The 144,179-nt window shown below is 42.5% G+C and overlaps 3 protein-coding genes across 4 annotated transcripts in view; all 3 read right to left on the reverse strand.

Annotated features, from left to right (window-relative positions):
• Positions 1 to 11,103: 11,103 nt before the first annotated feature.
• Positions 11,104 to 77,941, reverse strand: UVRAG (UV radiation resistance associated). Of its 2 annotated transcripts, none has more exons than XM_066340657.1 (15): positions 77,603 to 77,941; positions 63,241 to 63,358; positions 61,762 to 61,796; positions 59,856 to 60,017; positions 58,963 to 59,037; positions 58,507 to 58,592; positions 49,131 to 49,236; positions 48,258 to 48,384; positions 47,326 to 47,410; positions 46,757 to 46,844; positions 46,130 to 46,190; positions 43,886 to 44,051; positions 29,963 to 30,041; positions 18,991 to 19,082; positions 11,104 to 13,073 (listed from the first exon to the last, which is right to left on the reverse strand). In XM_066340657.1, the coding sequence occupies exons 1-15, from the start codon at positions 77,681 to 77,683 to the stop codon at positions 12,371 to 12,373; spliced, it is 2,064 nt and encodes a 687-aa protein (XP_066196754.1). In that variant the 5' UTR covers positions 77,684 to 77,941; the 3' UTR covers positions 11,104 to 12,370. The 2 variants fall into 2 exon arrangements, with proteins under 2 accessions (XP_066196754.1, XP_066196755.1); XM_066340658.1 differs by lacking the exon at positions 77,603 to 77,941 and adding an exon at positions 71,289 to 71,346.
• A 14,149-nt stretch (positions 77,942 to 92,090) lies between these two features.
• On the reverse strand, positions 92,091 to 115,394 carry DGAT2 (diacylglycerol O-acyltransferase 2). Its single transcript, XM_066340649.1, has 8 exons — positions 115,297 to 115,394; positions 107,740 to 107,859; positions 106,706 to 106,813; positions 105,797 to 105,867; positions 98,111 to 98,315; positions 94,881 to 95,055; positions 94,030 to 94,232; positions 92,091 to 92,447 (listed from the first exon to the last, which is right to left on the reverse strand). The coding sequence occupies exons 1-8, from the start codon at positions 115,334 to 115,336 to the stop codon at positions 92,293 to 92,295; spliced, it is 1,077 nt and encodes a 358-aa protein (XP_066196746.1). The 5' UTR covers positions 115,337 to 115,394; the 3' UTR covers positions 92,091 to 92,292.
• A 13,294-nt stretch (positions 115,395 to 128,688) lies between these two features.
• Positions 128,689 to 144,179, reverse strand: part of MOGAT2 (monoacylglycerol O-acyltransferase 2) — an 18,188-nt gene continuing 2,697 nt past the window's right edge. The window contains exons 2-6 of the mRNA XM_066338574.1: positions 140,630 to 140,808; positions 133,705 to 133,909; positions 131,392 to 131,566; positions 131,089 to 131,288; positions 128,689 to 129,046 (exon numbers count right to left, since the gene is read on the reverse strand). Coding sequence (XP_066194671.1) covers positions 128,892 to 129,046; positions 131,089 to 131,288; positions 131,392 to 131,566; positions 133,705 to 133,909; positions 140,630 to 140,808 — 914 coding nt within the window. The 3' untranslated portion in view covers positions 128,689 to 128,891. The remainder of the gene's footprint in view (positions 129,047 to 131,088; positions 131,289 to 131,391; positions 131,567 to 133,704; positions 133,910 to 140,629; positions 140,809 to 144,179) is intronic.

Genomic DNA, 144,179 nt, shown 5'->3' on the forward strand with positions numbered 1-144,179 from the left:
CCAAGGGCAGGGAGGGCTGCCAGGGGACATGAGAAGCAGGAGCATTTCTATAATCTCTAAATGTCAGACACTCTCTGTTCTCCTGCATTAACCTTTTGCATTTAGGCATTCTCTTCCCAGACAGAGAACTGGCCCTCTCTAGCAGGTCACTGCTTTGAGGGCAGTTCACAGCAATCAGCTCTCCCTCAAGAGTCAGGAAGTGGACAACTGAGGAGCAGAACTCACAAAAAAAACCCATTTCAATAGTGTTTTCTTTTTGTGGGACTCACAGTTTGTTCCCCCTTTCCCTTGTATGAAAAAAAAAGTGTAGCAATAACTCCTACAACAGCCAACAATGACTCTTGGAGCAGAAGACAGGAGTGACATTTGGGTCTCTGGCACCTTCCTGCTGAATTCTTTCTGTGGAAGAGCCTGACCCTTTCTGGGGAGGAGGTTCATGCCAATGGTGCACGTGACAGGAGGGGAACATCTGCACCAAGAGGGTCTCCTGACTTGCAAGAACCTCCCAAAAAGTGTCTTCTCCCATTACCTCCCTCAAGCACTGGCTCCCAAAGTCCATTTGCTGTCGTGGCTCCTTGCAAGCATCTCTTTGTCATACAAGGTTTGTCCCCACCACTCATCTTAGAAACAAAAAGTGTCTCATTCCTGTCATAAAAATCAAGTCACAGAATACTTGCAATGTGATGATCCTGTAACAGAAGGGTTACAAATGCTCCAAAAGCCAGCTTTTAAACCCAGGCAAAATTCAGCAGTAGTAATAATAAAATATCCGTTATTTGCATGCAGTGGATGAAAGATGGTCAGTGCTGTAATTATCATTTTGCCAGAAAAATGAAGTTTTGCCAGAGCAAAGCCTCTTCAGCTGCATGAAGTGATCCATGGTTGCAAACTAAGGGGAGAAGCTGGGGACAGCTGAGATACCAAGCCATTTCCACCATATCAGGCTTTTTTTTGGACCTCAAATGAATGAAAAAAACTCAACAGCTTCCAATTCAGGCAGGAATTTTCTTTTAAAAAATGCCAAAAGAATTTCCCCCCTGACACCTAGTGGCTGCTGAAAACAGAGAGAGATAATGTGGCAGGAGAAAACGAGCTGTGCTGTAACCAAAAAGATTAATTGCAAGTGCAATAATATCCAGGCCTTCTGATGAAATATTTTAAAGTATATTGCCCTCAAGAGAGTGTCTCTTTTTACTGTTTTATTTTAACCTTCACATTACACAGATACATTATAGATGTCTTCAGAGATGCCTTGGTGTTATTTGCCCCCTGACAGCAAATAATAAACTCTTTCTCAGCTATATAACATTTCCAAGGAAACCTCTGACGTGACTAGAAAAATATCAAGGACAATTAAGTCACATGGCACTCACAGCCCTGTGGGAATAGATTTGTGTTCTGCTCCAGGACTCAGATAGCATGAGAAACCCTGGTTCAAATCAAGTAGCAACAGCCTTAGAGGTAGGAATTATTAAAGATCTGCCAGTTACAGATCCTCTGGGGTCTCTCTATTATTTTAATAATGGTTCAAGTTCACTTTGCTGCTTCCAGAGGAGCCTGGTGCCACAAAGGCAGAAGGGCTGATCTCAAGGGAATGCAGTCAGGACATCTCAGCTGCACATAACTTTGTTCAGCAGAGACAAAGAGGGTCACACATCTTTGGGAGTCCAGGTAAGCTGGATGTCTCTCTTGCAGGCCAAATTTTCAGTCTCACTGGATGGAGGGGATATCATGGACAGAGGTTCCTGGGAGGAGGATGCCAGCATGGGGTTAAAACACGGTTAAGAGGATTCAGGCAATTTGGGGAGATTTCCAACCACCCAATCTGCCAGCCTGGATGGCTTGCTTTGTCCTTGGTTCCTCCTCTGTAACCCACAGTAATTAGGCAGCCTTTTCCCCTCATTATGGTCCTATCAGCTTTGCCTGACAATTTGGCCTCTGGCTGAGTCCCTACTCCTTGTCACAGCCAAGAGAGGCCACTTAGAACAGCTGAAGTGACAGAGGTGACCAGATCCTGCAGACAGCACATGAACAGACCCACAGCATCCACTGGCATCAGAGGAAAGAGGATGACTTCTCCTGGGCCCCAAAGCTGTGGCACAGACAGGAGAGTGGGGTGTTGGTACAATGGCCAGCATGGATCCCCACTGATGCTTTCCATCACTGCTTTGTTGCAGATAGAAAAATCCCTGCAGCCTCACTCCAACAGTATTTTCAGGGTGCTGGTGTCAGTGCTCCTGCCACTCTGGGTCCCACCACACCTCTGAATAGAATGAATGAACCTGCTCTTCCTCTCCCTTGCATCTCCTCATCCCACCCCTACAGCAAAACCCCTCTTTAAATCCTTTGATAACCCTCAAAGCATTAGGGTCTCACCCCATCTGACCCTGATTCCACAGCCAGTTTCTCTCGTTGCTGTTACTCTTGGCCTGATGGCACAGGAGTCCCACATCAGCCCTTTCTGCCATGGGATTGTGCAGTAAATCTTGGCAGATAATTCGCTTTCAGCCAATTGAAGCCTGGTTCTGAACATTGACCTTCTCCATTGAGCCCTTCAGGGGACCCAAACCCCACCTGGTGGAAGAAATGAATTTCTAAAAATCCTAGCAAGCAAGAACCACACCAGGACTTCTGGGTGCATCAGACCAGCCTGTGCTGCATCATGGAGACCTCAATTGTTAGAGCAGCAGCTTGCATTGAGGTCTCACCTAAATTCATGGTGATGGGATCTGTATCTTATGACAAGCAAATTTGGAGAAAAATGGACCAGACCAAAGTCCTGGTGGCCCAGAGGAACTGTGTGCCCACAGGAGAGGCAACAGCATCTTTATTCCTGTGTTTTTTTTCTTACCCATAAAGATCTCTGCAGTTTCTGAGCACGAATCTGCTGGCTCTATGTTCACAAGTGGCCATGGGTGAAGATAAACCTTTTGAGAAAATCATAAAGGTGACCTTGTGACTCTAGGTTTAGACTGTTTCAAAAAAACATGGAGCACTTGGAGCTTTTCATGCCCCAAAGAGAATGATGCATCTACTGTGGGTATTGCACAGCAGACACCAGGCCCCTTGACCAACACTACAGACTTGAAGGGCAGCTTGCACACACCTCTGATGCCTGCTTTGGTTTTATTTTCTCCCTCTTTCCAAGCCCTGTGGAGCTGGAACAGACCCCTGTAACACTCTGCAAATTGTTCTTGCTGGGGGTTCTACAATAACAGTGCCATGACTCTAAAAACCCATCCAAGAATATTATGTTAGACACAGGTAAAATCTATTCACCCACAACAATATTTCATGGGGAGGAAAAAAAAAAACCCAACCAAAAAAACCAAAAAAATAAACCCCCCACAAAAAAAACCACCCACAAAAAACATTGTTCACCACAAGCTGGAGATGACAATGAAAAATTGACCCTTAATTATGTATATTTTTATGGAGAAAGGTTATCTATCCATCCATCATCACGTACTAGGACAGGAAAGAGCCTGTGACTATTTAGATAAAAGTATCTTGAATATGTGGTTAAAGAGAAAAAATGGAGAGGCTGTTTCTACATCCCCCCTCCGCTCCCTGTAGATGCCCATCACAAGCACTGCATAAATATGTTGAATCTGGTCACCTGACCTATTTTAATCATCTCTATTAGGAAATAATGAGTAAGAGTGTCTGTTTCTCTCCAGAAACAATAAAGAGAGTCTTAAGCAATTAGTCCAGATGTAAAAACCTCCATCACACCAGATCAATCCCATTCATACATCTTGTTTTCTGCATCTCTAAAGCAGAGATAATAAATGTGCCTTTGTCTCAAAAGCAGCAGAAGATCCTTGAGGGAAAAGGTAGTCGTGATCTAGGGATATTACTAATGAAAAAAATCCCACAATAAGGTTAACAACAAGGTCAGTAATTAGTTAATATAGAAAATAGTGGAATTGCAAAAAGCCAAGGTTGCTCTCACTTTGGAAAATCAAAGAAACAAAGATTTGGGTTGGAAGGGACCTTTAAGAGTCACCTAGTCCCTTGCAATGAGCAGGGACACCTTGAACTAGATCATGTCTTAGAGTCTCCCCATAGCTCAAACTGGATCCCTAAAAAAACATTCTTTTTCTTTCAGCATTTTTCAAATCACAAAGAAGAAAGAAAGAAGAAAGGTGTTTTTTTTCTAAGAATCAACCACTCAATGTTCCATAAAAGTTGTGTGACTGCACTCAGTGTAATTACCATATATTTCAGCTTTTTGGCAAATTGGAGGCAATGAACACTGCAACCTATACAAAAATCAGAGTCTCTTTTTTAATGACATTTTGACAATTTCTGCCCCTTTATGTTCTCCTTTGCACCTCTGCTTGTACTCCTCAGCATCAGCAAAATCCCTCACAGTGGAAGAGCAGCAGAGCCACCCTCAGAGTGATTTTTTTTCCTCCTGGGGCTCTTACACAGAGGACACTGCTTCACCCCATCCTGTCTAGCCCATGGCAAGCTGTTGGTGCTTTGAGCCCACATCAAATCAAGACTGCAGCATAAGCACAGGGCTATGGAAGGTGGCTGAGGCCTTGAAAAAATGGGAAAAGATCCAGCCCTTGGAAAACTACCAGGTTTGGCTGCTCAGGATGGAAGTTGTAAGAAGGAGCCACGGTTTAGACATGTCCCCACATCTCTGAGTTGGAGCCAGGACATCTGAAAATAAATGTAAGTGGAACAGGGTGAGATGTCCTTACCTATGCCCTTCCCTGAAGGACTCACCCTGCTCTGTGCTCTGTTGGGATGTTCCTGAAGACACCACGAAACCCCACAAAACTCATGATAATTATGATAGACTCAGTCATTAGGGCAGGGAAACACCAGTGCTTAGGCATCTGTCTGCTTTGTGCCCACGCTTTGCATCAGTTCCTGCCCACTTTTAGGGTGACAAAGTCTCAGCAAGGGGCTCTGCAAATCTGGGGCCTGGGATAGAGTCAAGTTTTGCCTCCTCTCAGGTCAAAATCACACCCCAGGTCTTTTCAGAGGAGTTTCTAAATTTTCACAAACTTCCACACCAATCATTTCCTCTCCATCAGTTTTTCTCTCTCCACTGTTTAGTCCTTTCTGCCTTTAATACACTTCCAGGCTCTGCAGCCTCATAAAACTTCACGGGGGAACATTTCTGTGTGGTTTGTGGGGGCAGGAAATTGCTGTCATTTTTCACTTCTTCAGCCCAAGAAGGTGTTTACTGGGCTTGTCATCAGAGTGCATTTGCATGTCAGCCCTTCCAGCACCGTCCCCAGAGAAGTGTCAGCACCAGCAGCCAATGCAAAAAAAACCAATCCAAGTTCTTTATTTTGACTGGCCTGGGAAGGAAATCTGGGCATTTCAGCATCACAGCTTCTCCAGATGACCCATCATCAGCATCTCAGGGTGGAGAAAAACTTGGTGGCTTCCACCAAAGGTTAGCAGCAACCCAAATGCTTCTGTTTATGGACATAACACACCCTGCCCCACTGCAGCTGACTGAGGTTAAGCACCCACCTCCCTGGAATTACCTCCATGCTTTCACACCTCTCTGATGGTGCTCCTGAGGAGGAGGACACCTGGAGACACCTCTGTGTGGGGAGATCTAACAGAGAGGAACTTTGTGGCAGAGCAGATATACAAGTGCAGGATTTGCAAGTGTCCACCAGGCTTCGTCTTTTTTCCTCCACATTGATTAAGAGCTGGCTCAAGAGTGGCTGAGGGAGCTGGTGGGGCTCAGACTGGAGAAAAGGAGGCTCACTCTCCACAACTCCCTTGCAGGAGGGTGTAGCTAGGTGGAGGTCAGGCTGTTCTCTCAGGGAACAAGGGACAGAACAAAAGAGTCACTTTAAGTGAGTCAAACTTAAGTCAAACTAAAGTCACACCTGTACCACAGTGGTTTTGTCAGGGAAGAAGGTCGTTCACAGAATCATTTAGGTCAGAAAAGATCACTAACATGATCAACCATTCTCACAGCACTGCAAAACCCACCACTTCACCTTGTTCCCAAATGCTATATCCACACAGCTTTTAAATCTTTCCTGGGATGAGGACTCCACTACTGCCTTGGGCAGCCTGTTCTGGGGCTGGACAGGCTTCTAATGAAAATGATGAAAAGTTTTGGGACTCATTTGTTTTGGCAGGTAGAGAAGGATCAAGGGTGTATGTTTTGCTTGTTTATCTCATGCTGAAAACCACAGCTGAGGCACAGGTTTCAAGATGCTTAGCCAAAGCACATGAAAAATGTTCTTCTACTCTGCTCCCCAAGCTTGACAAACTCTGCTCAAGGCAGCAACACTTTGCATGAAGGCTGGAAGCTTTGCTGCACAGAGCAAACCCACACACTCCAGTGCCTCATATCTGGCTAACATCCTGCAGGATTAAAGCTTCCCTCTTTGGCCCTTTAAGTTCCCAGCAAAGCCGACAGCATCTTGGAATTCTCACCCAGGACAAATCCTCCCCAAATTTAGCAAGCCTCCTCCATGGACAATAGGATAACCAAGCTGCTTTTTGTTGTCACACTCTGTGCTACTGACAAAGTTATTACAGTATAAACACCAAACCAGCCAGCCAGGGCCCTCCACTTACTCCAGCATGAGAACATTTCCTGCTAGCTCGAGGGAAAAGGTTATTAAAGGCACACTTTGAGGCAAAGGTGAAGAGTGCTGTCACAGGTTGTGGAGCTGCAGTTGCCTGGCATCAGTGTTCAAAGGTGAAGAAAGGTGATCTGTGAAAGGAAGGGTCCATCTGGTAGATGAGGACTATAAAATACAAAGGTGAGAGGTTAAAATGAAGTGAGGTAGATAGTAAAAATGTGCAGCAGGAACGTGGTTGAACGTGCTTAAACTCACCAGGGAGTTAAATAAGAAGATGCTGCTATTTCAAGGGTTTTTAGCTGCTCGAGTCAATACCCTGAACAGACACAGAATCACAGAATCATGAAGGTTGGAAAAACTCTCCATTATCATCAAGTCCAACTGCTCCCCCAGTTCTGCCAAGGCCACCACTAACCCATGTCCCCAAGTGCCACATCTGCTAAACCCCTCCAGGAATGGGAACTCACCATGGAGCACCCTGGGCAGCCTGTGACAGGCTGGACAACAACTTTTGGGGAAAAAAAAGTTTCCCTGACATCCAATTTAAATCTCCTGTGGCACATGTTGAGCCTGTTTTCTCTTGCCCTGTCACTTGTTCCCTGAGAGAAGAGACCAACACCAATACAGGACAAAGGGAAATGTGACAAGGCATCAACAGGTGGAGAAGTCACACAGAATCCATGTAGCACTTGTCTTTCAAGGCCATTGGAAAAATATGTGAAGTTATCAATCTCTTTCCAAAATAAGTAGTTTTTTTTTTTTTTTTTTTGTGGTTACGAATTTAACAGAGAAACAGGAAATAGGAAATATTTTTAGAGAATTCCAGGTAACTTTCAGCCTGCTGTCCTGGTTTGGAATAAATTAAAAGGAGTCTTCTAAAAACAGCGTGTACCAACTCTGCATGTTCAAGGTTTACAGCTTCTCATGCAGCTTAACTGACTGAACTACCTCATTGCTGTGTTTTAAAAATAAACACATTTTGCAGGAAGCTTTGAGGCAGGTAGGGCTGTTCTGTTTGTCCATCTGTTTTATATAAAGGTAAGTATGCTATGGCACTTCTGGGGTTGATGATCAGTTCTCATCCATGGTTTCACTTAACACCTGAGACGACACCATACAACCTGATTTGCAAACTCCTTTTGAACAGAGACATAAGAAACACACTGCATAAGGCAGCTGGCCACATGGATTCATGGAAGTCCAGGCTCAGCTCACAGTTCAAGCACCATCACCAAAAAATGCTCTGAGAGCTGGAGAAGCTCTGCCATGAGAAAAAAACCAAAGAGAAATAGTATTTTTTCAGCCTGAAGAGAAGGCTCCAGGAAGACCTTAGAGCCCCTGCCACTGCCTAAAAAGGCTCCAAAAAAGCTGGAAAGGAACTTTGAACAAGGGCCTAGAATGACAGGACCAGGGTGAATGGCTTCCTACTATCAGAGGTTGTTAGATGGAATACTGGGGAAAAAATCCTTCTCTGTGAGAGTGGTGAGGCCTTGGCACAGGTTACCCAGGAAAGCTGTGGCTTCCCCACCCCTGGATTTTCAAGACTTCCAGGTTGGATGGGGCTTTGAGCAACCAGGTCTAGTGGGAGGTGTCCTGCTTGTGACAGGAGGTGGAACTGGATGATGCTGAAGGTCCCCTCCAAGCTTATTCTATGATTTTATTAAAAGTGACCTAGTAAAGCAACATTGAAGAGTCCTGCAAATTAAATGTTGAGCCAGTCAATGCAATATATTCAAACACTAAATGGAGCAACAGCAGAGCTGGCATCTCAGTTATTTAGGGCAAAAAAAAAGCTTTCATACTATTGAATGAAAAAATGTAAACAACTGTTGCATTTTACCATCGACGAAATAAAGTGATATTAAAAAAACCGAGCAATTAAAAGGTTTGATTAGAGAATACTTTTTCCCCTGGAAAATATTTTTTCCCTGGGATTAAGAAGAGCTTGCCTGCAGACTGGAGGTGCCCATTTCAGATCATTTCAAAGCAGAGAGCACATGGAAACACTTCCACAAATAAAAGGTCTAAATCCAGGCAGCAAGGGGACATACACTCTCCAGCCATGTGAAAGGTGATAGAATGAGGCACAGAAGAGCCCAAGGTTTACCTAGATTAAGTCCAGTCTTCCAGTAGCACCTCCATCTGATTCTTTCCATTCCTTATTCTTCACGTTCATGCAACTATATTTCAGTAATGCTGTTCAACATTGTAAAATAGCTGAAAGTAAAATTTCTCTCCTGTATCTTCCCACATCAGCTCCTGGACCATACAGACGATACTTTGGGTTTTTACTCTCTGCTAGCAGACAGACTTGGCAGAAGGAAAAAAAAAAAACAACCCAAAAAACTCCTAAGGATCCCTGGAGGGAGAGTCTCTGTAGCTCTTCACATTTCAGTGCTTCCCACCAGAGACTCCTGAGTTGTGGACAGATTCCTGCCAAGACTCATGCAGCAGACTCCTGTTCAAGGCACACAGCAGCATTTTGGGCAGATATATTGATTGTTAGCTGGCATCACAAAAGGTGCTGGACAAGTAGCTTCCCTGATGAAGGAACACAGTATTTCCACTATCCATAAATGTCCACAAATACAGCTGAATCCCAGCCCCAACACAGGCTGGAGCTATTGTTCTAGCCACATGTCATCTCTTGGGGAGAAGCATGAAAAAGAACTGCATTACCAGTTCTTCTGAAAGAGGATTTTGAGCCATCAAGGCAGTCAGTTCTTCAGGCAAATCTTCTTGCCCAAAAATTCATGTCTGAAGCAATATTGAATTGATGAACAATAAGCCAAGGAGTTCTGGGACTGGGAAGGCCACTGGGGTTTAAACCAGGCTCATAAAGAGAACAAACAGAAAGGAGCCATTGAAGAAGACACACAAGTTGAGAGATAGAAATCAGGTTTATTTTATAAAGACAGATGAGCTTTCCTGCAATTGCCAACAAAATGTGTCATTTACTATGGGATATTCTGGTCTCGTTTATTTCAAATACCTGGTCAAGCAAGGATAAACCAAATGCTGTTGTGCTTGCTATAAAAATATAGTGGGACCTGATCTTCCAAAATTAATATGCTCAAAATCTTAAAAGATTTCTAATGAGGGATTAGATTAGATTGCAATGAAATGCTTTCTCCATTGTGCAGGAACTGAAAGGCTCTTGAAAACTGAAAGCACACTCTGATCCATTATCTCACCCTCAAACCTCCTGTTTGTTTCTCTTCCACTACACTATTTCCAAAGTAATTTACAGGGGGTGAAAAAAAAAATTAAACACCAAAAGGAGAAAGCTGTGACACGGATGCAGTCTGTACAACTCCCTTCCTCACAGCCACAAGGAGCTGGTCCTTGCTTCATCAGCCCTGTGATGCTGTCCCACCTCAGGCCACCTGCTACATGGAAAGTGGTAGAAATGGAAGAGAAACACAGGGATAACTTAAGGCTAACTAAAGATACATCCACAGAAAGCCCATCTGAGCAGCTCTGTGCAACAGATGCAAAAATCAGTTGTAGTGTTTGTCACATTAACAATTACAGGGGTTAAACAGGAACAGCAACACAACATTGGGGAGGAGAACTAGACTTCATTTGGTTCGTGTAACCTGAGAAATAAACAACTAATGAAAAAAAGTCCCACTGATGCTGTACAAACCTGATTTCACATGTTGCTCAGTTGCACTGAGACGCTCCTTGTTCACCTACAAAACACAGTGACTTCACAACTACTCTTTGGGTTGCTTCGAAAAGTCACCATCACACCCAGCTAACACTTTTCTGTTATACAGGAACACAAGTGTGTGCACAAACAGGCATGTGCTGCCTCGAGAGTACCAGATCCCATCCCACAGGGTGCAAACCTGACCTGAAGTTACTGAATTTCACCTGAAATTACACTGCTATCAGAAGATGGTAAAGGGCCCAGGACAGATCTTATGCTCATCGCTCCCAAATGCTGTTCTTTCAGGTATTTATTTCTCCCTCTCTTGGCCAAAGCACAGCAAGAGCTTCCTACCTCTTCCTTCCCAAAGATGATGGCAGTGCTTGGAGCACTTCCTTTGGGGAAGTTCTCATGAAGCTGGAACAGAGGAGCTAATTTAGGGGAGAAGATACTCATGGATGTCTCCAACTTTGCACCCGAAATCACGGTCAGTGTCTCAAAATCAAGGTCTCTGAGTGCTCCCATCTGGCACATCCTCGTGGGACAGACCAAAGCCAACAAATCACTGCAGAGAGGCTCCATCCAACCACTTAACTGCAGACACAACCTTTAAAAGCTAACTGAAGAAATGTGAATATAGTTTCCATACAATTATTAAGGTGTTACCTGGAAAAATGCATATTCTAGAACAGTGCTATGATGTATACTGGTTCTCACAAACACAGCTTGTTTTGACAACAGAAAGCTGAGATTATACATATTTTTTAAAAGTTAATTTTAACTAGCCTTACGGTGAAGTTAGGAAAAGACTACCTCGTGGGTTCAAAAGAAAACAAACCAGGGAGAGGAAAAAAAAAAAGCCAGGCATGATGAAGTATTTTTATTCTGCTATATACTTTTATATTTCAGAGCTCACAGCTGAGCCCAGACTCTTGGGTATACAATATAGAAAGCAAGAGCAATGAAATCCAAACTGAAGCACATACCAGGAATCACAAAGCAAGCTGCAAATTGCTTTCCCATTAGTGCAGCTGAACACGTGTGGCAGTGGTAACCCACCAAACAGCAAACCACTGGAAGTTGATTCCCTCCAAGTATGGATGTTAAAAAAAAAAAAATTAATTCAGATGAATAATGTTAAGTGCCTCCTTTTTACAGAGGGTGAAGCAACTCCACACATTCACCTAATTCCTAATTGCTTCACTCCCAGTCTGGGTTTTTCAGAAGGTATTTGAAGTGTCTCAGGGCATGCTGTCACCACTGCACACCTTGGAGGGTTAGCAGCTGAACCCCACATTGGTACTGGGTTCATTAAGTCTCTGCTAATGAGATCTGTGCCCAACCTACGTGGAGAATGGTCAGGCTGAGATTATTACACAGAACCTTGGATGTGATTTCCTCCTCAAGACTTCCACTGGTAGGAAGAGCAAGTATGGAGGAAAAGAGGAGTGGAAAACTCCCAAAATGTCATTTTTAATTAACCAGGTACAAGGAAACTGCAAAAATCACACAGGTGCTCATTGTCTGGCAAGTTTACACTGCCAACTGAAGACTCCTCAGTGCAAACTAGAACTTCAAATGCTACAGAGCACGGCCAAAAAAAAGTTGTCCAATTGTAATAAATTCGTGGTATTTCTCTAGTACTGACTACATTGCTCAAGCAAACACAGGAGTACATGGGAGAATGTAAAGACATCTTATCATAGAAGTATTTTAAATTAAAGGATTTTTTTTCTTCTGAAAAGATTAAAATAAATTTAACTCTAAATAATAATTAAAAACATAACAAACATTCATAGAAGGGGCTGATCAGCACTAGAAGTCGTTTTCAGGAAAGCCTTTATAAATGGGTTTCAATGCCCAAGAAAAAAAAAAAAACAAAACCCCACCACAAAACCTCCAACAGATTATAAATACCAGCCATAAAAGGACTTAAAGCAGAATGAAATTTTACCTGGGCTGTGAATACACTGTGATCCTGTGTTATTGTGCTCAAGTCCATTTGTCTAACACCATAGGAACAGCTTTAGCTTTTCTTTATTTTCATAATTAATACAAAGAGTAAGTGCAATTTTATTTCTATCCCAGATCACTGATTTCACCTCAATGTCAGCTCCCAAGCCCCTGCCTGAGCTCACTTGTCCGAACTTTTGCGAGGTCTGCGGAAGCTGGACATGTTCTCATTGAGTGCACAGATCCTTCGAGAGAACTCCTCAAACTCCCCCAGCACTTGTTCATCGCACTCCACCGCTACAGCGTGCTCCACCGGGATGGAGTTAAAGTCTTCCAGCTGATCTCCTGTGCTGAACCCCGTCGCTTCCATGCCCATGATCTCCTCTGCCTGCTCCACTGTACAGCAGAGCACGGGGTTGAGTGCAGGCTGAAACTCGCAGGGCTGCTCACTGCTCGTGCTGCTGGAGCATTCTCTAGGCGGAAACGCCCCGTTTATTACACTAGAACGTTCTATCAAAGGCTCCTGCCCATCCTGGGGTTTGTTGAGGCTTCCATTTTCTCCATTTAAACTACTGCACAAGTCCTGGCCTTTCTTGGAGTTTCTTTTGGAGGAGTCCATAGAGGTGTCCAAGGAAGAACATATGGGTCCAGGTTTTTTATCCAGCTCTCCAACACACGCTGTGACAGCGACGGGTTGAGTTAAAGCAGAGTTGTAACTAGGAGGAGGAGTTCTGTACTGTAGTCTCTCGTTTCCTGTGCTGGCTCGTTTTCGGAGTCCTTTATCTGGAGAAGGAAGCCCACTGGAAAAGCCAATATCCAATCTGCCAAAGCTAGAGCTCTGTCTCTTTGGAACAGGAATTGCACTGGATGTGTGGTGTCGATCGCTATAAAAGAAGGGAAGAACAGATCACACCCATCAGGCATGCTCATGAGCAATACAGGTGTTTAACCAAAGGCTGAAACAATTGTTCTATCACAATGCCAGGCTCCAGTTGGCCAACAACTTGTATCCCAAAGTGTTAAAACCCCAAATGCACTTAGTGTCACAGGAACCACAGAAGACAGCCCAGAGGACAGCTGTACTGAAAAGCAGTGAGGTTGTGTAGGAACACTTAGCTCTATGGTTTGGTGAGCCAGTCACCCAAGAAACCATCACATTATCCTAATTCCTACTGCTATTTTATAGGCCCAAGCTGCACTTTATGAAATATTACTATTGACCATATATTTATGTATTTATGGTCTGTACTGGGTCATCAGGTGAACTCTTCAAAAGTGAGCAATAATGGCTGAATCCTCTATGAGCAAAGAATCCAACACTGGACTTCCCTGACAGTTGCACAAAGGAGAGAAACCACACCAATTTCACTATTTGCAGAGGGTTATTTTTGCCAGATCTTTTGCTTTTCTGTGCCAGTCATTCCAAAACTTGTTGGACAAATGCCAACCTCCTTTTCTTAAGGAACATAAACCAATCAAGCCTAATGTACAAGTCTGACTTTATTGTTTAATACAGTTCCACAAGCTACTTTACTGTCTTGAGCTCTATAAATCCACTTTACATCATCTCGGGTGTGTTATGAGAATTTTCCTTCATCAGCTCAAGACTTGTCCAAATATAATCACCACCCTATATGTAAATAGTATGCTGTACATTAACATAAACAGCTGGTTCATTTTCCTTCCAAATTAAAAAAAAAAATTAGTAAACACCAGCTTTTATTGATCTGCTGAATAGACAACTAAGATTCAACCACTGTCAGTATGAAACTCCTTCATGAACTCCATTTAAAACAAACTCCTTCTGCTCAAGGCCTAATAATGCATTTTGGGTTTTGTCTGGCACAGGAAAATCTTGAAACAGCAGTTAAGAGTAGCCCCTAGCACAGATGCTTTTCCACATTACTCTTCTTGTTTTGCTCCCCTTTATAAATAGAATAAAGTAGATTGCAACAAGTCCCTCTGTGATGAATAAGTGTCCCCATGGGAGGGCAGTGAGTAGTACTGCTCTTGAATTTCCTCTCCCATATTACCTCCTCCCAGGCTAAATGCATCTGTAGGGCTTCTGTCTCTTCTACAAAATCCTCAAATCAGCTTAAAGAGAAACTGTTTTTCAGAATACACAGTCACAGACAGTGAAGTAGAGAGGTAAGGGCCACACATGAAGGCAGCAGCAAAAACATCAACTCTCTTCTTAGATTTCAGCAGCTGTTTCAGATCTTTTTAATGCAAACTCCACAAAGCCTTTACAGCTTTGTCTTTTAACCAACCCCTACACCATCAACCACTTGTTTTCAGAATGATGTAATATGACAAGCACAAGAATTGGTGGCAGGAGACTTGTGAACTGTACTCGGGCAATTTGCACTGCAGATATATTAGGGATGGTCTGTTTTGCCCTCCCTTCTCTCAGTTTAGTGCTTTCTGCCCTCATTCAGAAAAATAAATGAATACTCTGCATTACTTATTTGATGAGATTCTGTTTATCTTATAGTTAAATGACAAGTTCCAGGAATTTACGCAAATTCCAAGATGTCCAAATATTCACAAAAACAGATATTTAAGACACTTCACTGGGTCAAAGGACACATAATCCCATTTTTATGTGAACGAATTGCCCAGGAAAAGTGATATCTGAATATATAGATCACTACTCAAATTATAGGATACTTTGCAAAGGAGTAAGCGGTGTTTTCAGTGCAAGAGATCTAAGTTTTGCTGCCATTTTAGGGATTTGTCCCATGAGAATCAGTGAAGAAAATATGTAAACAATCCAAAAATAGAGAGATTTGATGGGCAAGTAGAATACCTTTTACTAACCAATAGAGTAACTGTCAAGAAAGCTATTAACCAATTAAAGTTGCACACGAGGTCTGTAAAAACTGGGTAAAATGAGTTGTGTGAATAAAAAATTGGCATTTCCCGCATGAAGAAAATGGAGTCTTGGCTGACTTATTACAACAGGTGTCTATTCCATTTGTGTTTTCCTTGATACTGTACTGTTACAAAAATTCACAGCATTCTTATCAAGGTAAAGTCCAGAGAAAGAATCCCAGAAGAGTCTGTGTTGAAAGCAACTTTCAAGACCATCTAATGGGCAGGGACACCTTCCCCTAGACCAAGTTGCTCCAAGCCCCATCCAAGCCAGCCTTGAACACTTCCAGGGATGGGACAGCCACTGCCTCTCTGGGCAGCCTGTGGCAGACTTCCCCACCCTCCCAGGGAAGAATTGCTTCCAAATTTCTAAACTAAACCCACCCTCCATCAGTTTGAAGGCATTGTCCCTTGTCCTTTGAGCTTCACAGCTCATGAAATTAATAAAAAATACATAGAAGCATATAAAAAAGAAAGTAATGTTAGAAAACTATCATCCAGTTACTCAGAAACTTTAGAGACTGTCAGGTACTGTCCCCAGTGAGAAGGGTTAGGCTTGCAGGAGTACAGCCCTTTAGTGTAAGGCACAGCTTTGAGATTAATTACTCAGGTTGGGCTGATCCAGCTCCCAGCAACAATCCCTTGGCTGGTCTCCTGAGACAGCAGACAGGTGTGGACATCTGTCCAAAAAGAATGGCCTGTGACTTGTGGAGTATAAAAACTGATTTGATTAACTGTCATCAGGCCTTAATAATTTTTAGTCATCAGGTTGGATGACACTAGAACTGGTTATGCACACAAGTATGTACAGTTCCTGTCAGAAAGCAGAATTTCTAAATTAGAAAAAAAAAAAAAACAACCCAATGAGAAGCCTCAGGTCACCTGTAGAAGAGAAAATAGGTGACCTTGCCCCTGATAAACAACAGCTGTTTTAATTACCCAATTCAGTGTCACCTCTGGTGAATCACACCTATAGCCAATAAAGGTAAGTGTGATAAAAGGGAGTGGGTGAGCTGGTGAGGGAGAATCATGAAGGAGGAGGATCCTGGGAAGAGAGAATCACTGCTGTGAGTCTGTCTGGGTCTGCAGTTAGAGCCTGCAGTCACAGTCTTGCTGGGTAAGAGTCTGCAAACTAATATCTGCAGTCAGAGGCTGCAAGGGAAGCCTCCAGTAGGAGCTGGCTGCAGCCAGAGTCAGTGAATAGTCGGAGTCAGGATGGCTGAGCTGTAAAAAGGAATAAACCAGGACCTTTTTCATGTTGTGATAAACAACAAGTCTGTGTCTCAGCTCATTTCTACCCTCTAACAAGAGGGCTGCTGCAACAGTCACCAATTTCAATGTTTGAATTGCATCCAAATCTCAAAAGCCAATTCTAACAGTGTGTAAGTTCAGCTGTAAGTTTTTCTGGCAGCAAAATTACAAAGTAGCTATCTTCTCCCAAAATATTAATTTTTGCTAGTTAACAAATAGTCAGTTTGAGCATTCTTAGCCCTAAGCCAGAAGACACAGACTCCCCTTTGCAAACAGGTGAGACAAAGTTACTGAAGTAAGACACAAACATTTCTGAAATTATTGTCTTAGTGCACACATTCTGGTTGCAGTTTTAATAAAACCTTTCTTTGGTCAGATTCACCTGTGGTTATTTAATCTGTCTACAAGTGGCTCAGAGAAACTATAAAGCAATATGAGGGAAAAAATACAATTTACAGGCTCAAATATGTATCTTTTCCTCCCCACAAAATGTTTCCTGTGAGGAATATTACTGGATCACAGCTGGACAAAATACTAAATTTTGATTGCCTGGCCAAAAGCCAAAATCCACAGCTACAGCTCTTTGCTAGGAGAATGCTTTAAAAACCCCACAAAAACCTAAACACCATTTGATCTTTTTGTGTTGCAAAGTATGACCTCATGGCATTTAGTAAGAATACTAAATGAAGGTGTTTTAGTTGGTTTATAGCCATCTGAAATGCTTGAAGCTCCATGAGCAGTTCAGAGCCAATATCATGTCAACTGTGCTAAAAGGCAGTAATTGTTTCTCACCTTCTTAGAGATTACTGGATAAATAATACACAATAGCAATAGGAGGGCTGCCAATATGAAGATGAAACTGCATCTTTCAGCAGCTAAGAAATTCAGCAACACATTTTTTAAAAATGAAATTTTCACAAATCAAGCCACCATAACTAAGCTTTCATAACTAAGTTTAGGGCTCCTCTTGATTTTAGCACTATATTAATCAAGACAGAACCTCAAAACACAAATTTAACCCTTGGCACTGAAGTATTTTTGAGGAAAGCCTTTAAATGCAGCTCAAAAGGGCATCTCCCTGCCATTCCAAAGGAGTATCTTGTATTTGCCAGAGTTAGGTAAGTCTACTGTCTATTCACTAAGAAAAAAATCTTCCTGCTGGACTGCTCAGGGTTGCAGCATGTTCTTTCCTTTCTGTTAATCACAACTACTATCCCCCATAAGTTACACAGAAAAAGAAAGCTGAAGAACAGGAGAGAAAATGAGTCAGTCTCTTGATTTAATGCAACCATGATCTAAAGAGCCTAAACTTGTGAAAGGTTAATCTGAACATGCAAAAAAAGAAATAAAACTAGGTTAAAAATGTACAGGCTACACAAAAGTGGGGATTTGAAGGGGACTCATGAGAGCAGGGAGAGCAACTTTTTAAGAGGCAGAGAGGGACAGGACAAGAGGGGGATGACTTCCCACTGCCAGAGGAAAGGGTTAGATGGAATACTGGGAAAAAATTCCTCCCTGTGAGCGGGGTGAGGTCCCTGGATGTGTTCAAGGCTGGCTTGGATGGAGCTTGTAGCAACCTGATCTAGTGGGAGGTGTCTCTGCTGTGCCTGCCCATGGCAGGGGCTGGGAACTGGATTATTTTTAAGGTCTTTCCAGCCCAAACAGTTCTGTGATTCGCTGTGACCCGTTACAGTAGGAGTCACACAAGTACTTTTAACATCAAAACCAATTTTAAAAAGAGGAAACTGTAGGGAGAAGCAACTGCTTTGCTCATGAGAGTTAAGAAGGCAGGAAAACAAACTATTCTATGATTCTGTGATAAGATGAGAACACAGGACAAAATAATTGCTTAAAGCAAGAGACTGCATGAGTGCATACAATTCAAAAAGCATAAATTAAAACCATGTGAATACAAACCATCTATCACCTGGGTAGTAAACTATGCTTCACATTCAGTAAAGTTCACCTCTGTTTAAGGAGAACTGGTTAAGCCTCCTGCTCCAACAACAGCTGCAAGATAAACCTAAACTAACTTCAGCCTTAAAACACAGAAACCTGTCTGATATGATTTTCTGCAGACAATGGAAGATGAGTCTGAATCCTCCAGAGTGAATCAGAAGTACATGGGATTTCCCTGGAAGATACTGTAATCTTCAGTTATTTATTAATGTAGCTTCTCATTTAGCAACAACGCTGAACATTCAACAACTACTTTCATTAGCAGCAATTATACTACAGAGAGGTTTTGTGTTGCTTATCATTCATATTCCTGTGCAGCTCACCTGAATTACAGTCAAGGACTGCCCAGGCTATGAAGCAGTTGATACAGAAGCTGCACCTGCTATCAAACATTAACTACAGTCTTAAGACAACAATTAATTCACCTCCCTCGAGTGAAGAACATTGTTTTTTTCAAACAGGATTCCCTTGCTACATCAACCTCTGAAAAGGTTTGTGTGCCCATCATATGGAAGAACTTGTAAGAGCATACAAAACCAGTAGAATGTTGTGGACAGTTACATGGTCTGCATTTTGGGAAGGTCACAATCTCACCAAGCATGCTCAGCTTCTGAAGAGGAGCCGTGTGTTTGAGACAAATCCTTACCTCCATTTTTTTTTTTTTTTTTGTGTCGCACCTACATCTTCCTTTTAATTTACAAAAAAATAAATACTTACCACCTAACCATTAGCCCAAGCTCCATGAAGTTTTTCAGGTTAGGAAGAGTTTGCCTTAGATCTGGAGTACTCAGCCCATGCTGGTATCTAAGCTACAAAAAGAGAAAAAAAAATCCTAAAATTAGCAGAGTTTTCCAAATCCCAAAGAATATAGCATCACGGTCAGTTATGCTATTAGGTTTTTAGAAAGTTTAGGATGATTATCCAGCAGTTCCAAGGCATTTATTCCCCTTAAGAAAATGTTCCATTTACTACTTGTATAGGAAACTCATCCAAGAACAGGGACAAAACAATCAGTCAACCTGTCTCTTCAACCTCCTTACACCTTCTCCACTTTACTATGTGCAACAGGAGAACAGGCTCATAGCTTAATAAAACCACAGCTATTATACAAAAAGACCAAACTCCATCACAATGTTCTATATTCATGGGTTCCAAATATTTATTTGTGTGTAGCTGTCAGTCTGAGTGTTATCAGTGTATCCTGGAATCAGTAATGGCATTATTATCTGTGCTCCTTGCACAGTTTATATCGACATTTAAATTCCTGTTATTAATACCATAATTAAATCCAGCACTCAAATCAGATGCAACTTAGTGAAAGGAAATGCTTTAAACAAGGACATACTTTAACATGAATATTGACTCCTACAAGTTGCTCTTACACCATCCACATGACATAACTTGTCACTGCTGAGAATTATAAACTCCGTGTTTAACAAGATACCAAATTAAAAATACGTCTGAAGAAGACAGCACATGAAAGGGGAAAAAGTCTGTCTTTCAAGTTTGAATCTCAAAATTTTGGGAAACTTTTGCAGAGAAATTTATCCCTTGTGTGGTTAAAATATGAAAAAACCCACCAGCACCTAACATTCCAGTATCTCTAGGCTACTGGACTGATGCATTAGCAATTTAATAAGCAGTTCTCAGCATATGTTAACACTGTCTAGAAGTCTCTGCTGGACTCCAGTACAGGCACACACACTAACTGCACAAGTTCAGTGCTGATAGAGCTACTTGCTGAAACATGGAACAGTCCCACTCAAAGTTAAATTTCTTTTGTTTAAAATCACACACTTGTTTCTGTAATTCCTGACAGTACGATGCAAGAAATTATATTGAGTTTCAAAAATTTTTGACTTCTCCCAAACAATCAGTTTTTCAGAGAAAAAGGCTCCTGAAATTGGGAATGATTTTTATGCTTGTCTGAGTTTCAGAAAGAAAAATTACTTTGGAAGAAAATCACCCTCAGTACCACACTGTACAACAGGCGGCCATTTATTACAGTTTATTATTTCCAGATGGACAAAGCCAAATCATATGGTGGGTTTGGGTTCATATTTTCTGCTACAATGACAGAACCTGGCTTAAGACAACCATACAATATAAATTACAAAACCATCACCACATTCTCCTGATGGGATTATAGTGGATTTGGTTAACTGGAGAACTAGCCTGGAGCAAAAGAAATAAAGAAAAAAAATCCACCAACCTCAAAAACTACATTTGTTCCTCCTTCAACAATGAAAAGTTCATGGAATACCCCTTTTTATTCAAATCGTTCTTACACTTTAAGGTTTCAGAGCACAAAAATAAGGTGGATTAAAGGAACTCTCCAACAGCCAAGATCAGAGGAATGCATGGGAGTCCCAGGTATCCAAACACTAACAAAACCACTGCTTCCATTAAAAGACAATTTCCTATTTCCAATAGTAGAGATGCATATTAAGTCAAGTTAGGATGCAAGTTTCATGAAACCTCTAGAAAAAGTTATAATTTAACTTCATAAACTGCATACGATTTTGGCTTTGTAATAGATAAAAAGCAAAGCAATACTGCCTTGTGTCTGCATCAACACAAGCTGCTGCTGATGTATTTACAAACCCAGAAACTGCTAAAAAACTCATCTACCATCTAGGGACAGAAAAAACCCACAAAAAAACAGCTGATGAATCAGGTTTTAGTCTAGATCCAAAATAATCACTCCAGAAGCACCAAAGGTTAATTCCTGCTTTGCATAATTTGGTAGTAGTCTCACATATTCTGACAAAGAAATCTCTGCTTTGCTGCATGATGCAGGCCACTACAGGTACAACACCAAGAATATGGGAACATGGAGGTGGAGGGAGCTTAAAAACAATGTTCTTTACTTAAAAGATCAGAACTCCTCTTCCTCCTCTCCTTAACCTCTGACAATGTAAAAAAAATACATTAGTAAGGACTGGGTTTGTTTTTTTTCCCCAACCCATAAAGCATTTCTCAAACACCTTAAGTTTATTTTTTTTTAACATCCAACACCACACATGCAGGGTTAGTTACTCCACCTCATCCAATAAATAGGCACTGAACAACAGTCCTAAGGACTGAATCCAGAGGACACTGTAGATATACACCAAAGGTTGCTGGAGCACCTCTGCTCTGAAGACAGGTTGGGAGAACTAGAGGTGTACAGCCTGGAGAAAAGAAAGCTTTAGGGAGACCTCAGAGCCCCTTTAGGGAGACCTCAGAGCCCCTTCCAGTGCCTAAAGAGGCTCCAAGAGCGGGAGAGGGACTTTGGACAAAGTATTAGGAAGAAATTCTTGGCTGTGAGAGTGGCAAGGCCCTGGCACAGGTTGCCCAGAGCAGCTGGGGCTGCCCCAGGCTTGGAAGGACGGGGCTTGGAGCAATATATTGTGTATAATATTCAGGTCTATACCAAAATCTGCTGTATTTTGGACTTTCCTTAGTCCCCACTGCAGGCAACTGGTTCTTGATGTTGTAGCAGCACTTGTACCTACACAATAGGTGGGCTCAACCCACTGTTACACTATGCAAAGGTCTTGCAATATTAAGGCAGACAAAAGCAATTTTTAATTATTTTCAGCTATATGAGGAGTTCCTCTTGATAGCATCAAGAATTTCAAAAGAACATCTGCTCCACAAATGTGAAAACCTACAGAGAAAAATAGAAGCAAAAGTACTGTTTCAATCAAATTTGCAGAACTGGTCACCAGCCAAGCATTTGCATAAGGTTTTCAGAGAATGTCAAACACTGGGACAGAAATATTAAGTTTTAGAAGTTTTAATAAAATGACATAGTTAATTGTTTTACAAGATCCTGGGTGACTTTTCAGAGGATGATGGAGCACTGGCAGGGATTCAGATGACTAACCATGCAATAATGAAAATGGGAAGTGTTGTTATAATGCCTGTTGCTATATAAACAACTAGGGGGGATCAGTGGAATAATGCTTGCTCCTATATAAACAGTTGTGTGTGTTTATACCTCTTGGGGGCAATCATAAATTTTTAGATTACTGAACTCTTAACGTGTTGCTTGCCTTTTGTTTTATTGAATCTGGCTAGTTGTTCTAGCTCTGAACACGTATGTGGGTTTACTGAAAACCCCTTAAGCTATAACATTAGTGAAACAAGTATCAATAGCTCTTTAGATAAAGTACCTCCAAACTAAGCATCTAAAAATCATTTTCATTTTTCTCACTTAAAAAGATTATTAGTAAGCATCAAGTAGAGTTTGGAAGTAAACATAACAAAAAAACTTTTAAAAAATCACCTTCTTTAAGATTCTTGGGGAAGTAGGAGCTAGAAAAAGAAAAATAATCACTGTGATTATAACAAGTCTTGAAGTCCTCAATAGTACTTTCAGAAGGAGCAAATAGAGGACTGCCACAGCAGTGACAGCCCTCATCCAAGCAAGAGGAAGTGCTCAAATACAACAGGTATTTCAACAGATGTTATGACATCTTCATATGCCTGTGTCCATCTCCCAGTTACACTTGAAAAGCAGATGTTTACTTTGCAACTCATTCAAGAGTATTAAACCAACAAAAAAGCAAGACATCCACATCCTTGAAGACCCATATCCTTCATTAATCCATTGAATGTATGTTTTCAAGTTCCTCAAGCTGACCCAGCATGCCTAAAGCCTTCACTGAAACCATCTTAAAAGACTCCCACCACAATTTTGATTTAGCAATAGCAAATAAGGCACACGAACAGCAATCAAAGCAGTAAGAGGAGATAACTGCATTTTATGCTGTACCTTTGAAGGATACTTATAATCAGTTATTTTTAAAGCATGCTTAGTCTGAACTAACCTGATTTGTCCCACATTTACAAGGGAGACGCTGATATCAATAAGATAATTTCCTGTTACCACAAAATCCTAGAATGGTTTGGGTTAGAAAGGACTTTTAAACTCATCCAGTTCCAACCCCCCTGCCATGGGCCTAGATACCTTCCACTAGACCAGGTTGCTCCAAGACCTGTTCAGCCTGGCCTTGAACACTTCCAGGGATGGTGCAGTCACAGCTTCCATGGGAAACCTGTGCCACCAGGGCCTCACCACCCTCACAGGGAAGAATTCCTGCCCAACAGCCCATCTAACCCAGCCCTCTGGCAGTGGGAAGCCGTTCTCCCTTGTCCTGTCACTCCAGGCTCTTCTCCAAAGTCCTCCTTCAGCTATCTTGGAGCCCCTTCAGGCACTGGAAGGGGCTCTGAGGTCTTCCTAAAGCCATCTCTTCTCCAGGCTGAAAAACACCAAGCTCTCCCAGCCTGTCCATACACGAGGAGTGCTTCATCCCTCCAGTCACCCAACCACACTGGTCATGCCACCACAGCTGCAGGAGCCTCCAGCACTGCCTGGGCTTAGGCTGCAGGTGCTGGGATCTGTATGGGTTAAACAGCCAAGATCTGGCTCCTTCACAGAGCAAGTTAATAGTGGCCTTTGCCCACGAACAAGGATAAGCATGCTTTCAGCTGAATGAAAGGCAGAATTTAGGTTACAGCTAATCCAATCTCATTTCAACCTATTTTGTCTTGGCATGGGCAATAGGAAAGGAAAAAAAGAAAGCCTTTTCAAAAAGGCAAAAAAAAAATATAAATTCTCCAATTCTAAATGATCTGGCTCACTGTTATCAGCTAGGATATCAGCTCACTGTTACCCTAGGAAAGTTTCAGGAATTAAACCTCTCCTAAGAGCTTTTGGGTCTACACAGCTGGAGAAGGTACTTTGTAGTTTTTCAGGTGGAGTCCCTTCCTCTTAACATTAAAATGAAAGCTTGGTACTTCACAAGACAAGGACTAGACTGGCTTCAACCTGTGCTCTTCCAAGAACACTTTTCTGTATGTAGTGGAATTTGCCTTGGTACATTCTTTCTGAACTAAATGTTTTATGATCTTAGTTCAGAGGCCTCATAAAAGATGTAGTGAGCAAGTCACTGTATCCTACACTCAAAGGGCCATAACCACTGCATATACACCACTACCCATAGAACTCTTAAATACATTTCTGCTCCTTAGTGTTTATTGCCAAACCAAATTTCTAGGCCTATCATTTCTTCCGTTCAACTTCTCATGGAAAAGTTTATTAGTTTCTATTATAGAGTTGCTTTTCTCTCATGTTTGATAGTCTAACAGAGCCAGAAACTGAACCTCTTGCCTCATTTCATGTTCAAGAGCTCAGTTTCAGTTCAGTCTCTTACATACAGCACTAGTACATAAGCATTCAACTTTAATTCCATGCAGATACTAGGAAGATGACATTAACTACTCCTACAATATAACAAGTATTTCGCTTTTCTTCTGTGGTTCTGTGAATGTTACTTACTTGGTGCATCAGACAAGCAACTCACCCACAAAGCAGCATTCCCAGGAAAGCAGCACTGGCTGCTCAGCTTCTCAAGGAAATTACACAAAGCACATAAATACCACCTGCCACCATGTGGACACAGTGGCTGTGGACACATAAGGGGAGGACTAGACATCAGTTACTTCCCTGGATCTGTACTCTGTTGAGGAGAAAAAGAACCTTGGGGGAGCTGAAAAGAGAGTGATTTATTTTTTTTTTTCCATATCAAATGGCAAAGTTCAGGCGTTGCTAATGACTGTCAGATGAAAGCAGAACTATTCTTTGGCCAGGGCTGAGCAAGTCATGCCAATGCAAATAGGAATATCAGTCTAACACAACTCAACAGCAGTCTGACAAAACAAATGCGGATAAGAAAAGAAGCCTTCCCTGTGAAATGATCCTGAGCACGGCATCAGGCTAAACAGAGGAAAAAATAACTTTAGCTCATACAGTGTAACAAATTTCACAGGTTTCACCAAACCTGGGAGTGATGCCTGGAAGGTGATGCTGTCTGACACCATATGCAGAGACCCTGCTAACAAACACCTTTATTAAGTGATGAACTTTTTACATGGGCAGACTGGGATAGGAAAAGGGGAAGAGATTTAAACTAAAAGAGGGCAGATTTAGATCAGATACTAGAAGGAAATTCTTTGCTCAGAAGGTGGTGAGGCCCTGGCACAGGTTGCCCAGAGAAGCTGGGGCTGTCCCATCCCTGGAAGTGTGCAAGGCCAGGTTGGAAAGGGCTTGGGACAACCTGGTGTAGGGTTGGTGTAAGGAAGGTGTTAGTCTAGGGAACAAGATGGTCTTCAAGTTACCTTCCAACCCAAACTATCGTATGATTCTATGAACTGAGGTTAAGACTAGACACATTCACTCCTTGGGCTGGCTGTAGGAAAACAAAGTGTTGTAAAATAGTCCAAATTATTTGACACCTGGTTTTACAAGTCTGCTTTTCAAGAGCCAGTGATTTGGACAAGGACAGAACACCAGCATTCCTGAGGCCATGTCCAATAAAGCCAGATGGAAACAGTGACCAAGGTCATAGCAAAAGAATAAAAGAAGTGTCACAACAGTCATACAGCTGCCCTCTGGTTCTGTGCTAAAGCTGAGGTAAGACTTGGAACAAGAAATCCAGAAGATCGAGAGGCAAATTAATTTGATGTCCTTCAGTGGCTGACTGAAACAGCAAATCATTTAACACTTAGAATGTAAATAACTTGACTGCACCATGCAAGAAAATAGCTGCAGTAAATTCCCTTCTTACTGGTACCTAAAGAAACCAGCTTTACAGCTCTATTGAAATTATGTCTTCTACAAGCAATCTTGGAACTGGACAAGGAATAATGCCTGTCAAATATCATGTGAGAGACAACCTCCTAAACACCTAAAGAAATTGGAACTTTGATGAACAAGATGAACATGCTCTCCTCAACATCATAAATGCAAGCATTAGACATAATGACCAATATAATTTTTAGCAACTCTATTGTACTTCACCTTTGACAATGACAGTGAATTTTTTGGTAGGTATTATTAGACATAAGTGACTAATTTCTCCTTGAAAAAAACCCACATTTCCATGCTAGTGAGAGTCAAACAGCTGAAATCTTAACTGGTAATTTACGGCCTTAGATAATGTTATCCAACTCAAAAAGCTCCTCTGTGAACTTCGTGAGGGATTTAGTTTTACAAACAGAAAATATGGGTATTGAAACAATTTGTGCTCACATACAGATGGAAGTTATTATGAACTCTCAGAATTAACACACATTGTTTCAACTTTGGAATGTAACAGCAAAGCAAGTTTCTCCAAAAAATATTCTATCAAGCCAGCACTAAGCTGTTTCTAATTCCAGCTGAATTCTCCTGAGTGCAAGATGTGGTTTCCAGTGTTATTATCCTGCTGTTTTACAAAACACTACCACTTTATCTCTAGAAAAGTTTTTATGTCAGTAATTTTATTTAATACCAACCCCATCTCACTTCTTCCACACTCACATTTCTCCTTGCTGCCAGAATTCCAGGTAATTGTAAAAGGAAGAAAAAAAATAATATATATATACATAAATCTGTGAAACCGGGGAAGCTTATACAAATAATTTCAAAACATTTCTTTAAGTTGATAAGAATTTTTCCGGGCTCTTTGTCATAGTGTTCAAAACTGGAATGAATGACTCAAGTGAGGTGACAGAGACCCAGGCTCTTGTTTCCATGCTCCAGTGAAATCACCACTATTCTTCCCAGGCACACAGAGGGAATTAAGAACTGATTAACATTTATTCCTGACAAAGAGGACTGGTTCTCTGAATTAAGGCAAACACCTTTGGGTGATGGTCTGGAAATAAGAGAGAAGCAGCTGCTCATTTTCCATCCAAACCTAATTTTTCACACGTTCCAAAGAACTAAGCATATCTGGATACTTCTCTGAAAGCAGCCACAAGGTCTGCTAAAAGCTACATAAATACAACAGTTTCAGCATCCCAAGGAACACACAAAGGATTCAGACAATCTTGGGTTTTGAGGTCAAGTTAGCTCCAGAGCACAGAGGTTTTGTGATGCATTTCTGCACGTTATCTACCTGCTCTGCTTTCACAATGGAATTTCCCCTTGGCAGAAGTATAAAAAGCAGCAATGTTTGACCAAGAACATCAAAACAAAGGTGACTACAACAGTTTATGTGGACATTAGCAACACTTTCGTGATTAAATAAGTAGTAGAAGCACCCCCAGAAATTTTGATTTGTTTTTATTATGTTTTTATATCCAACAGCATAAAATCTCAAGTAGTAACATGTGAACCACTAGTGTTGTACTAACCACTTTGAAGTTTGCCCATTGACCCCCTTGCACCACCACCAATGACCCCACGTAGATCTGGAAACTTTTTTAATATTAATGAATACTTACAGCCTTAATTTACTTTTATAAGTTTAAATACACACCAGTGATTTTGGAAATCAACTGCAAGGAATTGGAAGGCAACGTGGGTGAGTGACTGTGTGTTCAACCACCCAGAGTCCTTCAGAATGAGGACAAGGAAATCAGAATGACAGGTTTCAGTAGGTCCAAGAGTAGCAACTCAGAGGTGACAAGCCAAAGAGATAAACAGGAAAACAAGTGAAGTGGTGACAGTTCCTACAAAAAAATACTACAGGCACAAGTGTCAAGTAACCCAAATTTATAACCCTATATTAACAGGAAAGACAACCACCCTGGGCTCAATAAACAATTCAGCATTTCAATGGAAACAACAACAGAGCTTCTTGCTTGCATCACATAACTGAATGGCAAACTCAAATAAGGTAAAAACCGGGAATTGCTGAAAGACAAAGCAAGCAGCATCACAACTCACAAGCAACAGAACAAACTAGTGTAAGCAGAATGAACTAGGAAGCAGAGATTAGCAAAAGCACTGATTTGACAGCAATGAAGAGAGAGCTCTAGCAAAGCATTTGAGGGAAAGACTAATCCCTTCTTCTCACTAATCTTCCCTCTGGAGGTCAAGTGTGAACAGCTGGCTGCCATTACTAATACCACCAACAAGGAGGTACAGTCTAACATACATTAACAGCCTGGCTAAGGGAATTTCCAAGATTAGTAGGACTTGATTAACTTTGTCTTAAGATATTTTAGCCTTTAAGTAATTTCAGAGGTTGTTGTCCAAAATACACTAAGCATGGGCAAATCTGGAAAATGGTAAATGCAATCCAAAAAAGCATAAAAAACAAAACCACAGAGTTAGAAGCTTTACTTCAGTTTGGGGTAAGGAATGGCAAAAAAGTGATGGAAGAGAAAACTTGAAAAATGAACAAGACTAATAGAAACTAAACATAAAAAAGGTTGGACTTTCAAGAATAAAACTGTAAGACTAATGTAATTTCAAACAGGTTAGAAACAGAAATGTCATATTTCTGTTGGAATTTAATTTTTTTGGCATTTTCAGGTATAATGTGCTCACAAGCATGCTGGGGAAATGGGATATTGAAGAAGTATGAGTGAATACAGAGAAAATAGTCTTTGGGTGTAATAAAGAATTGTTTATGGCTACAACTGAAGTGCTGGCAAAATGAGATTTCAACTGGAATAACAGAACCCCAGTTCCATCCAATATTTTAATTAGGCAATCTGGATAGGGCATAGGCTCAGATGTAGGCAGCATAAAGCTGAGACTGAGTTCTCAACCTCTGGTTTTATGCTACCAAAACAGAAACACGATTCAGAACAAAAAAAGTTCATCTTTAAGAATACATTCAAGGAACAGCATGTAAAATGTGAATAAAACAAGTCACCTCCACAAATTCAGAAAGGACTGTTTTGTTGCTGTGCAGAGGATACTTGAGGCTGTTGGCTGCACAGAATCATAAGGTTTACTCTGCTAAGCTTTTAAGAGTACAAACCTACCAGTACCCAGTGAACTAGAAACAAAAGGACAAGACTTGGGAAGCATTTCTCCCATCCTAGTCAATGTTTTGAAAGTGACAGTAGCTCACTGTAGCCAGCTTTGAGCATTGCATTTCAACAAAAATTGATTCAGATGGAGAATTTGAGGCAAGAGAAGTGTTGGAAAGTGGTTTTTGAATGCATTAAAGTTTGCAAAGAGGAAGAGACTTAAATGGATCAGGTTATTATAATTTGTAAACAGAAGAAAGACAGGTTTGGACTCCATGTCAGAAATTAGATGTTTTTAGTGGCCAAGACAGTCAAGCCTTGAAACTAAGCAGTACTTATATGAAACACATTTCTTCACAGAACATCACCAGGGATAGCATAAGAGCAGCTGATCCTGCCCTAAGATGACAGACCAGTTGAAGCAGCCAGGCCTCTTTCAGACCAGCTTTCTGAACATTCTCTGAATTCCACACCAAATGTGTTAGCTGCAGGTATTACTGCCATCTCAAATACAAGTCTGCAAAGTCTCTTGCATTTTTCAGACTAAAGGATGTTTTTTTTAAATATATTAAAAACAAGGAAGTAAGGTTGATTAGGGGACTTTTTAAATAAAAGTCATGCATTGCAATACTTCATATTTTCCACATATTGCGTTTTCTTACAAGTTTTCAAAACAGTGTGAAGTCTATAGAATGTACTATTTGAAAAGGAGAAAATTCATTATTATCTGGCAAGTCCTTCTCTAAGCACCACAGAAGAAAAATCTCAAGCACAAAGCTGTAAGGTAAGTAAAAATTATGTTTTCAAGGACATTTTTCCTAGTTCACAGGTTTTCACCACAGAGAGCAGCATCACAAGACAGCACATGCACACTCACATCATACTGATACCAAGCAGAGAATAGATATAAATAATAATAATAATAATAAATAATCTCAAGTGTACCAACCTGCGCTATATTTTTGTTGAGAAGATAAACTCCATATTCAAACTGAAGCTTCTCCCCTCCTTTTGCATATAAAGGAAATCTGATGGGAAAAAAAAAAAGGGAGAGGGAGTGGAAAGTATTTAAGGTGAAATTATTCAGACGCTTATGTAAACTACAAAAAGCCCCAGATTCGTTTTCTGAGAGGGTAAAGATTTTAAAAGCTTCCCTTGCTGACTTCTCCCAGGAACCCCTCCACAGGATGGATTTATGAACCCTCTACAACTCCAGTCAATCAGCATTTAAAAACTGATGTCAAAACTCAACAACAGAATTCCATTTTTTAAAGTATTTCAGGTTTTTAAAGGACATTTTATGATTACCCCAGAGCTGCAACATCCCTCTCACCAATCAAAGTGTCATTTCAGAAGCACACAGCACAACTCCAGATCCCATGTTATCCCTCTGTAATCAGCCAATCACACTTGGTTAGCTCATTCCCCAACAGAAATAATCGTTTTAAAATGCTGTTTCCTTCTGATGATTATCCTGTGATTGACAGAGTACAAAGCCCTTTACACAGAGAAGAAATCTGCAGGCTTATTTACCAAAACAACATTCAGAATAGAAGTGGTTCCTTTCAACAAAATTCATACATGCACCAGAGGCTTGAGTCACAGCATCACAGGTCACTATACCCCTTGCAAACATTTTACTACTAAACATTATTTTTCCTACATGATGAATATTGCTCACCATTTTAAATACTCAGATGCAGCAAATAGCTTATAAGAACATACATGAGACAAGAGAACTAAAACATTAGTCCCTTAAATATTGAAACACTTTGACAGTTTCTCCATTAAAGAACATAATTTTATACATCTACTTAAAGAATATCTGCTTAAGTGAAGCACTTCTCAAACAGCTTTAACAGCTGCTTTCTACACTGTACTTGTAAGGATTGTCTTTTGACTCCTTAGCACCAGAGGTTATGAGATCATCATGGTCAATTCAGCAATCTTAGTATAAACTAAAATTTATTTTTATGGGAACTACAGCATGAATCAAGCTTTTGCCTTTTCACAAACCATGTGCTGCAGCTCTTAATCAAGATGCTGAATGAATTATCCACATAAGCCCCACGCTACAGCAGAAACCAAAGTCTCTCTAAAATATAAGATAACAAACACAGGAGATCACTACTAGAAACAACACACCTCATGAAGAGATGATTAGCCAAAGTGAATTTTATCATCCATCAGCTCCACAGTAGAGTACATTTGTAATGTTAAGAATTATATAGTGCCATTAAAGCTAAAGGCTAACAGGTCATGATCAGATATTGAGATGCCAGCTTCAGGTTTTATGCTACTTTCAAACTTGCTAGGTCTCTTTAAGTTGAGGAACATAAAAATCTCTGTGAGCAGTATATCTCTAGCTCACCTTGCTTAATAGATCTCTAAGTCAAACTAGTTCCCCATACAAGGAAATGAACCTTCTCCAAATGAACACGTGCAACAGAAATTCCACAACACATTATTCTAAGTGTAGAATACAAAGCAAGAGGAATTCATTTCAATATCTTCAATTACACCACCCAAACAGAGCAAGGGCTAGATTTAAAGGATAAGTTTACAATTAACAGTCTAAAACGAACCCATTTTTTTACAATAAAAGCACCATTAGGAACACAAACCATATTTCCCTGGAAGGTAGCATTTCATGAAGTCACTGGTAATGGGAGCCATGTTTCTATTATTAGACACAGAGCTCTTTGATCTATGCAGTATGGAAAGGGGGTAAAAACTGGCTTATGGTGCTCGCTGACATCTCCCACACACATATTCTTTTAAAAGGGAAAATCAGGCTTTTCTCCTTATCACATAGATCCTGCTTCTTTGCCAATATTCACATTTCTAGACTCTAACTTTCACTAATTGATCTTGAAAGCATTTAAACCACATACATCCTCAGGTCAGCTTTCATAACACAATCACTTAAACGAATGTCTTGAAAACTGTCTGTGGATGTCTCTGCATATACACATTCATGACTCAGGAGGAAAATATTACTAAGTTTTATGTCTCTCTCTTTGTGTTTTATCTTGCTTGCCCATTAAGCCTGGTCACAAGCAATAAACTCAAGGGAGAAGAACCCAAATATTTTATATAGTGCTTCAGTGAGTATAATTGAACCCAACTTGAACTGCTGCCTCCCTGTGTGAAATTCTTGCCTGCTCCACAGAAAAGCATTGTAAGTTTAATCTCTCCCTTTGGCATGCTGCAAAAAGCTGAGTCTGCTGTGTAAGGATTTAATTACACTCAGTACTTTTGAAAAACATGATTTTAGTGTTTTTATAATCACAAAATGCATAATAAAATTCAAAATGGTATCCGCCTACCTATTCTACTCCAAAGTGCACCTTTCTTCTTTCCATTCTTCCTGATGTATTTGGGGAAAAAAATCACTAAGCTCCTTTAAAGCACAACACAGATACTTATCCTGAGACAAAAAATTTGAAGGAGTGTGATATGTTTTGTAGAAAGAATCAAAAAATACAGGCTACAGGTACCCTTTGTATAATCAACAGAAAATATTATCTGAGAGAAGTTATCAAGTGTTGGAAATTTTTTCTCAGTCCAGAACAGAGCTCAGAAGTTGAGCTCTGGCCCTTCTCAGAGTAGTACTTACACACTCTAGGAAATCATGCATCTGCCATGTGAACAGTCTGGAATTATGAAGAAAAGAGCTTCTGCTCAGTGAGAGTCAATGTGTGCCTTGGAAAAAATATTTTGTCATTTATATACAGATACGGAATGTGATATTTCAATAGGATGTAGACTTCTTAAAATACACAAGTGCTAACACACCCTGAGTTTACAGCAGATTATTTATTTCTGTATATAAAGAGACAAGCAATAGAGCAATAGTAGTTTTAATAGTGACTGGTAAAGAAGATCCTGGTTTAGAGAACATTAGCCTGATACAAGAAAAAAATCACCACGTTTAGTAACTTGTGATTACCCCATTTGGAGCTGTTTCTGTACCTGATGTTTCCAGTGCTTTCAGGACACATGGTAACAGCCTGTACTGGGAAAAAGCACAAGAACTAGGAGGGATATAGGGAATAATCAGCCAGCAGGCATGCTTAAAGGTGGCTTTAGGATCTATGAGAATTGTGCCAAAGATGCTGAAATTGAACAAGCCCCACTCTGAATTCAGAAGGTGGAGAACTCTGGATAAGAGTGGTCTAAACTGAACACCAGACTGATTTGAACCAGATGGTCAATATGTGCTTTGAAGGGCTAAGAAGATTCTTGCTCTTAAAAGCTTACATTTGTTTTGGGAGTCTCAGGTTTTGCCTAGTTAATCCTACAGGACTGTGACAAACCCTAAGTTGTTACTAATTTCTTCTGGAGTCATGTTCTGTTTTATAGGGCTCACTGGGATACAAGGCAGATGACCAGTGTTACCCAGCTGCCTCATAATGCATATCTATAATAAACCACAAAAGACATGCAGGACATTTTTAGGCACACAGCTCATATCCCTTTCCATGGCATGTCACTTTGGACAAAACCTGTGCTTTTTTATGGTGATGCCACAATGACTGAACAGACTCTCCCCCAGTGAACCAACACTATTATGTTCAAGACCCAAGCACTCACAAGAAGAGGTTTTGATTGTCATTTCTCACAAATGGCAACAACAACAACAACAAAAAAATGAAACAAAAATAAACTCAAAATGATAGAATCAGATAAAAGACACTTTTAATCATCTCTGAATAACTTCATTTTAGGAGAGCTTAGAACAGAGATGACAATTCATCTGCCCTAAACTTACCTGACATCCTCATGCACTTGATCTCTCTCCCATATCTCCTGCTTGGAGGGTTCCCAAGAATAAGCCCTTTCTCCCTACCTGAAATCTTTATTTCAGCAAGTCATTATCCACCTTTACTTAGATCCATTCCCTATTACTTCCTAAGCAGACATCAGCTACTGGATAAAAACCTCTCCAGCTTAAAACTTGCTTTCCTATCAAAGGCAGCTAATATTCAAATATTTAAACTTCTGGAGGATGTGCTGATACACAATGCATAAGGCAACAAGTGTGAGCAGGTCATGGCTCAACAGAGCTGTGAAAAAGGGAAGCAGAGGTTACATGCTGGGTTCAAAGTTACCCTGACAGGGAAAAGCAACATCAAGTCAGACTTCTAAATATAAAACAGCTAAAAGTCTACCTGTAATCCACACTGAAACTACAAAACCACCACATTACCATCCACAATAGAATTAAGTTTTGAGTTCAAGGACCTCACAACACTTCACAAATGCTAAGTTTTTAAATAGTTAGTTTGAATACTTGCATAAGAAGTATCATTCTGGTAAGTATCAAGCTTAAAGCTACTCAACTACACCATCAACAGGACTCTCAGGGAGCCATTACTTTGTTTAGTCTAATTAGATTTTATACTAACGTATTTAATCAAGTAGAACACTCTGTAGACATAAGAAACACACATAACTCTAAGAAATTTAAGAGCAAAGTATAATCTCATTACAGTAAATCACATCAGGGTTACAAAGACTAGACAGGATACTAAATCAGTGGATACTCTGGTTTAAAAGTCTTTCTATTAAAAAACCAGAAGCTCAATATATGTGTTTCCAGTCAATATGAAAAACCAATAGTGGCTGTTTATCAGCATTTCCACTCCAGCTGATTCATGCAAATGCAAACAGCTGAACAGAAATGTCATTGGCAAACCAAGGCAAATTCCAATTTTCAGTTCAAGAAGGCTTCCTGAATATGTATAAACACATCCATGGTCTGGTGGCAGTACAGGAGTAGCAGACAGGATTTCAGATGAACACTTTTGCCAGTTGTGCTTGTCCAGGGGCCTGAACACATTTCTGCTAGAAGTCAGCTCTCTAATTCCATGGGATCCCTGCAGGAATCTGATTCAGAGGCTGCAGCCCACCCCATGAGACCACAAACCACTGCTCCCAGTTGCTGATACAAGGAGATAATCTTGTAACCATAAAGCTACAGCTACAAGGAAGCCTCATGTATCACCTCTAAGGCAAGTTCACCCTGCCCTATACACTCAGTGTGTTATCGTAACACTTTCTTCTAAATAAACTTCATCCTTCCTAGGGTGGGAAGGTTAAGTCACTTTCCATTGTTAATTTAAATCTTTTCCATGATTCCAAGATGTAACAAAGTAGACAGGGCTCATGTGCTGCTTGAAAGTAAAACCAAGGAATTCCAGGGGCAGATGCAGAAAAAGCCTCTTGCAAGTATTTTTCATTTTCATATTTACAGTTTGAGGTGTGATGCTTGCAGTTCATATCCATAATCTATTCTGGTGGGGTTTTGTTTTTTGGTGTTTTTTTTTTTTTTTTTTTTTTTTTTTTTTTTTTTTTTTGTTTTGTTTTGTTTTTTTTTTTTTTTCCCCTTATAAGGAGTATTATTGACTTCTCAACAAAGGAAAGGGTTGCAACCCATCTCCTACTGACTTTTAAAACCCCTGGCTTTCCTAAGAGCACAGGTGACACTTTGCTAATATGCTGTCTTCCAAAACTGCTCACTGATACTGATGTATTTAAAAAACAGAAAAGTGACTACAGAAAAAGAGATCTTTTGAAGTTGCCCACAGATACTGATTCTGGAACACCAGAGGCCTGTTTCAAAGCTAAAACTGTTACACTACTGGTGGTGTTTTAAGCATTAGACCATTCTTACAACTCAAATGAATTGTGCTAAGTATTCTACTCTAACCACTAAAAAACTCTTCACTGTCCTACTTTTTCCAGCTGACCCTCAACAAGTACTCATCAGCCATCAGGATCTCGTTTAATTTTGTATCTTTAGCTCATCTTTAGCTGTTTTACATAGTCACTCTGGTGCTTGATGAAGACTCAAGGGAATCACTACAGGATTCCTGGCCCAGGCAGATGGTAAACGTTAGGAAAAGTTGAATGAATCCTTATTCTACACATTTATTTCAGACCTCAAGTATCTCCTACGAATTCAAGTCCAAATACATTTACTGTTGTGTTCTGTGATTTATGAACTCTGCATCCAGAAATATCACACATCTACCATCTACTGATGGCCCACTTTTATTGTCTATAACCACCTGCCTTTAACAAAAACTATTTTAAAGCTTATGAAACTGCTTCATTTTTAACTGCTTTCACCTGCTTCTACTTTGGTAATACACCATATGTTTTAGATCTTTTATTCTCTCTTCTGTTCAGACTTTTGGCATATCCCAAATTATATTAAAGTCTCAAAGTTCAACCTGTACTTCAGAAAGCTCTTAAGGGAAGAAGTCAGTAAAATAATGTTTTTTACACATCACATCCAACTATCTTGCAGAGGCTGAAGTGTGGCACAATTTAAATATCATGTTACATCTCATATGACAAATTAAGTAAAATTCCAAATCTAGTTCGGAATCATGTTACATAGCCTTTGCAAGTGATTCAGAACTTTAAGGACCAGTAATATTTGCAACTTTATAAGCTAAATTAGGACACTTAATTATCACAGAATGGTTTGTGTTGGAAGGCATCTTAAAATCCATCTTGTTCCAGCCTCCTACCATGGGCAGGACTCGCTAGACTGGGCTGCTCCAAGCCCTGTCCTACCTCTCCCTGCACATTTCCAGGGATGAGGCAGCCACTGTTCCTCTGGCCAACCTCTGCCAATGCCTCTCCACCCTGACAGGAAAGAATTTCTTCCCAATATTCCATCTAACTCTGCCATCAGGCAGTGGGAAGACATCCTCCCTTCAAACTCCAGGCCTTTGCCCAAAATCCCTCTGTAGCTCTCTTGGAGCCCATTTATGCACTGGAAAGAGCTTTGAGATCTCCTTGGAGCATTCTGTTCTTGAGGCTGCCTCCAGAGCAGAGGGGCTCCAGCCCTTGGAACACCTCTGTGGCCTCCTCTGGCTTCACTCCAGCAGCTCCAAGTCCTTCTGATATCAGACCCCAGGGCTGGAGGCAGCTCTGCAGGTGGGGCCTCACCAGAGCAGGACAGAGAAGCAGAATTTCCCCTTCCACTGCTGCCCATGCCATGGAATCAGCCCACATACAAGGGCTTCTGGGTGTCAGTGCACATGGCCAAGGTATGTCCAGCTTCTCATCCAGCCATTTTCCCAAGCTGTCCTTCTCCTCAGGGCTGCCCTCAATCCATTCTCTACCCTGAATTTGTGCTTGGGATTGCTACAATCCTAATGCAGCAGATTGCACTTGGCCTGGCTGAACTTCATGAGGCTGGCATAGGGCCACCTCTTCAGCGTGTCCAGGTCCCTCTGCATGCCATCACTGTCCTCCAGCACCACACAGCTTGGTGTCCTTGGCAAACTCCATCTCACTGTCCGTATCACTGACTTAAAAGTGAAACTTACAGGTTAAATTGTGCTGGTCACAATTCCAAGCCATGAGAACACCATCACTGCTGTCTATTTGGACATCAAGACATTACCCAGTAGTTAAGTGCAGATTGGAATTTCAGTCCCAAGACTAAACGAAGCTGACACCACCACATTTTCACATCACTGTATTTACATTATCTTTGGTACTTCCACCCCAACTGTGTCAAATTTGTCAGAGAACAAACTCAACCCAGCTTTTTCTTTCAGTTCTCCTTTTCAAGGACAGTAAGCAAAATGACTGCAGGGAGGTGGCTGCAGAGCAGACTTGGCAGAAAGCAGCTGAAACCCAGTTATTCACTATGATACAGATAAAGAACTGATGTAATTTCTGTGACTGTAAGTCACTCATGTCATAGCAGAGTCATCTATCAGACCTGGGGGAACAACTGTGTCTCACACAACACTACTAAAAATGGGTCAGTCATGAAAAAAATGAGTTTCAAGCTTTAGACCATGGATAACACTAAATAGCACAATCCAGATAAGATAATGGCCTGAAAAAAAGTTCTTGTTTGATATGTCTGAAGTATGAGGAGTGTACAAGAAAAGGTTTAAATATTTACTGGAGTTGGAGTTATTTCAGCCTCACCCCCTTTCAGGGTCTGCAAGGGGGGCAGGCAGGGGAGGAAAAAACTAGTGTTTTCCCTCTAACCTAACCACATCCTGTTTGCTCACTGCAATGGAATGTTGTATCCAGAGGAGGAAGCCTGTGTTATTTAAAAGTCTTGAGACTTCTCTGAACCAGAAGAAATGAAACCCTGAAAGCCTTTTAAGTGAGAAGGACCACCACTGTCCAGACAGCTCATTTGAAATCAGTTTCCCAGGACACTTCAAATTAAATGCTAGGACAAATAAGCTGCTCAAGCACCAAAATATCCAGCATTCCTAACATCTTAGCACTCCACCTGAAGATCAAGTTCAAGAAGTTTTGGGTGCACAGCTTTAAAAACGGTTTCATTCTCTGATAAACTGCACCAGAGCTCTGTAAGTTTCAGAGCAGAGACTGCACAAATATTCTGCAGAAGACCCAAATTTAAATGAAAAGACAGAAAAAAGGACTACAAGCATGCATTTTGCCTGTAATTACAGATTAAGATATAAATATGAGTTACAAATCACAAGCTAATTCAGACTGGATTACTACACGGTTTTGAGTTCCTACTTAACAGAAAAAGCTACACTTTCAAAACAAATTTGATGACAAAAATACAGACTGCCATGAGGAAAAAGCATATCCCCATTCAAGCTTTATACAATACATAAATAATTAGTTTACTGGGGAAAGAAAACATTCATTTAACTTAAAGAAATGTATTTTCAAAACGCTTTTCTGAACAGTTCAGATGATGATAATCAAAAGCAGAAGCATCTTTCTGTGCTAAGTGTAACTGCTGTGACCTTGCTTTTGGGGAATGCACAATAGCTTCAGTATGTACAGACCACAAAGAGAAAATAAAAGCAAAGATCCAGATTATGAAAGTCAGGCAGTTCCTGACAACACCATTTTGTACAAGAGGGTATCATTCTATTGCTTCAGCAAATAATTTCAAACACCTCAAAATCATAGCAAAGAATCCATGGAGCTGGTGGTACTGATGGCTTTTTGTAAGCTGAGCATTTCTGTGACATATTTCAGCTTGGATTCAAGGCTTGCACCACACAAGCCATGATGGATGTCACAACACATGGACTATCTGTAAGGACAGAGCAGACAAACTTGCTACCAGAACTTTAAACCTCACTGCCACTGAAGGATCATTTTTAACTAGAAGACACTTTATAGACGTCAAGTCCCTGTTTATTTAAAAAATGAAGTAATGTTTTAGAAAAAAAAAATCTCAACAGGAGTATAGCGTTCCAATGTGTCTTGGTTTGAAAGCCAGTTGTCTGCTAGGAAAGGCAGAAGCCTCCCTTGGAATGGAGAATATAAACCCCCTCCTTCTGAATCACTACAGTTTTGAATTTAAGGGGTTCTCAGGCAAAGAAGAGATGAGAACAGGAATAACATTTTTTTCTAGCATGTATAACAAGGCAAACAAACAGCAATAACTGTGGCATTAACAACAAAGAGAACCAGGAACCTAGTGAAAGCCCTTTCCCCTTTGGTGCAGTTCCGGTCACAGCCAGCAGGGGCGCTGGTGGCTCTGGGCGGGCAGGGAAGGTGCAATGATTCCTCCAAGGCTGCAGGGGGCGCTGTCTAATGGACAGTGAAAATGTCCAAGCCTCAGCTCCCAAGCTTTACCTGCCTCCCTTCTCATGGTATCTCTGTCTTCCCAAGAGAAACTCCCAAAAACCAGAGCAGTGCCACCAGACACCCTCTTTCTCCGAGGCCTGGCCACCTCCTCCTATCTAAAGCACCCAGCCATCTGTGCGTCTTACCAACTCAATGGGAAAAATTTCCACCCAGTAAAAATGAAAAAAAAGGAAAGAAAACTCAACCCCCAACACAGTGGGAATAAATTAAGACTAGTATGTCTTCACAGAAACATTTCTCAGCTGGTCTCAAGTGTCTGGGGTCAGTGGTCTCATCTACTGCAGTAAAAAACATCTGCTTTCTCAGACTGGCCAGGAGCATGTAAAAACTTCCAGTTCCCAGACATAGTGTTAACAGTATCTAAATTCATTAAATGACACCCAATCTAATTCTTTATCTAGATACAGCAATATCTGCTGACTCAATGAAGGCAAAAGCATTGTTTTGCTGATCAAGAATCAAATAAGCCAGGATTGTAGCTAAATATCCTCAAGAATTGTAGAATGTAAGATACAGTTCAAGATAAGTTCATAGCAAAAAGCATTCTTTGAGCAATACAGCTGAGCCTTTAACACACACTCAATCTATCCCAAAAAATCAACTTTTCTGATAGCTATTCAATTTCTCAAGCAACCATCTCCCTCCATCTACGTTTGCCAAGATTTCCTCCCAAAGCTGCCATTTCATTACCTCAGCCGAAGTATCAAATATGATTAAAGACCTCTCAATTGTTTTGGAAAATCTTAATGTCAGTGAAAAGTTATTCTTCACGTGCTTGTCTTCTGATTTTTCAGACTGCTTTGTTTGCAAGTGACTTATCTGTTACCAGGCACAGCAATAACAACTTAAGTGGTGTTGTAGTAAGTCTACTGCAGCTGAAATCCTGATTTTCCCATCCTTCCAGACTGGAGTAAGGCCACAATACAGAGGATCACTTACAGATTGCACTCATTCAACAAGCCAATGCTCCAAAATCATCCATAGGCCAGTTCAGCAACACTTATCTCCATGTACTTGCAAATCCATCTTGCCACACTTAAAAGAAATTAAAGATAATACATTGACAAATATGATTTGGAAGCATTTTTGGACCAGAATTGGCAAGGAATCCCATGTTTCCTTTATTCAGAGGCCTGAAAAGAAATTTTTTACATCAGAACTTCCACTGTCAGTAACTCACCTTTCATTATTGAACCACACAAAACATACCAGTTTTCCTGAGCAATGCAAATGAGCAGGTCTATAATACAACACCAATGTATAAGGAATGTCACAATGTATGTCTCACTCCAGCCAAAATAACCCTTATTTTGCCCTAAGCTGGCAGGCATTCTTTATTAAAAATTTAGGAGCAGACTAACAGAAGCATTAAATACAGGGATTGAGAGAGACAGTATCAGAATATATCAGAAATAGTTTCTTCTCAGAATTCTCACTCTGTTATCGAGCATGTGATAAAATGTTAGGTTTGAGTTCCACAAGAACACTGCCAAAGAATTTAGGTGATTTATTCTGCAACCAAGCTTGCTCATCACTGGAGAGAAGAGCATGTTGCTGTCTAAGTAGCTTTAATTTGGGACTTACATATCCATAGAATCACAGAATCATAAAGGTTCTTAGATCTTTAAGAACATCCCAACCCCAACCACTCACCCAGCACTGCCAAGGCTGGCACACACTCCCTCTGCAGAGGGCTCAGGGTCCCCTTCCCAGAGAGGCTGGATGGTGAAAAGGTCCCAGTTCAACAGCTGCTCTTGTGAGCAGAGGTTCACCCACAGAAAGGAGAACAGTGAAGGACAGAAAAACTCCAGAGCAGCAGTGAATCCCCCAGGCAGCAGCAGTCTAGCACCAAAACCACAACTGTCTCCACTCTGATCTTGAGAGAGTGAGAGAGCTGAGCCCAGCTCCTGATCCCCAGCCAATTCTTGCAGTATCTCTGCATTTCCCAAGAGAAAATCTCCCAGCTAAAAGACATAAGCAAACTGCACCCCCTGCCTCCCCCTGACCACATCTTTTGTTTCTTTTAAGTATTTGTCATTCCCATCTCTTAGACAACAAATGGAAGAAAAAATTCCTGAAAAAGAAGAAAAAAGAAAAAAAAAAAAGGAAAAATCCTAACCTCCAACACCCTGCAATGAAAAAAACTCAAGAGCCAAGTATGTAGCTATATGCCAGTCAATAATGAGGACACTGTGTTATAGCAAAGATCAAATACAGGGATTACATCACTGCAATTACTCAACAATTTGTGTTGGAGTTTGAAAAGCTGCTAAAGGACAGGTAACTGAAATGAAGAAATTTAAGAATGAATGCAAACTGCTGTGCTCAACACAATTAGGAGCAAGGGAGAAACGTGATCTATTAGTTTGGAAAGAAAACTGCCATTTTAGACATTTGACATAAGACATTGGAGTTGGTAGGATTGTTTCTTCAATAGCTGGGAAGAAGATCTCCAGCAGGAGCTAATTCTGAAAAAATCTTGCACAACACAGGTAAATAGCCCAACAGGGATTAATTTACTGAGCTAAACTCTCTCCTTTTCAGAAATGTGTTGTGAAATCAAGTATTAAGTCACAAGAGTTTGGAAGGCTGCAGCATGAAGGACTAAACCTTCCAATATGTACAAGAGAGCAGGAAATTGAATTAATCTTTACACACCCCCACACAGGGAGTTCTACTACTCAGAAATTTATTTTCAAGATACAAATGTCCTAGTTTGCAACCCTTCTCAAAGTGATGTACAGGAAGGAGTATGATCATCTGCTTCAAGAACTACACTGAAGCAAAACAGGTCAATTAAGGTACCCAGGAAGTGTGTTCAGACAAGTTATTAAAATGGTGTCAAAATTACTTTGCAAGATATAATTATATAGTTGTGTTTTATGGTGCCAAACAGGAAGACCTCAGCAACTTTAAATCTTAAGGCAAATTACCTTGCCTGTTCACCCAAAAGTCACTAACCTTTGAAGAGAAATCAGACACTTTCAAGCATCCAAACCCTGTTGACTAGGTACAATGAAACCTTTCCATCTTTATTTGGATTATGAGGAATTAAGTGTTAAAATGCTGTAATACTTTGACTGCATATTTCCAAAGAGAAGAATTTGGCTTTTCACAGCTTCCTGTCAATAGAGTCAGCTACCTCCCACAAGTTCATTTCCCCACAGCCATTTTCTTTGCTCCTTTTTCAAACTTTTGGGGAAAAATGAAGTTATTGATGCTGCAAGACTGACTGCAGCCATCCACACACACACAGAGGGTCTCAGAATCCCTGAGTTGTAAGGGACTTTAAAGCTCATCTCATTCCAACCCCCTGCCAGGGCAGGGACACCTTCAGCTAGACCAGGTTGCTCCAAGTGCCATCCAACCTGGCCTTGAACACTTCCAGGGATGGGTAGTCCATACATTCACTGGGCAAACGTGGCCAGAGCCCAGGATCTGAACAGAGCAGTTGGCCTCCCACCAATGGTCAGTGCTGCATTCCTGGCAGTTTAGTGGCTTCAGGCTACCTAAGGGAACCTTAACCAGTAATTGCCACCAATTTTGTGTTATAACACACAGGGGCCAAGACAGTGGGAAAACAGGCAAAGTTCCAAAACTACACAGGAGAAGACATTCAGAGAGTGAACTTAAAGACAGCAAGACAGTTTCCTAGAAGGAAAACAATAAGAGTGTAGCTACATGTTCAGAGACAACGATTACAGAACAAATTAAAAGCTTTATGTCGAATATTCAGTTGATTTATAGTAGGTGGCAGGTTACTGTGTTTTTTCAATTGATTAGAAAATTGTGTTAAAAGAAAGCTATTTGTTTTCTCCCATTTATCAACCACTATTCTGGCAGCAGCTGGCAACAGCTCCCCAGTGAAACTGCATTTGCTGCTGACTATGGGAATAAACAGCAGATAGCAAAACATAAGAGGCAAATTCTCCAAACAGAAACCAAAACTCATGAAACACTAAGAAACACTATTTAAGTTTTTCCAGCATTACTGGATGCCAAATGAAAGCCACGTATGTGCCAACAGACACAGAATAACAAAGCTGAGCTCCTCTATTGTATCCCAAAATTCCAACAAGAGGACCTCCACAACTATTCCACAGCTACTGACAGCAATAATAAGTAACTTCAAATTCCATATCAACTCAGACTACCCAAAACTGTTTAAGATGGGGTTTTTTGGTGGGTTTTTTTTTGTTGTTTTGAAGAAAGCAGATCAGTGTATTTACAATATACTCACTCTCGCTCTTTCTCTGTCAGCTTGTCATTTATGTTATCTTTGATTGTAGACCTGGAGCCCTTGTGAATTATAGGATACCTGAGTGGCACTTGTAAGAAGAAGGATATCATGGAAACGAGGTGAGCAGTATAGCCCAGGGCAACAGCGATGCTTCCATCATCTTTTGCTGTCAATGACAAAAAAGATTCTGCTATTAAATTGTATCCACTGAATCCTAGTATTCATCTTTACTGATCAGAGAACAACAATTAATGTAGCTCTCAGATGTCAGAACCCAAGGACAGAAGGAGGTCTGGAGTCATTCTGCTCCATGCTTTACAAGTGTTTGCACTTCAGTGTTGTGTTTGCCTCTTGTGATGAGGCACACAAAACTGATGATGGCTTGTTCTCCTGCAAATTTTACTTTCAAAGCTACACTGTCAGGATGAGGGAGGGTTAAGAAGAGATGGGAAAAGTGAAACAAAATTCCCAAGACAAAACTCTATTATTAAGCTCTCTGCGTTTCTCTGGATGGAGTTGACACGTGTGAGAGGAATCAGGGAAAGTTGATTCCTCCTCATCCTGAACTTTAAAATCCTGAACTTTATTCAGAAGTGAGATCAGTTGGAGAGACACTGACCCCAAGCTATGTACTCTGTTCTCTGCCAATAGCTGGAAAAACTTAGATTAACCCATTGTTTTAAAGTATCATTTTCAATTTGACATCGAAGGTTTCAACCTTAAAGCTTCACCTGCCAGGAATACAAATAGATCTTGCAATTGAAACTACATCTTTTAGCCATATAAAGGCTTTTCCTTTCTCTTTTCCCTATTTTTAATTCTTTTTAAGGGATACAGATAGCACAACAATCATCCCTTCTGATGCATCCATGAAACCAGCTGAACAGAGGACCTTTAAGAAAGCTTATAGTGATATTCAACAACCAGACTAAGCTCTATCAGAGCCTGTCACAATACATGTATTTTAGTTACACCCCTGTCAAAATGTATTTTGCAAAAAAGGCTCAAAATTTGCAGCAAAACTGGCTTTTTAGGGATTTTTTTTGACCCTTCAGACACCTAATTTTTTTAAGAGATAGTATCTGCTGAGTCTGAGGTAATATCCATGCCAGACAGCTGGGTTTCATATTTAACTGCTTGTTTCACTAAACTGAATGCTTAGTACTTCTTCCTCACAGTACAATACTTTTAGAGACTTGAATAAAGAATTAGTAATTATTTTGCAATGAATCAACACCAGGAAACTAAAAATGGGCCAGAAGATGGCACACTACTGATTCTTCAAGAGTTAGCAAACTGAGTTCATTATCACATTTAGTGCAATCAGGGAAACAAAGCAATAGACTGATTTTTGTCCTACTGACAAATTAATTGGTTTTAAAGATTATTCCTCCAATATTCTAGCATCTAGTATACATATTATTAGCACAAGTTAATTACTATGAGGTAGCTTTAAAGAGTTAGACAGTTGATGGAGGTTTTTGCTCTAGAAACTAGAGTGAACAAGAACTGGGAGCAAGAAAACTTCAAGGGGATTTTAATGAATTTCCAGTTCATGTCAAATATTTGTAGAAGAATGCAAGAGTTACCTATACAACTGTTATACAGGCAAGAATATGATATATTTGCTTCTGCAATAGGATGAATAGAAGTAAAAACAGAAGGTCACTTGTAAAGTACTCTCTACTGTCAGAGTGGTTCAAAGTTGGTTTTTGGGGTTTTTTTTGGGGTTTTTTTTTTTTTTTTTTTGACAGGTATTTATTTGGCAAGTTCACTGGCACCTACAGCAAATCAAATGGGGATTTAAGCCTGTTGCCCCAACAAGATTTATTGCCTAAAAGTAGTCCCAATGGAATTCTAGGTCAGACACAAGTATTTTCAAGAATCACTGAGTTTGGGAGACACCTCTGGGAATGGCACAGTCCTCAGAGCAGGCTGTCCCCAGGACTGGGTCCAGCTGGGTTCTGGGCATCCCCAAGGATGGAGACTTGGCTTCCTCTCTAGGTAACCTGTTCCAGTGTTTCAATATGCAGTCATAGAACACAGAGGTGTTTTACTAAGAGTCAAAACAAACCTCCTTTGCTTCAGCTAGGAGGCACCAACAAATAATTTGCAAGTTTTCTTATAGTCTAAATCTTTCTGGTCAAAAATTTGGACCCCAAGCTATTGCTACTAATTTTCTTAATTTTACCAAGTTTAGAAGCAGTGTTAACTGTAACAACTACTTTAGAAATATGCAGCTACCTTGAAAGTCTTCAGAATTAGGAAGCTTGACTCCACAAACAAAGTAATCCTTTTGGTTATTCTGTAAATTTAAAATCAACAGTGGAAAGTGAGCACGGAACAATAACATCCAGAACATCAAAACCTGCATAAAACATGACAACAAAGCTAACAAACAATAAAATAAAAATAAAACCCTAAATATTTAACTAAACTTAGAGTGTTTGACACAGTATTTTAATAAACGTCTTCCACAGTTCGGAAAATAAATGCAACTTTTTTAAGGAGTGAAGAGCTTTATATTAATTCATTACATGAAAGATTTTGAAGCTCAACATTTTAACATATGTTTCTGTGCTCTCAGCTAGCCTACTGTCAGGTTTATTTTATGTAATTGTACATAAAATGGAAAATAGCCATTAAATTGTAGCTACTCTGTTTTCATAGAGGACACTGTGTAAGAGGAGCTGGTGTAAATTCCCTCCTGGTAAAGTCTATAATCTAAAGACCAAATGTAAGAAAAAAAGCTGAAATAAACAGAATGATCAAAGAGCAGGTTCTGTCACAAATAAACCATATTTGTTTGCAGTGTAATAAACAAGAAGTCCATTTCACATGGAGCAGATTGTCAGGATGTTGAAAACATACCAGATCAATAGGGTAGATGTAGGACAGCTCCGACAGCAGCTGCTTGCATCGAATTGTCTGCTGGGCATTTGTCTTCAAAAACTGTTCTCTTTGGGGAAAGAGATTCCAAAATCATTATTTTCTTCAAAAGCTCCTAATAAAGGTATCAGGCTGTCATATCCCTTTCTGCAGGTTTCCAAGTATCACCTCCTATCCTCCAAAAAGTTAGGTAATTCCACCCTCAAAAAATATAGCACACAAAGCCAATTTTTGTTTTCAGGCATAGCATACATTATAGAGATAATTTGACTGCAAGAATCAGGTATTACAAAGCTGTGGAAAAACACTAAAACACACCTAGAAGTCCTATCAGAGTCTACATGTACAACCTACCATCTGTTTTCTTCTCTTCTACACTTGCCACTGGTAATTACCACTTTAGATATCTACAAATTGTAGCAGGGATGCCTTAGCAGAAGTTTTAGGGCAACTTGAGGAAGAATTTAGTACCAAAAGTCCCATTTTCAATGGCCTGCTCTCAAGCTTATCTTTTTTTTTCCCAATAACAGAACAAACACAGGTCCTTTTACCTCTTAGCTGTGCATTCCTTTCTTAATTCATACAGAGATTCATTATGCTCTTCAAGTTTCTGGTATTCAGTCCCAAATGCGTTTTCTAAGCAACATGAGGAATCAGGAAAAAAAAAAAAAAAAAAGTAGTATAAAGTATATTCTTAGTTATCCAAATTTTAAAAGTAGATATTGAAAACATGTTGGCAATAATCCTCCCCTTATTCTTATCCTCTCATTTTCCATATTATGCTCCCAAACTAGAGAACATCAGCACAGGAGGAACATCTGTCTTTGTGCAGTACACACCATTCACCAGCCAAATACAACCCATCAGATTTCATCCTCCTTTAATACCTATCCCTCTCAGCCAGAATAAAGTACAAGGTAAAAAATACTCTTTTTGTAGTGACTAATTACTTTAGTCTCAACTAAGTATTGAAAACAAAAATTTCTGCAGCAAGATCAAACTAATAATTTAGTCTTGGTGAACTCCAAAGAGGCACTGATAACAACATTTCACTACAAGAAATGTGCTTGGTAAAGATGATGCCAAGATGAGTGAGCATTTCATCTGTCACATATCAAAATATTAAGGAAGATTTTTGTCTTCTAATGCTTAAAACTGAATCCAAATCACAGGTACAGACAGCAACTTCCCCCATGACATTATGAAGTCCTTTTATCATGGCAACGTTTACTGTACTACACTGCAGTACTTCTGATGTTCTCATAAAATGTCAGGTAAACACAGATTTAAGATTGCTTTGGAGAGGTGTCATAGTAAGAAGTTATTTAGAGATAAGATACTGTCTAAAACTCAGTATAACATAGAGAGTGAAGAAATTACACCTGGCTGCAAATTTCAGATAAAGAAAAAACACAAACACATTACAGCCAGACAAGAAAAATAGAAAAGAAACCAGCACTCTCATTCTGGTTTCTACACTTACCTCTATCAAGCAAAGTACTTTTTTGCTTATGCAACAAGGCTACTTCTTGACCAAGGGCCTTCTTCTGTCGCTCCAGTTCATTACGTAGCACCAGGATCTTCAACTGTAAACACTCACTCTCCTTTTTCTATGGGAAGAAATACAATTTAAAAAAAAAAAAAAGTTTCTCTGCACAGAAGCAGTTTCATGAAAAGGTAATAGGAGGGAAGGAAAAAACAGGACAAGACTAGCACCTGCCTAAGAACTGAGTTCATAGATTACCACCAGAAACAGATTCCCAAAAACTCTAACCATTTTGCTCCTTTGGAAGGAAAACAACGCAACTGTGTGCCAAGCAGAAACTCATGTCAAGAGACTTCTCTGGGGAAGGGAGGGGAGGAGAGCAGGCAAAAACAACTGTCAAAAACCACTGAAAGAACTGTTACAATTTCTGTTTAAAATGAATATGTCACTTGAGTGAGAGCATTTGCATGAATTCTGTTCATCCAAAGGGAGTCAGGGTGCAAGAAGATACAGCCAGTAGGCTCACCTCACTCTAAATCCACCACAGGCTCCTCTCAAGTTTCATATAAATTATTACAAGTTTGTTTTTCCTGAAAGACCTCTTCCGTGCACTGTTTATGCTTTGATAGCATGATTGTACAAAGTAAAGGTAAAAAATAGGATAACCAATTTATCAACCGATTTAAGTAACTCACACAAATCAAACTGATGACATTACACAGCTCTCAGATGAGCTCCCATTGAAAATGACAGGTGTAAAGAAAGATTTCAAGATCAAGTGTTAAAAAAAAACAACCAAGTTTACAGTCAAGACATCAGTCAGATGCTTCAGCAAGGTGAGAAAATACGGTTTTAATAAATCAAACATACCAGTTCGTTCCTTGTAGATGTACATCTCAGCTTCTCTTCAATCTCCCTTCCTATTTTCTGAACAGTTACCTGAGTCTGTTTAATTGCACACTGAGCTCTGTGGAGCCTGCAAGGAGAAAGTTAGAGCTGTGATAAAGGTTCCCCACAGGTGCAAACACCTCAAAACCAGCAGCAGGAACACAGACTGTTAGCTTCCATTCCCAAATATCAAATGAGGAAGCATAAAGAAGGCAGGGTTAGATGGGATATTGGGCAGAAATTCTTGCCTATGAGAGTGGTGAGGCCATGGCACAGGTTGCCCAGAGAAGCTGTGGCTGCCCCATCCCTGGAACTGCTCAAGGCCAGGTTGGATGGGGGTTGGAGCAACCTGGTCTAGTGCAAGGTGTCCCTGCCCATGGCAGGGGGCTCAAACTGGATGAGCTTTGAGGTCCCACAACCACAAACCATCCTGTATAACTTGCATATTTATGAAGAAAACCACAAAGTCTTTAAATGTAATTATGTATAAAATCTACTCTCCAACAATAAACTTCAGTTGTTGCTGCATGACCTCGGTGTGTTCTTGTCGCATTCCTGCCTCCAGCATCAGCAGCATTTTCCATGTTACACTTGTAAATGAGTACACTTCAGTCACCAGATGCCTTTAGTTCCTTCACACTACTGCTCCTCCTAAACATCAGTAATAGCATAATTTAAAACAAAAATCCAGGTAACTTCTTTGGTTTCTCTTGAGTTTCTCAAACTGCATCACCCAAGGGCTTGGTCTAACACACCTAATGAAGAACCTGGAAAGACATCCAGGAAACCCTGATCCTCCTGGGAACTGCTTCTTACACCTCCCACCTTCAGGAATGCACCCTGAGGCTGCTGGCTGTGGAACATGTGGTTACACAGGTCAAAGCCAAGGTTTGCTGACCATCCTGAACACTACTGAGAGCTCTGCTGTCATGTCATGCAGCAGGATCTAAGTCTTCCAGTTCCACACTTCCCAACTTGTCTCTTTCCAAAAGTCTGGAATGTTTTCCTTCTACATATAAGAAAGCCTAACCCAAGCTAAAACTTTTAGGTAAAGAGTAATGAGTGACATTTTCCCCTCCTCTTTATGTAGTTTAACACAGGAAGAACATTCTTGATTTAGTCCATCAGGTGATCACAAGACAGTCTTACAAGTTTTCACAACACTCCATTTAGGCAGCAAAACCTCCTGGAAAGTGTTCTACTCATTGAAAGAATATTTATGTAATGGAGAAACTGTTAGAAAGGTCATTTGCCATATCAGTTCCTCACAGTGATTTGATCAATACTCATTAACAACCTATAAATTGTATAGTAACTAAGTTCTCCTATTCATGCCCAAAGGATAAGGAACAAACATCTAGAGACTGACTTCTCAAAATAATACCTATAGTGAAATACTTGTTCAGTTGGCAGAATCAGTATCTAAATATATATTTCTGACATATAAAAATTGCTACACAAAATAATTCAGCAGTAAAATATGGTTTTAATAAGAAACTGATTTATTTTTAAGCCAAGCATAATCCACTCATCCTTTGCACAGTTAAACTTTGCTGCCTTGTTGCCAAATAGGGCCATTTACACTGCAAGACAGAAAAATTACTTATACTGGTTGACTCAATCCCTGTTGTTCTAGGAACTTTGAAATGGTAACAGGACTACATCCAAAGTTAAATCTTCCAAGATTAAAATTTTAGGGACTTCATGTCACAAAAGCAGCAACTATCAAAAGATTCTTTTTTCTCAGCCAAAAAAAGTCACCACGTGGAAATCTTTGGTCATCCAACAAGGGGAATACAAACTAAGCTGTAAGAATGCCAACATGGAAATTTTGTCTATCATTTCTGCACAAGCAGACTTTGGTGGAAGCAATTATGATTGCTCCAGTGGAGATCAGCAAACTGAGGTCATAAATCTGGATTAAAACAGAATAAACAGAGAGAAGCTTCAACCCTAACTGACCACATCTTGTTTCCATTTCTAGGCTAAATGCAGGTCCAATGCTAGAGCTTAGTCAGCACAAGCTGTGCTTTGAGCACAATTCTGCTTGGTTTAATAACTGTCAACAATAAGCCAACTGATGACATCACCTACATGCCATCAACCAACATGGGATTCTTCCTGCATCGCCCAAGACTTCATTTTTTAAATGTATTCTATTAAAATTAGCACTTTAAAAGCTAATTGAAGGGTTGAAGAGGCCACTGGCGTGCTACCAAATTTCCTCCAGCAACTGGGAAAGCAGAGCCAATTACAGCAGAAACTCCAGCCTATTTAAAGGGCTAGTTTAGCCAACAGTGTTGTCACCCAGTGGCTGCAGCAGCTCAGAGCCATAGTCAGCCAGAAGCAGAACAACTGGAAAGTGAAGTGTGACAGATTTACTGCTGTTGCCTGGGGCCCTGAGAGCTGCTGTGCAACTGTCCAACATCAGGCCAGTTCCACAATGCTGGCTGGGAAACAACCAGAGAGCAAAGCAGACACTAAAATTTCTGAGCATCCTGACTGATTGGAGGTGGAGATCCACAAGGCTGCTCTTCTACTTCTGTTCCCATAGCACCTGCTTCTGAGATGAAGGAAATGAAGAAGACACAAAACCCTCCCTTCCTTTGACAGTTTGGAAAACAGTTGGATAAATTAAAAGTGCAATCCATGTGTTGTAAACTAAGACTAACAAAAGCGGCATCCCTACTTGGTCTACAAAGGACCAGCACATAAAATTTCAATGTCTCTGCTCTACACTTTCTAGATCATAAGTTCCTGAAATACAGGCTATTTGAGTTATTTCCTCAAGGCTTTTCAAGTCTTAGATCAAATTGCTTTCCTCAACCACTACCCCTTCTCTCCCAAAAAAGCCCACAACTCACTTTCTACCTTGGCTATATAATGTGAAACCATTCTAGCATACAGTATTCCACCAATCAATCCAATTTGGGTACCAGCTTGGATGGGGATAGGGGGGGAAAAAGTGTTACCAAGTTTTGGACTCCATCATTACAGGATTTCCTTGACATAATGTCTCTTGTTTCCAAGATCAATCAGTTTTCCTTACTTCCCAAGACAAAACAGTGCAGTGGTCCAACATACAACTTTACAACTTCAGAATGTGCTGTAACAACACATTCACTCTCTTTAAGCCTCCAGTAAGTCTGAAGGCTCAGCTGGAGCACTTTCCTTTACGACACGCTGCAGTATCCTAGTCTCTCTTGGTCACGCATTAGTCCAGTGATTTACTACTTTGTATAGCAAGTTCATTTCTGGCTGCAGTCTCTAAAAAACTGAAAGCTGGGGTGTAGTGAGAGTTGTGCCTATTAAGTGTCTTGTTTTGAAAGAAGGGATCTGTCAAGGAAGGCGGAACGTCTCTTGGAATGGAAAAAAATACCTCCTTCCCTCCAAATTATTACAACCTGGAAATTAAGGCGGCCTTCAGTCAAAGGTATGGGAAAAGGAACAACAGTTCTTTACTAGTACATATATGTACAACAAGGCAAACTAACAACAGTGGCAGCAACAACAAACCAAACCAGAAAGCCAGTAAAAACAGCTCTCAGTTGTTAAGCCCTTTCCCCTTTGGTGCAGTTCCAGGCACAGCCAGCAGGGGCGCTGCTGGCTCCCGGCCGGGAAGGGTGGGTGTGATGACTCCTCCAAGCCTGCAGGGGGCGCTGTGGTGTGAGGCCAGCTGCATCTCCCTCCCATGGTAGGGCACACTGTATGGCAAAACCAGGCCAGGAACTTCAGAGCAGCGGCTGGGCAGAGGCAGGCACACCCCCAGGGGTGCCAAACAAAATGTAACAGAAAACTCCACAGCCTTAGCAGGAGCTGCGGCAGTCAGGCAGACCCAGGATGTGGGGTGAGAAGGTTATGAAAAAGCCTGAGGCTGCAGCAGAAAGAAGTAGGGCCTGGCTGCAGCCAGGAATGGGGAGGGGGTCAGGCTCCCAGGATTTCCCCTGAGCCATCCCAATAAATGGTGAGGGTCCCTTCCAGTTGCATTGGGTGTTAATAAAGTCCCAGTTCAACAGCTGCTCTAACAGCAAAGGCTCACCCACGGTAAAACAGAGTAGGAGGACAAAAGCTCCATAGTGGCAGCAAATCCTCCAGGCAGCGACTGCAGACCAGCTATCCCTCCTCTGATCCTGAGAGCACAAGAGGAGTGGAGCCTAGCCCCTCACCCCCCAGCCAAAATCTGGGGATATCTCTGCCCTTCCCAAGAGAATGCCCTTCAGCTATGATAGTGCAGCCAGCTGCACTCCTCTCCCTTGGCTACATCTTTTGTCTCTTTTTAAGTATTGGTCATTATTACTAAGTACTCTTAGCAACAGATGGGACAAAATATCATGAGAGAAAGGAACAAAAGGAAAAATCCTAACCCCCTAACATTAGAATAACATATGCCTGCATTTACATTAATAAAAGAGTCTCAACTTTATCAGACGGTCGATACATGATTTTGCAGTTCTATCATCCACTCCCAATATCTATTTTTTATCAGACAGATCTGGATTTTTCATGTACAGAACTTTAAGCCATAAATATATCAATTAATTACAGCAGTCACATACTACAGCTCCTTCTCACAAGAGAAATAAATGCCTCTGGTCATATTTGCCAGAACAACCGTCGGTTACAGCAAGACTGAATTTAAACTGAGAATTACTACACGGGATTTAGAAGACAGAATGGAACACTTCTGGCAATAAGGGACATGTAGGCTCCTGGAAGTGAAGTACCTAAAACCTATCATTAAAAAAAAAAAAAATTAAAGACTTTGCTATTAAATTCAGAAACTAGAATGCACACTATTTTATATCAGCCCACAAATCAGAGTCTGGAGAGTGCCAGTGCGGAATATGGAGTTCTATTGGTTAAAGTTGTTAAGACTTATGCCCAACAGAAGGTTGCATGGTCAGAAGTGAGTTGTGGGGTGAGGAGAGAGTCAGCTGAGGGACAGCTGGAAGGGAGACTGTGATTGGCTGGAGGAAGGCAGGGTCAGGATATGAACAGGAAGCTGATTGGGTGATACGACGTGGCTGGCCAACAGCGCTACAGCTGAGCCAGCCAATGGGTGCCCTTCTTCTGTTCATTCCTGTTCAGCCGCAGTTTCAGCTCTGTCCAATGGGCATTAAAGGTATGAAAGGGGGGATTTCTGCAATGAAACAATCTTCTTTGGATTCATAAGGGGGTCCATGTTGCTTTGGTCCCTGTTGCTACAAGCCAGCTATAAGATTTTTTTTTTTCAAAATCCGTTAAACTATAATTTGCTACATCTGCTTTCCCACAAGAAAAATTTTCCAGTTTAAAATCATATACTCCCTTTCCAATTTCTTCATAAATCTATACCTACAATTTGTCAAAAGCAGATGTAAGGCAAGAAAACACAGCAGGGAGTAAGAAAAGAATAGAATGCCAGTCTGACCTACGAATTTGTGACATTAAATCTCTGCAAGAGCCAATGCTGTAAGAAACTCACATAAGACAGTGCTGTTACAAGCACAGATAACTTTCCATCATTCTTTCAAACATTTCTGAGTTCTACACACGTAAATGACTTACATGGAAGCCTTATGCTTACATTGGAGAGTCTACATTTAAGTCTTCCACATTTAAGATTCAAATTAAGCTTTCAAATAACCAAGTCCACGTGGATTTGGGGACTGCAACAGTGAATGCTTTGAGCTACTTGGAAACAGTATTATTCGAATCAAATTCTGCCAGATTAGACAATAATAATATTAAGCAGCTGCCTGGAGCTAGTCTTTTTACCCATCTTAGCACTCAAATTATGCCAATGTCAGAGATTCTGTTGACGGTTTGGTTTTGTTGTAAAAGAACACTTTTTTTTTTTAAGTAAAAACACAAGCAAAATGTTTTCAATCTGCACTATCTGGCTGGCTAAATGCCACAAAAATACCATGCCATCTGCTGAAGGAACAGTTAAGCCATAGAGACAGCAGTTCTGAACAGAGCAATAAAAACTACAGGAAGCAAAACTTCAAAGGAGTAGATTTTCACTAGTTCTTAGAACACTTTTTGTTTCCAGGCAGAATATGGGAGGATTTCAGGCATTTACATACTTAGAGGCACAAGCCAATTGCCCTGTCAGTGTCACAACAACACAAAAAGCTGTTGCATAATACACTACATTAATTTTTGTATTTAGAAATTGAAGTATAATTTTATTACATAGCATTTTAAGCCCTTTCTTTAGTGATCTCATCTTCTCACCACCACTAAATACTAAATGTCTATTTTTCAAAGCTTTAAGAAAAGAAAGGCTAGAAAACCAAGAGAATACTAAATATAAACCTATTCCCATTAGTGCTGCAAACGTGCTCAGAACTTGATTAATTGAGATGTGTCCAGAACATGACCTCAGATGAATTTGGCCCATCTCAAGTGCTGTGTGAAAGGCATTACTGTATTACCTACGACTACCAGAAACATCATGTTTAGAAACTCTTTAAATTAGCTCTTTCCAGGAAATATGACAAGTGACAAAAACCTCAAATTTTGAGCTTTCCAGTTGATGTGGTGAATTTTTGTTAGTTAGCCCTTTTCAAGCAAAGGGCTGGAAGAACATTTGTCACTTCCACATGGCACAAACAACTTACAAGCAGCACCATGGCTGCCTGAGGATCTTGCTCCTGTCCCAGAAGAAAAGTTATGAGCTACAGAGGTGCTGAAACGTTCTTTGTGTAAAGAAGAGTTGCCTGAACATTCAACTTTTTCCTCCAGCACAATTAACTTGTAAATCCATGTAATTCAGCATCTGAACACAAGCGCTATTTTAATCCAATGCACAAAAAAAAATTTTGTTGTTCACACGCTCTGTCCTTCCCAATTAATTTTATAAATCAATATAACTTGAGCCAAGCATACACTTTTCATTAAGGTCTATTCATAAGCTTCATAAATTTTAGCTATTCACTTCTGAGGAAAAAAACTGCATCACTTCTTCCCCCAAAAGCAGCTTTGAAACACGGATCAACCACAGAAGTTCTCACCGTGCAGTCAAGAGTTAGGGGATGGGCTAGAACCAGTTCTCTCTGTTTTGGCTATCACTGGCTTTGCCATATCTGGCAGCACAGTATGACCACAACAACTGGGGCTCAGGTCCCACTGTCACAAGGATTCACTTCCTTTTGTAAAAGTTTCAATAAAGCCAGTACAAGCTATTCTTCGTATTCACATTTATTGTGAAAACATCAGGAAACCACATGTGCAGCTTGTGAATTTTTACAACACACAAATATCTTTATCATGAGAAACTCTTCAAAACAGGGGATTTATGTGACCAGATGCAAATCTTTATGGTATGGACACCTCAGTATTCTCTTTACAGCCAATGGACAGAAGGAGGAAGAGAGCAACTAATTTCCTCCCAAAGTACATCCTGTCTCATGAATCATAACTCAAATTATGTCCATCTCTCTCTCTCTGTTCAAAGAGGAACACACTAACACAAACTATCTTTGGGAAGAGTTCATGGGCTGGTTATTCAAATATGGACTCCTGAAGGAGGTGGCAAACCCAGCTGCTTGGTAGGAGAAAAAGGACACCTGACAAAAAGTGACTAGAGTTTATTTTAAAACAAACACCATCATCAGGCTTTTGAGCTTGATAACAAAGGTAAGCAGCAGTACAGAAAAGGCACCTGTAAAAAAGCAGAGTTAATGTGAGAGGGAACAGAAAGGATTCTAAACTACACAGAGGACTCTGCTTTAGTTCCTGACAAACTTTCCCAACTACAATGAAATCAGACAAAAATGACACCTGGGTAGAGTCACAAATTACAGCTTCTAACTAATGCTGGAACTAAACAATGGAATGTAAACCCCTCGATATGGTATGCCAAATCCACTAAAATACAATCAGCAGCAGGCCTGGTTCTGAGGTCAGAAAAACACTCCTCTTTTTGAGACCAAATAAAAAAGGAGGATGTCTCAGCTCAGAGACAGAGCTTAAGAGAAACTAAACCCACCACCATGTCCAGGCACTGTGAGAGACTGAGCCTGGACTCTCACATCCCCAAAACAGAAAGAAAGTCCAGTAGTCAGGGTTCAAAACAGCACTGGTAAGCACTCAACAAGGTGAACTTCATCACAGCCAACATCTTAATTTCTTGTCAGCTTGAGAAAAAGTCAGGCATGTTCAGAAGAAGGACTACAGATCAATTAGTAGCTGGAGAGGGGTCCAGCTAGTCAAGTTCATGATCATAGTGAGTCTTTTTTCTGGAATGTGCCTCATACTACAGAGATGTGCACACAAAATGTGAAAAAAATCTCATGCACGAAGGAATCAGGGTACTCTGCACATGTTTTCCTTTTTCTGTTTAACAAAGACAATAGTACAAAGTTCTCTTCTAATGGACTGTGCCAGAATGTAATCAGAACTTCCTAACAACCCCCCTGGTTGTTTCTCACTAAAAGCACAGAAAATAAACATTTACAAAGCAGCCTTCAGTTTAAATATGATTTACAGAATCAAGAAACGGAATACTCAAATTAAATAAGCACATCTGAGTAGGCAACTTAAGCTGACTTTTCCTCTCTCTTCAGACAGGCAACACTGACACCTACTGTCAACACTGCCAAATGGATTTAACTTGTACAGTTGATTTAAGAAGTCAAATGTATTTTTATATAGACTTTTGAAAGCATATTATATATTTCCTCTTCAAGGGTTTCCTTTATAGCACATCTACTGCCTTTACTGCAGAACTGAAGTTATTAACCTGTCTTGTAAAATGCCATTTAAATAGAGATTCCTCAAAATCAACTTATTGACAGTGGTGGGCCACAATTATACTTTTCCATAACTAATATTTTTGAACTATTATAATTAAAGCAGATCTGAAAAAGAACGTCTTATTTAACTTAATACTATCACTTCACATTTTTTTATCACCACAGACATTTAAGTAGCCACCCAAAAGCAAAACATGGCTGTACCTTTCTTGAGCCACATCTGTGTTGGAGTAACTGGATCCTGACTGTATTCTTGTGCACTTAAAAACAATTTATTGCTGTTGAGAACAGACTAAAGGCTTTCCACAGAAACTTTCCAACAAAGAAACTCCATGGTTTTGACATTCACAAGGCACATCCATGGGCCAGCTCCACAGTCAGTCCTTGTTCAGAGCACTCAAGCACCTGCACATCAGAAGCCCCACGACCACCACTGAGCACACATACATCACAGCGCAGCTCCTCAATACATGAGTATATTGGCACAATTTTGATACCTCCTTTGCACATTCCACACCAGAATGTTGGGGTTTTTTTAATATTTTGGAAGATTCCTCCCACACACAGACACTACAGAAGTTACAACAGCTACACAAAATATGATCAAAAAGCCTTACCTAAGCAAAGAGAAGACATCGTAAGAATTACGAACACAGTTCTGATCCACCTGGAGAAGACTGTTCTTCAGGGTTCCTGAGTGATCCTTGGGGAAAAAGAAGGAATATTATTTTAAAAATTAAAAAAACCCTTCTTGACTAAAAGCATGCATTTTTAGTAGAATACATGATCTTGCATTTAACGTATTTTAAATGTCTTGACACATGTTCAATCTTTCAGCAACAAGAGGGGTTTTGGACCCTAAATGCTACACTTTAAGTTATTTCAAAACATCACAGATATCCATGCAACCAAGGCAAGATATTAGTTCATATCTGTCATGTCAAAAAACTATTCCTTCTCAAAACAAAGCATTTTAATGTTCTGAGCATCCAAATGTGAAAAATCAGACTCGCAGGTTGAATTTCAGTTTGTCATCAGTACCAAAAAGCAGAGCAAATACAAGACACCCTTACCTTCTGTTCAAATGAAGCTCCATAATAACCATCATTGAGACCAAAAATAATCTCATTTGGGTTTCTTGCATGGATCTGTAGGAAAGGAAGAAAACGAATCAGTTTACAGCCAGCTTACTGCAAATTTTCACACCAAATGGGCACAAATTGCTCCAAGAGTCTAAAGCAGCTTTTCATCACCTGTAATTCTAGAAGTACCTAAAACCTCACAGAAAACTCAATTTAACCATGGAAAATCTGTTTGCTTCACAGCTTTAGCAACAGCCACTATGTTCAGCTATTCTACTCTGAAATCAGATACACCAGACAGTGCATCTTTCCTATTATTCCAGGTGACAAAAACAAATAAGATAGCTGGAAACTAAACAGAGGTAAGACTCAAGAGTTTGGTCTGGAGAACAGAAGGCTCCAGGGAGACTTTATAGTCCCTGCCAGTGGCCCAAGGAGCTCCAAGAGAACCGGAGAGGGACTTGGAACAAAGGGGAATAACTTCTCATTGCCAGAGGGCAGGGTTAGATGGGATATTGGGAAGAAATTCTTGGCTGTGAGGGTGGGGAGGTCCTGGCACAGGTTGCCCACAAAAGCTGTGACTGTTCCATGCCTGGATGCAGCCCATAATGGGTGGGACTTGGAACAACATGATCCAGTGGAAGGTGTCCCCACCCATGGTAGGGGGATGGAACTGGATGATATTTAAGGTCTCTTCCAACCCCAACCACTATATGATTTTCTGATTTAAAGCTCTGATGTCAACTAACACGAATATCTGTAACCAAACTTTAAAATATAACCTTCAAACACACTCATTTCCTTTCTCAGCATTCTATATATGAATTCATCCAGATGTTTTGCTTCCTGAAGAAAAAAGTTGAGGAAAATTGTTTTCATATTACCTGCTGGCCCAAGTACTTTAACCCATCTAGATTGACCTTCCATTCAATCAAAAGCTGAAAGTGCTCCTTCTTGCCACCCCAGATCCTCACAACAAAACAAGAGACAGAGGTATCAAGACGATCAGGCATTATTCCAAAGTCAAGGCTTCTCCATGTTGGATTCTAAATATTCAAAGAAGGAAAAATACAGTTTAAACAAGCTGAAACTAGTCCATAAATTGACAATTCAGAAGTAGCAAGGCCCACCTCAAAGATTTTTAAAACTCTTAAGAATGAGGAACAACAGCCATTTCAAGCTCTGCTGCTTCCTTACCCCGTTTGCCTGAGAGAATTCCTCAGTTAAAAGGTACATGCTGTAAAGTACTTCAGAAACTGTGAATGGGTTTTGCTTCCTTCCATTACAAGACATCAAAGAATTTACTTCAGAAATGACTAATACAGTTTAGTCAAACCAGGAACTTTCAAAATGGAAGTAACATTTCTTTCACGGTTATAATTCAGCTTCGGAAAACCAGAATATAGATTGTATTCCCAAAATTAAATGGGAATATTATTCCCCAATAATTAAATTTGCAGAACTTGCTGACATATTTGTTCACATTCTTCTCCTCCTTCACTGATGCTCAATCCTCAAATGCTGAAAGTAAAAACTCATCTTTATTCCACCAGATCAGACTTACACCTGGAGCTTTTCAGAAGCAGCATGCATTAAGCTAAATGACAAATTCCACCAGAACTCAGATTTGCAAAGACAACATGTTTCAAGAATTTCCATTAACCTCTAGTAAGATCCAAAGAACTGACCCAAGCTCTAACAAAACCAAGTTGATCCAAGATTACTAGTGCCAAGAGAAAACAGGGTGTCCAAAAGCAGAAATGGGAAAGTGCTTTTATTTCTATTTATTTCTGTCCTTCCTCTGAATACAGGAACAGTGGCTCCTCCAAAACAAAAGTAGGAATCCACCATCCCATGAAAGAACTCGCCTTCCCTTCTAGTGCTTTAGCAGCTTGGAAAAGGCCTATCCCTGAACTGGGATGAGTCAATTTGAAATAAGATGCTCTGAACAGAAGGGACAGGCAAAGTTACTCACTAAGTATCACAAAAAAAATGTATTAATCAAACCCTCCTAACAAGAAGGAATATTGCATAGCTATTCAGGCACAAGAACACCAGGTCATTGAAATTCCTGTAGGTTACAGATAAGATGTTCAAGATATCTTTTATTTAGATTTTTTTCATTCCATCTCTTATATCCTGTGGTTAGTTTCCCTTTTTGTTTTTCCTTTTCCTGATTTAGAATAGAGAGAACTAAAAATCTTAACAATTTAGGGGGGAAACTGGAGAAGCTAGCAGCCTTGAGTACCAGACAGCTTTTCCTTCATTCAAGAGAGCTTGAAATAATTTACCCAGGGTGCTATAAAAGTAGTTCTACCTTGTTAATGCAGGCATTCAAAAGTCTTCAGCAGGTTTTCAAACTCTCTTAGCCAACATTTGCAACATCCTGCTCCTATCCTACTACTACCCTTCCTCATTTGTAATAAACTGTTCAGTTCTGGCCTCTTCACTCATCTAAACTGAAAAATTTAGAAAAATCTATCATGTTTTCAAACTTCAGTTTCTTACAGCCATTAGCTCTTCAAAGAGTCTACATATATCTGGCAGGTTCCTTGCTGTTTTCCTACACAACATGAAGATGTGAACAGAAATCAGCATTTCTACCAGACAGTAGCTCCCTATTCTAACCCTCATGAAAATCTGAAAAGGAGGAGCAGAACACAATGGTCCTAGCAGAACTGAACAGTGGAAGGACACATTGAACAGTTATGGTATTCAGCAGAGAAATCAATACACTGCATTAAATACACCATTTTGAAAACAAAGTTTTTCCACATTGAAGTAACTTACCAGAGAATTCTTGATGACCTCACTCTTATAAAATTCTAAAGAAAAATAAGTAAAAAAAAAAGCACTTTTAGATTAGCTCAAGCACTGACACAAATCTCAGTATTTAAAACAGAAAAAAACAAAATAAGTAACAATCAAGAAAGACAAATGTTAGTGGGTCCAGTTCATCAGTAACCCATTCATGAGACAGACTTTGAAATGCAGTCATGCTTCTGACTAAAATCACTCCTTCACACTTACTTATTACAAGTCATTACTTAAATGTAGTATTTCATCTTTATACCCACGATAATCCTCAAGGTTTATGAAGCTTTGATATCTGAGGAAAGGACATGGCACGGTACTTAACAGTATCTGGATGACATCTGCAAAAAATGACTGGTTTGCCAGACACAGCATCTTCCTGGAACACAGCAGCTTGGATAAATTCATTACAGCACTTTCCTGAGGAGAAATATTGCCCTGTTCCAGGTGCTCAGAGAGGGAAGAGCCAAGTTACCTGACAGAGGTGCCAACAACCTTGTGTTTTAAATGGGAATAAGCAACTGCTGGGTGCCTGAACCCTGGCTTTCCCAATCAAAGCAAGAGCTTAAAAGACTTTAGAGAGATAGGCCTAGAGGCAGGAATACAGATTTTGTACAATATCCCAGCCCACTGATGACCAAGGATAAAGCTTTGATGAAGTGCACAATTGTCCCTAACACCAAATCCTGCAGAAGCAGTCATCAGTGAGATTTTTTATCAACCACCACAACAAAGTCCAAGCAGCAAGCTCAAGTTTTATATTCTTATCCTCCTAAAACACCAACCTTGGTAAAAAAAGCAAGGCAAGATGCCAGATCTGTCACTGTTCCAGATGAAAATAAAAATTAAGAGAAAATCAAAATTCATCTCCAATCATACCAAAAGGAGCATGAAAACATATTTTTAATAACATCTCTCCATAATGAAGAACAATATACTGCAGTGGGTAAGAAAAGCAAGACAGAGAGGAGATCTCATGCTCAAACACAGTTATCTAAACTAGAAGAGATGCCTGGAGATGCCTTCACATCACTGCAGGCAATTCTATTTTTTGTAAACCTTGATAACAACATCTGCTGATGTATGTTCTGTAAAACAATTGATATGCACAGAGTGGGACACTCTTCCCCACAAAGACAACTAAAGCTCCAAAAGCTTAAACTTTCATGTGCCCTTGGAAGTTCCCAATTTCTTACATCATCACTCAGGGAAGAGCAATGACAAAAACGGGCTGATTGAAGAGACTACAAAACCTGTCATCTGTTTTACCTCCTTGGCAGCTGACACTGAAAGCTTTCATGAAACTGAGGAAACCAAAGAGCTCTTTTCCAGTGTTAACAAAGATTACGTAAATAACAGCAGCAAGTCGTCAAGACAAAAAAAGAAGAAAAAGAATTCATAGAATAAGAACTCAAAGACTAGCTAGCAAAAAGGTTGAAAGCAAGCCTGGTTTACCTTTGTAGATCTTGGTGTTATCACACAAGTGAAGAGTGAAGTAGGTATCCAAAAGGCGATAACCATTCTTATTGATAATGTTACGCGCAGCAATATTCCGAAGATGACGAAGCCGGCGCTAACAATGAGAAAAAAAAATAACATTCAAAGAACTTTCTTAGATTGCAAATTAATTTGTCAAAGCACTTTAATAATTCCCAAAGCACTGTTGTGAAAAAAAAAAAATCCCACTAACCGCTCAGTTTTCTGTCAGCCAGGATTCAGCAAAGCCACAGAACAAACAACAAACACCTACAAGTTTGGATTAAGCAACACTGATATTTAGGAGAAGTTATTCTTATTCATGTTCTGTACGTAACTTTTATCCCACGTGACTAAATCACCCCAACTCTTTGAGCAGTTTCCAGCAAATATATGACACTATCAGTTTCAAACACAGCAGCAGCATCAACCAGATGTTTTGCACCATCACACTGGAAAAACTTCCCAGCCAAAGCTATTTTCAGCAGGCATTAATGGACAAAGAGCTCACACAAAGCACCACTTAACCCATAGCCATGAGGAACTGGCTGAACAAAGCTCCCTGATTTCATGGTAATCCTGGAAACTGCTCTAACAACCTTGAATAAAAGTAATAAAATTAAAAGTAATAAAATCAAGATTTTTCAGGGGAAATTAAGGGCACAGTGAAATATGAGATTTTTCCCTGTCAGATACCATCTGCTGTGATGAGAGAATCCTTTTCCCTTGGAATGAATACAGTAGGATATATCACTAAAATATTTAGTTTAAGTGATTTCATTGAACTCCAACACTATCTTGGTTTACTACAATACTGCACCTTGAATGAAAATCATCAGATCAAACCAATCTCTCTCTCCTACCCGTCTATGCCCAACAGCTTTACCACCCCTGGCTAAGGTCTTAGCTTCAAAGCACACCACACCCATAATCTTAGACCAATACTTTCCATTATTAACTCCTTACAAAATTTAACTAGTTCACAAAAGCCATTTTGCAGGACACTTAAATCATCGCTCAGCTGTTATTTCTGTTGTAACTTCAAAGACCATGCTTCAAACAGCTCTCCTTGAACACAGAGCTCAGTGAAATGCATGAAGTTCTCACCAAATCCTTCAGTGTCACATTTTCCCCATCAATCTCTCACCTCACCAGTGTCTTACTAACATCCACATACTTTGTGGATCACCACAATCCACCAACAAGCCTCAAACAACTGGTTTAGTGCATACTTTTACCTCAGAGTCCATCTGACACCATTTTTTCCCAAGAGTGTCTTCATTTGTAGGGCTGAATCCACCTTAAAAGCTGATTGACCAAAAGCACATTTTAAAAGCTTCTGAAACCAAAATCCAATTTTCCTGTTTGTAGCTTGTCTTAAAAGGTTTTTAACAAGATTTGAAAGGCCATCATCTGTTTTAGGATCATAGTATGACACTTTATATCACTTAACACCACTCCAGTGATATATTAGTTTTCTTACAGGGAAAGGTATGAGGAATATTAAATTTCTGTTCATGTGACAGCCCAAAAAATCACTGATGGATTCATTCCATTCAAAGTCTATTTATAGCTTAGACTAAAAACAGAGCCTGGGATAGGATACCCAGGTACCTCTAGTATACACATGAACTACAAAATTAAAACAAAAAAATCCCAACCAACAAAAAACATTCTGTGACACTACATGGTCTTATTTTCTCAGAAACTAATATCAAAAATATCAACAGAAATATTGAGCCTCACTTAAAAGAAGCCACAAGGACCTTGAACATTTTTCACATCTAACCTCAAGGCTGGTCATTTTTATATGCAACTGAAACACTCCTTAAGAAACTGCTTTGAACATGCATTTTGCTACCTATAAAAATGATTCAAGAATTTTATGTGCCATCTCTCTTTTAATTAACATCACAGAAATCAATCAACTACCATGGTTATTCCCTTAATTTTTCGTGTCTTTTTTTTTTTTTTCCTTTCGTCCCTTACAAAGAACAGCCCACACTGCACCCTAACAAAGAGGGCAACTTTCTCCAGGTCTCTTTAGGATTGCTAATTAATTTGTGTGCCTGCTTTAAGTAGTATGTCTCATTGATTAGCTCCCAAGCAAAGTCAAACAAGTTTCTTACCATTCACAGTACACAATGAGGTCAGTGAAGTTTGAGACAAAACAAAAAGCCATCCAGTGTCCTAATCTATACCTGCACCTCTGAAGCAGATGTGATTCCTTATTTCCCTGGTTTGTGACTTCCTTGCACCACTCAGGACCTGGGGGTTAAAGTCTCACTTCTCCTAAACCAGCTGGAACCAGTTAAATTTGGGGCTATGAGACCAAAACACAGTTCAGAACTCAATGTGCAGCAGGTAATGAACGTCTGTTTGAATCTCCACCTTAGCCAATCTTCTCCTTTCCATTTAGCCTGGCTGATAGGGAACAAATTTCCAAATACTTAGATAATTTTATCCTTCACATTCTTTAATGTGAAATCATGATGACAGAGACTTGAATCTTGGTAATAAATCTTCCCGTTTACTCACTATGTTCACTGATATTATAGCGAATTATTCAAATTTCCTCAGAACTCTACAGAGGCAACATTCAGCATTAATTGATCTCTCCTGATCAAAGATAATTAGCTTCAACCAGAGACTATCAGCTACAAAGACATAGCCAAAGACAACTAAAACAGGCTCTAGAATTCCTCATCAAGTGCTTTGTTTTCTGACAAAGTAAATATTGTTTTGAGGGAAGTTTTAAATCTCTAGTGTTACTTCCTATGCATTTCATATCATTTTGTGCTGGAGACAGTGGAATACACGAAACAAAAAGCCCACTGTATTGCAGCTCAGCTGGCATCAGCCAAACACTGCCAGCCCCCAGCGCTGCACCACCCTTTCTTATTCCTTCCACCATCAATAAGGACTTGTGCAGCTGCTCACACAATCCTATCTGGGGACTAATCTGGATAGAAAGTAACCACCTCTCTCTTTTCCTGGGTTAGTTTTACCAGCTCAGCTCCTCAGTAGGGTTCACCACTTGGCTGGACAAGCAGCTGAGCAGACAGGAGCAGGAGGAGGCCAAAGGCAGAGAACTGCTGGAATGAAATCACCAGCTACAAGTGTACGTGGGCCAACAGAGCCTGGCACTGCCACGAGCCAAGGCAAAAGCAGTCTGCAGTGATGTACCAGAGCATTTCAAATGGCAAAAGCAATGCTTTTTAGAGAATAAAGCAGTACACTCTATGTTAAATACAGTAACTGCAAATAATACACAGTTCTTTCAATTTCTCCTCCTTCTACATGAAGTGCTAAAAAGGATCCCTTTTCTTTAGTGACAAGTTCCAGCTACTTTGCTCTTTCTATCTAAGTGTCAAGAAATCTTCATGACGAGGGTGGATTCCCCCAGGATAAGATGTGCTGCAGCCAGAACAGTCATTCCAAAAAGGCCACTGTAAAAATCAAAATACAAGAGCTAAAAAACAATCCAAGTGCCTTGGCAGCCTCATGAGTCACTTAACTTCATTTTTTAAAAAATGAAGTTACTTTAAAAGGCCAGCATGAGTGCAAGATGATAGTGGAGAACCTGCTCTCATTAAGAAAAAAAAAAAAAAAAGAACGCCAAATACACAATGAGCATAGCTAATTTTCATTGCTATCTCCTCAAAGAGTTTACAGGTCACCAGCAATACAGGACTGAACACCTCAGACATCTACAGCAAGTATCCTAATGAGACATCCTACAGCAAAAAAAAAAAAAAAAAAAAAAAAAAAAGCTACTTTTGTGGAGCTAATACAGTGGAAAAGGTTATTTACCCTTCTAAGAGCTCTCAATTCAGTACATACAACCTTAACAGTGGCATATCTGGATCAGCACTTTGCACAGTCACACAGCAGCTCTAACAACTCATTCTAGGTTTGTTTGTGACACAAGTGATTTTGGTTACAATTGTCCTAGCCCTTGGCAATTCCCAAGAGAGCCAATGGAGCAGTGAAATTACATTGCATGGCTGATTATCTTTTGCTTTAATCGCCATTCTAAGTTGCTATAAAGCAACTGTTATATAGCAACTAAATGTTGACTCACACGAAAGAATTTAGAGCTTCCTTCTATGCTGAAGATTAATTACTACAAACCAGAAGAAGAGATCCACCGATTTTTCATGAGGAGAAATCCTGAGTAGCTGGTATTTTAAAAACACTGCTGCATGTAAAGATAACACAGGTTATAAGCAGACAGCTGTCCCAAAGGTACATAGAAAGTCTGATCAAGAAAGCTGTAGGAGAGATGTGAAGAGCAGAACCTACCATCAAGTGTCATTCCTCATGCCTGCAGAGGCAGAAAAGCAGCTTCCCAGAACTCTACAAGAGCATCTTACCAGAGCTGCTGTGGAGTGCAGCAGGACCATCCCTGCCCAGCAATTACCAGCTTCACTCAAAACTCAGAGAAAGAGAGGCACTGCATTTTCATCATTCTGAGGCACTAGTTGCAGTTGTGTAATACATCTCGTGTTCCCATTCAATGATTTTCTGGGATAAATCTGTTCCCATTCCAGATTTATCAGAGGCCATAGAGAAATCAGACTGCTCTTCATCATCAACCTTATTGAGACGACTCTTTGGTCAGATGATTCCAGACAGTCTATCAAGTCTTTGGAGGTCTAAAGGGCTGAGACTGCCTGGTCCCCTCACACATGATGTCTGGTCCCTTCATGCTTAGCTCCCTCAACACTAAGACACAATCATCTTTCACTATCTCTCCCTAGAATGCCACCTTCAGTATCCTGACCCATGTTCCCATCCTGCACAATGTGTTTTATGCAGTCTTGTGGTGAGGGTCAGAAAACTGAACCAAGGTAAAGCTGCTAAAACCACAAGTTACTAAGGGTATCTAACTGGGTGAGTAAGGGTAATATCTGGGCAAGTTCCTCCAATTCAGCTCCCTACAGCTACACAGATGTGCCCAAAAGAGGACAGAGCAAGCAGACTTCAACACCTAAGTTTCTTTACAGCTTAAGCTGATCCAGATGCCAGTCTTCTTTCCTCCAGGCATGAGCAACAGAAGTGATAAAGCTGTTCATTGCTTTATGTCTAATAATCTGGTATAATTCATAAAAATCACTGCAGAGATGATGCAGCAGGGAGGTAAGAAAAGGGAGTAAGTCAAATGAGAGAGAAGTGCTCTGTTGTTAACACAAGTTCTGGACTGTTCATGGCAGAAGAACAGGACTACCTACAACAGCCTCAAGTATTCATGGAATTTCAGAATTATTTGTTCAAGGTCATATAACGGGTAGCAAAAGCAAGCATGGAGAGGTCTGATTCCTATTCCATCTTAACCACTTCATTATTCCCTTACAAGAACCTGATGACCCAGAGAAGAAAAAAAAAAAAATTAATGTCAGTATATCCAAGCTGGATGAGAACACAGCCAAACTCCATTTTCTATTTCTGGTACTCAGCCATCACACTGACTGTAGCTCTGGCTCCAAATATCAGCTGTGAAGCTCAGGTCACTAACATGGGCAACAGCAAAGCCTTCTAATCACGTGGAGCCTAGCATGCTATTGGCAGCTCAGATATCTAACAGCTCACAGCTGGCAAAAGAGGGAGGTCTGTTTTCTCTTTGTCCCACATCTGCCTTCTCCCAGTAGCATGGTCTTCCCTCTTCAGCACTGGCTCTTTTAGCAAAGCTGTTCATGAATTCTACTCTCAGCAAGCCCTTTGACATGTCAAATAAATTTGCAAAGGTGTCAAGAGAGTTTGTGAACTTAAGCAAGGCAAGCAGTTTTGTTTCTTCCAGCAAGAATCATCCAAGATGCCATCAAACAGCCCCCTCTGTGGAGGGTTTGGCTGAAAACTTCCAGATGTTACTGACAGTGGGCCCAACTGTACCCATGGCCATATGCAAGTTTCAGAAATTTTATCAGGCAAATATAAGAACTTTATAAACAGGAATACATTTTCCAGAATGAAGCTTAAATTCAATTGCCCAGGAAGAAAGTTTTAGATGACTGATTTTGAAAAAGACTGTCCCACCCACCCATTACTGATGACTTCCCATACAACCCATGTAACCAAAAACTCACTTTTGCCTGAGAAAATGCAATGGTAAAACCAGCATTAAGAAAGTTGGGAAGTCATCTTGTACAAGCAAAGTAGAAGTTTACATAAATTACTTAGCCCAAATTCACCAAAATTATATCACTGCTTAGGGCTCCCTCAGAGGCCTAATGAGCTCAGAAGCAATGACTGTATTTCCAGAACAAAGAACTTTCACCATTGGCTAAAGTTTCAGTACCAGGTCTCCTTCCTTAGCCTTTAATGCAGTACTTTACTTATGAAACAGTTTTTAACCAAGACACACCAAAAGACAGTCTTCATCTCTGTTTTCTGACTGATGCCCTCTTCACAATCCTGTCAAGTAAATTCTCTGAATTCTTCTCACATCAGGATCAGCTCTGACCTCTGTATAAGATGGTACATGCTCTGTTTTTACCTGGCCTTCACATGAATTTCGTAGCTTGGTTCCTCTTGCTTTATGACCGACAGAAGCTCTGGAAGAATTTAAGCAAAATCCTTCCAACTATTTCAGCATTAAGGCAGGAGGCAAAGATTAGTTACCAACACAAATGTTACTACAGCAAACCCAATGTTTTTGAACTGAACGGACCTGAGCTTGCAATGTCAGCTATTTAGATGCCTGTCAGAATTAAATCATATTAAAACAGAGGGCTCTGTGTGCTTTGTACCTCATAGCAGACAGGATGAGGTGGGTCATTTTCTTAAAAAGCATAAAACCTCCAGCCCTGAAACAAAAAAAAGTTACCAAAATATGATCTACATTTAGCCAACATGAGCATTATTTATTATCACAGCACTGCTCTACACCTCCATATTACACTTTCCAACTTGCTCAGATTTCCACTATTAGCTTTCACCTCTCTGTGCCACTTTGAATACTAAGAAGCACTCACATGATACAATCTCTTGGAAGTCAGGTGGTAGACAAAAATTCATGCTTAAAGTCATGTAAGTTTTCAGGCTGCCTCATTTTCCAATTTAACATCTCTTTTTTTTTGAAGTGGAGCATATCTCACATGGGTCAACTCTGCTGCAAAAGCAAAGCTTTTAATATCCAAGAAATGTACATGGGAAGTTTAGGCACTATTTAGATGTATGGTTACTTAAAACCACAGGAGGGGAAAGAAAACTCTTGTATTGCAATTTGCACACTTCCTAGGAAGATTTATGAGCTTGGCAATTTAACAGTTTTCCACAGTGCAGAATCAAGAGAATCAAATGGACTTTCAGATCTACTTCTGATGCAAAGCAGAAGCATTTGATATGCAATTTTGTGGGACACACCATAAGGAATTTTTATGAATTCTATTTTAATGTCTTCTAGCACACACTTGAAGCCAGCAAGGCCCTCAAAGCTACGTAGCCATAATTAGTTCAGTGAATAACCTGTCGTTCTCCTTACAACCGCACCTCCTTCATATCTCCATTTCCTCATGTCAAGTGATCAACAGCCACCCAGGAACTCCTTTCCCTTTTTAAGATTTAGCTACTTTCTTGCAAATGCCGTTCAAAAACTATTTCTACTAGGAATCAGAACCGAGGACAACACTAGCTCAAAGATTCACTGCAGGAACACGACTGCATGGTTTTTTCCTGTCAAGGTGCAACACACTCACATGTATCACATACCTCACATTCCCAAAGATCTTATGCAAGGAACCAAATACACTGAACCTGTGCAGAGTGATTTAACCAGCATAAATGACCACAAGAAAAGTCAAAGCCTAATTGGCCACAAGAAAAATCAAAGCTATTTCATCGACATGTGCTCCAAGTTTTCCAAAATGCACATTTGTGAATTTTAGTTTACAGTTCCTTAAATCAAAGGGCCTCCTTTCCTTTATGCTTCTGAGCAGCTGAAAGGCTTTTGAAAGTTTCCTTTAAGAAGGAAAACAGTTATGAAGCTTTCACATCAAGGGTCAATACAGATTTCTAATCATCCATACCCCATGCCATGGCTACTCTTGCTTCTGTACTGTGCTGAGAGCTTCACCAGGAACAGTCAGGAAATGGAAGATGTTCAAAAGACATCATCAAGTCTGCCCTAATTCACACAAGGAGAAAGTGAAATAGGAAGAACAAGGAATATCTCAATACTTGACATGGCCATGCAGGAGAATTATTTTCCAGCTATCTGAAAGAAAAACAGCCCTTTGCAAGATCAGTATGGAGTTCAGGAATGCAACATCTGAAGCCAATGTCAGATCTAACAAAATATGTTAGTCTATGGCATGATCTGCTTCTTTAATACTGTAGCATGAGAAAATAATTAAAACAGATAACTATACTATAACTGAAAAAAGCTTAAGGCTTTGTATTACTCTTGAAAGACAGCTGTGTTCTGTGGTCTGTGTGCCCCTGTACCCTCTCCTACTGCTAACCCTCTGAACTCCTTCCTCACTATGGAATTGAATTTACACTGAAGAGTAACTCAGAACTCAACTTCTACCCCCATGAAATGATGTGAACAGCTGGTAACTGCTCAGCTGGCACAAAAAAATCTTCTCTTTGTACCCCATAATCATGTGTATAAAATCAACACCACTCACTTTAAAGTCCAAAATGAATGAAAGAACTAAGACTAAAACTGATGTAAGCTCACGGTGTTCACACGATTCACTAATGTTCTGCACCTTAATCCTATTTTTCTACATGCAGAATTTGTCCTAATTTCTGCAGAAAGATTGTAAAAGCCTGTCATTTAAAACATATTGTAGGGGCAGGTACAGAAGACACATTCAGTCTTGGGACACAGGATAGCTGGTTAGGTGTGGCAAAACAAGACTCAATACACAGAATTAACTTAAACATAATGTTAGCAGGAAGGCTTCAAAAGCCAAATCATGAGCCTATGCAGGGTCTTGGGCAAATGAAGCTCTTTCTGTGTATTGTTTCAACAGCTGGGTTTGGTTATGGTCACTGTAACATCAAGAGTGACAGATCCAGCAAGCTGGCAAACACCACTGATCCAAAGAGTAAGAACTGTCAGCACACCCTAAAAATAATTGCTCTCAACTATGGTTAAGAAAATCTTAGAAATATTGCCAAAGCTCTTCTTGCTAGGTGTTTACATAAGATGCAAACAATAGGAAACTAGACAGTCTTTCCATCTTTAACCAAAACCTTTTAGAAGAGCTGGCTAGAAATAACACCCTTATTGATGTTTTTCTCTGAGTTTGTCTAAGTATTTAGTCTCAAGATGAAAGACTGAAGCTGTAGCTGCATCACATGACACAGCACAGGAACTAACCCACCAGGCAGGAAAGAGAACATCAGGGTGTAAGTCCCACCTCATTAATAACACACTGCAGCAGTTGAGAGAAGTCCCTTAAGCCTCTTAACATGACCTTGAGGAAGGGAGCATTAGTCCACTTGTGCTGTGGGAATAACCTGGAAATAGGAAGATGATACTCAGAAGGAAGCAACCAGTAAATAAACAGGGCCTTAAAGAACCAAGGGCATCAACAAAAATCAAAGCAATGGAAATTCTGACCTTAAAGAAGCACTTAAGGATGCTCCAGGTTGCACAAGGAAACACCATAGGAAGATTAATAACCTGAAGCATACTAAAGCTGATCTTGTTGCTGGATGATAAATCAAGGGCAAATAAAGTCAGTTTGCCTTCATAAATGAGACTTCAGTCTTTAGCCAGCAAGTTGCTCAATTAAGAGCATTCCATAACCCACCACAAACATCCCAAACAAAGCAGGAAAACCAGTTTAGTACGGTTTCTGGACATAACAGTCTCTCTTTAACTTATCAACAGATCATTTGGTCTGCAAAATACACCTGCATCCCTTCTGGAATACTGCAGACAGCAAAATTCCAGCAGCAGGTTAACAGCCAGCCTTTTGGGCTAAAATTACAATTTTCTAGTAACTTTAACAGCTGCTCCTCCTAACTTGTCTCTAACAAACACCAAACACTGATAGAGCTGGGTATGGATACAACTGAGTAAATCAGCAGGTCACAACTCACACTGAGGTGTTTCTCTGGAGCAGCAATTCCCTCCCACTCAGCATTTAAAGACAGTGTGTGTCAAAGAGAAGTGAAAGCAATATTCCAATACAACACTTTCCATTCACTATTCTGATTCTCTCCTCCCTCCATATTTTGTAGGAAAGGAGAAGTAAAATATTTAAGAATTAGACTTTTTTTTCCATATAACTCAAGAGAACATGTAACAAGAGTAATATAAAACTATTGTTTAAAAAGATAATATTTTCTCACTGTTTAAAGTCTCATTCATGTGCAGCCCTGGGTCCATACAGTAACTTTCTTCACTCCTCCTACACAAGACCCCTCCAACACTTTTGCCAGCACACTTTGAATCCTCCCTTTTTGCCCTGTTGCCCAAAATGTTGTGTATGAGTGAAACACACCTTTAAAGAAGGAAACCAAGTTGAATCTGGAACTGAACCTGGCAGAGGACACAAAAGAAGGGCTTCTCCACATATGCTACCCAGAAAAAGAAAGTGAAAGGTGTTACCCCCTGATAAATAATCCTGGAAAACTGGTAACAACCGATGAGAAGGCTGAGGTACTCAACAACTGTTTTGCCTCAGTCTTCAATGACAACCTCTCTTCCTGCACCTCCTGAATGGATGGACAGGAGGGATGTGCACAAGTCTATGGCACATGATGAGATACATCACAGTCTTGAGGGAACTGGCTGATTTAGTTGCCAAGCCAGTCTCCATGATACTAGACAAATCACGGTGAAGTCCCAGGTGACTGGAAAAGGGAAAGCATAGTGCCCATCTTTCCAAAGGCCAGAAAGGAGGATCCTGGGAGCTACCACCCTGTCAGCATCACCTCTGTGCCTGGGAAGATCACAGAACAGATCCTCTGAGAAGCTGTGCTAAGGCACATGGCAGACAGGGAGGTGATTCCATGGCCATCACAGCTCCACCAGAGCAAAGTCCTGCCTGACCAACCCAAGGGCCTTCTCTGATGGGGTGACCACCAGTGGACAATGAAGAGTTACAGAGGTCATTTATCTGGACTTCAGTAAAGCCTTTGACGTGGTCCCCCACATCCTTCTCTCCAAACTGGAGTGATGGATTTGATGAGTGGACTGTTGGATGGATAAGGAACTGGTTGGAGGGTCCAATCCTGAGGGTAGAGATGCTCCCAGAGTTCAGCTAGTATGGAAGCCACAGGAGCCATGTACGCTGAGCACTGCTCTGGGACTCTCTGAAAGTGCATAAAACTCCAACTGGACCTTTAGGAATCCCAGCCTTAACATTAATAGAGGCCACAGAGCATCCTTGAGAAGTTTCAGTAACTGGTTGCTCTGTTTTGCTCTCCCCTAAACATACACTTCTGACACCTGCAGCTGAAAGAAACCTCACTGCTGCTCCTCTCCACAGAAACTTTCACTATCTGTCAAGAGACCTTTGTGAACTGAAAGATAGAGAAAATATTGGGTCACCTGGTCTGACACTATTCATGGCTGTGCACAGGGGCACAATTTACTCTTTCCCTCTTTACCACACTCAGCAGATACACCTCCCTCCCAGGCTGGCTCTGGAGCCCATGACTCTGTGCCTTCTGTCACTAGACAGCCACATGTGAAATCTGTTTTGGCCAGCAATTAGCACAGTAGCATTCAATAGATCATTTGACTGTGGCATGACTGTCTCTCTGCATTCAGGCTACATTTTTCTGTCCAATCCTTTCCATTGAGGATATCTGAGAGTCTGAAAGGTTTGGGTCATCCAACCCCTCCACTGCTTTGAACTGTTTATAATGACAGGATTGAACAGTTTGTTCTGAGCATTCAGAAATCCTAAAGTTATCATGACACTCCCAGTTTTCTTGTGTCAAGCAGCTGGGAAGAGATATAACTAAAGAATCTCTGCTCCTGAAGTGCAATTATTTCACATTTTCAGTTCTGCTGTGCTCGGTCTTACAGCAAAAAAGAATATCCTAACACAATTACTAAGGGATTCAAAAAGGAATTTTATGCTTAATCACATGCATTTCTTTACAGCCATACCCCCTGTTTCTCCTTCTTAAAATACAGAATGCAACAGCAAAAGGCCTTCTCTGCCCCAGTCATCCCGCCATGCAAACAAGCTAAAGAAGAGGTCAGTCAGTTTTGACATAAGTGTGATCACAGTAGCAAAAGGTTTTGGACTAAACTTTTCACTCCTGAGAAAGTGTCAGAAGTAGGAATGTTGTCTTCTAATCGATGTGAGTGTTACTGGAACAATTAAAGCTAGACTAAACCCAAATCACACCGTCAGAACTCCTGCCCCTGAAAAGCACTCACCTTGAATTCACAGTTGAGAATCTGTCTTTAGAGAGATTTATAGCCACAACTCAGACCATCCTGAGTCATCAATCCTTACAGTCAAAAATACGTAGCACTGGATGTTCTAAAGAAAGCTGTCTACTGAAACAAATCACCAAGTTGATTTCTGGGCTGGCACACAGCAAACAATTACCTTGCCTTACACAGCTTGGATCAGCCAGACTGTGGCATTACAGAGGTGGTATGATAGGAATGATTCTCTTTTCCATAATTCTGCAGTAAAATAGTTCCAATGTGCTGAGCCCCTTCAGGGTATCTTGCAGTTCAGCAACAGACTTTTGAGCTCAGAAAATACAGAGAAAAGAGGGTGATTTGCTGTCAGTGAGCTCAGCTGAGCCTCTCAATTAGATTCCAAGCACAGACACAGTACACAGATCCCTCAGCACACGGTCCCTGTGTTAGCAGAGCACACAGCAGAACAATCCCTCAGTCTCTGTCACAGCCTTACACTTGCTACAATTAACATACAAGCATCCTCAATAAATATTTACTCAACTGGAACATCCTATAATTGATGACTCAGTTTCTGTTCCCAGGAATTCCTACGAAAGTTTCTGCTCCTAGGAGAAAAAGCCTGTGTTTTGGTCTCACTTTCACAAATGAAGTCCAATGACTAACATCTCAGGCTTCTCCCTGCAGCAGTCACTTGGTCCTTGCACAAGCCTGAGAAAGAATAAAATCAAAAATTCATCAAGGAGAAGGTCGTACTTATCTCATGGACAATCCACTGTTTCCTGTTCACACAGAGCAGCATTCAGGTTTTTGTTTATTAACACAAAACAGAGCCACATTTCAGAAAAAGTACTTGCTCACAAATTTGGGTCAGGTGATCAACAGCCACCTCCATTCCTTGCCTTTGCCCCTAAGTGGATGTCTCCTAGAACACGTTTAATAAAAGAGCAGTTATAGATCCACTTCAAGTTAACATCTGTTGATTTTTTTTTTCCTCTAGGTACTGTTTATATTCTCACCTGGTAACATGTAGCTCAAGATACACAGATTGCTTATCTACCTCGTAATAACATCAATTGTACTGAGTCAATGAGCCAAAACAACACTCACATCTTACAGTATTTCTAAAGAAAAGCAACATTTTGGTCATTACTCCCACCTTCACCACTACTGCTCCAGCTCCTGTACAATCAAAGTTATCACTTGCAAGAAGGAAAGGGGACACAGAGTTGGTTTGGTAGAGATTGCTAAATACTTAGGCAGAACCTAGCTTAAAATTCGTGCTCTCCAAAATTAAAATGGGTGACAAATGCTCAGTAAACCAAAAGTCAATTATCAGCAAGCTTGAAAAAGCAAGTTAGCTGAAGGAAGGATGCAATATGAAGGGGAAGAGAATCTTTCACCACTTTTCAGAATACACCTCATGCTATAGCCACATTCGCTCCCCGCCTCAACAAGAGGAGGAGTGGACACCCCACGAGGTGCCCGAGTTTCACAGCGATTTTCAGGGTGTTATTCCTGCTGGAACTCCCACCTTTAGCCTGCTCCAGATCCTTTACAGGCACAGAAGTAGTTTCCTGGGAGAGAAAATACCACCTGACTGCCCTGGGAGAGAGGCACAGACCTCTAGCCCCATGCTTCCTCTTGCTTTCCTACCAGTCTAAGAGAAAGGTGCTCCAAGTCCCCCTCTGCCTCAGGGACACCCCTTCCATCAGCTTGGGGACTCCACCTCAGCTCCCCTCAGAGCTGGGGGAAGCCCCACTGACACCTCACGGAGCACCTGTGCCTCACTTTACCTCAGGGCACCCCACAGCTCAGGGAGCACCCCTCAGTCCAGGAAACATCTCCCTTCACCCCGCAACAACCCACACCTCAGCCAGCACGTCCTTGCGTACACCTCAGGGCATCCCACACCGAAAAGAGCACCCCACACTTCAGGGGATTCACCTGGAGACACCCTCCGAGAGGCGCCCCGAGGCCGCGCCGTACCTGCTGCGAAGGCAGCTCCACATGCAGGGCGCGGGCGGCGGAGCCGGGCGGTAACGCGGCGGGACCGGCAGCCGAGGTCATCCTCGCCTAGGGTCCCCGCTCCACCTCCCCGAGGCCGCCGGGCGCGCAGGGGTTAATGGCGGCAGCGACGCCGAGCCGGCCGTCCGCTACGGAGCCATATTACCGCAGTGCCGGGGGGTGGGCGAGGCTCCGCCTCCCGCACGCCCATTGGTCCCCGCGCCGAAGGGGCGGGAGCCCGCCCGCCTTCTCGAGTTACGACTGGCTCGCTCCGACGTCAATCAACGCCCCTCTTCGCCGGCCCTGTCAAACCGCTGGAACGCGGTTCGAGGGCCCGCTTCCGGAAGGCGGGACGGCGCCCGATGCCGGGCGGTGATTGGAGAAGGTGGCGTTTGATTGACGGCACTGCCTCCGTCACGTGTGCCGGAGCTGTTGTCATCACGTGGTGGGACGGAAAGGAGGTGAGCGGAGGGGACGGGGCGGGGCGGTCGCCATGGCACCGCGGCACCATGGCCGCCCGGGCTCTGAGGGGCTGGGCCCCGACCCGGGGATCGGCCGTGGTGTCACCCTCACCGCCCCTTCCTCTTCACTCCGACCTGCCCCGCGTCATATCCACCTGCCCCGTGTGACACCTGCCCCGCGACAGGCCGGCCCGGCTCGGGTCACATCCGTGTCGTGTCAATGTAAAAAAAGACCTCAGGCAAAGCCAGCTCCTTTAGAAGGTCTAAAGGAGGGCCGTGAGGACGGCGAAGTGTCTGAAGAGCCGTATAAGGAGCAACTGAGGTCTCTTCTTTTGTTCAGCCTGGAGAAGAGACTTGAACAGTGAGAGCAGACAGCGCTGAGGTCTTCAATATCCTCAGGAGGAGAAGCAGAGGGACATGCATCACCAATCTCTTAAATCTTGTAACCGGTGGCAGGACCTGAAGGAATGGCCTGAAGCTGAGTTGGGGAAGGTTTGAGATGGATATTAGAAAAAGGTTCTTCATCCAGAGGGTGGCTGAGCACTGGGACAGGCTCCCCAGGAAAGTGGTCACAGCGCCAAGTCTGACAGAGTTCAAGAAGCATTTGGACTATGCTCTCAGGCACATGATGGGATTGTTGTGGTGTCCTGCACACAGCCAGGAATTGGACTTGTTGATCTTGATGGGTCTCTTCCAACTCGGCTTATTCCATGATTCTATGAACCTTCCCCACGTCACGTCCACTTGCCTCCCATCACACCAACCTTCTCCACAGCACATCTGCCTGCCCCACGTCACCCCAGCCTGCCTCAGATCACCTCAACAACAGACCAGCCTGCCCCACATCATGCCAACCACCTCAATATCAGACAAACCCATCCCACATCACGTGGACCCATCCCATTCCATGCCAAGTCATCCCACATCAGGCCAACCCACCTCACGTCATACCAGCCGTGATGCCTACACACACCAAAGCCCAAGGAAACCATCGCCTCAGCACCTGCCTCCATCCCATCCCACCAGGCAACACCCATCCTGAGCAGAGGAGGGACCATGCCCACCTGGAACAACACCATCCCCATGTACTGTGCAGCTCTCAGGACACCAGTCCTCTCCCTGTGCCCCACCAGGGCCATCCATCCCAACAGCAACTCTGCAGCACTGCCTGGAGTGGGTGTTGTACTCAAGACACTCACCCCCATGGCTCTGCCAGGGACCATCAGAGCCAAAACCCCTGTCCCCACGCTGCTGGGAGCACCAGGCCTGCCATTGCTGCAGTGACACTGGGAATGTCTGTCCCTAATGTGTGCCACAGCACTGAAAATGCCTGTTCCCACTGGGCTGGGCAGCTCTGGAAGGGCTGAATGTGCTGGGCAGTGCTGGAAAAACCCATTCTCTGCTCCTCCTCTCCTCCAGTCCTCCTGTCCTCAGCATCATCCATCTCCCACACCATGGAGACCATCCTGCTGGAAGCCCAGTAAGCCTCCATTCACCTGCAGTATTCCTGGGTTTGTAATATCCATGCTCTGGTGAGGTGTTGCAACAGCAGTGTCTTCAGCACTTATTTTGGTCTAGGGCATTCAAAAGGGATCTTGTTCAAAAGAGGAAGTAAAATGAAAGCTGGAATGGAAAGTCAAGTTTTCTGGGGTTTGATGGCATGAAGTCACCCTCTTCCATCTTGCTCTTTCCTTTGCAGCTGCTTACCATGGTCTGCTTTTCTCCAAAATGCTTCTTAGTTGAAATGGAGATGCTAAACTTTTCTCCTGGGTGATTCCCTAGTAATAGTGATTCCCTATTATCTCATATTAACACATCTATATGGACTTCTTTGCCCAAATTGTTTGATTCTACATGTAGGCATCAAATAAATTCAATACCTCAAGATTAAGTTTTGGGCATTGTTGAGCCTGGCATTGTGTGTGAGTTCTGGATGTTGCTGTCTCTGATCAGGAAAATTAATTAAAAACAGTGGCCTTTTTTGGAAGATTTTCTGGGTACAAGTGTGTCTCCATTTGTTCCTTCTGATGAAAAAAAACCCACCTTCTATTTCAGTATTTTCTATTGCAAATGTCCTGTTTTCAATACCCAGACTCCTTAGATCAGGAAGTTCAAACAAAGTCATTTTGGACTTGTTGTATCAGTTTGATTCACCTCCTGGTTTCTGGTACTTTACAAGACACACTCTCCTTCCTTTTGAGCATTCCATCTTCACCTCAGACGACTGAAACTTGATTTTTAGGATGAAAACTGGAGGATCTCTTTGCTCAAGGTGTGAAAAATACATTCAGAGTGACAAAATTATCTAAAGAAATTCTGAGAATGCTTTCTGCCTTTGAGACTCTTGATATGTTTCCTCCAGAGAGCAAAACTAATTCTAGCTTAGATTTAGATAGAAAATCAGAGAAGATCGTAGCTGTAAAAATAGGTTTTCCTGAGATAAATCACTAAAAACAATTTATATAAACAGTGTGAAGATGCTGCTGCTTGTTTGCCCAAAATATAAAACACCCCAAAACATCCTTTAAAGCAACAAGTAAGCCCATCCTCAGATAAAACATGATGTTTCTGTGACTGATGTTCCCCTACTTCTCCACCTTCTCCTTCTATAAAAAGTATGTTATCAAAATTATTCTTATCCTAAATCCAAAACAGAACCACATACCAGCTACTAAGGAGAAAATTATCCCAGAGAACACCAGGACACTAATTTACATAGATTTGCTGAATTGAAAGTCTATGTCATTACCATAGCAGGATTTTCCTACTTTTCTTCACTTCCACAGGAACAGACTGTAATGATAAAATAATTATGTTTAGAAAAGTCAAATTATTTACTTACCATAGCAGTTCACTTGCCATGTATATGGAGATTGCATTTGCTTCTTGATTGAGAGCTGTAACCCATAATTCAGGGACTAAAAAGTGAAATATCTCCCAGAGAAAAATTCAAATATGACCCCGAACCCCATGTGAATTTATTACTGATATTACTGATATTACTCAGACAGCTGCTAAGAAGTCCTGGCAGATTTCCAGTTCACACTGGCTCAAGCTTGGGCCTCATTCTAAATTTCAGATTTATTGCTGAGTTTTGTTATGTCAGCATGAAAAAGAACCATTTCCAAGGGCATTATAAAATGAGAATTTTGTAGGGATAAGGTTTCAGATTTACCTCTGATTTTCAGGAGTTTTGAGAGGTTTAGTAACCTGCCTTGTATAGTTCACAACAATGACCATTCAACATGATGACAGCCTTTTAATAACCCAGATTGTTCCTAAATTTTAGGGTTTGCAATAATTATCTCCTTAATTGGGACTGTTGGATTATTTTAGGCAGAGTATTTGCAAGCTTCAGCTGTAGAGTGGCTTCTTTTGTCCCTAATTCTGAACAGTTACTGGAGGCAGCAATGCTGGAGCAGTGCTGCCCAACTCACCCACGTCTATGGCATTACACAGGATCCTGAGTAATTTACTGATGTGCTGGAAACTGTCATATGAATTTTTTCACCAAATCAAAATGCTGCCATTATCTGTCTGGATCATTTTGAAGATCACAGCATAACCTTTATTATGTCCCCATGGGTGTTGCTGCTGTGTGTTATCATAAAAGGTGAAGTTCCTGTGGCTGCAGCAAGCACAGGAGATACATTGCTCAGTTTGGGCAGATGGGGAGCACTGTGTGCATCCCACATCCATAACCTCCCCATCCACCCAACCTGAGTGGTGTGTCTGCTGTGTAGAGGGAAAGGGATGGCATCAAGAGGAATCTGGACAGGCTGGAGAAGTGTGAACCTTGTGAAGTTCAACCAGACTAAGTCCAAGGTCCTGCACATGAATCCGTCCCAAGCACAGAGGCTGGGCAAAGAATGAACAGGGAGCAGCCCTGGGGAGAAGAATTTGAGAGTGCTGATGGATGAGAAGCTCAACAGGATTGACCATGTGCACTGAGAGCTCAGAAGCCCCCATCTGCTGGGCTGGTCCCACAGCAGGGGCAGTAGGGGAGGGAGAATTCTGTCCTGCTCAGGTGAGACTGCACCTGCAGTGCTGCCTCCAGCCCTGGGGTCCAACATCAGAAGGACATGGAGCTGCTGGAGTGAGTCCAGGGGCAGCCAGGGGGATGCTCTAAGGGCTGGAGCACCTCTCTAGGAGAGCTCTGGATGTTCAGCCTGGAGAAGAGAATACACCAGGGAGACCTCAGACCCACCCTCTGCCAGTGCCTAAAGGAGCTGCAAGAGAGCTGAAGAGGGGCTTTGGACGTGGTCCTGGAATGACAGAATGATCCTAGTGGGTCCTTTCCAGCTCAGAATATTCTGTGAGTCTGTGACAAGGGGGAATGACCTCACACTGACAGAAAGCAGGGTTAAAAATAGATATTTCAAAGAATTTTTTTCCCTGTGAGAGTGGTGAGACCCTGGCACAGTGCTGTGTGACTGAGAGACAGGGCTTCAAAGGAGGGGTGCAAAAGGTAGTCCAAGCAAGAAGCCCAAACAAAAAGAAATCAAAGGCCTAAGCAAAAAAAAGTCAGAGTTCAAGTTGTTGAAGTCCAAGCAAAAAAGGGGTTGAAGTCATTTGTTTTCCTCTCAGTTCAGTCTTATATAACTGTTGCAGCTCTAAGCAGTTATAGCTCTAAGCAGTCACATCCTTAAGCAAGAATTTCCTACTAGTTACAGAATCAGCCTATTGCTTGTGGTACTTGGCAGCCTTACAAAACTACATAGTTTCAAAAACCTTGATATCTGCATATACTGTACTTTCCCAGTTCTTCTCATATCTGTGGTCACTTATCCCACAGCCTGTATCCCACCAAGGCCATGAAATCATTAAGCTCCATTGTGCTCTCCGTTTTGTCCCCTGTTTGTTTGCCCATAGCACAGGTTGCCCAGAGAAGTTGTGGCTGCCTCATCCCTGAAAGTGTCCAGGGCAGGTTTGACAGGGATTAGAGCATCCTGGTGTAGTATAAAGTGTCTTTGCACATGGCAGGGGGCTGAAACAAGATGAGCTTTAAGGTCCCTTTCAATCTAAGCCAGTCTGTAATTCTGTCATCTTCAGTTCTCTTCAGTTGAATTCAGCAGTCAAAGGCATCACCAAATTACTTGGTCTTGTGTTTATGTGTTGTCTAAACTCACACTGGCAGCTCCTCACTTTGACATTATGGAATACCAGAAGGCATTTCTTCTGGACTTTTTTTTTTTTTTTTTTGAAAGCAAAGCCAGAAGATAATTAAAGTTACTACCAACAGAATTCCAAAAAGCAATTTTAACAAAATCTTGCAAAAGTCTTGTAAAGACTCTTTGCAGAATGAAGTGTATTTTTGAAAAGCTTCTGGAGAAAGCTGGATGAAATGCCACTGAGGAATTATCAGAAATTACATCTCAATATTTAATTGTCATTTCTGGAAGCTCTACTTTATCAGTAGTCTTTTTGCACTGAAGCTGAGACACGTGGACTCACGTACTTCCAAATGACATGTGGTGGAGAGACAGCACCTGCAAGTTATTACAGATATTATTACTTAATAGGCATTATCACAAATTTTGGCATGGCAGAACCTTTGGGAAGGGAAGACATGACCTTGTGGCTAACAATAATTCCTACTTCTGCCACAGATCAGGTCAAATATGCTTCTTATTGGGGTATGAGTTGCAAAACCGCTCCAATGAGACAACATACTTCACTAATGGGTAGAAGGATTCCAAATGCAGAGCAAAATACTTGAAGTTTGCAAGCTGTTTAAAGAGAAAAAAGGACAAATTCTGCACTGAATACATATTAAAGAATGTAATTTACAGTCCCAGAGCTGGGGTTAAAAGAGTTTGTGTAGCTTTGCTTTGGGAGGGATCAATCTCAAGCAATAGCAACTAAAAAAAGAGTCTGGTTTTGTGGCCATTGCTCAGGTTTCGTTCTCTCACCCAAGATTTAGGTGGTTTAGAGTCTTTTGCCCTCTGAAGGCCCTGTGCCAGTCACAAGAATGAAACAGAGTCTTCAAGGTCTTGTTTTTCAAGGTTTCTCACATTGGTTATTATTTGTTATCTCACAGTGTTCTCTGTGCCCGGCTGAGATCTGTTCAGCAGCTGAGACACAGGACGACTCCCCCTCAGTGGGATGTCACAGCCTTTTTATACAGATAATTACTGTATATTATATTACAGATAATTAAATACAGATAATTAATAATGTCATAAATAATTACATTATTTACAGTGATGTGCCAATGCCTGTCACCTGTACCAGAAGGGTCACCTCAACTCTGGCTCAATCTCCTTAAACTACTTTTTGCACTGTCACATCAGAAGATGGAGGCCAAGGGAGAAGAAAAAGGACCCAGGGTATTGCCCTAAACCCCCCATCTTGGCCCCCCATGCACCTATATTCTAAAAACCCAAAACTACAAAATTTCCCACCCAGTGATACACTACTGTCTCCACACCTTTGTGGTTTTTAATTCTTCACTCAATGTTGGAGGCTGTTCCCATGGGCTGAAGTCAAAGAAAGTGTTCTCCTGGGCTCTGTGCCAGGGTCTGCAACCCCTCTGTACAGGTTCCAGACCCCAAACCCTCTTGCTTGGGTCCCAGACCTCTCTGCTGAGGTCTGTGACCTTCCAGGGTGTCAAAAGGAATGCCCTGGACTCCAACAGGCATGGAACTTTGCACCTGTTTGTGTCCAAGGTATTTCTTAGGGTCTGTATTTCTAGTTGCACCTGAATATGTTTGCTCCCTTAACGGAGGTTATTTTAAACTGCTGTGAGACACTTGCAGATACTTAAGGTGTTTTGGTCATCCCTAGGCAATGTAGCAGAAGCTGACAGTGAAAAGCACAGTAAAGATCAGATCTTTTCAACGTGGAGGCCCTTGGTTTTAAATCAATAGTAAGATAAGTCTTTAATGCAATGAACTCCAAGAGGGGCTGTATTAATTTGCAACTGGCCATTGTTTGCACTTGGCCATCATCAGCTGCATAAATGTAGGGGTATTAAAACGAACTTAATTAATTAATCCTAAGTTTCCTGAGTGTCCCATTATAGATAAACCTCACCTCAGACAGAGACCCTTCATCCTGTTTTAGACACACCATCAAGCTGTTCAGGTCACGTTATGTGCACAGCAGAGATCCACTTTCAGTAGAAGACATTTTCAAGTCAGCTCATAACCATTAGACAATTTCCTTGCAGGACACAGAAGAGGATTCCTGGTGCTTTGGAAGGCAAATGATGCTTAGAATATCTGTTACTCTCCTGGTGCTTAGAAAGGCTGTTATTTACATGTGAAAAACTTCCTTCTCAGACTCACTGTGAATGAGATAGGGAAAGTAGGAAAAGGACTAGAGCACAAGTGTGACAAGGAGCATTGGAGGGAGCTGGGGGGGCTCTGCCTGGAGAAAAGGAGGTTTGGGTGGGCCCTTCTCTCTCTCTACAACTCTCTGACAGGCGGGTGGAACCAGGTGGGAGTCAGGCTCATCTCTCAGGAAATGAGGGACAGCATAAGAGGAAATTGCCTCAAGTTGTGTGAAGGGAGGTTTAGGTTTAGATATTCTGAAATTTTTTTCATGGAAATGGTCGTCCAGCCCTGGAACAGTTTGTCTAGGGCAGTGGTAGAGTCCCCATCTCTGGTGGGATTTAACAGATGTGTGGATGTGGCACTTGGAAACATGAATTCGTGGTGGGCTGGGTAGTGCTGGGGGAACAGCTGGGCTCAATGATCTCAAAGGCTTTAAAAATCTAAATGATTCTGTAATCCTATTAAACTAAATGTATTTTAAATGAGAAGGCAAGTAAATGAAGGAGAACAACACATGGGGTCCATCACACCCATCCACCTCAAAGCGATTGCTCTTACTGGGGACTACATTAAAAGCACATATAAAACAACCAGAAGATGCTTTCTGATTTCAGTGGGCAGATCAAGGCCAAAGGCTAGTGGTTCACAACTGAATAAGCACTGGGACTGCAGGCTGCTACAAGGACTGTCTTCCAAAGCAAAATTCCTAAGCTCCCATGTAAGTACAGTCATGAAATATCCCCTGGTACATTACCAAAAGTCTCTCAAGGAAACTTATTTCTGAGTTCTGCTTGAAATAAAGTCCCTCCCATTACTGCACCTGCATTTTCATCACTTAATCTGATGCATCATAGTTGTGCTTTCCACTCCAGAAGTGGTTGCATTTCATCTATGGGAAAAGTCAATCCTTCTTTGGATTATTTATAGAGACCTTTAAGGCCCTTTGAATGGAAAGTTTCTGCAGGATAATCCATTGATGAAAGCTAAATATACATAAGAAGACAAAAATCAGTATACCCATTGAATTGGAGCCTACTAGCTGTTAAGCCTCCTCAGGACAGCATTTGCACCAAAACTTTGTACTTTTCTTTGGCTATAAGCATCTCTGAGACAATATAATTCTGTTATACCAAAGCATCAGGACTTTCTTTATCTTTGATTCTTATAAGGTATCACCTACAGGTCATAACATTCTGACTGACTCTTCACTGATTAAACCTTTACATCCATTTAGAAAGAATTTGGGATATCCAAACCTTCTGATGTGACAAGGAAGAATACTATAGTTGCTGATGCTATACAGTCCATTTGCATAAAGGTATAGAATCACAGAGTCATTTAGGTTGGAAAAGACCTCTCAGATCATCAAGCTCAACCATTATTAAAATTTCATGCCATGGCAGTATGAGATTTTGGCACAGAGGCTCATATTGGCTCAGTCAAATGTGATGGGAAAGCCAAGAACTATTGGGAAAAAAGCTCCCAGTGTATGATTAGCTAGAAGTGTGGATCAGGTCTAAGGTGAATCAGGGAACCAGTAAAAAATCAGACCATGGATGGAGTTCCAATTCCCACCAGGCTTACATGATGGCTTTTTACATCCTGTTAAAACATCTTTACCCCCAAAAAACTCCATCTGAGAGGAAAAAAAGATAGCCACAAAGCAAAATAGAGAAATCACTACATTAGCTTTTTTTTCATCCCCTTTCAGCTGCTTAATCCCTGACAGAAGCAGGCAAGAAAATGCCTATTTTTATGACAGTATGGACTTTTCTTTAAATGAAAAGATTTCATTTATCTAAGCTGTTGCCAAACAGAACCGTTTTCAAGAGGATCATTTTACAGCACGAAGCTTCAAGAATGTGCACTGTAGAAAAATAATTTGTTATTCCTTGTGGTGCTGCTGCTTGAGCTAAATTGACAAAAAAATTATTCAGAGGGTGACGCATCCATTTCTGATCTCTGCCTTCTCCTCAAAGAAAGCCGTTTCAATCTGGGTGAGTGATTTCTTGGCATTGCTACTTGGGGTTTCCCCAAAATGCTAGGGGCTTTGTTACATTATCATGGAGTCACTGAGAGGCACCTCATGGGGGCAGCATCCCCTCTCTGTTTCTTTTTCAATCTCCATTAGACTCAGCTCTGCTTCCACATTGAAAAAAAAAAAAATAAAAATAAAAAGCTGTGCATACACTACATCGTTATTTGGCTTATTCTATGTTAATTAACGAGGGGCTCAAAGCAAACTGGTGACATCCCACCTTTACAGCTGGTGCTGTAGGAAATGATGCTGCCTTGCTTCACAGAGAGGGGAAAAACCAGCTGAGCAAATGCACAGAATCATAAAGGTTGGAAAAGCCCCCTAAGAGCATTGAGTCCACTCCATACCAAGCCCATGTCCCCAAGTGCCACATCCACACATCTGTTAAATCCCTCCAGGGATGGAGACTCTGCCACTGCCCCAGGCAGCCTGTTCCAATGCCTGACTGCCCTCTCAGTGAAGAAATCTTCCCTAATATACTATGTAAACTTTTCCTGCTGCAACTTAAGGACATTTCCTCTTGTCCTGTCCCTTGTCCCCGGGGAGCAGAGCTCGACCTTCACCTGACTTCACCCTCCTGTCAGGGAGTTGTAGAGAGTGAGAAAGTCCCCCCAAGGCTTCCTTTCCTCCACACTGAGCCCCACTCAGCTCCCTCAGCCCCTTCTCCAGCTCCATTCCATTCTGTGGACATACTCCTGCCCCTCAATGTCATTCCTGTCATGAAGAGCTCAAAACTGACCCCAGGATTCATGTAACATGCTCAGGATGCCTTATGGCTGGCAGTCAAGGAAGGAATAAATCACTGCAGGTGGCCTGCATCCAACTGCCATGTCTTTTCCATAAACTGAGTCATGTCCCCTTTTGTTGTGTTTACCAGAGGGAGAGCTCTGATTTGAGGCTAAGATGACAAAATAGGACAGTAGCTATGTATAAACACATGAGGAAAAAGTGGTGAAAGTGGAAAGTCCCCTCTTCCAGCCTGTAATGAGGGACAGATTTTTCAGGATTCCTGCAGGTATAATGAGCAATGTTAGGAGGACAGGAAGATCTTAAAAAACCAGAGGAGTGCAAACGTACTTCATATATCAAGTTAAACAAAAGCAGAGGAAGGGGAAGTTGCTGAGCTAAAGGCAAGACACATCCACAGGAAAGCAAAGATGCCCATTTCTTAACAGAGATTGTAACAACAGCTTGATTAGGGCTGGTCTATTGTGGCCAGGAGCCTATCTCAGCCAAGGGAAGTGACCTAGAGAAGGCAGCTAGAGCATAGCAATTCCATCCTGACACTGTCCCTGCAACACACAGCATAGTCATAGAACCAAAGAATCCCAGAACTGTCGTGGTTGGAAAAGTCCTCTCAAAGATCGAGTCCAACCATGAACCTGGCACTGCCAAGGCCACTCCTGACCCATTGTCTGCAAGTGTTACATCCACAAACTTTTAGAATACTTCTAGGGATTGTGATTCTACCACTTCCCTGGGCAGACTGTTCTAATGCTCGTCACCCCAAAGTCAGAGGTGATACTTTCAACTCCTTAACTTCATAGAATCACAGAATGGTTTGAATTGGAAGCAACCTTGAAGATCATCCAGTTCCATTCCCCTGCCATGGGAAGAGACACTTTCCACTGGACTAGGTTGCTCCAAGACCCATTCAACCTGACTTTGTTCACTTCCAGGCACAGGGCAGCCCCAGCTTCTGCAGGGAACCTGTGGCACACTTTCACAGGGAAAAATTTCTTCATAATAACCCTTCTAACCCTGTCCTTCTGTCACTGTGAAGCCATTGCCCCTATCCCTCCATGCCTTTGTCCAAAGCTGTCCTTCTACAGCTCTCTGGGACCTTTTTGGAGACTCCAGAACTGAAGGCAGCATGCAGGTGACCCTCACAAGCCAAGGGGCCAGATCACCTTCCTTGAGCTGCTGTCACACTGTAGGATCAGCCCAGGATGTATTTGACCTTCTGCACAGTATTGTATGAGACAACCTTGGGCACAAGCTGAGATCAGATAAAAATTCTCCCTTTCATAGACAGGTGATAGATCACAAAACAACAAAGCTCAGTGTCAATCTCATGTCAGACTTTAATAATAGAACTTCCAGCACAGCCAAGAATTTGGCAATCCTGGTCCAACCTTGCAGTATGGAAAATCATAAGGATATTCATTAGTCTATGCCTTTTTGCAGGAATGGAGCAATGTTTGAAATAACTCTCTCCCTCCTCTGTGTTAAGGGCATTTTCAGTCTGCAGCTATGCTTTGATCTAAAACTTGCTAATCAAAAATACTGCCTGGAAAAAGCTCTGCAAGAACTGATCTCCTCCAGTTCATGGACTCCTCAAAGGTGGATTCCAGTGACTTGTCACAAGCAGTTCTAAGTGGTTTGGGCAGAGCTTTTCTTGCTCTGCATATCCAGAGAAGTCACTGTAAACATAACCTTAATGTCAGCTAGCAGAAAACAGAGATATGCATCAATCCTACTGGGGATGAGGAAAAGGGGAAGCAAGCAACAGAACAAGTTTATCTTCCTGAGCAGGACACTTTCAAATTCCACTGGCAAAGCCTGAAAAGGGCAGAGTAAGTTTGGCTTTCACCTTGGAGAACAGCATTGTCAGGCTGTGAAAGTCAGCCAGCACTGATTGATTACTTCCATGGTTCACTGGCCAGATCCAGCTCAAAACCAGTAGGTTAAACCCTCCCTTGTTACAAGAAAAGCCCACATGAACTTTTCAGCACTGTGAGCTATTTCTGGAGCACTTTGTACCTCTAGTAGTAGAAGTCTGGGGGCTCTGACAAGAATAATCACAAAGTGGTTTGAGTTAGAAGTGACCTTAAAGCTCATCTCACTCCTCTGTCATGGGGCAGGAACAACTTCCACTAAACCAGGTTGCTGGCCTGGAAGACTTCTAAGAGTGGGGCAGCAAGAGCTTCTTTGGGCAGCCTGTACCAAGGCCTCACCACCCTCACAAGGAAGAATTTCTTCCCAATATCCAATTTAAATCTCTCTTCTACTGAATTTATTGCCTATTTATAATGGTATTATTTGGCCCTTGTCCAGTCACTAAGCACTCTATATAAAAAGTTACTCTTTTTAATGAAGATCTCTTTTAAGCACTGAAAAGGGCTGGAAAGATTTCTTCACCTGAAGAAATGCAGGGATGCAATCCAAAGCTTTCTGTTCTAGGCAACAACAAAACCCAAAGTAATCTGCTGTAAGGAGCAATAGGACATGTGCTTTCTGTGTCTGCTCTGTGAAGGAGGTCCCCAGAAGGAGGCTGCCTCAGCTCCTTGTACACTCCCAGGCAAAACCCCAACCTTAAACCACAAAGAATTCCTTAAATGATCCTGGCTGCCCCATGCAGGGAGAATGCAGATGGTAAGACAGAATCATTAAGGTTGGAAAAGACTTTTGAGATCAAGTCCAACCTTTAACATAACTCTTCCAGGTCTACCACTACACACTTCCAGAGACAGTGATTTCGGTGTGAGGCTGCTTTTGTAGAGACAAGCCTTTTTTTTTTTTTTGCCTGTAGGATAAAAGGCACAATTGCAATCATACAAACTACTGCTGTAATACCAGCCACAAACCCTGCAACACTGAAGGCACCAAAGCAGCCCGCTATTTTTGGCCAAGTTTATTTCTAGAAATTTGTACAAAAATCGATACTCTGTAATACAATAATCTATCAAATATGACAGATGAACATTTGTCTTTCGAGGCAAGATTCCAGGAATGTGAAGGTACCATTCTCTTGCATGGAAGAAAGGCACATTTTAGAGCACTCAGCTGAATGGTTGAAAAGGCAGGTCGGACATGCAAGTAGAGCAGTGTTTCAGGTTCACACATAAACAAATTGTACTCTCAGGAAATCTCACTACAAGCAGTGTTAACATCCACGTAAACATTTTATAAATACTTTTTAAAAGCAGCTTACTTTAGATCCTATGTGTGCAAACGCTACTCCTTTACATTCACTGGACGGAGTAATTAGGAGCCATCTTCAAGCCAGAAGTTACTTGCAGATTTCCCCCAATACTTCTGGGATCCAGAGCACTTGCATCAATAGTCCCACTGCATTTTCCCCCTACAGGCTCCCCTAAAGGTCTGCAACACCAGGGCTACATGACTGCACCATCCCACTGCTCCTAGAGCTTATCCTTGCAGTTTTATGGCTATGGAAAAGTCCCATAGTTGCAGATGCAAGCCTCTGTGCAAACAGCACCTGGGACATACCTGCTTCTCAACTGACATTTCAAACACAGTGGTGAATTTATAGCCACAAAATCATCCACTACATTATGGATCAAAGTTCATCTGACACTTCCCACTTGGTTTCCTGCACCATCCAGCATAGATGCCACACCAGAGGGGCTGACAGCCCAACTGTCCCTCCAGAAAGGGTTTTTCTAAAGCAGAAATACCCTTGTGCTGCATAAGCATGTCTCAACAGGGCTCTTGTGCAACACACTTGTAAAACTGCCATGCTGCTCAAATCAACCTTCTGCTTCTTAGATTGAAAACCAGATGGATTCTACTCTCCCAAAACTGCTTGTGCTAGTGGGTACAGTAGCTGTAGGAATTTTCCTAATCCCTCGCTGATGATCCAACAGCATTATACAGCAGATTACAAAGGCAATCATTTAACTCATCCAAATCTTCCCAGCAATGGGGAGTTGTGCTCTTTTTTTTTTTCCTTGGTATAAAAAGATGTTTGTAATGGGATTTCTCTAAAGCAAAGCCTTTATTATTTTTTTTAAAGTGGTCTAGCAATACTTTAAACACTTGCTTTGAAGGATACATACACCCACACATGCTTTCAAGTACACAGTGACAGCTTGGACTCCTGGAAAAGATGTGTTGGTTCTGAGAGAAGGAGGTGCTGCTGAGCCAGTGCCTTCAGTTGACTTCCAAGACCTCAGTTTCTGGCAGGCCAAATTTGCTCTTGTATTTGTCAAAGAGCTTAATCAAGGAGTCCACATACATGCTATGGTAGAAGTCCACATCCTTCTGGGAGGGATTATCGATTTTGGGGATGGTGATGGGCTCTCCAACTGATAAAAAAAGGGACAAATCCACATTAGCTTAAATGCTCCTATAACCTGGATATTTGTCCTCTATAGACACAGCTATGGTAGTCCAGCACACTCATTCTGGCCCAGCACAATTTGCCATTATAGCAGAGGTTTGCCTGATCCCTCCCAGTTTTACCAGGCTCTGAAGCACAACTGTCCCACAACAAGGACACACATCACATCTGCAGCAATACCAGGTTTACTTTAGCTACACAAATGCCTCTACTGTTCAATGTGGCTAGGAAGTTCCCTTCTGTGCACAGCAGAGTGATAAATCCCAAGAGTCAGTTCTTCTTAGGTATTCCCCTGTACACAGCACAAAAGCAAAGCTGACCTTTTCCTCCCCTCCCTCAAAGCCTCACAGCTTTGCATTACAAGACTCAAGTACAAGTTTTAGGGTTGGCTTTAATATTCAGCTGTCAGACTGTTGGGGGTTAGGTTTTGTTCCTTTTTACTCTAAAGAATTTTTTTCTCCATAAGTTACCAAGGAGACTAAATGTCGTACTTAAGATTATTTAACAAAAAAACAAAGGGATGGTCGAGAAGCTCGGAGGGAGAGATAAAGTGAGTTTTGGGGCAGGTAAATGACAGAGCTTGAGGCACTTTGGCACTCTGTTTTCTTTTGGCTTTCAGGGAGAGAGAACAGCTGGGCTGCTGCTTGCTGGGAGAGGAGCTCACTGTCTCTGGAGGAATCCAGTCCTGGAAAATCCACCATCATCTGCTCGCCCTGGAATTCTGAGCTTCTCTGCTGCCTTGTGGGAGCTGGGCCAGTCCTGCCCTGCTGTGGTGGTTCCATCAGCACTGCTCCTCTTGCCACAGTGTGACCCTGCACCCCTGTGCCCTGCTGGGACATCCTGCCACCCCAGCCAGCAGCCCGGGACTTTCCACTGCTCCAGCTTGGTGCTCTGAGGATCCCACAGGGGCACTGAGACCAAACTGCCCTGGGTTTTTGTGAAGCAAAACCCTCAAAGTTCTTGGTACTGTTTTTGTTATTAATGCTGTAGCTGTTGGGGTTTTTTTGTTTGTTTGTTTGTAAGAACTGCTATTTCTCAAATATCTCAAATCTTAAGTTAAGATAAGATAAAAGTTTCTCAAATCTTTTGACTAACAGCTTTTAACTGCAGATTTATAATTGAAAAAAAAAGAAGAGGGAGAAGTAGTGGTGGTAGTTTACATTCTCCATTCCAAAGGAAGCTCCAGCTTTCCCTGGGAGATAACTGTCTTCCCAAACCAAGACAGAGACATGCATTCCACTGGAGCACGCGGGGCCAGCTTGCTTCTGACTTTACCTATCCAAGGTGAAAGAAAAGTAGAGCTACAGCCTTTTCCCCCCAAAAAAGAGCTCTCTTGCAAAATTGCCTGGAAGTGGAACATTGATTGAAGGCTTATAACCTCTGGAAACTCTTCTAGCTCATTCTCAGTTTTGCTGGAAGGTTTGATATAGAAGGAAAAACCATTTTATAGTCAAGACTCCTAGACCAAACCACAGCAGGTGTACAGCATAGACTCAAGTATTTTGCTACCTAGAGAGGCACACAGCATGTTTATCCCAAAGCCTTACCAACAGTAGTGATGGGCTTGGAGTAAGGTAACAACCCCCAGGTGTTGGATGAGAAGAGGCCACGGCCATGAAATATGCACGGAGCAAAGCCAATGTGCTTCTGGAACTTCTTCTGAACCCATCTTCCCCAGGAACCCTCTTCAAAGATCACCTGCTTGTACACTTCATTCTCCCCAAAGGAGTAGACAGGAACCAAGTCCGCTCTGGAAAGACAGAAAGATTCAGGACCCCAGCCCCTGGACTGCAGTTCATGTGACAGCCCCACACTTGCTGCTCTGTGTTCTGCCAGGCTGCACAGCTGCTGGTACCATTGCCCAGAGCTTTTTTTGCAGCACAAGGTACCGACACAAGCCAGTCAGACTTGGCATGACATAACAAATATATTTTGAAGGCATACAAGAGAACTGCACTGCCAATGGGCCTGTGGAACATTGTGCAGTGAGGCATTGGACATATATACTCAACTCCTATTTTTGATGGCCATCTCCTTTCAGACACATGGTGATCAGGGGCTGACACTGCCTCTCCTTGCCCTGGAAGCCTCCTTCTGTCCCAGGGATCCCATCCCCTTACCCCTGTACCTTGCTCAGGGACAGAAGCCAAAGGACACTCGTGTCTGATGCTCTGGGCAAACATCCACACAACACAGCAAAACTGCAAAAAAGAGAATCTCTCCAAGGTACCAGCTGCTTCAGGGAACAGAATCACAGAACGGTTTGGGCTGGAGGGGACCTTAAAAGGCCGTCTAGTCCTATCCCCTTGCATGGAGCAGGGACATCTTCACCTAGACCAAGCTGTTCAAGCAGCTTCCACTGTGTTTCCATGGCAGCAGCACTGAGGCTGCCCCTTACCCATGACGTAGAGCCAGTTTCACAAATCCTTTCCGGTTTTTCAGTGTCACAGAGTTCTTCCCCGGGGTGCAGTTCAGGGACTCTGCTGCCCCTCCAACCACGATGATGATGGCATTGCCACTGCCATTCTTGGACAAGATGTAGTCTATGCTGTCACGGTTCACAGGACATATACCTGGATTAAGGGGACAGACACAAGGGTCATGCCATGAGATTAGCTGGTGGCTGCAGGATCTTCTACTTACAGCACAAAGTTTAAGTCTCAGTTGCAGGTTGGGTTGTCCAATCCCCCTGTGGTCAGAGAGGGTGGTAAAATCAGGCAACCTATTCCTCAGTTCATACCCCTGGCAGTGCTAGACTTGGTCATAAAACCCACAAACATCAGCTCTCAAAAATTTTCCTTTATTTAAAGACTTTGGCAAGGATTTTCTGTACCTGGTGATATCAAAGACATTGGTGTCAGACATCCTCCCTCCAAGTAAAATACAGAGTAGGATTTGGTTTACCTTTAGTGAGGAAGAAAGCAGTTGTGTTATTTTGATGGATGAGAGTCTGACCAATTCCTCAGCAAAATTGGGTAGTGGGATAGATGAGGGAGAATACTTTAGTGATATAAAAAGAATAAAAGGACAAACCTTTAAGACAGATCTGAAGCAACATGAAGCTCTTGGAATTTACAAGACAGAGTGTTTACATAACTCCATACTCTGAGGAAAGTGTCTGTGAAGGTCTTGCTCTCTATTCCACACTGCAAAGAACAGGACCTCCCTTCACCTTTAATAAGCTATCTCTGCCCTAAAGCACCTGTCCTCTCCCCAGGGAAATGAAAACCCAAAGACAGCACCCATATTTTCCTCTATATTGCTTTAAAAATGTGAAAAAAATTGATTGTCTGCTCTTTAAACTCTTGCTTTTATCCTACAGTTGCTGTCCAAGCTTGCTCCTGCCTCACTTTTTTGGCCAGAATAAGCCAAGGAGAAGTGGGATGCCATCACTTACGTTCCCATTACACAACACATCTATTACACTCATGGCATGAATTGCTTGAGCCAAGAACTAAATAATGAACAGGCCCTGGACAGATCTGCCAGCCATGATGTCTATCTGGGCATCAGGGTCATCACCTATCCCCAGCACCAGAAAAGAACAGAGCAGACCACATTTGAGGCACATCAGCTGGAACTGAGGATGAAGAATTGGTTTCCCTCAGCACAGCTACATCTCTGACTGTTTTTCCTCTGAAAGGCTCAGGCTATACTCACTGCTCCAACTTTGTCCCATTGTCCACACCAAGGCTCATGCTGGCTGCACAGGCCTGGCAACAGATGTACGTTCAGCTCTTTCACACTTAGCAGGAGGAGATTATTGCTGCTCACAGCACCAAATAGTTCCTTCAGAAATTGCAATGAGACATGGAGTCAAGTGGCAAGTGAGAAATTCTGCTCTTTCTGCACATAAATTCTGCACATTCACACAGTATATAGCATTTTCTGGTCATACCCTCATGCCTTATAGGATCCCTGCTGTACCTTAACCTCTAGTAGGCTGTAAAATTAAGAATTCATACTAGCTGTAAACCAACTGTGTGTATTGGCACAATGTTAGGATTTGTTATAATTCCACCTGGAAGTGGCTCATCCACAGAAAAAAAGGATTGAAGAAATTATCAGCACTTTTCAAGTGATGTTAAGGTCTTTGTATCAGCACCCTTTAGTTCTAGTATAGGAAAGTGAAGACAAATTATGGCTTTCAGAAGGTTAACTTCATCACACCTGTAGTCTTGCTTAGATCCTAGGAACAGAGGAAGCATAATTTTCCTCTGGTTTAAGCACAATGTTCAGGGATAGCCAAGCCAGCAATGATGTTGCTAAATCCTACTCCCACATTCCTTCCAAAAATGAGAAAGCAGCTCTGGCTGGTTATAAGACTTGTGTGCCAGTCATACTGAACAGATTGAAGATGGTTTTTTTAAAATAAAAAAGTTGCATGGAAACTTAAGCAACACAACTAAATTTACAGATGTGACAGAATGGAAAGCAGACCCCAACTTCTCGTGTGCTGCTGTCCTGTGAATTCCCAAATTATGGACTTCACACAGCAACTAAGGTCAGTACAGGAAGATAAAAACTAGCTTGAGATACTGCTCTTTCTAGATAGGGTCAAACATCTTTTCTGCACCAGATCATTAGTTTTTCTTGCCCTCAATTAAGACAGTAATCTCAGAAATAGTCAATTCTTACAAGTCAGAGTCAGGTACAGCTACTGTACCCAGCCATGGTACTTATTAAGATATCTCTTTTGAAGTTATTTATTGATGAATCAGTTCCAGAAACAGCAACCAGGTTACTGGATTGTTCAATTCACAGTCTCTAAGTGTTACTCCCTCACCTCTATCTAATTGGCAGGTGTCCTCACTCCAAAAAGGAAGCTCAGGCGATGCAAGAACACTTTATTGGTATTTTAAACACTGCTTCTTCTGCCCAATCACAACTCACAAGCCCTCCAGCATTAAAATCCTGGACTCCATTAAAACAGACCTATTAATATAATTCAGCACACTTACATCACTGCATGATCTGTGTGCTCCAGCTACAGGAACACATTCAGGGAAGGGGCTCTCTGAACAGCTGGTATCATGCAGTATTTCAGACTTTTCCCCCCTAGCAGGCAGCCAGCAGTGGGGCTGGGTGGAGACAGCATCCACCACCACCACAAAACACAGATGTGTGACAAGTCATGAGGCAGTGAGCCCAGGAGCTGAGCTGGCCATGGTTACTCAGTATTTTCAGTCAGTGCAACCCCTTCCTGTACCTTCTCACAATAACTAGGACAACTTGGTTCCATGTCTCCCCCTTCCACAACTACCAGCTGTCAGATATCTTCACTATGCTTTTGGACAAGAGTAGCCTAGAGGTCAGGATGAACACAGAGGGGCAGCACTCCTGCAGCCTAAACTAGAAACATTCACTGAATCACAGAATGGTTTGGGCTGGAATGGACCTTAAAGATCATCCAGTTCCAACCCTCTGCCAGAGACAGGTAAACCTTCCACTAGACAAGATTTCTCATCTTTATTCACAGCTTCCTCTTGACAATCATATGACAGAAAAGTTTGGGTGATGCAGGAAGTGGTTACGTGAGCTTCCAACCCAGCTTTTCACTTGAAAGAGGTGAAGATCAGCTCAGAGCCAAGAGCACGAGCAGAAATGGCACAGGGTGATGGAGCTTACCACCAGACATTAGGTAGTCCCTCAATATGGGCATCCTGAAGTTCCCAGCCAGGGTAGCAAGGTACGGTCGGATCCCAGGGAATTTCTGGCCGACACCCGTGGCCTCTGTGCTGAAGTTGCAAAAGGCCCCCAAGCCCATGATGCCATGTGGATGGTACCCAAAAATGTAATTCCTGGTGGTCAGCAGATTGTGGGTTTTAACCAGCTAGGAAAGAAAAAAAAAAAAGAGCTCGATTGAAGATGGATATTTTCAGGTAGTAAATAAAAATGGGAGAAGCAAAAAAAAAAAGTCGTATCCCCCAGGTTTTGTTTCTCTTGCCAGCATGGAGAACAGCCTAAGAGCTCAGGTATGGGCTCTCCTCCATTTCAGAGGCTCTGGTAGGAGCAGTGATTTAGACTTCAGTTTCCAGAGCAGAGGGAGCAGGATAAACAGGCTGATCTCAGACACAAGGAGCCTGTCAGCCAAGTAGGAATAGGGCATGGCTTGCTGCAGCCTGGGCCTTTTCCCTCTCTGCTCCTTCCTAAGGAATTCTTACACGCCTCTTGCTCAAACCAACCAAGTTCTTCAGTCCTGCAGCCACAGCTACACCTCCTTCCAGGCCCCTTCTCAGCACATTAGTGGCTCACATCCCAGTATGAGGCAGAAAGAACATAAACATCACTGTCTCATAGCAGAAGCAAGTTCACTTAATGCCTGAAAATAAGAGCTAGCCAGTTATTTGGCCTGTTGGCCACTTTCCAAGTGGGAAAATGTGCAGAAGAGTGGTGACTACTGGAAACTATCCCTCCTTTTAACAGGTTCTGCCCTGGCCTACATGCCAAAAGGGGCAACAAGACACCTCAAGCCATCTCTGACTCCTGAAGGGCATGCTCTAGGAGTTGTGATCATATTGTTCCCAGGCTGTGCAATATTCTTAACCATTTGCTGCTCTGTTTGCACAGCACAGACTCTCCACAGCTGTCTTAGCCAGCATGGAACAACCTATTCCCTGGTACCACTACTGCCAGAGGGGGATTTTTTGATGCTATAGGTAGCAGCAGCATCCCATGTGTCAGAGCACCTTCCCCAGGCAGAAAAAAGCAGTCTGAAGGAGTACACAGCACAAAACACAGCAAGGATGCTGCATGGTCCTACTACAACAGAGATTACATTTAATTTTGTTTTCATATGTTAGAATAGTTGATGTTGGAAGAGACCTTAACGATCTTCCAGTTCCAAACCTCTGTGCCATGGGCAGAGACACCTTCCTCTAGACCAGGCTGCTCCAAACCCTGTCCATCCTAGCCTTGAACACTTCCAGGGATAGGGCAGCTTCTGTGGGCAACCTGTTCCAGGACCTCACTACCCTAAGAGTCAATAATCTCTTCCTAATACCTAATCTAAACCTCTCTTTTCAGGCTGCAACAGTGCCCCTTTCTGCCAACTGCAACACCCCAGCAGCTCTCAGACCTACAAGCTGAAGTTTTGGCACCCCATCCTTCAAACTGTGTATGCAAAGGTCACTCTGCATCAGTTCCCCTAGGGAAAAAAAAAAAAAAAAAAACCCAAACAAAAAATCACAGATTTCCAAGATGTCACACCAGCATTACCTACCCTGCTGCCTTGGACAAGAAGTGTTTTGGCATAACACAAGTTCATTCTGTTGGCTCATGCTACAGGGAGTTGAAGTTCCATTGTGACACACACTAAAGCAGCATGCTTAGGAACTTGATTCCTCCTCCTCATTCTCAGTCTTGCCCCCAGATGAAGCCACAGCTCCTGTGCTATTTAAAACAGCAGCTGTGATACAGGCGTGACGCAGCAGCAGCTTTGCAAGTTGACTCTGCAAGGTTCTGCAAGGCCCTCCTCACAATTTCCTCTGGCTTTGAGATCATGGAGAGCTCCAGGAAGAGGGCACAGAGGCTTGTGGTTGCAACAGCTCTGCAGAGCCCCACTGCCTACATCACACCAAGTCATCCTTCCATTTCCGTTACCTTCTTTCCCAATTAGATGACTTGGCTTTCACTTCCTGGGGTAGAAAGTCCCTTTGATCAGTTACAAGAAACAGGGATCACAGGACTGAAGACCAAAAAGCAATCTCCAGGAAAAAAGCAGCAATATAGTAAGCAATCCCTCCATCAATCAGTTCTTGCTCAGATGTAGAGAGACTTCTACAACAGACTATCCAGGTGGACTCCCCATTCCTGGAGGGAGTTAAAATCTTTGTAAAGGATGTGGTACCCAGGCACATGGGTTAGTGGTAGCCTTGGCACTCCTGGCAGAATGGTTGGACTTGATGATCTTAGGAGACTTTTCCAACCTAGACAATATTCTGACGTTTTGACTACAGGCCTGGCAGATACAGACATGCAGTTTGGCTGCACAAGCAGCAGACACTCCTCTCTTAAAGCTCCTGTCAGAGCAAGGTGATGATTCTCCAAGCCTCATCTCTCACCTGCACCAAGCACAACTCCTTTTAACAGGAAAGACAGCTGGAAGAAGGTTTGTCCTTGTCATTCTGGAGCACGAGGCATCTGCATGTTGAGCTTGGCACAGGCACACGTATGGAAGACACGCTGTTCTCCTGCTCCAGCCCCTCCACCACGTGCAAGGACATTCAGATCCCAGTGGAGCCCATTGCTTGGATACCTCATAGGAGCCCCAGCCAAGATGCAGCCTTATCTCTGCGGCTGTTTTCCAAGAGCTCCTGTTATGGAGCCATAGGATTGGCAATAGCCATGACAATCAATCACCCACAGCACTGCAGAAGCCAGGCAAGGGGTGTGCAGGGATTCAGCTAACCAAGGGAGAAGGGCAGAGATTTAGCCTGGTATCCATACATATGGGCTTTTCCTGTTTGTCCCTGCCTGCCACTGCCCTCTACAGCTGTCCCACAACACAGGGGCTCACAGAAGGCAAACAGGGAGGGTGCAGGTGAGGGTCAGTCTGTTCTCCCAGGTAAGAAGTGACAGAACAAGGAGACACAGCCCCAGGTAGCTGTGTCAGCTACGGGAGGTTTAGATTAGGTATTAGGGAAAGATTATCCAAAAGGCACTGGAATAGCTGGACTCGATCTTCAAGGTCTTTTCCAACCTTAGCGATTTTATGTGTTCTTCCACCCAAGTGAAGCCAGGGAACCTAAGACCAACAGACATCAGACAGGGTTGGGCACTTCTCTGCAAGTGGAGGTCTTGAATCTGCCAATGCACAAACTCAGCCCAGGAAGGGGATGACCTGCCAATACTTTTCTCTCTTCCTAAATTGAATCTAGAAGCAGGAATTTTTGAAGTAGCGTAAATCACATATTTCTAGACTCAAGCACCAGTATAGACAGTGAAGTGCACAAGATGTGGCTTTGAAACTAGAATGCATTTAAAGGTCCCTTTCAGCCCAAACCATTCTATGATTCCATGCCTCTCTTCAGGAGGCTGATCACTCCCTGATGGGGTTCTTTGATTCACTCCCCTGGAGAAGCAGCAATATCAGCTTGCCCCAAGGAATTGCTGTACCCAATTGAATAAATGTACCCAGCTGCATGAAACTATTGCAACTCCGTTCTGAACCTCCAACTACTTTTTCCTTTTGCCTTCAAGGTCTTCTCCAGTCCCACACAGCTCTTTGGAGGCTTGCTGCTCCCACGATGAGGCAGGCAGCACATCCCTGCTGTGTCTCACTCAGACAAACAGTACTGGGAGTGAAGCTGAACCTTCACCTCCTTGCACTAACACACCTGTTCCCAGCTGCTGTTAGGAGACCAAGCCTCTTTCTCTGGGAGCAAAGTCCATCCACCTGTCTAATAATAAAAGATCTCTTTACACAGAACTAAGCCAGCCTACAGAAGCAGTACCCCAGTGCAACAGTGCAAAGAAAACAAGGGTTAATATTTGAGTGCCAGATACAGCTAAAGAACAATATTGCCAATTTTATTTGTAGGAACAGTGGCACATTGAGTAATGGAGAAAGGGGACTGCAGAGCCACTGCTGCTCAGCACCAGCTGCCAAAGAGCAGGAAAAAAATCAATTGTTTGGGTGGGAGCTGAGCAGCACTGACTGTGGAAGCATGCAGAGAGCAGAAAACCAGAGGTCATCCTGCAGGATCCAAGCAGCAGGCCTCATGAGCATGTAAGCTTGCAAAACCACCCAACAACTGTACTCAGCTGCATCACACACAACAACATGTGAAAGAAATTCTCTTCCCTTCCCAGCAGTGCCAGGACCTGAGGATGCCCCACCAGGCTCCCAGTATTATAAATGTCACCAATTCACAGAATGGCTTGGGTTGGAAGGGACATTAATGCTCAGCTTGTTCTAACCCCCTGTATTGGGCTGGAATGCCTTCCACTACACCAGGTTAGGACTTAGCAATCAAACCCTTCCATTTCCATTCTGTAACTCAGGTACAACAATTAAGGAGGAGCTTTGCCAGGAAGCTAGCCAAGACACAGAATTCAAGACAAAATGAGAGGAAAAAAAAAAAAAAAAACCACTTCTGGCAGCAATTTCTGCTCTGGCCAGATGCCCACTCTCCCACTGCAGTGAGCAGATCACACCTGAAGTGCTCACAGTCTGAAAAAGGTGAACCAAAGGTCTGAAGCCCTGGCTACCCGGAGTCCTACTGCACATGGAGATGTCCACATGCTCAGGTGACAGCTTCTTGTTACCTACACAAAACCTTTAGATCATGCTTAGATCACTCCCAGCACGACATCCTCAGACCAGCAGTATGTGCTTAGGAGGCTGCTGGGATCAACAGCATGAGGAGATAATGTGTGCAGATGATGTCTGCTCCAGTGCAGCCCCATGCATACACCTTGCAAGGGCCTGGGCTTCACCAGTCACTTCAGGTCCAGGACCCAGTTCACTGGAACATTCCTCAGCTGCTTCATGCACTGCTTAGCTTAAAACACTATTTACAAGGCCAGCCATTAAACAGCAGACAAACTTCAGCTTCTAGTGCCCTAAAATAGCTTATTACTATCAGAGCAGCTGCATGAAGTCCTAGAGAATGTGGCCAACCACTGCTCATGCTGAGCCAGATTCAGGCTGCTTTCCAAATCCACCTGGTATTACAAAACATGACCTCATATCTGCAGGTATGGGTGCAATAGTCCTGGTGTTTCAGGCTGGGAGGCAGTGCTGACTCCAGTGAGATCAGCCCAGTCAGCACAAACATCAGAGCAGAGCTTGATTCTCAGGCAGCTGCTCTAATATGGCAAGCCAAATAGGAAAAAATCCTTCCCTGTGAGGGTGCTGAGGCACAGGCTGCCCCAAGAACCTGTGGCTGCCTCATCCTTGGAAGTGTTCAAGGCCAGGCTACACAGGGCTTGAAGCAGCATGGTTTATGCCTGACCATGGCAGAGGTGTGGAATGAAATGAACTTTTAAGATCCCTTCTAACTGTGCTGTGATTCTATGAATTAAATCTGAGCTGACAGCCCAACACAGCTTGTACCTGTGCAGGTGTGGATGCAGCTACCACAGCTCTGTGTGCAGACTTTGCTGGAGCCAAGTTCAGCATTGCAAATGCCACCAGTGTGACTGTCACTGGTGTGATCTGTCCTTGCAGTACCCAGAACACTCATGGCACAGGATAAGATGCAGCAGAGGACTGCCCTGACCAACCAAAAGCTTGGCACACAAACCAAGCCCTACTGAGCTATTACACAGATTGGATCCAGCAAAAGGGATTTTTGCAGAGAACATTTAAACAAGTGATCCTCTTGTCCAAGAACAGGTAACTAGTTTAACCCAGGAGATCCCATGCTCTTAGCAAGCCCAAGGCATTCTGGTTCTTGCTACCATTCCTAATATCCAGAGATATTACTCATGCTGATGGATTGTCCACGTGTCAGTCCTGTTACTGCAGAAAGCCACCTCCAGCACCACTGTAGCAGCTTTCACCAACCCTGCAGCCAGCTGGTTGTTCCCCCAAAACACATGCAGGAGTCATCTCCCAGCTGTCAGCCCTTTGCATGGGAATGACCAGACTCCATAAACCTTGCACAACTCCTCTCCCTTAGCGGCAAAGGAATTACACCTATAACGAGTTCTCGCAAACAGGGCATGTGACCTAGCAAGTATTTATCCAAAAACTGCTGCAAAGTTGAGTTTATCTACCCCATCTCATCTCTACACCTAGTTTAACAACCCAGCTCTTTGACAAACTTTTAATATCCACAGTGAATGCGACCTGCAGGGCCTCTGCAGAGCTGATTTCCACGAAGACAAGAATAAGTTGTGCCCTCAAAGGAATGATGGAAGAGCAGAACCAGCACTACAGGTGACCCTTTGGAATCATAACAGAGCCCATTTCAGCAATATCCAAGGCAGCAGTGTTGAGTGCAGCACCAAGGACTTGGTACTAGAACACAACACATCTGAGACCCATCTTCAACAGCAGAGCTGTTCTCAGTTCTCTGTCAGCCATGAGATCCAGGCTGACTTCCAGCCTGTGCAGGCACAGTGAATTTTTCCATGTGCACTTAGACTTGTCAAGGATTACCTGTTAACAACAGCAAGTTTCAGGGTGAACTTGGCAGTGCTGGGCTAATGGTCAGACTTGCTCTTAAAGGTCTTTTCCAGCCTAAACAGTTCTGTTTCTAAGAGTACAACAAAAGGCTTGTTCACCAGCAGCACGTTCAGGCACCCTGAGAGTCCAAGTGACTTTGCAAAGGAAGAATCCAGTTTAAGCTGCTTTGGCATGTTTTGGAATTGGATTCCCTGTTCGTTTCTGAGGCTGGACTACCTTGGGAATAGGTAGCTCAAAAGCCATATCAAGGTCCCTCCCTCATATTCCAGTGGAATAAAACTTGCTAACAACCTTACATAATAGTCCTTTCAGCTGTGTGCCCTCCAAAGAGGATCGAGTTCCCTCCTTGCCCAATTTGACCCCTGCTCCCTTCCAAGTCATCCAGCTAATTCTGCAGTCTCAGAGCAGTCTGGCAGCCCTGTCTTCTTTCTGCAACATGCCTGAACCAGCAGGAAAAGTACAAGTATGTGGTGAGCAAGTTACAAGCTGGAGAACTGAACCTATTCCCAGGGCTGGAAAACCCCCTTCTCCAAAGCAAACAGACTCAAAGACACATTTCACTGCTCCCTGTGATGTGCTAAGACTTCTGGTGCACAGGGGTCCCAGATATTCTGGCCCAATGCATCCCAGAGCACAAGTGTTACTGGAAAAGAGGCAAAACCTGAGCTATATTTTATGATTTAATGAGGGGAACAGCGTTAGGGTCAGGCACTAGACAGGATGCTGCAGCACAGAAGAGAATCACAGAGTGATTTGCATTGGAAGGAACCTTAAAGATCATCCAAATCCAATTCCCTCCCATAGAAAGGGAAACTTTCCACTAGACCAGGCTGCTCCAAGTGCCATTTAGCCTGGTTTTGAACACTTTGAGGAATGAGGCAGCCACCACTTGTCGGGACAACCTGTGCCAGTGTCTCCAGAAGCTGGAGAGATGAACAAGGATTGCAGATTGCCTCCAGGAATCGGGAAAGATCACTAGAAACAGCAGCTTCTGGCAGTCACATTGCCACCACTGGTGAGACATTTCAGATTCTCTAGCCACAGCTGTCACAAGCAGTAGTATGGCAATGGTAACTGAGCCATGTCCCACTCACAGTCCAGTGTCACAGACAGACTACTGGCACTACAAGACACTAAAGCAGTTAAATCCCAAGGTATAAAGTTAAATTTTTACTTACTCTTATTGGAAAATAATCCCTGAAGTACCTCCATATAGCCCAGTTTCTCACCCACTGGGATCTCCTTCCCCCTGTTGAGAAAAATTAACCATGTTTTTAAAGCTCTTTCCACGTGGTTGTCCATCAAAAAGCCTAAAGGACTCCAGTGTTTGCTGTCTCAAAACTTTCATTCCTCCAAGTGGGACACTTGCATCATTCACTGAAATCAGTGCACATTCTGGAATACAAGGTACTTCAAGCGAATTAAGGCCTGACTGCAAATTCACAGTAGACAACTCTACAATTCAAGCTAGAAACACTCAGATTCAACCTTTGGGAAAGGCCAAAATCCTGGATGACTTCAATCATCTTGAAGCAATGAAGAACTGTGCTTATCTGGTTATAAAAGTAGTTGCCAAATCTTGTTACCACTACTGGTTCTACTGGTTCCCAGACCTAGCTTTTACAGGTTGGTGTTTTTTGTTTTTTTTTGTTTTTTTTTTTGTTTTTTTTTTTTTTTTTTTCTTCTTCTTCTGAAAAAAAGTCTTCTGCTTAATTTGAAGCAACACTGACTCCATAGGGGACCCACATCTTAATAATCACATCACAATCTGAACTTTGCAAGAGCTGGAGAGGACAGAAAAGTCTTGAATCTTTAGCTCTTTCTGAACTACAGACAGAACCTATGCCTTATAAATAAAAAATAATAAATAAAAAGCCAGCAATAGCATAATAGTAGTGAGTGTTAATTTTGTATTGCCCTCAGCATCACTGAAACCTGATATTAAAATGCTCCACTGAATAATGCTTTTGGTGAGTGATTCAAACAAAATCCCACTAAGAAGAGAAGTCATCCATTACAAGGAAGTGCTCCTTTGTCCAAAAATGGAGACAGGGACACTTTAACAAGATCTGTTCTGCAATATTTACCTTTCTTAGGTGTATTCCAGTCAAATACCAGCCAGGCTAAATATAGAGCAGCAATCGCCCAGCAATCTGTGCACAGTATGTACATGAGGATTAAAGTGCAAGCAATACCTGGGGAGGCACAAGAGAGAAGAAAACAAGGTTGCAACAGGTTTTAGTCTCCATTTATACTCCTTGCCTTTTGACTCTTCCATGCTGAAATCTTAAGTCTCAGTCTGATGTCATTAATGCTCAATCAATTTGGATTTGGCTAAAAACCCCTTATGTAGGTCTGAGGAAGCTTCTTCTAGAGCTCTGGAAAAACCTCAGCCTCCCCTTCAATGGTGCCTCCAGGCATCCCTCTTATATCTCCAGGTAAGGCAGCTGCTTCACCAGACTTGATGAGCACCAAGATTTCTTTGTGGCCCACACAAAGGGGTTTTTTTTTTTTTCCCCCACATCTTCCATCTACATCAGCCATCCCACCAGGGTGCCAAGGATCCCACCCACAAGTGGCATTGTCATTTTAGCACAGACTGAATGCTGAGAGCAGACATTCCCCAGTGTAACCATTAACAACCCAGTGGAGCAGAGCAGCCTGAGGTTTCACATAATCCAGGTATTTTTACTGATTTACTCTTTTACTGATCTAATACAAATATTTCTTGCCCATCTCTGGTACCTCCTGGAAGGAGACCAAGCCAAGAGGAAGACATTCTTGTTGCAATCACTTGCATCAGTTACCAGCTGCTTCTAAGAAATCTCTGTGGATATTCTCATGAGTGAGCCAAGTAAGATATTGCCAATTGTTTCAGCCTCATTTGCACAGCAGACCCAGACACAAGCTAAATATCAGTCAGTCTTTCCATAGCTCAGATGATTTTCTAGAGCCAGGAGAAGTCATTAATAGTTGAAAATATCAGTGCAACTTGTTTATAATATCCATGACTGCAGTACACATCTAGTAATTAATGCTTTTGTCAAAGTTGACATTTTTGCATTAAAATTCTTCCAGAATTACAGCCCAAACCCCTTTGCTCTAGGCCAAAAGGTGTTACCCATGATAAGGAAAGTGAGAACCCATTGCAGCACAGAGATGATCTGGAGTTGTTTCTCTACTTTGGATTTCAATAGCCAGAACAAATCCTGCAGAGCAGAAAGAATGTTCGATCCTGTGCCTAAAGAAAGAAAAAATAAAAGAAATCAAGTTACATTTGCACTCTGAGCGAAGGGAACAATATTTTTCCTTTGAAATAGAAACATAGAAGGAAGGGTCATCAAATCCAATTTACTTAGGAGGAGGTTTCAGATAAATATGCAGTTTGCTTTTACAGCAAGACTTGCTAAAAGATAGCATTTTTCCATGGAGTTTGAGCATCCTGGAAAAGGAAGGACTGCCAACATCCAGCTTTTTTCAGAATACTGGAGAGGATGAATGGGTAACCATCAGCACCCACCTGAGCAAGCCTCTGTTCACTTGACCACAAGGCAGAGGATGTTAACACACGCTCCTAACACACACCCTCACCTCAAACTGCCAGTTCCTAGAAGTGGCATTTGGTAAGAGAGAACTCCCTGAGCTCACAGTAAGATAAAGATCAGCTGCCTCAAACCACAGGCAAGCAGACACCAGGCTGTGGTCTGAGCTATTCTCATCGACCCTTCACAAGGGATGTTGCACAACTCCTAGTGCTGCTCAAGGAGAGCTCTGTGCTCCAGCCTTCCTCAGCACAGCCCAAGGGCTGGCTGAGCAACACCCCAACATACAATCCACAGCTCTAGTGAGGAAAACTATCAGCATTCCTAAAGCAGTAAATAAGAAGGAAGGAGCTGAAAGCCACTCTTGTAGAAGATCAAGATGTTCAAGCAGGATAAAAAACCAGAAGTGGGTATAACTTGTTTTCCATAAGAACCCACTGCAGCTTTTGGTAATACACCCACCCTTTCAGAAAGAAGCACTCCCCAAGTGGGTTTTCCTTCACTTTTTCTTCATTATTTTATTTACAAGCACTATAACAACTGGCCAAAATACAAATCACACTCGTGTATATTTACACATATCCTTTTGCATTTAAGGATCAGCCTGTAATTAGGACTATGAAAGAAGCTCTTAGGTTCAGTTCTTGCTGACAAGATATGACCCTGCTAGTGGCAATAGCACAGCAAGTGTTCACACTCAGTCAAATGAAAGTGATTGAAAATAGCTTCTCTAGGTATAAGCAGGCACCAGGATTTTTGGTAGTTTCTACAAAGATGCCCTCACTGGCACATCCTTTAAACACCTAAAGCAACTGTTTCATAGCAATGAAGGTCAATTTAGATTAGATAAGGAGAAATTTTTTACTATGAGGGTGGTGAAACACTGGCACAGGTTACAGAGAGATGCCTCATCCCTGGCAACATTCAGGGGGAAGCCATTGATTTGCCACACTAGAGTATCTAAGCAGCGAGATTCAGGGATTATTTACTGTACAATTATTTATTATTTACAGATTATTTACTGTAAAATCTAGCAGTAAATTTATTTATTATTATTTACAGATTATTTACTGTAAAATTATTTATTATTTACAGAGTATTTACTGTAAAATCTAGCAGTAAATCCCCAAATTTGGGGCGAGAGATAAACTTCACCCCATTTTTTTACAAAGCCAGTTGCCTGTTCAAGGGTAAAAGAAACCTTTGGGTTTGGAATGGTTTTTATTGAAAGACACCTTTATAGTTCATCTCAATCCAATGCCCTGCCATGGGCAGGGATACATCCCACTAAACCAGTTTGCTCAACTCTTGCTGAGGGGCCACAGCTCCAGGAATTTGCTATCCCAAAAACTGCATGTGGACAGACTGGATGTAGACTGAGGATTTCCAGATACAAGTTTAAAGAAAGCATTTAGCAATAGTGGTGTCACTGGACATGTGTCTGTGTCCTCAAAAGAAGCCAAAAATCTTAGATTATTTGTGAGTCACAATAAAAGCCCAGCCTCGTGTTGTTTTTTTTTTTCTTCCAGCACCTGCATTTACACCACCAAACCTCTTTGGCTTCATAAATCCAACACTCCAGCTAAATTCCTATCCACTTCCCAAAGAAAAGAACTGTTTATTCCTCTAGATGAGAATTTGTAGATTTTCTAGATGTTTGAACAAATTGTAGGCATTGCCAGCCCTGTAAAGAGACCAGTATTGGGCAGCACAAGTCAACCTGTCAGCTTGGTTTTTTTGAACCACATAAAACTCACATTCAACTCGTGCAGATAGAGGGAAGGCAGTGGTTTGGCAGACAGCTCTAAGCACCTGCCCCTGTACAAGTGTCCTGGGTTAGTTATTTGCTGAAAGCAAATATATCCTTCGAAGAGAGCAAGATTCTCCACACCAGAAAAGTCAGCAGTTACTTTTGCCTGAATATTAACATTTAATTCCCAGTTAAGACATGAAAGATGCCCAGTAGCAAAAGAAAGGACTGTGGGAATGGTCAGTCAACCTACCAAACTCCTCAGGTCTACCTTCACACCAAACCTGCACACTCCAGATTAACCCATTCCATCAACCAGGCATTTTACAGATTTTAGTGCCGAAACAACCCCTTCCAGACAGTCCTGAGCTTCATGCTCATCGTGTCAGACCTGACACTGTGTATTCAACTCCCCATGCAAGCCTTGTCTCTTTTCAGCTTCAGCAGCCAGGAGGCATTTTTGGAAAGATTCTCTGTTCTCTGGAGAACTGGGCCAGTTCCTAGTGACACAGAGCAGAAGAGCTCTGACAAGTCAACAGAAATGGAGGAGAAGGGAGGGTTGGCATTCAGCCACAGAAGAATAACCCAACACTGACACTTGAGTTCAGTCCATTAGAGAAAATACTTCCTCTTAAAGGCTCACCTGTGAGCCCACACCAAGCACCCTTCACCTATTAAAAACCCAAGGCATTTTCTCTAATTTTCAGAAAAATGATTGCCCTAATAACCTAGTTTAAAAGGGTTCAGTAGACATCACCATCATTTGTATCCATTCCTCTCAGTCTTTTCCCAAGGAGGTATTCTGGATCCTGAAGAAACCCAAAAGTCCATCTTCTACTGCTCAAGATAGCAGCTTCTTGTGTGCTGGCCACACATTTTCCAGAGTACCTGTCCCAGAACTGGGAAGCCTTAACTAGATGATCATTAAGATCCTTTCTAACCCAAGCCATTCCATGACAGTCGGGATCAGCCTTGACAAACCACATCTACACAAGACATTTCCTGGTCTCAGACACATCCTGAGCAGCCCATTCCCTGGAATACTGATGGGATACCTCTGCACTAAGCCAGGCATGGCTCTCAAGGATGTCCTTTGTCACAATGGACATAGCAACAACTTCTCCAGGAGACCTCCCTGCAGTCATCTGCAGTCTTCCAAGGAAGCTCAGGGACATTAGCCAGCTATCCTGCAACTGCTGATGGGCTCACCAGACTTTTATCTTTAATTCCATCTAACATCAAATGCAGGAGTTGCTACCAAGGAGATCTTGGAGCCAGTAAATGGTTGGACCAAGCATTTGAGTCCTGCAATGTGGACTCAGCATCTGGTGCTCTTCTGGCTCAGTTTGTTTCAGATTAATCACACAAACAACATTTGTCTGGGCAAGGAAGTAGAATCAAAGATCTCCACCTGGGCAACCAAAAAAACCCCAATTGACAGGAGTTAATTAAAATGCAGACAAATAAATTAACTGAGAAGTACAAGTATTACATGCACTGAAACTTTGTTAAAGATGCTTCACCTGCCACCTTTTCCAGAAAATGATCATGTTAATTCTTGGCCACAAATTAAACTGCTTCACACAGCTTATTTAGAGAAAAACCATATTAGATACATCAAAGCACAAGCTGCAAATGAACGTTTTGAGCTACATATCCGGCAGAGAAGCTGAAATTGGAGGCATAGCAAAGACAGATATGATAAACAGACCAGTACTAGACCATTCAGGAGGACTCAGCCTCCAAGCAGGAGCAGAAGCCCACACAGCAGGCTGCTGCACCTGTAAAACTCCTTAAGCAACACCAGTTCTTTTGTGTCTTTGGTTTACTTGGGTGCCCCGAGCACAAGCTTATTCACTCTACAGTAAACAATTGATTAAGAAAATAATGAGTAACCAGCAGAGAGTACAGTTATCCTGCCCATACACAGTCTGCTCCTGCCCCAGAAGCTAATCAATCCCATATTATCAGCAGTGCTGCGTGTCTACAACTGAAGATCAACAATATTGTTAACAGGGACGTGCAAATAAAAATTTTATCAGCTTTTTTAGAAAGGAGCTGGGATTCTCCAGGCCCAGTAAACGAATCTGTCATGACATTTCTCTGCATTTACTTACAGCACTGAACTCAGCCCTCAGTGTCCGCACTCACAGCTGTGTGTAGGTTAAAGTGACGGAATCACAAGACCCCAGTGTCCCAGACCAGCCAACAAGTTTAGATTGAAGTTAGCAAGACTGAACAAGAGAAAATGACCCATCTTACTCAGGCTCATCAGGGTGTCCAGAGCACATGAGACCTCTGAAAGAGGGTTTCATGTGAGCAAGGCCAGACCTCCACCTCCCAAACAACTCTGTCAAGGTGAAAACATCTCCTTGCAGCCAGCCCTGATCCTGTTCTCCCGAAACAGGAGCTCCCAGGCTCCACCCCAGAGCAGAACTGAGGCCTGGTAAACTCCACATGCAAGGCAAAGCTAAACAAAAATCATCTTCCTCATCCCAGGTTTCTGACTGATGGAGCAACATGAGAAAAGACACTTCAGCACAGGACCGCCTTTCAGTGTTCCAGCCACAGCAGCATCTATCCTCACGAGAGAAGGATAAGACAAAGTTCCTTTGCTGCTCTGCCAAGCACAAGGAGGAGATCTCCTGGTCATCATCCCATGGGCAAAGGGGGGCAGCTCAAGATGAGGAGACCACAGCCCCTCCTGCCCAACCAGGGCATTATCCCACCCTAAGCACTGGCCCAAGATCTGCTCTGGTTTTTGCAATAGTGGGTTGATATCCAAGGACATTCCTGTACATAGATACAGGGATAGATATAGAGGCAGATGATTACATCTCTGGGTTTGGGGAGGGTTTTTTTTGTTTGTTTTTCTTGTTTTCAAATAGGATAAGGCTTAATTCAGCCAAATTTACAAGCACCAGGACAAAATCAGATGCCAGGAAAGACTAAAGGACAATATGAGCCATTCAGATGCTCACCCCAAAGTCAGCCTCTTGCACAAGCATAATACTTGGGGAAAAAAAAATATTCAGGGAGGTAGGAAAAAAAAAAAAAAAGAAACCCAGTGGGTTTGTTCTACACATCCTCTGTAGTGAGAGAAGTTGTCCAGTGTGATCAAGCAGTAAATAAGGTCTCATGAATGAACCTGTACACCACATGACCTCTGCCTGTTTTGATCTGCAGGGTCCCACATCCCTATCCTCAAAACCCAGCCCAGGTCAGAGCTTCTCTGGGAGGCACCTGGATTCAGCTTTGAAACCAGTCCTGTGCTTTCTTGCTAGAAAGGGTCCAGCAAGGGGTTGGTGGATGTTTCAGTCACCATGGCAACATCCCTTGTCTACCCTGGCAGGAATAAGTGAAATTAAATTAAAAAAAGCACAAATACCACTGCAGGATCCCCACGAGGTGCCTCAGAGGAAAACTGACCTGAGGAGAGTTAAGACAGCTTTCCACCCCTAATCAGGATTATCTAGAGATGAGGCCAATCACTGTCCCTAAAGCACACTCCATTTTGAATTATGCATGCATCCTAGATCCATCATTAACATGCCAGTGCCAACAAGGTGCCTGCTGAGGTCCCAGGTCAACCCTACATATTTTACAGATTTCCTTTTGTTTGTTCTCTGCACTCAGTTTGCAGTTAACTCTCAATTTGGCAGTTCAGATGCTGCTAATTCAAATGACCTCTCTCAACTGTAAATATAACTTGTCCTCTGTTAGTCATGCCAGCAAGCAAAGTTATTTTAAGAAACAGATCTGAATACAGGAAACACATGCAGGTCTTTTCTCCCCAGCCACAACAGGTCCTTCAGATCAATCTCGAACATCCCCCTGGCTGAGATGAGCACCAGCAGCTCTGCCCCAGGGCAGTGCAAAAAACAAGACCTCAGGGGTTCATCCACCAGCTTCACGTCCTTTCTGCTCTGCTAATGATTTGTTTAATCGATAAGCCACTTCACAGGTCTCTTCATCCCAGGAGGTATTAGCAGGTTGCTTTTTGGACGGCCAAAATGCTTTTCACAACACAGAGGCATCGCTGGAGGATGATGCCAGGGTAAATCCTTGCATTTTCACAGCAAGCCCCCGATGTTTGCAACTCCTGACCTTTCTCTAGTTAAACACTCTGGCGGAAAGGACACAAAGAGTTTAGACTTGCTGGATTTATTCCTGCAGGATCCTTTGGAGACGGTAACACGGTAACGTGTGGTTTGGGATTTCCTATGCTGTCCCTCCAAAGCCAAACATGTTCCAGCGTGCAGGGAAATAAATGTTTGATGTCTGCAAGAGCTCAGCCCACCCAGAGTGTCACCTCTGCCACCCATCCCAGTTCCATCCACATGCCACCACCACCGAGGTCTTCTTCAGCTCCTCATTACAAAATAGCAAAAAAAAACCCAGCATCATGTTGCCATTTTCACCCTCTCGCACTGCTGCAGGTGAAGGGAACACGGTGTTAAGAAACAATTAGACTTATGAAGGCGGCCTTTATCACGCTAAATGAGTCTGTGCCAATCAAGCCGAGGCTGATCCTTATCACAGAAGTACGACACTTCTCTTCCTGCCATGACAAAAAAAAGGGGGAGGAGGAGGAAGACTCGTTTATCCGCCTACACCCACGTTTTGCCAAGGTGCAAACTCACTACAGTTTGTGTCTCGGGAAATGTGTGTGTGAGACCCACCGGAGGCGTTTCCACCGGCGCCGGGAGCCTCCGAGGCGCTAAAACACAAAAACTGCGCGGAGACCTGTAATCCTTAACCCGAGCAAAGCTACGGCTGCCTCCCCGCCATTGCACCTTCCTCATTGCCCTTAAATTAAAAAAAAAAAACCCAAAATAAAATAAATGAAATAAAATAACTAAAATAAAAAAATAAAATAAAAAATAAAATAAAAAATAATAAAATAAAATAAAAAAATGTAAAATTAAATAAATAATTTAAAATAAAATAAATAAAATAAATAAAAATAATAAAAATAAAATAAAATAAATAAAATAAAAATAAATAAATAAATAAATAAATGAAATAAATGAAATAAAAAATTAAAATAAAATAAATAAAATAAAAAATTTAAAAATAAAATAAATAAAATAAATAAAAATTAAAATAAATAAATAAATAAAAATTTAGAATAAAATAAATAAAATAAAATAAAAAAAAAATTAAAATTAAAATAAAAAAATAATAAATAAATAAATAAATAAATATAAAAAATAAAAAAAATAATAAAAATAAAACTAAAATAGTGAATGCCATAGAGCTGCCCGGTGTCTCTCCGCTGCTCCCACCGCCGCCCCAGCAGCTCCGGAACGCCGCTCTCCGCACGGCAGCATCCATCTCCGGGCAGCGGCGTTTCGCCCCCAGCCCCTCCCGCAGCCCCGGGTACCTCGGAGCAGGCCGGAGTAGGCGGCGATGATGGTCTTCATGGCCAGAGCGGCGTTCAGGAGCGGGGCAGAGCCATGGGCTGCCGAGGGGCAGGCAGGAACCGGCGCAGCCCGGCCGCGGAGCCGTATAAAGCCCGGCGGGAGGAGGGGACGGGGCGGGCGGAGGGCGGGCAGCTCCTGCCCCCGGGGATTTCTGCACGGGAGAGGGGGAAACAGCCGAGATCCGCCCCTGTACAGGCTGTTTGGTGCCTGTGTGTTATAGAATCACAGAGCGGTTTGGGTGGGCACACACGGTCACAGTCCCTGCCCTGCCCGCGGTCACCTGCCGCTGCACCCGGCTCCGAGCTTCATCCAAACTGGTGTTAACACTTTCATGGGACTGAGATAGTGGTTTTGGAGAATTAAGGGCTTTAGTGAAACTAGATATAGCTGAGGTGGACTTCCCTTTGCTAATTAGATATTGTTGAGGGAAACTTCCCTTTTTTATACATAAGCCGGATTTAAGGAACTGATAAATCAGGAGACCTGTCAATTTAATCAATAGACTCCAAGAACACAATGTGATCATAAATCAGATAGTCTTAAGAAAATAAGATCCAGGTGTCACCAACACTAAAAGGTTAAAAAGTCAAAGCGAGGAAGACCCATCTTACTTCATCATTTTGAGACCCCACCCCATAAGAAGGACACCGACCCATTTCAAAGACCAAACTCCGCATGCTTAATTGCTTTTTGGCTAATTACCATACGAAGAGGGGAATGGGATGGAGCAGAATTATGAATATGCATTTGTGTTTTGGATATTCAATACTCCTGTACACAAAAAGCCCCTGTGAGCATCTGTAAATTGTGGTGTGTATTTGGGAGTTGTCCCACACACTGCCTGGAGTCGTGATAAACACACACTTTGTAACTTTAAATGTAATAAATATACACTTTGTAACTTCAAACTGTTAGAGAGTCTTTGTCTGTCACAGCTGGATATCAGTATTAGATCAATATCCATATTTTTTTAACAAATCAGGACAGCCACCGCTGCTCTGGGCAACCTGTGCCAGGGCCTCCCAACCACCACAGCCAAGATTTTCTGCCCAACATCCTGCTATAAATGCCTATTATAAAGCTGGCATATGTTATTTTCGCAAGGTGTGTGCTGTATGATTGATAACTTTGTGGTAAGGATGTAAGTTTTTATTTCTGCTGTTAGTAAAGGAAATTAGGCACAGTGATAGTAGTGATATAGTAATTGCTTAAACTGTTTGGCTGGGATAACATCCAGTGAACATGTAAAGAAGACTCTGCTATTGATAAACCAACTATCAGCATCTCCCATCTGAAGAAAGCACGGACCAAGGCCTGAGCTGGAGGTGATAATGAAGACACAGCCCAGAAACACGCAGCTCTAAAAAGGCAGACACAAGGAGGGACCATGCAAAACACTCCCTGGAATATGGAAATTTTCCATTTCCTGGAATATGGAAACTAGTTCATGGAAAAATATGAATATTCAACAGGCTGATACAATAGAAAGGGTGTTTAAAGAAAGCCTGTGAAATAGCAGGGTGTGGACTTGGCTGAATGCCCAGTCACCCAGCCTGGCCATACTTTGCTTTTTTATCTCCTAATTGTCTTACCTTTTATTAAACCTATTTCTTAAAATCTACATAAAAAGTGAATCTCGTTTTTCACGATCCCATCTAACCCTGCCTTCTGGCGGTGGGAAGCCATTCCCCTTTGTCCTGTCCCTCCAGGCTCCAGTCCAGAGTCACTCTCCAGCTCTCTTGCAGCTCCTTTAGGCACTGGCAGAGGCTCTGACATCTCCCCAGACCCTTCTTTAGACCCCCAGCTCTTCTAGCCTATCTCCAGAGCAGAGGGGCTCGAGCCCTCAGAGCATGTGGGATCAGCTCAGCACACACTTTTGGGCTGGCAAGAGCTCGTGGCTGAGGTGTGTTCAGTTTCTTGTCCACCAGCACCCCAAAATCCTCATTTTCAGGGCTGCTCTCAATCCATTCTCCTCTCTCAATGGTGGGGAGGAGATCACCCCATTCCTCTGTTGGGATGGGATGTTTAAGACACCGTGGACCTCTTCTTGCTCAAATGCTCTCCCACCCCACTCTTGGCTGATTTTATCTTCCCCAGTTGCCTTTGGGAGTTCTGTGTTGCTAAAATAAGTCAGATGAGATTGTTTTCCTCGTGCAGAAAAGCCAAATCTTTATTGTACAGGTCATATTTTATAGGATTATCAGAAGGCACCATGTTAAATTTAATTGGTTACCAATTCACTCACCCTCAGTTCATTGATCACTACATGGTGTTTTGCATCATTATCAAACTTGTGTATTTTTAGTTTACATACTTTTTCTGCTGATTCTCATGGGACAAATCTTATACAGGTGCAGTCTGGTTTTCACTCAGGAATAGTTTGTTTTTAACTAATTTTCATTGCCAAGATTGTTTCGACTGGGAACTTGCAGGTTATTGCTAGCTGCTTAGCTAAATTAGCAGGGCCTAATCCATTTTTTTTAATAAGACCTTTCTTTTATAAAATGTTTTACCTGTCTGCAACACTGAAGTGATCATTAAATTAAGAGAAAAGGTAGAAAGGGGAAAAAAATAAGTAATTTTGATGATTTTTGAAGGAATTTTAATGAAAATGGAATTAATGAAAACTTTAAAACTTAATAGAAGCTCTACTGGTTTCATTATCCTTTTCATTAAGATAAGTTGCAGGTAATATCCAAACCACTGACCAAGGCTCATTTTCTTCTAACAACACGTTTAAGGATCTATTCCACAGATCCATAAGAAACAAGGTGTCATTTAGGTCGGCATCAAGGTTTTGATGTAGCTGCACTTGCAATTTGAGATTTCTGGGAACAGATGGCTTTGTCCCAGCTCCCATGATGTCTTTATAACTCACCAGAGTCTTTATAACTCCATCATTTCTGGGTAAGTTGCTAAAGGAGGGACTTTGCTGTAGCTCTGGACAAAAGATCAGGTCTCTGTCTCTCCCCTAACCTCAGTTTCATCTTCTGTAATTTTGAGAAAAAGGAATAATTGTATTTAATTGTAATAATTGTATCCCTTGAAGAAAAGCCTGTGGAAAGCAACGAGCACATAGAGCTCCTTATGTGCAGAGGACAGGTAGCAAGCACAACTGAAACAGCTCTGAAAATGCTTCAATAATTTTGACTACTTTTTTGGGTGGGAGCAGGGTCATGCCTAGCTGTGTCAGCTGGTTTTTCCAGTTGCTTCTGGAGATGCTGCTGCAATATCCAGTTTTTGGCTCAGAGAGACATGTCAAACAGTGTGTTTCATAGAAAAAAAAAAACAAAAAGTCATATTTTCTGCTGTGGAGAGCTTAAATCTGCAATCCAGAGGTCAAAGGATGGTTTATTTTTCTTCTCAGTCTCCTGAGGCATTCCCACACCCATCCTTGTGAGTCAAAATAGCACCAGGACTTGTTTGTTCCCCATTAGGCCATAAGGCTGTGTTCCAAAACTTGCAGTTGCCTGTGGAAATCTGCATAATAATGTAAAATTGCAAGAGCCTGTCTGAAGAAAGGGTCTTGACCAAAAGGTCTTGGCTAAGACCTCCAGAAGGGAGCCCAGGACCAAATAAATCAGTCTAGCATACTGCTGAGTGAAGAGAGAATGTTCTCCTGCCTGCCTGTGCTCCCTGTTGAATTGTAGTTATCTTCAAGCAAAGAAGGGCTGAAGCATCTTTTCTTATTGTAACTGAAAGAAAAACCTGCAAAAAACCCACTCTGCTAGGTCATGAGACAAGCAGATGGAAAAGAGCTGAATTACTGGGATCACTGTCTGTCCAGATCCATCACCTTACTATTGATATATTCACCTTTTATATATTTTGGTGCAAAATCCTGATTATAGAATCATGAAACAGTCTGGGTTGTAAGAAAGCAAAAGCTCATCCATTTCCAGCCCCCTGCCATGGGCAGGGACACCTTGCACTAGACCATGTGGCTCTGAGCTGCATTTTACCTGCCCTTAAACACTCCCAGGGATGGGACAGCCACTGCTACACTGGGAAAGGTGTGCCTCAGCAGCACCACAGCCAAGACTTTCCTCCCAATATCCCACCTAACCCTGCCCTGGGGCGGTGGGAATCCATTGTCTCTTATCCTGTCCCTCATCCAAAGTCTCTCTGCAGCTCTCTTGGAGCCCCTTCAGGCACTGACAGGGAGTACATTCACACATAAAATCACAGAATGGTTTGGGTTGGAAGTGACATTAAAGATCAGCCAGTTCCAACCCTCTTCTGTGAGCAGGGAAACCTTCCACCAGACTGGGTTGTTCAAAATCCCTGCCAACTCATCTCTGGGACTTTTGCATCCTGGGACATCCCCAGGAGAGAAACTAAGGAAGAACGAGCATTTATTTAGCTGATGGGTCAAAGCCTGAATTTATCCGGACTGTGTTAAAAGCAAATTTCACTGATGAGCAAACCACTAATGCAAGAAAGGGACCAGCAGAGGGTAAAACCCCAGAGGGCATGGAATCACAGAATTTGGGATGAAAAAGCCCTCTGAGATCATCATGTCTAACTGGTAAACCAGCACTGCCAAGGCCTCCACTAACCCACAGATGTGCCACATCCACATGCCTTTCCAACACTTCCAGGGATGATGATTCCACCACTTCCCTGGCCAGCCTATTATAATGCCTAACAGCTCTCCCAGGGAAGAAATTTTCTCTTATATCCAACCTTTTTTCTGTCCACTTGTTAGATATTGGTCCTGTATCCTTTCTGATGCCTTACTTATTCAGTATTCTGTGGGGTAGCAGCACCAACACTGAAAACCTCCATGCCCAGTGTACACAGACACAATATTTTTGTAGTATTGGAGCAAAGAGTGTTTCCTCTGCAACTCCCTGGTTAATGGTACACCCACTTGGAAGCCCAAAGCTGGCATCAGCTGTTTCCATAGCACTTGCCTTTTTTGTTCATGTGGTTGTTAAATTATTATTAACAGAGGTTTTGAAATGTAACCATTTCTTCCCCTTCTAACCTGCACTTACACCTCCTTTTTTTTTTCACAAGTGGAAGCAAAGTTCAGGCCAAAACTGCAAGAGAGACATTTCACAATGAGCTTTGTGCTAGAGGGCATTAATTTTATTTTTTTTTCTTTTTCAAGTCCTACCCTCACTTTTCCCCAACAGATAGATAGGAAGGTCAGAGAGCAAAGATTTTGGCTGTTGGCAGCAAGTCCTGGTAGAGCTGCCTAGCTGCAGTCTAAAATTAGAGCACCTAAAAATTAACTGTATGTCCAAAGAACTTTGGTCCCTGTGCTGAATTAGTGCTACTTCAGACAGGAGAGAAAACAGGAGAATTACTAATGGACAGTTGACCAGCTCCACTTTTAATCCAATTACAGAATGTTTTCTAAAACAAGAATTGGCACACACAGACCAAACAATGTGTTTTTAGTGTTTTTTCTTAAATAAGTTTGTTTTCTTTGCTAAGAGAAGTGTGGGAGAATGAGACATGGGCAAGTGGTGAAACATAATAGGAAAATAAAGTTATTATTGAAAGGTTGGAGACTTTCATGATCTTTTAGAAAGCATCTTGTTATCCTTCTTCAAAAATGAAGATTTTCAGCTCTGGCCTATGATGAAGATTGCATTTTCCTAAAGGCTTCCCCAAGAAATCCTCAAACCTCTGTGTTTTTGGGGTTTTTTTTCTGTGTTTGCAGCCAGACAGCCGTGGGACAGCACCGATCTCCAAACACAGGTAGGGAAACTGAGGCACGAATCTTGGAAAGGTGACCAGCCACACACAGACCCTGCATTTCTGATGAAGCCAAGGCAAGAGCTTCTCTTCACCTCCCTGCCTCTATCCCAGCTCTCATGCCAGACAAATTCCTAGCAAAAGCATCATACACCCTCCATCCTCTGGGCACAGCAAGGGTCAATAAGCAAGGCTTTGAGCAATGAGCCAAGATTGTCCTTCCCCCCTGACCTTTCAGGCACTCAGATCTCTCAAAGGCTCTCCACCACCTTGGGCATGACAGGTATGGCCCCAAATCCTGCACAGGATACAGAATTCCCAAGATCATAAGGAAAAAAAATTATTTTAAGAAGTAGAAATTTACTCAACAGATCAGCTGCAGCTTGCGAGGACATATCCAAGAATGGCCCCATGGAATTAGCCCATCTTGTGCTTTCCAGCTTCCAAGGATTTTACAATTGCAGCAAACCTCCTTGAGCCCTTTGGGACCCTCCAGCAGCAGGACCCACTGCAGACAAAAGCTGGGAAATCCTCCCTTTCCCCAGATTTGTGCAATCCTCCCTGCAGGTTTCAGCCGTGCACAGGGCACAGGATGACTTCAGGCAGGGAAGAAGGAAAAATGCACCCCAGCCTTGCAAAGCAGCGTGGTGAGAAGACACCACCTTGCTCCATGGCAGAGAGACAAGTTCCCCACTGCTGCACAGGCTCTTGGTTTCTTTAGGTTGTAGCATGACATGTTTTGGAGGTTTGTGGAGCCCAGGCATGTGGGATTTAGGCACCAGACAGACAAAATCTTGCAATCCTTTATTCACCAGGGAGCTGTGCTGTCTGCAACAAGACTGTTTCTGCAGATGCTCCCTGTGCACTCCACAGCTGCAGGAACAGGCCAGGGAATGCAGAATAAGAGTGATACTTCTTGATGCTTTCTACAGGCTGAAGGATAAAAAACTAATCACTTGAGATTGTTTTTACTCTCTACAGAGCCTTTCAACTTTTCTTCATCTCATCCTACATTTCTGGAGTGTTTTAAGAAAAGTTTATTGTAGAATCAGATAATGGTTTGGGTTGTAAGGGACCTTGAAATATCTCAGTTCCAACTCCCCCTTCTGCCACGGGCAGGGACATTTTCAACAAGAGCATGCTGCAGGTCTTTTCAGCAATCTGCCACATGAGAAATTTCTTGGCCACATATGGAGCAGTGTTTTGAGGACAGCCCAAACCAGATCAACAGCTTTGGGGTATAAATGGGTAGAAAGGAAATCCTCCTTTCACAGGTCATTTTCTATCAGCTCTTTTGTGCTGGAGTACTTTCAGACTCATGGAAGACCTCATAACCCTGCATTATCCAACTCCAGAAGCTGAGATGATCATCAAAATATACGTGTCTGTGTACACTCAAGCACCCATTCTGATAGAGATTATTATTGGAGATTTTACTGGATCCAACTCATCAAATAAACCTGATTTAGCCTGAAAAGCTGTGAATTGAGAAGACATGATATGTGATGACATGAGGGCAGACAGAGAAGGGGATATTCTTACTTACATTCATACTGAATGCGGGCAAAAAAGCCCTGAGCCAAACCACATCTTTGAGAATCTGAGTTAAAATTTGGCTTAGGTATAAACTCTCTGAGAAGGCTGTGGCATCTTTATCATAGAGTCTTCAAGAGCATGTTAACATGATGTCTGCCTGGTGACATGTGACATGGATGGACTTGATCCTCCCTTGAGATAAAGGGCATGGCCCCACTAACCTCTTAATACCCCTTCCCAGCCCTGTTTCTCCGTGGACAGCAATATCAGCCACATTGTCACCTCCACTGCTCTAAGAGGATTTCCCACAGGATGTGCCTTAGCTAATAGGCTTCAGAAGGTCTTTTCATGAGGCCAGTTTTAGAGTGACCTGCGAGGAAGTGAGGAATGTTTTTTTTCCTTCCTTCAGACAACAGTGTCCAATGGCTTCGCTTGAAAATGACCGTTTCATCGCTTCTGATGCTTCCCAATGTCCTGCACTCTTCAATACAAGTGAAAGTGAAGTGGTAGAAGGCCTCCTTACCCAAATAAAGCTTTCAACAGAGATCAGCCTGGCCATGGCTGGCTGTGAAGTTTGGCAAGGGAGAAGCTGCAGCACATCCTACCATCATCACTGATCCCTGTGCTGCTGCACTCGTGCTCTCAGCAAGGTGGGAAATCCATTCCATCTCAGCCTTTGGCCAAAGGATGTGGTCATCCCAGACACAGACACAATTGCAGGAGTTTCTACAAGGGAGCTGAGGCCAGAGTAGCAGGCTAAGAAGGAAGGGAATAGAGGCTAACAGAGATGGCCACTGAAAGACGAGGTGGGGTTTGAGGGACTCCTGAGCCATGGGGTTAATGTGGAGAGGACCTTCTCTGTGTCATTTGCACTTGCCAAGGAAAGGAATGAGTTTTGTACCTAAATACCTGCCAAATCTGCTCATCACTTCTTTATTTCTCATTCTTAAATAAGAGTTTAGCCATTCTGCTTGCAGGCTTTAAAAGAACTGTAATTTCAACTTGTTTGGCCTATTTCTTCCTAGTCTGACACTGCTTATTTTTTCTCCCCCTCTTTGTTTAACTACAAGTCTTCACAGAAAAGAGGGTTGATTCAGATTGGATATAAAGAAGTTTTTTACAGTGAAGGTGGTGAGCTATTTTATGATTCAGGAGGATTTGGGTCTCAACTTTGCTACGGTCTTCCTCTGACCAGCCACAAATCACACAGCTCTAGATGATCTGGGAATCTGGGCCACAGGTCATGCTTATTCCTGCTCTCTGGCCTTGTGATCTTGGTTGACAGTCGCCCAGCATCAACAGAGGGGTTAAAAGAGCTCCTGCTGTACCTCTCCAGGGATTATGGATCCTATTTACTTGTAAAGTGCTTGGCAGTTCCTGGAAGCAAGGAACACTGTGAGGATTTGTAGGTAATGTCAAAAGCACCGCATGGAAAAACCTGGCACCCAGCTCATTCCCTCCTCTGAGGGACACACTGATTCTAGCAAGTGAGCATCTCTAGATTTTGGGGGGTGCTGATGAGGAAAAGGAGGTGCTTAGCCTTCCCTAGGAGATTCTGCCACAGGGCAACTTCGAGGATCTCCCTCTCAGAAGGAAGCAGCTACACACTTCATAGATAATTCTGACAATCCTGACCTCACAGCCCTGTGTACTTGCTCTTGACAATGCTCTCCCAGTTCAGGGTGCTCTGTGATGTGGAGGTGAGTTTCTCAGCATCCTTGTCCATGAAACTTCTGTTTGTGATGAGCCACCAAGTCCTGTCCCTGCTGGCAGTGGTGAAGATAAAAGCACAGCTTGTTAGCACTTGCTCCTTTCAATTCTAGGGGATCAGAAAACTTCCTTTATCAAGAATTAAGCATGATTTTTTTTCAATTAATTATTATTATTCTGTGCATGCATAATTTTCTGTGAATGCATGTTATTCTGTGCAATCCTAGTTTTCTGCAAGCATTCCATAAACCCAAGGGATTTCAAATCTTCCCTGTAGTGCTTTATGTGTGTCATTTTCTCTGTGTCTCTAATTGCTCATTCAAATCGTGTTTGGGCTGCATTTTGTTGGCTTCTTATAATCTAATAAAATACGAATCCCTTTAGCTCATTAGGGAATTATTTTGTATCCTGACAGCCAAGATGCTGGCTGACAACTACCTGATTTTACAGGTGCTTTCCCTCCTTATAAATGCATTCTCCTGTTTTGAAGGTCACATGTTGCCTGAAACACACAAAGCAGATGTGGTAGCTCAGTAATTTTGCCAGCCCAAAGTTAATGGTGTAGCATCTCCAAAAGGGCTGGACATGGGTAGGAGTAAAACCAAGCACAAGCTTGAAAAATGGAGGAATCATATCAAATAATTCCTTGAATCCAATATATACCCTCCTGCTTTTTTGGTCGTTGTGGATTATTTCTTCAGTGATGGATTTTTATAACCTGAACCAGGTAGTTTTCCAAAATCCTGTATCAGGTGTTTCCCCCAAGAAATGTGTCAATGGGGTGAGCTCTTTATGATGATGGGAGATGCAGAAGAGAGTTCACTGGGTACAAGTCAGAACTAACTTATTATCTCAAAAAAATAAGTGTTAATACCCTTGAGGAGACCCATGCTTTTAGATGTTTTAAATGTTATTGTTTCAAATGTTTAAACTGAAAAAGAAACAAACAAACAAAAAAAAAGCTAATTTCTTGTTTTGGATTTGGTTTTGTGTTTCTTTCTTTGTTTCTTTTAATGCCAAGTGATGGGTTTCAGATGCACTTAGAATTCTATTTCCTTTCTTGAAAGGTATGCCATAAGGGAGGGATGTTTAACATACCACATTTTGGGACTTTTTTTGAACTCAAGGCAGCAAATCTTTCCCTGAGCAGGAAATCACACATTTTCCTGCAACAGCAGAAAACCTTTTAATTATGTTTGCAACAACACACAATCTCTAAATCCCATTCTTGAGGCACTAAAACAACTTTGCAGCACTAGAGCTGCAGAAGGGCAAAAGAAGCATTTTTTTTTTGCTTGGCTTTCTTTCTCTTGGAGAACTAGTCCATATTTTTTATTTATCAGTCATCAAGAGGTTTTCTTCTGAGCCTCATGATGTGAACCTGTTAAGTAAGGCAAATCCAGATTAGAGCCTCCTGCAGCAGAAATACAGGAGAGATCAGGAGGGAGGAGGTGGGAGGAAGAGACAGGCAAGAGGGGAACACCGAATCACCACACTTTTATTTCTTACTGTATTTTCCAATTTAGAGTTTTCACAGAAGTTCAAAAAAAAAAAAAAAAAAAAAAAAAAAAAAAAAAGGTGAAATTTGACATTTCTGCAAGGAAGGGAATTGGATTTATCTCTTCTCCTTGTTTCTCAGATCAAAACCAGCTGAGTAAGTAGGGAGTGGACATGCTGGAAGGAAACACACAGTGTCATTTTAGCTTTAAGTGGTCCTTATTTTGAGGTGACAGCTTGGAGGTGCCTCAGTTGAGGGTGCCTCGAAATTGAGCCAGTTCCAAGTTGAAGAGTCAAATGGAAACATTGGTTGGTCTGAGCACTTCTTTTCAGGCTTCTCCTGCCTTGTGTAGCCTCAGAGGAGTTTTAATTCTCCAGACAGCTCTGTGTGAGGCTGAAAGAGCACAAAAGCTTCTTGACTTAGGGTGTTTTGCTCAGAGACAGCTCTGGCCTCTGGAGATGGGACCTCTCATTGTGCTGAGCTCCCTGAGTACATCCCTGGCTCCAAGGATGCCTATGAATTATTGTTCTTGCTGTTATAATTAACACAAGCCCAGGCACTGACCTCTCTGCCCTGGGTTATATAGGTCCCTGAGGGATCAAGGGTATTTTCCAGTCTGTGAGATAAAACTGACCTTGAAGGGAGCTAATTATGTACAGCCAACACTCTGACTCCTCCTCTCCAGCTTTGGATCTCTCTGACCACCCCAACAACTTGCAGACAGCTCCAGCATCCTCCTTCCCATGCCTCCCTGAGGTTTTTTTTTTTCCTTAACACCCATTTTCTGCCTTTTCTGTCTGTCAGGATGGTATCACAAGCCAGGAAGAAATGTTTTATTGGACTGGATTGAGTGTGGGGTTACAGGAGGGTTTAGAATGTTGAGCAGGGCTCCAGTAAATTTTTTCCTTGCTGCTGTTTGTTTTCTAGGAATGGGAGGGATTTAGAGGGGGTTATTCAGATGAAGAATCTGGTGGAATCCTTGCAGCCTTGGTCAGGACAGGAGGCAGGAATAGGAAACAAACCCCAGCGATGCTCTGGTGTTGTAAATTGAGACAGAGTTAAATTTTTTAACAAGCTTTTCTTGTTAAATGCACTTCTTGCAGTTTCAGGAACAGAAATGAAGTGCATATGATCTGCAGGATTTTTGGTGGCTCCTCTCAAGTTGGGAGTAGGATGAGAGAAGAGAAAGAAATGAAGGGAGGGAGAAAGGAGAAGATGAAAGTATCAGGATTCTGTAAGAGTGAGCAGATGGCTTCCTGCTGCCTGAAACTTGCATGCTGCAAAATCCCCTTCAGTGGAAAGTTTAATGAAGTTCTGGATATCAAAAAGAAGCAGCTATTTAAAGCCTTGATCACCTGCCAAATGTGGCTCCCCCAAACCCCAATGAATATTTCCAGCCCAAATGACTTTTCCTTTCCCCCATGGTCATGCTTCTCTTCCCTAAGAAAATGGTCTAATTTGTAAAACAAAATGCACAGTGTCCCTGTTACCACAGCTGGTGACTGGTCATGGTCCTCTGCAAGGGTGTCTAACCAAATTAAATTCACCAAAAATTAAATTAACCAAACTGGAATCATGATTCCTAGAGCCCAGGTATGGTAAACCCTTTGGATGAGCCCTTAGACGTTATACATTTATTTATAAACTTTATTTCTAAACTAATTACTAAAGAACATATTCAGAGCAGGCAGCTCAGGGAAAACTGCAGTGCCAGGTGTAGATGGAGCCCTGGTGGCAAGACCTGGAGAAAAGAGACAACTATCAACCCTTTGCACAAGAAAAGGGCACAGGGACTTGTGGCAGGTGAATGGCTGTGCCGAGACACAGCAGGAGCTGAGGACTGGGGGAGAAGAGTCCAGACTTCTCACACACTCAGATAATAAGATTTCTCTTTTTTTTTTGGAGGTTCCTTGTCACTTTCTGGAGGCTCCTGTTGCCTCAAGTTTGTCTGCTTTTCACTGTTTGCATTTTGTTCTCACGCAGCTTCAAGTAAACTATGTATATTATTAGAATTGTTTAAATTCTTCTCCTCTGGGAGGAGGAAGATGATTGATGGTGATGTTCACCAATGAGGTCGAAGAGGTGGCTACCTGTGTGGCCAATCTTGGCCTGTCTGTAAAATTGTATTATTTAGGAGTCAGAAAAATAAAGTAGAGGCTTTCCTGCTTGACCTCCTGATCCCTGCCTGGTCCTTTAGTGCTCCCAACAGCAGCCACAAGTGTGAGCCTCCATCACAGCCTCCCATCCAAAGATATTATTTTGTTCTTGCATTATGAGATTATTTGAAGGATCCAGCTGTCTAAGACTGTGATATGGGAAAGATGTGCCAAGATCCAGATGTGCCAAGATCCAGATGTATGGGAATCCAGGGGTGGAGGCAGTGAGGAAGCCCAGTGAATGTGTGAGTGTGAAGCTGCCCAGGGGCCTCAGTCCCACCTCAGGTGGTGTGAGTGTGGTCCTGGTTTCTTTAGATAATAATTAGAAATATTTTATAGTTCCAGGACATATTTCTATGGAATTTATTTCATTCCTTTGGCACCTTTTGCATTTTGGCATCCTGCTGCTGAGGGTGCTTGGCATCATGCTGGGCATATGATCCTTCTGAAAAACTGTGCTTCAAGTGCTGAGAGAAGAGCCCAGAGCAATTAAAAACATGAAGAGCACCAAGCAAGCAATGTTCATTTGTTAATCTAGATGGATTTTATTTTAAAAAACGTATGCCTTCATCACAAATTATGGCTCGTTGTCCCATTTCAAAATGAAAATAATGCAGAGGAAATAATTTCAATAATTCAGATCTTCCTGGAAATATCTGTAAAAACTGACATCCTCACCAGACTGGAAGTGTTAGTTTCATGCTGGAGACGTTTAATTGTGCTGACCACAGATGGGATTTTTTTTTCTTCTCTTTTATGTGTCCTACATGGAGAAAAATTTAAAAACCTGGCTCTACACCTAAGCAAATACTGGGAAAATGAAGCTTTTTTCCCTATGCTATATAGACTATGTGTTAACTGTGACTATGTTGAGGTTGTAAAATAGTCCCAGAGAAGGAGGAAACTTGGAGCTTGATCTCCATGGTTTCACCTTGCTTGAGGCACTCTATATAAACTCCAGGTGTGTGTCTTCTGGGATATTATATTTAGCTTTGTGCTTCTCAAAGAGGTTGGACAACTCATTTAGGTATTTTTCATGGACTCGATCAACTTCTTCCTCAGAGGGTTTGTGCTTCTTCTGCACTGGAATTGGCTTGCCAACTGGAAAAGAAGCACAAGTGTTAGGAGGAGCCAGTGTCAGGTACCTCTGAACACTTTGCTCACCCTAGCACAGAACTCAGCCTCTCCAGGGTGGAGTGGTCAGGATGACCAGTTATTTCCTGGAGTCTGGGAGACAGCACAACCAGACTATCTGATGGCTGAGATCCTGACCAAGCTTTTGGTCTCCAAGATCACACTGCTCCTTGCCTCAGTTTACCCATCTGCAAAGTTGGTTGATGTAAAATACCCTCTGAAGTAAGAAGTAAGAAGTTTTGAAGTAAGAAGTGCTGTATCCCAGTGCAGCATCAAGAGCTGCTTCTCACATCTCAGATGCTCTGCAGGTAAACACAATATGAAGGATAATATTTGGGTTGGGCTTCCCAAGTTGTTTCCACATGGCCCTGGGAATCTGCACTGCAAATGGGGGAAGTGAGGAACAGGGGAGCCCCACATTATTTAAATAGGCTTGCAGTGAAGGTGCTTCCACTTTGCTCACATTAAAGATTCTGTGAAATACCTGATTTTTATTAGGAACTGAGTACTTACTTATCTTTTAAAAACCTTGTTTTATTCAACAGAAAATCTAGTTGTTTTTATTCCTATCTCTAAAAGAGCCTTTCCATCTCCCAGAGCTCCCAGAAGCAGGACCAGGTACCTGGCAGGGGACAGAAGATCCATGAGGTACCTCTCTTGCTCTGGTCTCTTACTCAAATTGTTTTCGTCAAGTGACAGAGGGTTTCAGCATCTTATAAGGCTGTTCTTCATCCAATTAATGAAGAGCCTGTGTGACACTACACAGCTCATAAAACCCTTGAGACAATCCAAACAGGTTGTAATACAATTAGAAGTAATTGCTGTTTGTCAAACTTAATCAATAGTGTAAGATCTAACCATTCCAAACAGCATTTTAATTAAATTAATTCACAGAGCATCAGCCACACTGGTGGGCCAAGCATGGAGATGTTGAAGAACTTACTAAAACACAAAGATTTTCTTGAAATTTGGTCTCCCACAGGTCTCTGGTAAAAATGATTCATCTTCTTCACACACAAACAGGTTTGGATTTGCAGATGTGTCTGCACAGGACAGTGAGAAAAGCTGCAAACTGCTTGAGTGTTCAGAGACTCACAGAATAGTTTGGTATGGGAGTGACCTTAAAGATCATCTCATTGCAATGTCCCTGCCATGAGCAGGGACATTCTCCACTAGTCCAGGCTGCTCCAAGTCCCATCCCAGCTGCCCTTGAACACTTCCAGAGAAGTGGGGCAGCCACAGCTTCTCTGGGCACCCTGTGCCAGGGCCTCACAGCCAAGAATTTCTCCACAACATCCATCCAGCTCTGCCATCCTGTTACTCCATGCCCTTGTCCAAAACCCCCCTTCAAATTCTCTTCAAATTTGCCCTTCGAATTCTCCCTTTCTTGGAGGCCTTTAGGCACTGGCAGGGACTCTAAGGTCTCCTCGGAATTTTCTCTTCTCCAGGCTGAACATCTCCAGCTCTCTGAGCCTGTCTCCTTGTTTTCTCTGGACTCACCCCAGCAGCTCCCTACCCTTCTGATGTTCTTGCCCAGAGCTGGAGGCAGCACTGCAGGAGGGGGTTTCACCTGAGTTGGGCTGAGGGGCAGAACCCTCTCTCCTTTGACCTTCTGGTTCAAACTGTGTTTGTAAAAATGCCTGGTGAGATGTTTACCACAACCCTGCTGCAGTGTCTTTTGTCCCTGTGTTGTGGTGTTGGGGCTGTCTGCATCTCACAGCAGTGATGAGGTTGGCCACGTTTGCTCTGGGGCTTTTCCCAGCACAGCCCAGATGGCCTGGGATCTGTCATGGGATCAAACCAGATTGCCAGACCACTGAGACACGTGAACAGTTTGGAATACCGCTTTACAACCCATTTGCAGCCCAGCACTGCTTTGTGCTCTCTGGCACGATGCTTCAGCCTGGCAGGAGGATGACACAACCCAGGGACTGTCCCTGTTTCCCCAGTTTGACCAGAAAAGTCTGAGCCTTTCTGCCATCAGGTTAGAGCTCTGTGGATTGACTCACCCACGGTGCAGATGGGCCGTCGGTAGGGTATCACCCCAAAACTATACTGGAAGATGCCTCGTGCATGGAAGAGGGGAAGGGAGATGCCCATGATCTGCTGAAGGCAATGCTGAATCCTCCTCAGCCAGGAGCCCTTGGGATTCTTCACCTGATCAAAGAGATCGTTCTCCCCAAAGGAAAAAGCAGGGACCAGGGGAGTGCTGCAGGGAGTCAAAACCAACAAGGTGTCAGGATTAGATTAGCAAAACCCATCCCAAAATCCCTTTCATCCTTCTCCCTCAGCACCCCTGGACCCTTCCTCACCCGTGCTGGATGGCCAGGCGCACAAACCCCTTCCTGTTCTTCAGCAGCAAGGTGAAGGATCCTGGGCGGGCATCCAAAGCCTCCTGTGCTCCACCAACAATGATGGCCAGCAGGTTCCCACCCTCTGGCTTCTGCAGCACGTAGGATGCACTCTCCTTGTCAGAAGAGACGAGGCCTGGAGAGCAGAGAGGGGTTAAAAGTGAAACCCACCTGTGATACTCACCTGTCTGTGGTTTGCTCTGGAGTGTTTTTCCCCCATAATCCAGCTCATAATCCATCTCTGGAGAGGTGCTAAACACTTTGTTTGCAGAGCTGAAAACCCCAGCCCAGCTCCCTTAAAAGGTGCTAGATTTGCACACAGCTCTGCTGGGTGAGTGCACAATTATCCCTTTGATGTCTGGCTCAGAAGTGAGATGAAAAAATAGAAAAAAAAAAAAAAAAAAAAGGGGAACTAGCTGCACTTGAACCCTAGGAAAAATCTGTTTCAATTTGTTGTCAAGTGAGACCATGTTCAATTCTGGATAATTCTGAAGTCAGAGAAACGTTTGCTTTAAGCCAAAACACACGTGCATTTCAGTGGGTGGTGCTAATTGAAGTGGAATTTGATGAAGGATTTGGTTCTTTGGTGTTGTTTACTTGAAATTGATAGAAATCTTTCATTCAGAAATTACAAGGCAACTTTGTTTTGACTATTCAAAAAAAAGTAAGTCCTTGTTTCAGGGGCTAAAATAATCTGGACATTAAAACCTCATTGTGAAATGGATTCAGTTGACCTTAAAATTAATAATGCACTCAACTCCAACATAACAGTGATTAAACCTTCCTTCACCCGGGTTATAAGTCTCTCATATATCTCACTATTTGGATTTCCCACTCTCCATGTAAATACTCTGGCAGCAGGAGCAAGAGGGTTTATGTGGAAAACAGGGAAATGAATGCCCTGGGGTACATCAGATGGAACTGGATGCCTGTGTTGAGCCCATTGAATTCTGCCCACATTCAGCTGGAGAAGTGACCATTGCCAAGCCCACTGCTGAGAGATGGAGCTCATCCTGCTGGTGCCCAAAAATCTCTCAGCACTTCCTTTCACCTCTCTCTGTTTAATTTTTACCTGGTTTTTTTTCCCTCTTCCTTTTCACTACATCTTTCCCCCCCTGCCACATTCCATTGCAGCAGCACGAGCTGCTATTTTAATCCTCTATCCCTGGATGTTGCTTCCTTGGAAGCAGCAGATGCTTCAGAAAAAGAGGGGTTTTTCCTCACAATTTCAAGCCTGAACATAATTTTTATGGAAAGAAATACAGGAACATCCTGGCCTGCAGTTCTCAGCGTTTCTATTCACAATTTGCTCTGCATTTTGCTGTTGCACAGCACCTGGCACAGTGATGCCCTGAGCACAGAGACCATTTATGGAGTTGAACAACAGAGATAACAGCAAGGAAGGCAATTTTTAACTTCAGAGGTTTTGGGTGGCCAAATCATGTAGCTGTGTCCATGAATGGGATCCAATTGGCCCCAGATGAGGGAAAACAGACCCTTGACTCCTCTTCCCCATGCATCTTCACTCCATGTTCCTCAAAAAAGCATCCACACATACCACTGCTTGCCAGAGGCCCATGCTCCTTACTGTTGGAGTCCAGGACATCCCTTTGGATGGCCTGAGACCTGAAGAAGGGAATTTGAGCCCCGGACAGGGGGGTGTGGAGCTGGACCAGGGGGCTCAGAGACCGTGGCACAGAGCCCAGGAAAACACCGGGTTTGATTTTAATCCATGGGAAAAGCTTCCAGCATTGCAAAAGGAATTACAAACCACCGGGATGTGAAAACACTAGTTTAGTACAGTAGATGATACAGACTTCAGAAGTTTTAGGGTTCATGGAATAGAGGTAAATGGGGACAAGATGGTGGGATTTGGGTGGTACCTCATGTACTTCTCCTTCTTCCTCGTCCTCCATCTTTTGGGGTGGAGATGGCACAAAGGAGTTAGAGTGGATTGGATCAAAGTAGAAATGACACTTTTAGTGTGGGCACTGGGCATTGGTACAAAATAGTAAATAACCAACACGTAGTTATCTGTATAAATGTTAGGGAACATCCCATCAGTGGGCAGTCACCTCGTGTCCCAGCTGCTGTCCAGACCTCGGCTGGGAGCAGAGAAAATTCTGAGATACCAAATAATAAACAACACGAGAAACCTGAAAACAGACCTTGAGGACTCTGCTTTTTGCATACCAACACGACTCGGGGCTTTTAGAGGGCCAAGGACTTTAAACAGCCTAAATCTGGGGTGAGGAAAACCCCACCAAGACTTACCTCCACTCATGGCATAGTCCCTGAAGAACGGGATGCGAAACCACAGGGAGAGCATCATCAGGTGTGGGGTGATGCCTGGGAAGAGTGTGGAAAAGCCAGAGGCCTCCGTGCAGAAATTGAGAAAGGCTCCGGCTGCCAGGACGCCGTGGGGATGAAATCCAACCAGGTAGTTCTGCCGAGGGTCCAGCTCTGCTGTCTTCATCAACTAGACACAGGGATGAAGCCAAAAAGGGGCTAGAGTCAGTGCTGTGATCTCAGTGGGTGGAACACTGGCTATGGAGAGCAGATAAGACATTCCTGGAGGGGAGTGGTTTGCACCCATGGTGTTTTTCTATTGGAAAAGATCGACTGGAACAACTCCCTCACTTTTCACTGAGATGTATTTCGTTGCCCATATTTCCATCTCCCTCTACCCACTGGCCTAAAATGACTTTTCTAAGACCCCTTGAACTGGTCTAGGTGCTGTTGGGAACCAGCTTGGTTTAAAATGTTCTCCAACACATTTTCTAGTATGGGGGGGAAAAAGCAAGAAAAGGGTGATTTCTTCCACACCTTTTGATCCCACAACCAGAAGAGCAGGACGATCACTCTGGAAGACCTACTACACAGCCCAAGCACGTGTCCCACCCGACAACTTGATGTGGATCAAAGGTTTATCCTGTCCTGAAGCATGTGCCAGGTGATTCCAGGATGTTTTCACACACGCTAAGTGGAAATCTAATTCTCAGACATCTAACAGAGAAGCTGATGGTTTTCTTCCCACCGGGGAAAACCTGCAGGACGCCAGATGTTTGTACCTGTGTTGGGTGCCCGGGGCCATCAAAGAGCAGTGGATGCCTGCCCAAGGCTGCTGCAACTTTAGCAGGAGGGAAGGAAGAATGCCCATGTCCAGCATTTTAGGGATGGGCAGCACGGACTGCAGGTACAGTGCAGCTCATGGCCAGCCCTTGAGAGCTGAATAAGCAGCTTGTTAAAATCCTCAGCTGATCTGGCAGTGATATTGAAGCCTGGGATGTACTACAGGGGAGAATGGGTACCACAGAACATGGTTAAAGGGAGATAAGGGACAACATGGATTTGAGCTCCATTATGCCTGACTGCCCAGGGGAGAGGAGCTGGTGTGACAAACCCATCTCCAGCTCTGGCACCAAGAAGACCTTGCCATGCCAACATCAGCCACTATGTGCACAGCCCAGGCAGAAGCAGGCAAAACTGAATGCTGACATCTCCGCACCATTTCTGTAAATGCTGAGGATGTTCACAACAGCAGGGAAGGACAAACCTTTCCAAGGTCAGTCATCACATCATTTCATCACTGAAAGGGTGGTCAGGCATTGAGACAAGATGACTAGGAAAGTGGTGGGACCTCAATCCCTGAAATTGTTCAAAAATATGTAGATGTGGCACTTAGGCATACGATCAGGTGATGTTTGTGATAATGCTGGGGAACAGTTGGACTCAATGGTCTTAGAGGGCTTGTCCAACCTGAACAACTCTGTAATTCTCTTCTCAAACAGCCACCATGCCATTCCAGACAACTCAAAGGCAGCTGTGCTCAAGAACAACCAAGGCCTAAATGTGTTTCAGTGTCTCCCCTCCAGGTACCCTGATCCCATCTGCACTCAGGGTGCAGTTAATGGTGCACGTGTTTTCCTAGAAGCAGCCAGAACTGCAGGTTAATCACGACAGTGTATTTTACTTTTTTCCATCGTGGCTCGTTTTCCACCTGTCCAAAAGCACTGTTGACTGCACATGTGGCCATTCAAGTGCCTGCTCCTAATGAGGGAAATGGACAAACAAAAATCCCACTGCTGCTGCCCAGGTGCAGAGAGGTCTCTAGGCAGGAAGAGAGGCAGATGGCTGAATCACTAAGTGCCCAAGGCCACCATTTGTGCTTTTTTGAGTAATCTCAGCTTGCATCAATGTTTCCTGCGTTCATCTTCAGCTTCCAAGCAACCTTTCATCTCCAAGTGATTTATGAGCAGGGAAGCAAGATGCTCAGGCGTGTTGGAAACTGCCACATTTCTGGCTCTGCGTGTGCAGGGAGACAAGAAGGGGAAGGGTGGCTCAAGAGGGCAGCCACTGAGCAGTGAAATTGCCTTGATGGGAGAGTTCACCTGTGGTAAGACACCACACATCTGTAAAAATACTCTCTAAGAAACATCCAGCTGCTGTCTTGGCGCTCATCCCAATGAAAGAGGAGGGAGGACAGGAAAGGAAAGAATAAAGGATAGGGCTTGGAGTGATAAGACAAAGAAGAATGGTTTTAAACTAAGAGAAGAATGATTAAGACTAGCTATGAGGAAGAATTTTTTTATGATGAGAATCATCATGAGGAGTGAGGCCCTGGCACAGGTTGCCCAGAGAACTTCCCTATTCCTAGAACTGTTCATGGAGAGGTTAGATGGGGCTTAGAGCAACCTGCTCTAGTGGAAGGTGTCCTTATTCCAACAAGGATGAGTTTTAAGGCTCCTTTCAACCCAAACCATTTTATGATTCTGTGGTAAGATGTGGTCCTGGGCCACTGGTCCTGGCTGGCCCTGCTTGAGCAGTGGGTTGGGGATGTGGACCTCTAGAGTTCTCTTCCAGTGTCACCCAGTATTTGAATCTGTGATTTTTGACTGCCTGCTCTAAGCCATGGGCAGCTGGAGAGTAGTAGTTGAGTCCCTCAAGATTTGGTGGATCTGGGTAATGTTCCATGCTGTAGCCCTGGGGAAAGAGGGTCCTCATTTTGCCACACTCTGCTCACACCTGAATTATTTGGTCTGCAAATTTTTTTCCAGGCTGCTCTGAATAAAGCCAGCATGGTTATCCCTACTGGGGTAGGGATAACAACAAAAATGAAACAGCCAAAAAAAAAAAAAAAAAACCAAAACAAAACAACAACAACAACAACCAAAACAGCAATAACAAAAGATTAAAACAGATTTAAAATGCAGGGAATTAAACAGAAATAACCTCCCTGGGCAATGCATTGGACCCTGACTTGGTTTCTCACCGCAGTTTTTCTCATCCCTTTTTAAAAACACTCAAGCTCATTTGGGTCCTGCCTGACTCTAATTCTCAAATGATTAATTAAAATTGCAGTCAGTTCCAAGGGGGATAAATCCAACAGCAAAGTGGTACTTGTGCAAGGGTGGTATCAGCAGAAGGCCCACCTTGCACACACTGTGGTGGCCTGGCTCAGCACTGGCATGCTCTGTGTATGGCAGCACACTGCAAATTCACTGTGCCCAGAAAACAGATGCTCATCCTAACCTCTCTTTGCTTCCCAGACAGAAAACATGCACAGGTGTTGGGAAAGGTGAGACAGGAAAAGCTTAAAGGTATGATTGCTTGGCAAGAGATTCTGAAAATACAAAGCCTGTGAGAGAAATAGAAATGAAAGCAAGCTTTGAGGTGTAAGCATGGACGGCAGGAAGACAGCAATTAGCTGGAGGTGGGTTGAGTAACAGCAAACAAAGGGACACCTAGAGCCCCAGGGGAGGAGCCAAGGCAGCAGGGAAAAGGTAGATAAGGAAGTAGCCTTTTAAGGTTTAGAATACAGAGTGTTAGGGTAACATAGCTGTTCTCATAGGCTATGTGTAAATTCTATAGGTTTTGTATCTCGTGCTGGTTGGTCACTGTAAATTTGAGTATTCAACACAAAAAGAGATATAATGCATTGTGACAAGGAGCTTCTCTCTTTGGGGCACCCCTTCAGCTGAGGCTGGTGGCTGAAGGCAAGGCTCTTTCACCCACGACCTATGCAATAAACCACGTGTTCAAGAGCCTCCCTGGCCTCCAGAGATCTCTCTCCCTGCTGTGGTCAGATGCTCCTACAGGAATCCCCTAAAAGCAGTGTTTAGAGCTGTTTCCTAAAATAAGACAGCAGGCAGCACTCGCTGCCTCCAAACACTTGATGATGCTAAGTTTGCCACTGGGATCTGGCAGGATTAGGAGCCATACTTAATCTTCCCAGAATGCCTAATTCTCCAGGGCTTAACCAACTCCATCTACACACAAATACAGCCTAGAGCCCTGGACACCAGCCCAGTCAGATCTCACTTCCTTGTGTCACTTGTGCTGGGACTTCGGGCAAGTGGAGTTGTTCAGCCTGAGGAAGAAAAGGTGAGACCTTAGAGCCCCTGCCAGTGGCTTTATCCCTCTGCTAAAGGGGCTCAAAAAGAGCTGGAGAGGGACAGGACACGAGGGAATGGCTCCCCACTGCCAGAGGGCAGGGTTAGATGGGATATTGGGCAGAAATTCTTGGCTGTGAGGATGCTGAAGCCCTGGGACAGGCTGCCCAGAGAAGCTGTGTCTGCTCCATTCCTGGAAGTGTTCAAGACCAAGTTGGTCAGGGTTTGGACCAACCTGGTCTAGTTGAAGGTGTCTCTACCTATGGAAGGGGGTTAGAACTACATGATCACTGAGGTATCTTCCAACCCAAAGCATTTTACGATTCCATAATTCTATGACCGAGAAAATATTTTGTAGAAATAGTATTATGCGATTGCTTGGTTCTAATGCTCTCCGTATGATATGTCTCGAATTTTTCTGCTGTCCTTTCATGAAACTTCCTGTTTTCTCCCAGAGAAGTGGGGAGATAAGCTCCACGGAGCCCTCTGGGCGCTCAACATAGGGAGCTGCAGCCAAAAGCCATTCCATGCTCCCTCTACTGGTTTTAGTGGTCCTCCTCCAAGAAAGGACACACACGGGATGCACTGAGGCGTTCAGGAGTGGGGTTCCACGTTCTTCAGAAAGGAACAAGAGAAAGGTCATCGCTGGGCTGAGCTGGCAGCTAAATTTCAGCAGAGAGGTTGGTCCAACACTTTACAAGCAGTGGCTTACGGCCACAAATAATTTACAGGATATATATACTGCATATAATTATTGCAGTCACATAAATCGTTGATTACTATATGGTCGGTATAAATAACGTAAAGAATAGAAATTTTCGATTCCTCTGAAGTTGCTGAATAGAAGCTTAAAGACTAACTAGCAAAAAAAAAAAAAAAAAAAAAAAAAAAAGGATGCAAAGGTATGCACACTGGATGATAGATGTAGCTTACCAGAGGAGGAACAGATAAAGAGGGCTACAGTGGGTTTTTCGCAAGTTAGGTTACAAGAAGCTACAGCACATGGCCAAAGAAAAAGTTCGAGGAAAGGCCACCCTTAAAATTGAAATATTGACTGAATAGGAACACTCGAGGACTTTAGAGAACTCTCCAGGATCATAAAATGATTTCCAGTAGGAGGCAGATGTGTGCAAATCAGTTCTAGGAAAAGTGATGTTTATGTATTAGCTAGGAGACACATTTTAATGAATATATATGATTATAGTGTTGTAAAGCCTCACCACACACATAAGATTCAAGGAGACATCCTTGCAATGTGCTCTGCACAGATAAAGAATGCCTGCTTTCTAACACTTCAAATTAGATTAGAAAGTTTATTTTCTGGCTGATTTCAGTATCAATGGGACCATAAAATTCCACCCCCTGCCATGGGAATGGACACCTTCCACTAGCCCAGGTTGCTCCATGCCCCATCCAACCTGGCTTTGGATACTTCCAGGGATGGTGCAGCCACAGCTTCTCTGGACAATCTGTACCACGACCTCACCACCCTCACAGCCAAACATTTCTTCCCAACATCCCATCTGAATCTACTCCCTTAACAGCTTGAACCTATTCTCCCTTGTTCCATGATTGTAGCTCCTGATGAACAGTCTCTCTCCATCTTCCCTGGAAGGCCCCTTCAGATACTGGAAGGTTCTGTGTGGTGTCCACTCAACCTTCTCCAGGATGAACAACTTCCTTAGCCATCTCCATATGGCCGGTGCTCCAGTTCCCTTGTTGACTCCATGGCCTCCTCTGGATTTGCCTCAGAAGTGCCATTTAACCTTTTCATGTTGGGGGCACCAGAACTGTGCACAGTATTCCAGGTGTGATCTTATGAGAGCAGAGAAGAGGGTTATTTCTGTTTGAGCAGCAAAGCTGATGGGCATGTCATCTCTGATCCTCACTTTGCTCCGGCTCCCCCTAATCCTTATTCCAGGCCCTACTCCATGCAGAATGGACTCTCAGGCTGGGTTCTTATTTTTTTCCTTTGGGCTGGTGGGTTCTTTGGCTTCCTGGGCTCCCAAATTCATTATTCTACACCACAGCACCCAGCTTCTGACTCCAGGTCATCTCTGACCAGCTGGGTGCATTCCATCTGAGTTCTCTCAGCAGGCAATGTATTCCTAAAGGAATTCTCTTAGAAATTCCCATTGCCTGGTCTATCCTTGAAGCTTTCCTCCTTGCACAACCCAGCCTCTGCTGCATTGGTCAAATTTGTACCAGCTTGTGATGGCTCTGAGGCAGGACTTGCTGCTGCTCCATGCATCCATACCATGCCAAGAGGATACCAGATAAAGGAGTAAAGGCAAAGGCCAGCCACATACATTAAGTAAATCAGGGAATGTCACAGAAGTCCCTCTCAAGAGAACAGCAGCTCTGTGACACTGCCCAGTGCACCCCCAGCTTTACCCATCCATCTCCCTCCTCAGCAGAGTGCAATACTGACATTGCAGGGCATCCAGGATCTCTTGGATTTGGGATAAAACTTGGCCCTATGCCCACTGGGTAAATTCTGAGCACACTGAAGGGCAAGAACGTAGACATTCCATACAGACATGAAAAACAAAGGTGAGATTTCCCTAACAGCTGGAATGTAGCAAGGCTAAACAGGTGCAGAAAAGCCAGATGATTGAAGGATGTGGTTCGTAAAAATTATAATCCCCATTTTTTACTGTGTCTTTGGGAGCTGGGAAGATTATCCTTCAACACCGAACTCCAGCACCCCACGCCATCCATGACTGTGACCCCAGGCTGTATCCAAGACTCCAAGGACAAAGCTGGTCCCTGAAACAGTGAGAAGCCAACAGACTGGTGGCACTTACCGTGATGGGGAAATAATCCCTCATGTACCTCCAAACAACGCAGTTCCGGAGGACGTGGATCCGCCGTCCGCCCTTCCTGGGTTTCTCCCTGTCTATGAACCACCACGCAGCATAGAGGGCACTGACCAGCCAAAAACGAGTGAAGAAGAGTGCGATGAAGGCAGCTGTACAGCACTGTGCTGAAAGAAAAGCCAAGCATAGTCGGATTAGGTGGATTTGGGGAGAGGAATGGTTCATTTGGAGAGGCGTTTTGGTCCTGGGCTTGTGGCTGAATTTATCAGTGTGAAGGCACCTCTGATGCAGAGGTGGTTTCTTTCCTATCTGCTCCAGGAACCTGAAAAGACACCAAGAACCTCCCTTGTAAAAACTACCAATTTCTCCAAAGGCCACCTTGTCCCACTCCTCCCAAAAGACTGATGAATCTGATTCCATTCACAGTGTTCTTATGGATCAGCTCTCCATCCCTTTGCTGTCTTGCTTTTCTCTGGAGTCAGACTGATCTCTGCCATGATAATGGCCTTGTTTTACCCCAAAACTCCTGTTAATACCCCCTGATGACACCTGATATTTTGCAATGGCAGCAAAAAGGGTCCTATGTCCAGTCTGTTCAGTCCCCAATAATGTTATCTTGAGCTAATAATTCCCCATTTTAACTGTGTCCATGATTTAGACCCATAGATTAAGATTTTACTCTTTACTGAGCTTTTTTGTTGATTTTGGACTCTTTCCTCCACTTCTCAGGTTCAATCTCAACTCTGAACTTGGACTCTAGAGGATTTTCAGTTTTTTCAACTCAATGTCACCATGAATCTTATAAGAATGCTCTATTTCATTCTCTAAGACTTCCATGACTTGGGACTTTCTCCAGTTAGTGCCCAGCTTTGACCCCTACCTTCCACTCTGTATTTTGGTATGAGAACAAGAGAACAAAAGTCTTTGTGCAAACAAACATCCCTTGGTACATAAAATCCCACTCAAGCCCAACACTGTCTGTCTGCAGATACTGGAAAGTGGTGATGGCCACCAAGCTGCCACCTGGTCAAGCAGATGTGTCCTCTCCATCTGTCCCTCTGGAAACTTTGGTATTGCTTGTGAAGGGGAAGACTGAGCTGCAGAAAACCTGAAGATTCAGGTTTTGCCTTCCCCATCTCATGGATTACACAATGTTTTGTGTGTTTCATTCTACTTTGGGTCTTCATTTCAGATCCACTACCCAGGGCTGGAAGACATGAGGATGGAGATGCCCTGCTCAGCTTCAGCTGTGATATAGATGCATCCACACCCTCATACTCTGAGACATCTTTTCCATCTTTGGGAGTCACCTGGTACCTGCTTTCTCCACCTCCTCTCAGCTAAGGCTTGTCAGAGGAGTGCAATAGGATGCTCTCATCTAAGACTGACATGTACATCCTCTTTACTTTCACTTAAGGATAAATAAGCAGATCATGTTTGTAGCATTTTTTAATTTTTTTGGTGGTAAGTCACCCTGATTACAAAGCTTTGCATGGAAAAGCAAATCCTTGCCCTTTTTTAGAACACTGTCATGATGGTACCAATATGGAGGAGGAAAAAGTGCAATAACTAACAGGATCCTAAATTGCCTTAAAGCTGAAATGGGGTTGCATGTCTTCCTAAAAGTAGAGACACTGCAGCAGGCACCTGGGTAAGCACTAAGAATTTTTTGCAGTGGAGAAATTCCTGCAGCTCTCAGCAAAGCAGCAGGTCTAACCTGTAATGAATGCATCGTGCAGGTCAGAAAGAAACACTGCTCACCCCTGATGCCACACTTTTAATGGAATCATAGAAGTCCCCTCAAATCTGGCCTTGGACACTTCCAAGGATGTGGCAATCACAGTTTCTCTGGGCAGCCTGTGCCAAGGCTTTCTTTGGGAAGGCATTTCCTCATGTCCTGTCCTCCAGGCCTTTGTCCAAAACCCCTCTCCAGCTCTCCTTGTAGCCCCTATAGCACAGGAAGAGGCTCTAAGGTCTCTCCAGAGCCTTCTCTTCTCCAGGTCTCCCAGCCTGTCTCCAGAAGAGAGGGGCTCCAGCCCTTGAAGCATCTCCATGGCCTCCTCTAGACTCATTCCAACTGGAGTTTCACAAAAGTGGAACAGAGCAAGAGAATCCCCTCCCTCAACCTGCTGCTCACACTGCTTTTTCAAATGCCACAGACATAGACCATAACTCTCAAGAACTGCACAGAACATGAACTGCAGCTCCAGGGTCCACATGATAAATAAACACAATTTTACTGCACGTGGGAGCCAGGTCATCAGGCCTGCTGCAAAACTGTGCAGTGCCTAATTCTCTTTTTATCATACTGTGCAAAGTTCAAAGGACATTCTGCAAAGTGAAGGAGCGGTTCTGGTCCAAATCCATGCTGTATCTCACAGTTATATAATTATTTCTTTCTTTCTTGATTCATTTGCAGTTCAACGTCTTTTTTCCCGGAGCAGATTTGGCACTCAGTGACCTCCACTCAATTTTAAGGTTTGGGGAGGGTTTTGTCCTTTTGAAACCTTTTGGTGCTCTGCTGGAAATGAGTCCATTCCTGTCCCAGAATGGACTATCAGGCTGAAAGTTACTGTGAATGGGAACCAAAGAGACAGGAAGGTTCCAGAAAATGTACAGTAAAATCTGCATCCAAACCAATTCCAGCCTTAGGCAGACACCTGATTATTTATGTATTTTGGTGAGAAGGAGGAACTTCATACCACTGTCTGGACACCAACAATTTCTGGGCCACCAATGGCAATGTATTTGCCACAGAGCTCTATTAATGCTCCCCAAAAGTCATGTCAGGTCCCCAGACTGAATCCAGCACCAGTCCCACTGCTCAGCAGAAATGGGCAGGTTTGGGTGTGAGGTTGCAAACAGACATGATCCTCATCTCCTGCAGCTCTAGACTCCTGTGCTATAGCCCAATGGCACGTACTTAATTGCTATAAAATGGTTTCAGCCCTTCCATGGAGCTTTTTCAAGGCAGACAAGGGCTGTAAGAGCAGGGTTAAGGGCATCATGCAAGTCACTGCAGATGCATCAGTTCTGTTACCTGAGAACAGCCAGATAATTCTGGGCTGGGCTGAGATTAGCTGCTGCACTGTCATGGAAAGCTGAGATTGCTTCAAACCAAAACTAAAATTTGTCCCTTACAAGAAGGAATGTCATATGTAGACCCTAAATCTTGCACTTTTTTATGAGTCCAGATTCAGGAAGGTTTCTCTGTTGTTGTCCATGGTGAGGTTTGGATCTGGATGAAGCATTTATAGGATGGTCCTGGACTCTGCAGTGTGCCTGTTGAGCAGATGTGCAGCAACTTCTCATGGTCCAAGACCCAACATCTCACATCTCCATGGCTGTGTGGGACTCAGCAAGGAAAGACACATCCGTGTGTATTTGATGGCTTTTTTGGATATTTTTTTTTCACAGGTCGTTTCCTGGGCTGGATTCCTTCAAAGAAGCTCACAGCAAAAATGAAGTGGTGGGTTTCTTATGCTGAGTAGTTCTGCTATGAGCTGTAAACCCCTCTCTGGAGAAGAAAATGGCCATA

This window comes from Sylvia atricapilla, chromosome 2 (assembly GCF_009819655.1).
Source record: "Sylvia atricapilla isolate bSylAtr1 chromosome 2, bSylAtr1.pri, whole genome shotgun sequence".
In the NCBI taxonomy this organism is placed as follows: Eukaryota; Metazoa; Chordata; class Aves; order Passeriformes; family Sylviidae; genus Sylvia; species Sylvia atricapilla.

What these genes read in the sequence shown, in the direction of transcription:
- UVRAG (XM_066340657.1), bottom strand. Translation starts at nt 77,683, where the DNA reads ATGACCTCGGCTGCCGGTCCCGCCGCGTTACCGCCCGGCTCCGCCGCC. An exon ending in AAGGAATGCACAGCTAAGAG is followed by an intron (nt 46,845 to 47,325) that starts GTAAAAGGACCT and finishes CTTTCCCCAAAG; the next exon opens with AGAACAGTTTTTGAAGACAA. An exon ending in ACATCTACCCTATTGATCTG is followed by an intron (nt 46,191 to 46,756) that starts GTATGTTTTCAA and finishes TTAAATTTACAG; the next exon opens with AATAACCAAAAGGATTACTT.
- DGAT2 (XM_066340649.1), bottom strand. Translation starts at nt 115,336, where the DNA reads ATGAAGACCATCATCGCCGCCTACTCCGGCCTGCTCCGAG. An exon ending in GGACTACCTAATGTCTGGTG is followed by an intron (nt 95,056 to 98,110) that starts GTAAGCTCCATC and finishes CCCTTAATCCAG; the next exon opens with GTATATGTCCTGTGAACCGT. An exon ending in CAAGCCCATCACTACTGTTG is followed by an intron (nt 92,448 to 94,029) that starts GTAAGGCTTTGG and finishes TTTTTTTATCAG; the next exon opens with TTGGAGAGCCCATCACCATC.